The following is a 129,261-nucleotide window of genomic DNA, read 5'->3' as shown; positions in this document are numbered from 1 at the left end:
ACCCTTAAGAGTAATATATAGTGGATGTGATTTACAAACATCTGTGTAAATACCATATGCTAATGGATTGCATGAGTTTATGGCTTGCTATGATGATTGACTCCGAATGTAAACTAAACACGTACATATTTAGTGTGAATCATAAACACACATTTTTTTTCCACAAATTTTGTCAAACTCATCTTTGAGTTGCATTCCTTCGCCAAGAATATGAACCTGTGCTCCTTCATTTGCTATGACTTACAATTGTTGGTGTATCAAGTGACTCCTCTACCCTTGTTTATCGCAGTCACAATTGATGTTTCAAGTTATCTACTCGGGCATTGTCAATATTTCTTTAACAATGAGTCATTTTACCTCTTATCATTTCTCACACTAAGGACACAATTTCCCACTTGATTATTCTCTATATGTATGTTTATGTCCTACATTATTTAGAAGTGGATTGCATGTTCATATGATAGATAAAAAACATTATTGAAGGGGCAAACAAATAAATAGTTTTTTTTTAAAGGTCTGACTCGTGGATCATAGATGTGCATGCTCATATAATAGATAGAATATGTGTGCAATAAACACCGTACAAATTATTCAAACCTCACGTGCAAGATTTAAAGAATCTCATATGCTAGTAATGACACTTCGAATATGGAGATGATGAATATGTTGTCGATATCCATGTGAACGAAAATATCATATTATATACATGTGAATCGATAAGTCACATAGTTGATGGAAAGGTGAAGGGACACTTGAGCATAGTTTTAAATTCTAGTGCATTTGCCCTTCACTGTTTGCTAGAAAGATAAACTAATTTCCTTCAGACACTTACTATTGGTGGGGTACCTCTTTAAACCACGAAATTGAACTTATGTGTTTTACTAGTCATTGCCGATTCGTGGTCTTTGTATGAATGTTCATGAACAACATCTAACAACAATTCAGGTGATTTGTTTTCTCTATTATACATTATGCACCAACAGTAAACATGCCTTGGTTTTTAAAGTCATGGCTTGTAAGTTCGAGACCACACACATATTAAAGGAAAGCCTTGGGTATCCATTATAAAAGTTCATATTAGAGAGTGCATTCAAGATGATCGGAAAAACCACTTTTGAAGTAAAAATATGAGGCTCTTGTGAAATTCTAAGTGCTAAATAAACGTGTCTTTCTATCTTTCTGCCAAACTATTGTAGAACATCTCAGCATGACAATTGGGAGAAATCTATTTTACTCTTTCCATAATTAGTTTCAAATACTCATACACGTGTTTTTCTATTTTACAAGCAATTGTCTATTATGAATATTTTTTTAATATTGGATTTCTAATAGGATTGAACTTATGCATTTACCCACACATGTATGCCTTTTCCACCTAACGATATAGCCACACATTCGATGGTGAACAGAACTCAAAGTGAAGACCACATGATTTTTTCTTAACATGCAACGGTTACTACCTTTATGGACCATTATGTCTTCTTATAATGACCTAGCCTCATTGTGTAGGCGACATTAAACAATATACAAACAAGTCAATCCAATGAGACAAACAATGGAGAATGAAACAAATCAAAAGCAGACTAGCTTTTCTAGCACAAGTTATTGATTAACTTGTATATATGCAATTGTTGTCAACAATGAACAAATTCTCCATAAATTCTTGCATATTTTTTAGATGCACACATTTGTTGATAAACGAAAGAGAATGGTCTTCATAACAACATGATGAAAGTACATGGCAACCCGAAATTTATTTTGTGCATAAAAGACAGATTGAAGGTCTAAATCATGAATCATCTTTTTGTCTAGGAAAAACATGTTTGAGCTGTGTGTGGATGACTTTTACGTGACTTAGATCGTAGATTGTTTTTTGTCTATGAGTTTTGTTCCACTATTGCATATGGAGGGGGACTTGCATTGATATAAATACATTTGAGAAACAAGAAAGATCAAAACTTTAGTATTTTTCTTTGGTTTATAAAAATGCACCTCATTGATATGTTTACTATGATAAAATAAGTGACACTTGAAGAGAAAACTTTTTATGTAAGTATTTATTTATGTGAAAACTAAAAGGATATATCTTGATCGAGATGCTTCATTCATATTATATAACTAAGACAACGCTTTCGTGTCGGTGATGATATTGTGTCCATCTTTACACAAACAACATGTTTAGGAAAATTTCATCAACATTTTCTCAGATTAAAAAAATGGAATACTGCTTCTGTGACATTCCTTTTGTTGTTGTAGGACGGGGGCCATAATATGCAAGATGTTACATTCACTTTTGCCCACTTTTCATACCATGAGATCAACACTAAAACATACCTAAATACATATATACATACATAGATACATAGATACATACATATGTTTGTTTATATATGTACATATAATATGGCACATATAAAAAACCATGAACTACTACTACACACATTTGTTATATTGGGTCACAAGATGAGAAAGACGTGAAGAACCAAACGACTCACAATCCATTTTAAAACTTAAAAGATGTTAAATCGAGCAATATGCTCCTACCTGCAGCGTCAAGTTCTTGAAATTACACTTTGGAGTACCAAGCACATGCATTGATTCTTTTTTGAAAACTTGTTGTTCACACAACTTTCAAGAGAACCAAAGACATGCTTATTATAACTGCCAAAACTTTTCAAAGGATTTGAAATATATTAGGGCACTACTTAAAACCGACAATTATTCAAATTTCGAAGAGCAAACATGCATGTGTCCCCATGTATGTATCCATGATAGTCACATAAAGTGATATTGTGATAACGAAGAAATAATAGTGGCATGTCATCCGTCTTTGCACAATAGAGAATATTGAACAAGAAGTGTGTTATTATTAAATACTATAATAGACAATCCACAAGTAACTCTTTAAGACACATCATGCATATCCAAACGAATGAAAATTGTAATAATTATTATAGAGATGAATGCCTTGGAAATTTATGCTATTAGATTTGTTCTTTGAGGTTTGAGTAAGTTACATGATCAATGTCTTCTTTGTAATGCTTTCACTAGCAATATAATTCTTTGCATACGATTTAGCACTTGTTATTGAATTAGCATGGGTATTGAGTATTGAAGTATTAGGTATAAAGTTTGAATGTATCCACAATAGATGGGACTTGCTGAAACACTCATTACTACATAATATATGCTCGAGTAAAGGTGTTGTCGATGCGAGTTAACAATATCAAGCACACAAAAGGGAACCACCTTCATACAAATGATGAATGAATTAGTGACATAAGTTTATATGTAGATACAAAAAGGCCACACCTTTATGTGCTATCTATTAAAATTTGTAAAAAGAGAATCTCCAATGCACGCGCATGTATATTTGTACAAGTAACCACACTTTGCGTCACTTTAACAACTTTATGTATACCTAGGAGCTAGAGATCAAATGAATTATGATTGACGAACATTGAAAGTTTTAGGTAAAAGAACATGTTTTTGGCATTACATCTATAGGAATTAAAAATAAACAAAAGATTCATTGAGCTTTGTTGATGTAGGCCAAGGGGAACCAACTTCTTGAATCTTGAGTTGGGGTTTTGTAAGTTAAAAAGACTCGACATAAAATTTTCTATCAGTGTTAAAAATTAAATAAATGCTCATCAAACGATCCAAAGTTTTTCATTTTATTAGAATCAAGGTCGAGGAATCTACGACAATATACTTTGCTGAAAGTGAGCATATAATCTAATACTTTGAAATCCTGAACCTTGTAGTTTCTAGGACAACCCGCGAACAAGTTCTCTTAAAAGATGTGAACAAATTTAAGGCGATTATTACAATGCTTGAGAAACATATGAAGATTAAATGACGTCAATGGTTGTGTTCTTTAAATATCACAAGAATAATTTTGATGACATAGGGAGTCAAAAGTTATCGAATGTAAAAACATATATATAGGTAAAGAGTTTGTTTAAGGATTAGATGATGAAGAACATTCATGTGTCATAATTTCGAATGAAAAGTTATGAACATGATGATGTAATTGATAGTCAAGGGTCTAATATGTAGAGGTTGATTGACCATATTTTAGGGTAGTGACAATTGATACCCACTTTCTAATAAATGTGTGATATTGAAGAGCAATATATTAGCTTTGTTGTTTTGTACCCAACGATATTTGCTATCCACATCTATAAAGAAGTGAGACGATATGATGGTTTTAAAGACCATGTGAGAAATACATGTGAATTGAGCTATGTCTCAAATTTTGTAGAATAAGTAATTATAGTTTCTTTCTGATGCATCTATGTGGACCTTGCACTTTTGATGAGTCCTAGGAGATGGTCTTTTTTTGCAAAGGATAATGATATATTGTAATTTGGGCAAGATTCAATTGACTTGTAAAGGGAAGAAGATTCGGGCATCAACATGCCAAAAACATGTGGGAGTAAAAAACAAAAGAGGCAACATCCCTTAATGGTATAGTGTTTCTCAATTTGCAATAGTCATTTACAATTTTACACTACTTCCAATTAGTTATAACTTATATATATATATATATATGCATTTATGGGATTGCTATCTTAACTACTTGGTTGGAAATTTATGAAAGCTTGAACTCTTTAAAGAACGATGTTGTTTTTTGTTTTCACATATGCGGAGCATAAGTGGGTGCCACAATTCTCCATACATATGGATGGATGGAGATAAAATAAAATGTGGGACCAATATGAAACACTTTCACAAAGTGTGTGGTATTTGGCAAGTGACTCTTAGTGTTCATGAAATTTCTTTCTTTCTTTCTAAACAACATATCCTTCCATTAGTTTAAAAAAGGCATATCAACGACAAAATACAAAATAGTTGGAAAGGAAGTGACTATCCTTCCCAAGCCCATCTTGTGTAAGACAATGGCTAGCCATGGATCCTTCGTTTGATAAAATTGATTGAGCATTTCCTCAAATTTCCCATTCTCAGCATGTCTTGCAATCATGCATTCCAAGAGACTTGTTCCTAGACTGAAAGCCTGTGAAATACTACCTGTGCCTCGGCAAGTGACCCACATTTCGCATACATATCTACTAATGTATTGCCAATGAAATAAATATTTCAACAACTTTTTGTACAATATCCTTGTGAATTTCATTGCCTGCTAATGTAGATCTAATGCTACCACATGCTTTTAGGCAGCAAACAAGTGTGACACAAGTCTTTGCATTTGCACAAAGAGGGAGAGTGTTGTCTCACTAAATCCATGTTCCACATATCTCTAATACCACAGTAAGCAAGTTCTTCAGATTCCCACACATTGTTTGAGTCCAAGAAGAGTTCATTGGTGTCTTAAAAAAGATTGTATAATTCAAGAAGCATGCCAAACTGCATGAAGCCAACACAACAATTGAAATCCTATTTCAAACATTCGAGGATGACATGGTTCTTTCTAAATCTCCATTTAAAATTGCCCATACTGCCAATATGGGTCCACACCAATGTTTGAGTCAAGGGAGAGTTAAGTGTTGTCTTCAAAAAGATTGTATACTTCAAGAAAATGCCAAAATGCATGAAGCCAACATAACAATTGAAATCCATCACACCACTTAAGACCAAAACTGTTGAGCCCTTGTTTTACCAAAATGAGAGATGATTGAAAGATTTGGGGCTACACCCTCCATTTGCATCTAGATTAGCATATATTGAAGCTCTTCAACATAATCATACTCATCATATTCACAAATTAATGTAGTCCAAGATACTACATTACCCTTAGATAAATGTTGTCCACTCAGAAAATAAACCATCTAATTGAATCTGTGTAAAACAATGGAGCACTTTGTTATTGGCCCAAACTCAGCATATCTTGGAAGCAGTGTGTTCCACAAGACTATATAACCGATCAAGCTGGTAGTCCTGCTCAGCATACCCTGAGATAAGTGTTGTCCACTTAGGAAATAAACCATACAAGATCATGTTTCAAACCCTATTTGCAGATACTATTGTGCACTCTCTTGTCCTTTTTCTACTGCTCAACTACTTCCACATGTTTTCAAGCCCCAAACAAAGGCCACGACATTAAGAGATATACCTTTTGAATCCATACGTGAATGGCATATAAGAGCATCCTCCCCACGCTCATTTCGAGCATATCCTGAAACCAATGTTTTCCAAGAAACTATATTCTGTAATGGAAGTCTTTTGAACACATTGAGTGCCTCTACGAAAAAGTCGCATTTCGTATATATAGTCTCAAGATCTTGCAACATAGTGCAAGCCTTGAGCAAAGACACATAAGGTGGAATAAAATAATCCATTTTATGGCATCATAAGGTTGGCCACATTGAATGCATCCTGTGATACACGCATTCCAAGCAACAATAGTCTTCCTGGGTAGTTCAGTGAATACTTGTTCAACTTTTACTAGGTCAACACATTTTGCATACATCTATACTAAACTACTTCCAAGATGGTTATTCTTTGCTAGAAAACCTCTTTGGAGAATATGAGAGCCTGCCATACCATTATCCAAATCAGAGAAATGCCCATGCTTTGCACTTATTCAAATGAATCGAATGCTTTGTGGCCTTGTCCATGTTGGACATATGTTATAATGAGTGCATTCCAAGCTATTCAAATCTTGAAAAACAAACTTTTCCAACACTTCCTTGTCTGTTCCAAACCTACCACATTTGTCATACATGTCCATCGAAGCATTGCCCAATGCCATCATATCATTATCCACAAGAGCCATATCCGCAATGTCATCGTGAATTTTTTTTCCCTTGTCAATAGCCACAACAAGCTAGGAGACCACATGTAAAGGAAAAAAAATCTCCATCATGTAAAAACAAGTCCATTTTATCATGATTGCATTCCAAATGGCCACATTTGTAGTTAGAAGTGTCTGAAACACATCTTCCTTTGCCCCTTGTCATGGTTTCTAAAAACTTCATGTTGCAGACAAAAGTACTGAAGACCATAGTCAACATATAAACAACATCTCAGAGTATCCAACTTTTTTGAACTTCATTTTTCCACATTACCCCTCAACCTTTGACAACAAAAATGCCAACAAAATCAACCAGCTTCATAAATCTTGTAATGCGATCAGTTTATCAACTAATTCCAATGTTTGAAGTCAAGCAATGTCTTCCGATGACAGCAACACATTTGGCATGAGTTGTTGTGTCTTAAAAACATTAAAAATCTCCAAGCTTCAAAACATGTATTGTTGTCGACCCTCAAGAAAATGCTTCCAAGTCCACACCATCAACACTCATAAAACAAAAGAAAAAAAGAAAAAGAGTCTACTCTCCCATCGTGAAGTATGCTTCAACCCTCGCCAACCTCATGACTCATCCTTATCAAACAAAGAATCTGTTTTATTTTCCCCATACAACATCTAGCCGATTACCACCAAAGTCCACCTCAACCATCTCTCGCTGTAGACCACCAAAGCCCTATACATACAAAAAACATAATGACACTACTCTCCGGATCCCCTCATGAAATTATGCTTCTCCCCCCAACACCATCGTCACTCATCCTTGTCAGAAATAGATAATGTGCGTCATTGTCCATATCAACAATGTCATCTTTTACTATGAAGGTCCTTGAGATTGGAAGACGCGATGAACAACATCCAATGTGCTCTCCTTCTCCCCTCATGAAAGTATGCTTAAGCCCCTACACCATCAAAAAATCGAATGAATCACTCTCCTCAGACACTCATAAAAATCTGCTTCACCCTCCAACACCATCTTTATAGAAAATCTGCTTCGTTTTCAACATCAACCATCTGTCCATTTTCAGATTCCATCAAGCATCCTGACATATAGACAACAAACATATTAGTGTAAAAATCTCCCTCACCAACTCATGATATTATGCTTCAAACCCCACACCATCTTCACTCCTTATCCCTCAAATGAATTTTGCTTCTTAATTCCACATCAACCCTCTCGCCGATTACCACCAAATTCTTGTTCATAATAATATGCTTCAACCCCCACACCATCTACACTCATCGTTATCGCTCAAAAAGAATTTGCTTCTTACGTCCACAACAACCACTCGCCATTTCGCTAATCGGCACCAAATTTGGCTTGCCATGTCCTTGATTTCCACCAACAACATCACTTATCATGTCCAACGACACTGCTTCATAGTCCATTAGGTAAGTAACAAAAATTGCCGAAAAGTATCAAACAATACAGATTACTTTGAATAGAAATATATAAATATCTCCCTATCACACCGTAGGAACACTTCTTCCTCCCATAGCAACATCCTTTTCCAACAAAGAAAAGAATTATTATGTTTATCAACAAGTTATGTTGTTATGTGCTCTGAAATAAGAATAGTGTTCATGAATTCTTATAATGAATGTTGTAATTAAGAACGGTAGATAATTCTCGTAATGACTACTAGAGAAACGTGTGGATATGTCTAGATTGAGAATCTGAGGTACACTAACTCATGTGACCAAAGTTGGAGAATTGAGTAGAGTACGATACACGAACTCATGAACTTGTTCTAACACAAAATGTGCATGGTCAACAAGTCTATCACTTGTGCCCCAATGTTCCACCTCACATTAAAGAGGATGTGACTTAAGTTGCTCGGGAGCACGTTGTTGATTGTGGACACATATATGGGCTCTATGTGTCATGATATGGCAAGACTCGAACCCATGACCTTATGCTACATGGGTCAAGCTCTTACCATTAGACTATGAATTGTAATACATAAAATATTATTTTCATTTATGCTTATCATGGATCTCTCTAGAACATTCTAGAAGCTTCAGGATTATTCTTGAGAACACTATAAAAGAGGGCACTAGGCATTATGTTGAACCAAATTGGTTCAAACTGTCAGGAACAATACTAAGACAGAGAAGGAATTAGTACTATGAGAGGTGTAGAACTTCTTTGAGAGAAGGAAGAAGTGAGCGAGATAGAGAGAAAGAGAGAGGGAGAGAGAGGGAGAGAGTGATGATAAGAAAGATATGTATTATGTGAAGAGAATATACAATGGTGGCTAAAAGTCTTAAGACTGACACTACACGTCGTCGAGGGCCATTATCCGAAGAAGAAAAGCAGCGATGCTGTCGTGAAGAAAATCGGCCATAGGCAGATTCGGAGAGAAAGGCGCGTGAACCGGCTCTTACACGGATGGACGCGTAACTTGATATTTTGTACCCGATTCATAAACGGATCGGTGGGTGAAATACGAGGCGGCACGCATTTATCAGGGGATTGTGCGTATCTCTGTCAGACGGAGGGGAGGACAGGGAATAAAAAGGAACTTGACAAGAGAGAAGGATATTGCGTGGGAGGAGGAAGAAAGAGGTTGTTGCAGATTCGAAGAGGAGCTCTCTCTCTTGGAGGAGGAATCGTTGCTCTCAGCGGGTGTCGGGAGGTCGCTGCCTCTGCTTCGTGGACAACCCGTGTGCTTCCAGCAGAGTCGCTCCCCTTTCCCTTTTGTTTCTTGGAGTCGGTGACCGTCGTCGGTGTGCGTGAGTAGGGTCCCCGTGTCGGGCCCGTCGCCGCTTTGTCGGTTGTAACTGTCGGAGTTTGTAATCTCTATCATTATAATTAAGTGTTACGTTCTGTTTCTCTCTTCCTCACTTCTATGTGTCAGTGAATCTTTCTCTCTCTCTGGATCTCTCTCTCTCGCTCCTCGGTCCAAGACCCCCGTGGTCCTGCCCCTTTCTACACGTACGCACGTAATAACGCGACATATTTGGTGAACCCGACGTGAAAAGGGCGGCAAAGGAGTTGAAAGATGAGGGGATCGGAGCTAGTAGAGGCGATAGCGGTGGTCGTCGACCGACTGGTGAGTGCTCGTGAGGGAACGGGTACCCTCGATAGAGCCATTGAATTGATCGTCGGCTCTATAGGCCGTTTCGGAGGGAAAGACGCCACAAGTTATTTGGAGGCTTACCGGGCCGAAATGATCATGAGGGATATCCCGGTGGACAGGCGGCTGTCCGGATTCCCTCGGGTGGTGACGCCGGGCATCCATGCGGAGGTGCTCGAGGTGCTGGCCGGATGCCAGACTTGGGAGGAGTTCGAGCTGCAGCTCCTCGAGAAGTACGGGTTTGACGACTCGCTCCGATTGTCGAGGCGGGACTTCATGGCGTGGGTGGAAAGCCCCGAAAAAGGGAGGAACACGTCGGTGCTCCTCTAGGAGTTCGAAAAACGGTTCACGTGGCTGTCGACGCTGGACCGGACGGTGCTCGAAACGAGTCGAGTGCTGCTATTTGTCAAGTCAGTGGATGCGCTCGATAGGGAAAAGGTGGGTCCCCTACTGGAAACAGACGAAGGGCTCACGACGGATTCAGCCGTGGTAAAACGGGTCTGCAGCCGTTTCGACAAACGGCGCAATTGGAGCGACGGAAGCGCGTCGGGGTCGGGGCCGGTCCCGGGGAGGAGGCTCGAGGAGCCGGTTTTGGTGCCAGCTGGGAGGAAGGAAGAGACCCGAATCTGGCCGGAGTCGGGGTCGGCATCGAACGACGTGGTCAGAGGCCCGTCCGGAGGAGCGGCTTTGGAGGAGCTAACATAGATGGTGCGCGACCTGCAAATCGCACAGGCTCGAAGAGACAGCGGTGAACAACCTCGCGACCGGAGGCCGCCGGCTGGGCAGCGGTGCATGTGGTGTGACGCGATCGGTCACATTTGGAAGGACTGCGCGGACTTCGCCGACGCGCTCAGGACCAACGTGGTGTACCTCTGGAACGGGCGGGTGCACGCGAGCGAGACCCGGAGAGCCTTGGAACTGAATACGGGGTGCGGCGGCATGAAGAGGTTGATGGAAGAGGCTGCGACACGGCACGTTGAAGTCGTTAACTACTCAGTGTCGGCAAGAATTCGGGTCGGGGGTGATGAGACCCGGAAGGCGAAGGACTCCGGATTCTGGCCGCTAGTGCTGGAAGGCCTCTCCGGAGTTCGGCTGAGGAGGGAAGAGGCGGACTGCGCGGAACAACGGGTCCAGGAGGTCACCGGTTGGGACGATCCGGTGGAAGAGAAAACGGGCTTCGTAGAAGCCACTTGCCAGAACTACGAGGTTCTGGTGGAGGACAAACGGGCAGGAAAGGCCGGAGGGGTCGGCCCCCCGAGGTATGAGACCCGGTTCGGACCGAAACCGACCAGTGCCGGCCACCCAGGTGTGTCGGATGGGAAGAAGCAGGCGGGGTTTCGGTTGAGCACCGAAATCGAGAGAGCAACGGACCTACGGAAGGTCCTTGAAGAGCGAATCCTCGACAGTAAAGTGGAGTTGTCGTTGCGGGAGGTGCTGGGGATCGCCAAGAGGGAGTTCCACGACTCTATTGTAGACTTGGTGAACCGTAAGAGGCTCTCGACGGAGCCGGAACTGGAGAAGCCGGTGGAGGTGCGGACCACGCACCTGGATGACGAAGCCATGGAAGACGAGTTGGTGGGAAGCCACTACATGAAGCCGCATTGGGCCAGGGCGACTACGGAAACCCCCGTACGGATCGGCAACGTTCTGGAACCGGTGGTGGTGTTGGTAGACCATGGATCCGAAATCAACCTGATGTCCATGGAGTTCTACAAGAAGGGTAAATGGCCGATCAACACCAAGCACGGCTGGAAGATACGGGCAGCGACGTGCGCCATGGAAGAACTACATGGGGCCTGTCCGAACGTACGGGTGAAAATCGGCGATGTCGAGATCGACTAGTAGTTCTTCGCATCCGGTTATACTAGGAGAGCCATATATCACGGTGGCACGGATGGAGACCAAGGTGTTGGACAACGGTTCAGCTTATGCAAGAGTCAAAAGCCAGGATGGGCGCCACTCGGTCCAGTTCCTAACGGTGAGACCAAACCACGAGCGTAACCGCGAGGCCCTCGACAACGAAGCTCGAGGGGATTTTTAGAGAGGGCTATCAAGGCGTGGGGCCACGATAGTCCGTACTCCCGGGAACAACCCCACAAATGTAGAGTACGGAAGAAGACTTGTACCATGGGTAGGAAGTTTTGGTTCTCCGACAACGGAGGTTGTACTATAACCAGCGTCAGCGGCCGGGAGAGGAAGCGAGCGGAGGAGCGGCTCAAGGGATGCAGAGTCCTCTTCCCCGACGAAGACATCAGCGGCGCCATGGAGGCGGTCTCTTTTGACGACACCTTGGGCGAACTACGAAAGGTGATCGATGAAGACCTTAGAGAAGACCGGACCGTTCCGGTAGGATCGATGGGAATGTACGAAGTCATCGCGGACTTCGGGGAAAGGATCGGGTCGGATCGGACGGCCCGCGTGGATACGAAATACAAGACTGTGGACCGGAAGGTGAGGCCAGTCGCGGCACCCTTGCCTGAGGGTAGCGAGGAGTGGATGAAAGGGGTCGCGTCGGACCCAAGTTTACGGAGTCCGGTTGGCATAGGGCACCGGTTCACCGACATAACGCTACGGGAGCTCAAGGTCGGTGGGGGCGGCTTCCTACTACCGACGGAGGAGGACCGGTTTCGGAGAATGCTCAGAAGGCACGGGAAGGCTTTCGCATTCTCATCGGAGGAGATCGGGTGCGTAGACCCGACAGTTGTTGAACTGATGGTGATCTTCACGGTACCGCATGTACCGTGGAATCTCAAGCCGATTCCGGTGCCAAGAGCTCACATCCCAAAGTTGTTGGAGCTCCTAAAGCAAAAGGTGGAGATGGGCATCCTCGAACCGTCGAGTGCCTTGTATTCGAATCGGTGGTTTACGGTGCCGAAGAAGAACGGCACGCTACGCTTCATCCAGGACCTACAACCGGTCAACAAGGTGACCATCCGTAACGCAGGGATCGGACCGACAATAGACGAGTTCGCGGAGGCCTTCGCTGGAAGGTCGATCTATTCCGTCGGTGACCTGTACTCGGGGTACGATCAGTTCCAACTAGCCGTGGAGAGTAGAGACATCATGACGATGCGGACTCCTCTCGGCCTAGTGCGGATGTGTACCCTGCCACAAGGAGGGATGAACTCAGTGGCTCACATGGTGAACGCAATGAACAAAGTGCTCAGGGATTGTATCCCGGACATCACCATGCCGATCTTAGACGACATCCCGATCAAGGGATGCCCGGTGGAGAAAAGGGACGAGGCAATCTGGCCGTACGGATGTCGGAATTTCGTGGCGTCCCACATCGATGACTGCGAGAAGGTGCTGTAGAGGCTAGAGTGCGCGAGGCTCACCTTCTCCGAGGAAAAGTCGGCCTTCGGACAGTCGGAGATCTTGGTGGTCGGACACCTGTGCGGGCCTTACGGTAGGAAACCGTCTCCGGCAAAGGTAGAGGCCATCTCCGCGATGAGGAACGATTGCCGGTCGGTCACGGAGGTCCGCAGATTCTTGGGGGCATGCGCGTTCTACCACATCTGGATCCCGCACTACGCACATGTCGCGGAACCCTTCTACGGACTATTGAAAAAGGGGCGTAGCTTTGAGTGGAGGACGGAGCACACGGAGTTGGTTCGGAGACTAAAGGAGGCGCTTACGGCGGCACTGGCTCTCCGTAAAGTGGTTTACGGCAAGGATGTTCCCATATGCGTAACGGTGGACACCAGCCCGACCGGGATCGGGAGGGTAATCAGTCACGAGGATGAGGGCGGCGTACGATTCCCGATCCGGTTCGGGGCGAAGGTGTTGAGCGAGTGGCAACGAGGGTACGCCCAAGTTAAGCGCGAACTTTGGGGTGTCGTTTCGACAGTCAAGGTCGACAAGGATTATCTGATCGGGACGGAGGTGATTATCGAGACGGACTGCCTGCTGATACTTGGCATGGTTTCCGGATGCGCGATGCCGGACCTAGCAATGCTCCGGTGGATAGCATACATCAAGACCCTGAACCCGGAGATATGGCACATCTCCGGAAAGAACAACGCCATGGCCGAAATGCTTTCAAGGACAAGGTTCAAAGACGAAGACGACATGGTTTAGGATAACGAAGAAGTCGGCGAGGACTTCTTCGGGTCGGCTAACGTAACGATGAGGAAAGGGAACACCTCGACGCTTAACGAATTTGACGAAAACAGGTACGACGGGGAGTGGCTCCAAATCGAGAGGTTCCTACGGACGATGACGCCGGACGCAGCGTGGGCGAGAGAGGAGGCGAGCCGGATACGGAGGAAGGCGTACTGATTCTTCCTGCGGGACGGGTGCATATGGAGGCACCCAAAGAAGAGAAGCGGCATTCCACTTCGAGTAGTGGCAAAGAAAGAAGAACAGGGGAAACTACTGACGGCATTTCACGAGAGCCCCTGGGCCGGACACCGCGGGACGTGGGCCACTTTCGAGAAGCTGAAGGAGAAGTACTGGTGGCCGGGGTTGTACCAGGACGTGCATCGATTCATGACGACTTGCGAGAGCTGTCAGATGCACTCCGTAGTCTGACACCGGGATGAGCTACACCCGACCTACCCGCCTACGGTACATTTCAAGTGGATGGTGGACTTGGTGACGATGCCGATGGGGGTAGGACAGATGCGATACCTGGTGCTTGCACGGGAAGACTTAACGAACCAGGTGGAAGGTCGTGCACTACAAAGCAAGACAACCGCGGCGGTATGGCGGTTCCTGATCGAAGAAGTAGTGTGTCGGTACGGGTGCATTGGGAAGATCGTGGCGGACCGGGGAGAGTTGGATGTGCGGGAGGCCGAGGAGCTGTTCGATCGGCTGGGCGTCAAACTCTCCCTCACCACGGCGTACAATCCGGAGGCAAACGGAAAGGTGGAACGTGGGCACGGACCGATTGTAAAGGCGTTGGTGCGTGCATGCGGTGGGCAGGTCAGGAATTGGCCGCGACTCCTTCCTGACGCGCTATGGGCGGACCGGACCACGCACAGTTCAGTGACAGGGTTTATGGCGGCAGAGCTAATGTACGGACAAAAGCCGATCATGCCGGTGGAACAGACGGTTTCTTTGTGGGCAGTGGTAGATTGGAAGGACAAAATGAGTCGGGAGGAGTTGTTGGCGGCGCGGATTCGGCAACTCGAGCGGAGGCCGGAGGACGTGATACAGGCGAGGGAAAAGCTGCGAGCAGCGAGGGAGCGTAACAGGACCCGGTTCCACCGGACGGACCGGTTACGACCAAAGAAGATCGAGGAAGGCGACTGAGTCTTGGTATACGACAGCAGCCTCGACAATCAGCACAAGGCGGTGCGAAAGTTTGCCAGGAGGTGGTTCGGGCCCTACATGGTGACGAGCGCAAACGACAACGACACGTACCACCTCGCGGAACTCGACGGGACACGATTAGCGGTGCCGATGGCCGGGAAGCGGATCAAAGCGTTCAAAAAGCGGTTCGAAGATGAGCTGGAGCCTGCGAGCGGGAGCGACAGCGACGATCAGTTCGGGCCTGGCGAAGAATCGGAGAGCAATGAGTGAGGCCGGTTTTCTTCGGTATCTACCTGTCTCTGGCGCATGCCGTTGGATGCGCGGTTTGGTGGGGGTGGATGTCGTGAAGAAAATCGGCCATAGGCGGATTCAGAGAGAAAGGCGCGTGAACCGGCTCTTACACGGATGGACGCATTGTCGAGGTATTCCTCGCGGGTGCGTGGAATGAGGCGGGACCTCGGGGGTCCTGTACCGAAGAGCAAGAGAGAAAAGAAAAGAGACCCACTACGTGCGAGAGTAGATCCATAGGGACACGGCCCTTCGACGCAAAGACGCAAGTGGGACAGCGACACAGGAAGACACGAATGTATGTATGTATTAACAAAGACAAACGACAAGAACACGAAGACAACAAAACACGAAGTCGGTTTCAACCGAACAGGCCGGCGAACAGATGCCGATGCCTGTTCGTAAACGCACAGAAAGACAGGAGCAGGTTGGAGGTGCTGCCGGAAGCACTCGGGCATTCCTCAGAGCAGCGCGAGCCTCCCGAAACCTGCATAGAAGGGAGCTATGGAGTTGCGAACCAGAGAGAGGGAGAGAAGCCTTCGCACGCAAATCGATAGCACTTCGTCCTCGACTCTCCGCGATCCCTCCCCCTTTTTCGTCTCCCCCCCTTTATAGGCAAGGAAGGAGCCATTTCCCCCCCTTTCTTCCTACCTACCGAATCTACCTAGGATCTCCTATGTACAACTTAAGGCGCACGTGCATGAAGAGTCGGTTCCTACGCTCCGGTGCACCGATTCCGCTTGTGGACAGTTTTCTTCACGACATCCGCCCCCACCTAACCGTGCATCCACCGGCATGCGCCAAATTGTGTTGGGACGGAGAAAACCGGTCCAGCCTTCATTCCCCGCCCGTCGGTTCTTCCTCGGTCTCGGATTGTTCGTCGTCGCGGTCCAGGTCAACCGGATCCGGCTCGTCGTCGTGACGCTTCTTGAACGCTTTGATCCGCTTCCCAGCTACCGGTATCGCCATTCTCATACCGTCGAGTTCCGCCAGATGGTACGTCCCGTTGTCGTTGGCGCTTTGTACCACGTAAGGCCCGAACCACCTTCTTGCGAACTTCCGTGTCGCTCGGTGCTGGTTATCAAGGCTGCTGTCGTAGACTAGCACCCAGTCGCCTTCCTTGATCTTCTTCGGTCGGAGCCGGTGCGTTCTGTCGAACCGGGCTTTGTTCCTCATCCTTGCATCCCGAAGCTTTTCCGCAGCCTGCTCCACGTCCTCCGGTCTTCGCTTGAGCTGTCGTATACGCGCCCCAGCAGTTCCTCCCGGCTCATCTCGTCTCTCCAGTCCACGGTTGCCCACGAGGAGGTCGTACGTTCCATCGGCATGACCGGCTTCTGCCCAAACATGAGTTCTGCCGGCATGAATCCGGTTACCGAACTGTGCGTAGTTCGGTCCGCCCACAACGCGTAAGGCAGCAGCCGCGGCCAGTTCCCGACTTGACCTCCACATGCTCGAACTAAAGCCTTGACGATCGGTCCGTGTCCGCGCTCCACCTTTCCATTCGCCTCCGGATTGTACGTAGTGGTAAGCGAAAGCTTGACTCCTAGCCGGTCGAATAGCTCCTCGGCCTCTTCGACGTCCAACTCCCCGCGATCAGCCACGATCTTCCCGACGCACCCGTACCGGCATATCACGTCCTCGATCAGGAACCGACATACGACCGCAGTCGTTTTGTTCTGAACGGCTCGGCCTTCCACCTGGTTCGTCAGATCTTCCCGAGCCAGGACCCGATATCGCATCTGTCCTACTCCCATCGGCATTGTCACCAGATCTACCATTCATTTGAAGTGGATGGTTGGAGGATACGTAGGGTGAAGCTCGTCCCAATGTCGGACTATGGAGTGCATCTGACAGCTCTCGCAAGTTGTCACGAACCGATGCACATCCCAGTACAGTCCCGGCCACCAGTACTTCCCCTTTATCTTCCCGAACGTGGCCCACGTTCCTCGGTGTCCAGCCCAAGGGCTGTCGTGGTAGGCCGTCAGCAGCTCTTCCTGTTCTTCCTTCATCGCCACCACCCGGAGCGGGACGCCGTTCCTCTTCTTCGGGTGCTTCCATAAGTATCCGTCCCGGAGAAAGAATCGGTATGCTTTCTTCCGGATCCGGTTTGCCTCGTCCCTCGTCCATGACGCATCCAGCGTCATCGTCCTCAAAAACCCACCGATCTGGAGCCACTTGCCGTCGTACTTGATCTCGTCGAAGTCGTTAAGTGCCGGAGTGCTCGTCCCCTCGGTCGTTACGTACGCTGCCTCGAAGAAGTCCACGCCAACTTCTTCGTCCTCCGAAACCATGCCGCCCTCGTCATCAAACCTTGCCCTCGAAAGCATGTCGGCCATGGCGTTGTCCTTTCCGGAAATGTGCCGTATTTCCGGGTCCAGGGACTTGATGTACGCTATCCACCGGAGCATCGTCAGGTCCGGTGTCGCGCATCCGGAAACCATGCCGAGAATCGGCAGGCAATCCGTCTCGATAACCACTTCTGTCCCGATCAGGTAGTCTTTGTCGGCCTTTACTGCCGAAACGATACCCCAGAGTTCGCGTTTAACCTGGGCGTACCCTCGCTGTCCTTCACTGAGAACCTTCGCACCGAATCGGATCGGGAACCGAATGCCGTTCTTGTCCTCTTGGTTGATGACCCATCCGATCCCGGTCGGACTTGTATCCACTGTTATGTATACCGGGGTACCCTTCCCGTAGACAGCCTTCCGGAGCGCCGGTGCTGCCGCAAGAGCTTCCTTCAGCTTCCGGACCGACTCCGTGTGCTCGTCTCGCCACTCAAATTTTCGCCCTTTCTTCAGCAACCCGTATAGCGGCTCCGCAACGTGGGCGTAATGCAGGATCCATATGTGGTAGAATGCGCACGCCCCCAGGAACCTCCGAACTTCCGTAACCGAGCTACAATCGGTCTTCATCGCGGAGATGGCTTCTACCTTTGTCGGCGACGGCTTCCGGCCATATGGTCCACACAGGTGTCCGACCACCAGGATTTCTGATTGCCCGAAGGCCGATTTCTCCCCAGAGAAGGTGAGCCTCGCATCCTCTAGCCTTTGTAGCACCTTCTCGCAGTCGTCGATGTGTGTTGCCACGAACCGCCGGCATCCGTCCGGCCCGACTGTCTCGTCCTTCTCTTCCACCTGGCACCCTTTGATAGGGATGTCGTCTAGAAACGGCATGGTGATGTCCGGGATGCAATCCCTCAGTACCTTGTTCATTGCATTCACCGTGTGGGCCACCGAGTTGGTCCCTCCTTGCGGCAGGGTACACATTCGCACTAGGCCGAGGGGAGTTCGCATCGTCGTAATGTCTCTGCTCTCCACGGCTAGCTGGAACTGGTCGTACCCCGAGTACAGATCACCGACCGAGTAAATCGACCTTCCGGCGAAGGCCTCCGCGAACTCGTCTATGGTCGGTCCGATTCCTGCGTTCCGAATGGTCACTCTGTTGACCGGCTGCAGGTCCTGAATGAAGCGCAATGTTCCGTTTTTCTTTGGTACGGTAAACCATCGGTTCGAGTATGGCGCGCTCGACGGTTCGAGAATACCCATATCGACTTTTTGCCTCAGTAGCTCCATCAACTCCGGGATGTGAGCTCTTGGTACCGGAATCGGCTTGAGATTCCACGGCACATGCGGTACCGTGAATATCACCATCGGCTCCACGATTGTCGGGTCTACGCACCCGATCTCTTCCGGCGAGAATGCGAAGTCTTTCCCATGCCTTCTGAGCATTCTCCGAAACCGGTCTTCCTCCGCTGGCAGTAGGAACCCGCCCCCACCGATCTTGAGCTCCCGGAGCGTCCCGTCGGTGAAGGTGTGTCCTATGCAGGCCGGATCTTGTAAACTGGGGTCCGACGCCACCCCTCTGATTCGGGACTCGCTGCCCTTCGGCAAGGGTGCCGCGACTGGCCTTACCTTCCGGTCCACAGTCTTGTACGTCGTGCTAACTCGGGCCGTCCGATCCGACCCAAGCCCCCGACTGAAGTTCGCGATGACTTCGTACATCTCTTCGGAACATACCGGTATTGTCCGGTCTTCGTTAAGGTCTTCTCCGACAACCTTCCTCAGCATCCCCAAGGTGTTGTCGAAGGAGACCGCCTCCACGGCCCCGCTGATTTCCTCGTCCGGGCCGAGAACTCCGCACGCTCGAAGTCGCACTTCCGCCCTTGTCCTTTCTCGGCCAACGATGCCGACTATCATACACCCTCCGTTGTCGGAGAAGCAAAATCTCCTACCTATCGTACAGTCGTGGGGTCTTTCCCGAGTGTCCTGACTGTCTCGGCCCCACGCCTTGGCAGCCCTCTCTAAAAATCCTCCCGGTTCTTGCCACCGAGGGATTCGCGGTTTCGCTCGTGGTTCGGTCGCACCGTCAGAAATTGGACCGAATGGCGCCCGTCCTGGCTTTTGACCCTCGCGTAGGCCGAACCGTTGTCTAGCACCTTGGTCTCCATTCTCGCCGCCGTGATGTATGGTTCCCCTAATATGACCGGATGCGAGGACGTCTCCTGTACAAAGAAGTGCTGGTCAATCTCGACGTCGCCGATCTTTACTCGCACATTCGGGCAGGCCCCGTGCAGTTCATCGGTGGCGCGCGTCGCCGCCCGTATCTTCCACCCGTGCTTGGTGTTGATCGGCCACTTTCCCTTCTTATAGAAGTCCATGGACATTAGGTTTATTTCCGAACCGTGTTCCACCAACGCCACCACCGGTTCCTGAACATCTCCGATCTTTACCGGGGTCTCCGTAGTTGCTCGGGCCAGTGTGGCCTCGAATAGTGGCTCTCCGCCCACTCGTCTTCCATCGCCATGTCGTCGATGTGCGTCGTCTACACCTCCACCGGTCTTTCCGGTTCCGTCTCCGTCAACAGCCTCTTCCGTTTCACCAGGTCCACAATGGAGTCATGGAACTCCTTCTTGGCGATCCCTAGCACCTCCCGTAATGACAACTCCACTTTGTTGTCGAGGATCCGTTCTTCCAGGACCTTTCGTAGGTCCGTAGTCCTTTCTATTTCCGTCCCCAGTCGGTATCCGCCCTTCCTGGGGTTATCTTGCGAGCCGGACCCACCGGCATCGTTCCGTCGTTGCCCGAATCGGGTCTCGTACCGTTGTGAGGGCCCGGCCGCTCCGGCTTTCCCCACTCGCTTGTCTTCTACCAGAGCCTCGTAGTTCCGGCAGGCGGCTTCTACGAAGCCCGTCTTCTCCTCGACCGGATCGCTCCACCCGGTTATTTCCCGGACCCGTCTCTCAGCACGGTCCGTTTCGTCTTTCCTTAGTCGTGCGCCGGCAAGACCTTCCAGCATTGCTGACCAGAATCCGTCTTTGCCCTCCTTTCGGGCCTCGCTGCCCCCGACCCGAATGCCGGCCGACGCCGAGTAGTGGATGGCTTCCACGTGCCGGGCCACTGCCTCTTCCATCAGTCTCTTCATACCTCCTCGTCCGTCGTTTCGGTTTAGGGCCCTTCTGGTGTCGCTGGCGTGCACTCGGCCTTCCCACAGGTACACCACCTGGTTCCTCAACGCTTCTGCGAAATCACCGCAGTCCTTCCGGATGTGGCCGACCTCGTCGCACCACATGCACCTATTCCCTGCTGCCGGCCGTCGGTCACGAGCCGGTTCGCCGCCTTCCCTTCGAGTCTGGGCGATCTGGAGATCCTTTATCGCCCGCGTCAACTTCTCCAGCGCTGCTCCTCCGGATGAGCCACTGACCACGCCGGTCGAAGCCGGCCCGGTTTCGAGCCATTCCCGGGTTTCTTCCCTTCGCCCTTGCGGTGCCGGTTCAAGCCTCCTTGCTGTGACAGACACCGCACCGGCCGCCCCGTTATCAGCCCATTCTCGCCGTTTGTCGAAACGGCCACAGACTCTCTTGACCGCTGCCCAGTCGGTCGTCAGCCCGTCTTCGGTTTCCAGCAAGGAGCCGACTTGATCCCGGTCCCGCTCGTCCACCGACTTGACGAACAGTAGGACTCGGCTCGTATCTAGAATGGTTCGGTCAAGCGCCGAAAGGCGTGCAAAGCGTTCTTCGAACTCCCAGAGGAGTGCCGACGCGTTTCTTCCCTTGCCGGGGGACTCCACCCATTCCATGAAGTCTCGTTTCGAAAGCCGGAGCGCGTCGTCCAGCCCGTATTTCTCCAGGAGTCGGCCTTCGAACTCCTCCCATGTACGGCTCTCCGCCCGCACCTCGAGCACCTCCGCATGGATGCTCGGCATCGCCACTCGAGGAAACCCGGCAAGACGCCTCTCTTCCGGAATGTCCCGCATCAACATTTCTGCCCCGTAGGATGCCAAATACTTCGTGGCATCCTTTCCGCTGAACCGGCCGATCGTACCGACGACCACCTCAATGGCTCTGTCGAGGGCGCCGGAGCCCTCGCGTGCGCTCAGTATCCGATCCACGGCCGAAGCCATGGCCTCTGCAAGATCCGACCCTTTCATCTTCTGCTCTTTTGCCGCCTCTTTCACGTCGGGTTCACCAAAGATGTCGAGGTATTCCTCGCGGGTGCGTGGAATGAGGCGGGACCTCGGGGGTCCTGTACCGAAGAGCAAGAGAGAAAAGAAAAGAGACCCACTACGTGCGAGAGTAGATCCACAGGGACACAACCCTTCGACGCAAAGACGCAAGTGGGATAGCGACACAGGAAGACACGAATGTATGTATGTATTAACAAAGACAAACGACAAGAACACGAAGACAACAAAACACGAAGTCGGTTTCAACCGAACAGGCCGGCGAACAGATGCCGATGCCTGTTTGTAAACGCACAGAAAGACAGGAGCAGGTTGGAGGTGCTGCCGGAAGCACTCGGGCATTCCTCAGAGCAGCGCGAGCCTCCCGAAACCTGCATAGAAGGGAGCTATGGAGTTGCGAACCAGAGAGAGGGAGAGAAGCCTTCGCACGCAAATCGACAGCACTTCGTCCTCGACTCTCCGCGATCCCTCCCCCTTTTTCGTCTCCCCCCCTTTATAGGCAAGGAAGGAGCCATTTCCCCCCCTTTCTTCCTACCTACCGAATCTACCTAGGATCTCCTATGTACAACTTAAGGCGCACGTGCATGAAGAGTCGGTTCCTACGCTCCGGTGCACCGATTCCGCTTGTGGACAGTTTTCTTCACGACAGCGTAACTTGATATTTTGTACCCGATTCATAAACATATCGGTGGGTGAGATACAAGGCGGCACGCATTTATCAGGGGATTGTGCGTATCTCTGTCAGACGGAGGGGAGGACAGGGAATAAAAAGGGACTTGACAAGAGAGAAGGATATCGCGTGGGAGGAGGAAGAAGGAGGTTGCTGCAGATTGGAAGAGGAGCTCTCTCTCTTGGAGGAGGAATCGTCGCTCTCAACGGGTGTCGGGAGGTCGCTGCCTCTGCTTCGTGGACAGCCCGTGTGCTTCCAGCAGAGTCGCTCCCCTTTCTCTTTTGTTTCTTGGAGTCGGTGACCGTCGTCGGTGTGCGTGAGTAGGGTCCCCGTGTCGGGCCCATCGCCGCTTTGTCGGTTGTAACTGTCGGAGTTTGTAATCTCTATCATTATAATTAAGTGTTACGTTCTGTTTCTCTCTTCCTCGCTTCTACGTGTCGGTGAATCTTTCTCTCTCTCTGGATCTCTCTCTCGCTCCTCGGTCCAAGACCCCCGAGGTCCCCCCTTTCTACACGTACACGCGTAATAACGCGACAACGCCGTACAAATTGACTATGTCTTTACTACGGTGGACCAGGACATATTGCAATAAATTGCCCCCATAAGCCAAGAAGACAGGTAAACCAAATAGTTGTTAGTTTTAATTGTAGTAAACCTGAGCCTATTTCAGTAGGGATATCTGATGGTCCTAATAGTACTAATAGCCTAGATCTAGCAAACAAATTTGATGTCATTAGTCAGTTAGAAGAAGAGTTAAACGACTAAGTCCAGCCAAAATAGGAGCCGTTTGGTTGGACAACCCTAGATCTGTGCAACCCATTAGTGGTTCCATTCCCTCTAAGAAAGTTAGTGATGTGTTCGTAGCCCAAGTAATAGTTAGTACTAAAAGTACCCCTCCAGTACATGTCCTAACACTCCTAGATTCCGGAGCTAACTCTTGCTTTATGGATAAGAAATTTGCTCAAGCTCATAAGATATCCCTAAGAAAACTCTAGTGTCCAGCCTCTGTAGTAGTCATTGATGGACGTCCCATTGCTTCCGAAAATATCATAGAAGAGTCAAAGCCCATTAATATTGTCCTAGATAACTTAGCATGTGTAGTATCATTTAATATTGTTAGTATCCCAGAACATCCCATAGTTTTAGGATTACCGTGGTTCGAGTTACATAACCCAAACATAGATTGGAGAACAAGAGAAATCTGGTGTCGACAAACCCAAGGGTCAACTCAGAAGATGGCAACCATTTTGCTACGTCAGTTGCGTAAAGAAGGGCACAAGGAGGAAATGTTCCTCTTTGCAATATCAGTAAACCCCTCCAGCACCACTAAAGAAGAATCCACCGTTCAACTTCCCGAGAAGTATCGTCATTAAGCCGATGTGTTCGATAAAGTACAAGCCAACACACTTCCTCATCATCGACCGTACGATTGCCCCATCGATTTACAACCGGGAAAAGAGCCGCCATGGGGACCGATCTACAATTTGTCACCAACCGAGCTGGAAGTCCTTCGGGCCTATATAGAGGAGAATTTGGAAAATGGTTTCATTCGGCATTCGAAATCTCCAACCGGCGCGCCCATTTTCTTCGTCAAGAAAAAGGATGGATCGCTTCGTCTCGTTGTAGATTATCGTGGCTTGAATAACATTACAATCAAGAAAAGGTATGCTCTTCCCCTTATCTCAAGTCTTTTAGAACGGATCAATGGTGCCAAGTTCTTCACGAAGATCGACTTACGGGGAGCATATAACCTCGTACGGATCCGACTAGGAGACGAATGGAAGACCACGTTTCGCACCAGATATGGGCACTTCGAGTATACGGTCATGCCGTTCGGCCTCACTAATGCGCCGACAGTCTTCCAGCACATGGCTAATGATATATTCCGAAATCTATTGGATGATTGTTTGATCATCTATTTGGATGATCTACTGGTTTATTCAAAGACCCAAGAAGAACATGATTCTCATGTACTATTAGTACTAAAACGACTTCGAGAACATGGTCTGTATGCAAAGCTGGAAAAATGTAGTTTCGGGTGCAACCAAGTGGAATTTCTCGGCTACATCATTTCGTCAAAAGGCATCTCCATGGACCCAACTAAGGTCAAAACGGTGGTAGAATGGCAGACTCCGCGTTCGGTGCGGGATGTGAAATGCTTCCTAGGCTTTGCAAATTTTTACCGGAAGTTCATACAAGATTACTCAAAGATCGTTCTACCTCTCACACAACTTACCAGGAAGGGATAACCGTTCATCTGGTCTGATGAAACGGACATGGCTTTCGAGAGTCTTAAAAAGGCATTTACATCGGCTCCAATTCTAGCTCATGTCGATCCGGAAAAACCATTCATTATCGAAGCTGTTGAGGGACAAGCTCAACATCGGCTGGATCGGCTGAAGAAGCCGAGGACCGGATCGGTTGGGACCGATCGGTTAGGCCGAGTACATAAACCGGGAGATCGTTAGGAAAGATATTCCGTGAGGAATATATTTGGGAGTTAGTGTAGGGGCTCTTGATGAGCATTGAAGTACTGTAAGTACTTCAGTCAGTCCTTTTAGGACTTGTATAAAAGTGCTCACTGAGCACGTCTTATGTATACACACAGAATGAGTATTATTATTGAATATAGTGTTTCTGCTTTCTCTCTCTGTCTCTCTTGCGTATACCGTGTAAGCCCAAGCTCTCCATTGAACCTGAGTTTCCTCCCTTCTGTTCAGTCTTCATACTTGCTTCCGCACGTTATTTTCTACATGGTATCAGAGCGCGAGGGTTGAGAACCTCTCTGCAGCCGACACAGCTTGACGAAGAAGAACAAGAAGAACGATGGATAGAGGCATGGCGAGCTCGCTTCCAACAGAGAAGCTTGACAGAACCAACTACGCATCTCGGTCCTACAAGATGCACTAGTACCTGCTCGGGCACGGCTACTGGAGTTATGTCGAAGGAGCTAATGACGCCGCACCCGAATCGACACACAGAGACTTCCCGTTGTGGGAACAATCGGCGAGCAGGGTATTGTACTGCTTCGCATCGTGTGTGAGCGAACAGCTATTGAACTATGTTCGGGATGCAAAGACGCCGAAGGGTGCGTGGGAAAATCTGAAGAAGATTTTCGCCGCGAGCACCACAGCCAAGAAACTTCAGCTCCGACAGGAGTTGAGCAACCTACGACAACGCGACTTGTCGGTGGCGGACTATACCTCGAAGATCAAGGATATCTGCGACTCCCTCGCCTCCATAGAGGTGAACATCGAGGAGAGCGAGATGGTCTAGATCTGTCTCAGAGGTTTGGCGTCGAAGTTCGGAGCGTTCCGAACGGCTGTGTGTACCCGGGAGAATACGCTGTCCTTTTTCGACTTACAGTCGATGCTCCTGGTAGAGGAGAACCACGCGGGTGCGTCTACAAGCACGCACACTGACAACAGAATGCTATACACGGAGGGAGATAGGCCCCGTGGATGTGGAGGACGAGGCGAGTCGGCACGCAATGGAGGCGGCCGACGAGATCAAGAAAAAAGGCACCGAAGTGATGCCGACAGCAACTCCGGACCCTCCGGAAACAGGGGAGTCGAAGCGATGAGAACCGGCAAGGGAAGTCCATCGTGGAGTGCTGGTACTGTGGCAAGAAAGGCCACAAGGAAAGTGAGTGCTGGAAGAAGCGCGCCGATACGGAGAGAACTGGTTCCGGGAACGGCTCCAGACATACCGACAAGGGAAATCGGCAGCGATCGCACTACGCCGAAGACTCCGGGAGAGCCGGAGAAGGGACTGCCTTCGTGACGAGACACGAAGCAAACTCAATGAAGCATAGCACCCCGAGATCGGACCAAGTGTGGTGCGTAGACTCCGGCGCGTCAAACCACATGACGAGCCATAAGGAGTGGTTCTCGTACCTTGAAAAACCGATACAACCTGGAGTAGTCGCAACAGGAGACGACACTCCGCATCGGATCGCGAATGTCGGAGAAGTTCCCCTTAGCCATGTCGGGCAAAAAGGGAAACTCAGGAACGTGTTGCACGTTCCGACAATCACGAAAAACTTGGTCTCGATCGGACAGATCGTTGACCAAGGGATGGAGGTTCGGTTTACACACCTCCGGTGCTTCATTGAGGAAGAAGCCCGTGTGATTGCGCAAGGGCGCAGAGACGGGAGGATGTTCATCCTCGACTCCACTGACGGCGGCACCGCAATGTTCGCAAAGGGACAAAAGACTGAGTCGGACATCGACTTGTGGCACAAGCGGATAGGCCACGTCAACCACCAACGGCTTCAAGATCTGCAATCGAAACAGGTAGTATTCGGATTGCCCAAATTTAGTGGCCGAAAGGCACAAATTTGTGAAGCCTGCCAGCTCGGGAAATAACACCGACTTCCTTTCCCCAACGAGCGAAATCGGAGCCGGAATAAGCTCGACCTTATACACTCCGATGTATGGGGGGCGGCACAAAACGTTAGTCTTGGCGGGAGCCGATATTTCGTCTCCTTCATCGACGACCACACGCGGCACACGTGGATCTACCTCATTGAGAGGAAGAGCGAAGTCTTCGACTGTTTCCGGGACCTCAAAGGGTTCGTGGAAACGGAAATGGGACGAAAGATCAAGTGTCTACGGTCGGATGGCGGGAAAGAGTACTTTTCCGGTCAATTCAACGGTTATCTACAACAAATGGGAATTCGGCGCGAATTCAGTTGTAGATACACGCCAGAGCAGAACGGCGTGGCCGAGAGGAAGAACCAGTCGATTGTGGAAGCGGCATGGGCAATGCTGGAGGAGAAGAGCTTGCCCAAGTTCTACTGGGCTGAGGCGGTAAGGACCGCGGTATACATCCAGAACCGGATCGGAGACAAAGTGTCAGCGCACGAGCTATATTTCGGAACGAAGCCGAACTTGCGACACTTGAGGGTGTTCGGTAGCATTGCGTATGTGCATATACCGAAGGAGAAAAGGAGGAAGCTGGACGCAAAGGCCGAGAAGTGCATCTTGGTCGGTTACTCGGACGAGCAGAAGGGTTATAAGTGCTATAACCCTCGCACCAAACAAGCGCGCGTTAGCCGTGACGTTGTGTTTGACGAGTCCGCGTCCTGGTACCAGCCCACGACTCCGAGCCCCGAATCCAATCCGTGTTCTGACAATGAGGTCAGCGAGGCCGAGATGCCTCTGGATGAGCCCGAAATCGAGACCCGCGAAGAGAGTCCAATTTCACTCCAGTTAAGTGGACCGATTGGACGACTGAGTCGGTACGACCAGTCCGATGAAGAGCCGGCGAGTAGTGGAGACTCGGCCGTGCATTCCCCGTGCAGGAAGCGGAGGAGACGGCTTACGCGCAAAGAAAAAGGGAAGAAGAAGGTGTCGGATTCTGGCACGGAAAGGAACGAGCCAGACCAACGCGAGTCCGACTCCGAGGGAACCGGTGACGGGTCTTTAAAGGTGAAGACCGCGTCGACCGAGAAGGCCTCGACATCGACTAATGTGAGATTACGCCGATCTACCCGCCAGAAGAACCCAGTTGTGCGGTTCAGATACAAGGAGTACATGGCGCATCATTATGCGTACATGATCCGTGTAGCGGAAGTGCGTGAGCCGGAGAGCTACGCAGAAGCGGTGAAGGACGCGAATTGGCGCGCCGTGATGGAGGAAGAGATGCACGCATTGGCGGAGAACGAGACCTGGGACCTGGTTGACGCACCGAAGGGTGTGAAGCCGATCGGGTGTAGATGGGTGTACAAGGTCAAGTACAACACCAATGGCTCGGTCAACCGGTACAAGGCTCGGCTAGTGGCAAAGGGCTACGCGCAGAAACACGGCATCAACTACGATGAGACGTTTGCGCCGGTCGCGAAAATGACGACCGTCCGTGTTTTGCTCGCAGTAGCCGCGGCCAAGGGGTGGCACTTACATCAAATGGATGTAAAGAATGTGTTCCTGCAAGGTGACCTGAGGAACAAGTGTACATGGTACAGCCCCCCGGATTTCACTTCGGAACGAACTCCTCGGCAATATGCCGACTGAAGAAGTCCCTTTACGGACTGAAGCAAGCCCCGCGTGCCTGGAACGCGAAGATCACGCAACAACTGCGTCGGATGGGCTTCGTCACGACAAAATCGAACTCTTCCCTGTTCATCCGGAAAGGTCGACTCGGACCAGTTAGTATTTTACTGTATGTTGATGACTTGGTCATCACCGGCGCCGACCTAGGTGAAATCGATCGCGTGAAGCTCTAGCTTGCGGCATCGTTCGACATGAAGGATCTGGGGGACCTTCATTACTTCCTCGGGATCGAAGTGATCCGTACCCCCGAAGGCATATTGATCAGCCAACGTCACTACGTGCTGAGTATGCTCTTCAAATTCGGGATGGCCGACTGTAAGACCGTCTCGACTCCTCTGGACAGAACCATCAAGCTTTGTCCCGATACGAGAAAGGTATGCGACCCGACGAGGTTCCGGCAAATTGTCGGAAGCCTCATATACTTGACCATCACCCGACCCGACCTTAGTTATCTAGTCGGGGTGATCAGTCAGTTCATGGCGCGACCTACCGAGGAGCACCTTCAGTGTGCGCAACGCGTACTGCGATACGTATATGGCACTAAGGACCGAGGACTGCTATATCGGACCGGTACAGCCGCGCAGTTAGTTGGCTACACCGATGCTGATTGAGCTAGCAACGTCGCCGATCGCCGATCCACGTCTGGATACGCGTTCTCTCTCGGGAGTGCTGCGATCGCCTGGAGCAGTAAGAAGCAGCCGATAGTTGCACTGTCGAGCACCGAAGCTGAGTACCGAGGAGCGGCTGTCGCGACATGCGAAGCCATATGGTTGAAGCGGCTACTTAAAGACCTGCACGTGGAGGTGTCAGATCCGACAACGATCTACTGGGACAACCTCAGCAGCATCCAGCTCGCGAAGAACCCCGTCTTCCACGCACGGACCAAGCACATTGAGGTGCACTACCATTTCGTCCGTGAGCGTGTCCTTTCCGGTGAAGTCGAGCTTCAGTACGTTCCGACGGATCGGCAAACTGCCGACATCTTCACCAAGCCTCTTGGTCTGGACAAGTTGCGGCAATTCTCAGGTGCGCTCGGGTTGCGTCACCTCGATGTGCCGAGCTTGAGGGGGAGAACAGTCCCGAACGACCAAGCAAAGCAGCAGGAAAGGAGCGGACACCGCGACGCCGAGTCGGTTGTCGAGTTCGACATCGGATCGGCTGAAGAAGCCGAGGGCGGACCCGCGGAAAAGTTCGAAAGCGGACAGAAGGGGAGCAACCGAAGGAGAGAGCCGAAGCCAACCATGCATGAGGAGGATGACGCCATCGAGGGCAAGAAGACCGAAGACGAGTTGGAGACAGCCAACTCAGACGAGAGCGAAGACCGATCGGAGGTAGCCGAGTCGGTTTGGATGTTTGATTCAGACACGCTGAATCAACCGAGGCCCAAGCGGAAGAAAAGGCAGCAGGAGAAGCGTCAACACCGCAACAGCAAAAGAGCTGATAAGGGCCGCATGAGCAGACAAGCCGACTGGAAGGGTCGAAGCGCGCGGAGTCGAACAGGTCGAGGAGCGCGAGCGAGGCGAGAAGCCAGGAGGAACCGGTGTTGTGAAGATCCCGAAGAGCCTCAAGTTGAGCTTGAGGGGGAGTGTTGAGAGACAAGCTCAACATCGGCCGGATCGGCTGAAGAAGCCGAGGACCGGATCGGTTGGGACCGATCGGTTAGGCCGATTACATAAACCGAGAGATCGTTAGGAAAGATATTCCGTGAGGAATATATTTGGGAGTTAGTGTAGGGGCTCTTGATGAGCATTGAAGTACTGTCAGTACTTCGGTCAGTCCTTTTAGGAGTTGTATAAAAGTGCTCACTGAGCACGTGTTATGTATACACATAGACTGAGTATTATTATTGAATATAGTGTTTCTGCTTTCTCTCTCTGTCTCTCTTGCATATACCGTGTAAGCCCAAGCTCTCCATTGAACCTGAGTTTCCTCCCTTCTGTTCGGTTTTCATACTTGCTTCCGCACGTTATTTTCTACAGAAGCTGACGCATCGGATTTTGCATTGGGGAGCATTCTGTCACAACAGGGGAATGATTAGAAGCTACATCCTGTGGCTTTTCACTCACGCAAGTTTGACGCCGCCGAAATCAACTACGAAATTCATGATAAGGAGCTATTGGCAATAGTGGATTCTTTTATGCAATGGAGGCATTTTCTAGAGGGATCCTCTCATCCAGTCACCGTATTTAGTGACCACAAGAACCTTGCTTACTTTCAGGATGCTCATGTGTTGAATCGACGTCAAGCTCGGTGGGCCCACTTCCTCACGCGTTTCGACTTCAAAATTACATATCGTCCGGGGAAGCACCAAGGGAAGGCAGATGCATTATCACGGCGTTCATATCTAGCACCCCGTCCCGGCGAGCCAGCTTTCGATAACCAAAAACAAGTCATCTTGGGACCGGCACGACTACAAGCAACACAGATCTTTGACATGCCCATGGATTCCCACGTTATCGATACCATACGTGAAGACATGAAGACAGATGCGTTCGCCCAAGCTATACTAGCACAAATTGATCCCTCTCAAGCGTCGTGTTCACAGTCGCAACCACCAGGTACGGACTATCGGCAATTCAAATACCATGATGGATTACTCTTCTTTAAAGAACTTTTATATGTTCCTAATGGTTCTTGCCACCTCCGAATAGTACAAAACTGTCATGACACATATACAACTGGGCATTTTGGTTTATTAGAACCATTACCAATTCCAAGCAAGCCGTGGCAATCCATTGCTCTAGACTTCATCACAGATCTTCCAATCTCTAAGGGGTTCAATGTGATTCTAACGGTGGTCGATCAATATACGAAGATGGCTCATTTCTTGCCATGTACTAAGGAGATCTCCAGTGAAGACACTGTCGAAATTGTCATGCGTGAAGTATGTCGGCATCATGGACTTCCCGATAATATCATCAATGACCGTGGACCCCAATTCGTGTCAAAATTCTGGAAGCACCTTTTTAACATGCTCAAGGTCACTTGTAACCTCTCATCCGGCTACCACCCACAAAGTGACGGCCAAGCCGAACGAACAAATCAAACGTTGGAGCAATATCTGTGGTGCTTTCTCAGCTATCATCAGGATGACTGGGCAAATATTCTCCACTTTGCCGAATTTGCCTATAACAACTCTATCCACGGATCCACTAAAGTTATGCCATTTTATGCTTATACGGGATGTGTTACGGGCATGACCATATAATATCCCGTGGTAAGAATTTACCGTAGTATTCTATACACGTGGATAAGTGTGAGGGTTAAACGAGAGTGTAAAGGAGGGGAGGATTACTTTTAATCCTCGGGATTGAGACAACCCATTAGGTCAAGTGTGAACTAGCCTGGGGGCCTTGGGTATCGCTATAAATAAGAGGCCTAGCTACCCTCATTTGATCATCTTTTGACTACATCGAGACTCTGCTCGTGTGGTGGGTCAACTTTTGTAGCGAGCGCTCCAGCACTAGGTACGACTCGATGCCACGGCGGTGGTATGGGACGCCGATCGAGGCTCGAGTCCGTCTCGATCCCTTCGCTCGGGGGTGGTCGGGTGGATCGGCACCCTTTATGTTACGGGCATGACCATATAATATCCCGTGGTAAGAATTTACCGTAGTATTCTATACACGTGGATAAGTGTGAGGGTTAAACGAGAGTGTAAAGGAGGGGAGGATTACTTTTAATCCTCGGGATTGAGACAACCCATTAGGTCAAGTGTGAACTAGCCTGGGGGCCTTGGGTATCGCTATAAATAAGAGGCCTAGCTACCCTCATTTGATCATCTTTTGACTACATCGAGACTCTGCTCGTGTGGTGGGTCAACTTTTGTAGCGAGCACTCCAGCACTAGGTACGACTCGATGCCACGGCGGTGGTATGGGACGCCGATCGAGGCTCGAGTCCGTCTCGATCCCTTCGCTCGGGGGTGGTCGGGTGGATCGGCACCCTTTATGTTACGGGCATGACCATATAATATCCCGTGGTAAGAATTTACCGTAGTATTCTATACACGTGGATAAGTGTGAGGGTTAAACGAGAGTGTAAAGGAGGGGAGGATTACTTTTAATCCTCGGGATTGAGACAACCCATTAGGTCAAGTGTGAACTAGCCTGGGGGGCTTGGGTATCACTATAAATAAGAGGCCTAGCTACCCTCATTTGATCATCTTTTGACTACATCGAGACTCTGCTCATGTGGTGGGTCAACTTTTGTAGCGAGCGCTCCAGCACCAGGTACGACTCGACGCCACGGCGGTGGTATGGGACGCCGATCGAGGCTCGAGTCCGTCTCGATCCCTTCGCTCGGGGGTGGTCGGGTGGATCGGCACCCTTCATTCTCTTTCTCCTTTCTATCTTTCAATTCTTTATCCTTATCTTAAGCTTACATTAGTGCTATGATCTATAATATTTGGTATCAGATTTTTGTACTAATGTTTCTTTGTTTTTCATTTGTCTTTTGATTGATGCTGATCGATCGTTGTGCGGTTGGCCTTGATCCAGACAACGATCAACAAAGAACTTCGGTAATTCTTTCCAGAATTTTTCTTTCTATTCTCTCTTCTCCCATCTAATCATGTGTTTAGTTTATATGTAATTTTTTTCATTAAGTCAATGATGTTGTAGTGGTCTTTAATTGATTATCTAAAACATTTACATATGTGCACGAGGTCAATACCTCGTTTGACATGTTAATAATATGTGATGAGTGTCGTATGCGTACGAGGTTAATACCTCAATTACGTATTACGTTCACGAACATATGTTACGTTTGCGTATGAGTTTAATACCTTGATTTGTTGTAAACGATATGCGTTTGGTCTCGTATGCGTAAGAGGTCAATACCTCCATTGCGTATTACGATGATCTCTTATTTGTGGATGTTTCGTGTGCGTAGAGGTATATACCTCGATTACGTATCTCGATCACATCATTTGTGGCTATTTACCATAACGATATGTTGAATATAGGCATATGTGGTCACATATATACGTATTTGATCGTATATATGTGATAAGTAAACATATGTGTATATTCGTTATTACGTGATTATATCGAAAGTTGTCATGATCGGGAAAAGGATGTTGGTGGCCGTCCTCACATTTTTGTGAGAATGGCGTTGTCACCATCCCTTTTTCAACATTTTTTTATTGTTGATAACCCCGTTGACGACCTCGATTTCGTTACGTAAAGAAACGCCAATAGCCAAAATGATGTTGAGTACGTAGGGCTTGACCCACTTCAAGTGAGGTCGCTCCAATGACGCGTGTATCCAACATCCCTCCCTCGTTACATGGATACGATGCCACCATGAGCTCGTTCTTACGAGAGGCATTCGTAATGACGTGACCATGTGATGGCCCACGTGAGCCTACTACGAAACAAGGGCTCATTTGGCTTGACCATTAGGTTGCACTTTGGCGTATGCCATCGTAATTACGAGACTTGAGGTTAGGTAGCGTACCAACATAGTTTTGGTAAATGAGGGCGAAATAAGGACCTTGACATATATGTTCTTTTAAAAAAACATATATGATCAATTGCCTCGCATATCTCTTATACGCATCAAACATTAAGCATTTGAGAAGAGCAACTTACTTGGTTGGCTCAAGTGTTTAATGTATTTGTTCTCGAGGTCTCGAGTTCAAATATGACCAAGACCATACAACATCCTTGATACATATGACTATAACACATGTTTAGACTTAAGGTCTAAGTGCACCTCGGGGTCCTCGTAATAGGACTTAAAGAGCCGAAACCACATATGTGGGCACTGAAACATAGTTTATTGTTAACATTTTTTTCGTGTATAAACTATTCATGACGCGAACATACATGGTTGAGCCTCGGGGAGCCACCATGAAAAAATCGATATAGAGATCAGGGAAAGACATTTATTTGTCACCCCCATGGTTTTTAAAACACCTTTGTGTTACCATAGTAACCTGATCTTGAACCTCATCTCATACGTCTAGAGGGGTATTGACGTGAGATAATGATATCGATTAATGCTCGCCCATGATATGTTTACATCACGACATGATGTTATGACTATATCTCTGACCTTATCCTATTTCTTTTCCAGAAATAATCTTTAATGGCTCAAATTAACGACCCGATGTCATCCGCTCAAGCGTAAGGAACTCAAGGGAATCCTCCTGGACAAATGTCCACTGAGATGTATTTGGCACAAATAACCCAATTCCTTAGTTTCACCGCTCAACAGATGACCGAACTTCGGCAATCTCAGAGTGCTCTTGAGGCACGTGTCATTAGTCTACAACGTGAGACTAATAGACCTGATGAGCGACAAGGTGAACCATCATTTGTCGTTAAGCCATTTACGGGAGACAAAAAGGAAAGAACCGAAGAAGCAATCTGCACATGGCTGGGACGATGGGAGTCTCATTTTGAGCTCTATCCCACGCCAGATAGTACGAAGATTGCATATGTCGGCCGAGAACTCGGGGGTAAGGCCGCCGCCTGGTGGCGTGGCCTCCGTACTATGGGGAAATTGCCCGATACCTGGACAGATTTTGTCACGGTTTTTAAGGGCCAATTTCTGCAACCTCCCTCTCGAACCGAGGCAGCACAAGCTTTAATGAACCTCTCTAGCAGGAAATTTTCCTCGCTAGAAGACTATGTTCACCATGCTAGAACCCAAATCCAAAAATCGGGTCTAGAAGGGGACAATTGGTTGATAGCTTGTTTTGTCAATGGCATCCCCAATTCGGACTATCACTGGATAGTGCACGATAAGGATCCAAAATCCTTTGAAGAGGCCGTTGAAATAGTTCTTCGCTATCAACGCACTTCGAAGAAGGACCATAACAAACCCAACGAAGCGCCCGGGACTAAGCAGTCGCAATTTGTTGGGAAACGCAAGACACCCAACGAATTCCTGGATCGCGATTGTAAGCGACAACATCCTTTTTGTGTATTCTGCAAAAAGAAGGGTCATACAAAAGATCAATGTCGAAAGCTCCAACGGAAAGAGCATGACAACAAAGCTAAAGCTGCAGACCATAAAGGTCAGATTCCTAATGTCCTTCAGGTCTATACACATCATTTAAGTAATTGTCAATGTTCTTTCCCTCACTATGTATTGGGTCCCAATGATTTACTACGTGCAAACGGGTATATCAATGGATCTCCCGTACAATTTTTATTTGATTCGGGAAGCTCACACAATTTTGTGAATGATCGTTTGGTTCAGATATGGGGAATCCAACCCACCGTAAGTGATCACACCTACACGGTGCACTTGGCTGATGGAAGAGTACAATACATCAACGGGGCGATTCATTCATTAGGAATTTCTATTGATACTTATATAGAGGAAGTAGACTTCCATGTAATGAATCTTTGTACCACCGATGTAATACTGGGTTATCCCTGGTTTTATAATAAAAACTCTTCTTTATTTATTGATTGGGTTCGTCATTCCATTTCTTTTGTATTGAACGATTGTACGCATTTTATTCAATGTGTAAAAAAACAATCCCTCTCGATTGTTTCCTCGTGTCCATCAATATCCGAGTTGTCTTGTTCTACGTTATTTTATTGTGTACTTGATCCGGACATTCACGTTTACAATATCGATAATGTCCCGATTCAATTAACATATTTTGAACAACAACAACTTGATGAAATCTTAAATGATTTTCATGATGTTTTTCCAAGTGAACTACCTTATGGGTTACCTCCTAAACGTAATATAGACCATCGTATAGATATTGTACCTGGTGTTGCACCAATAAGTATACCTCCGTATCGCTTAAGTCGATCCGAAGAAGATGAGGTATCTAAGCAACTCAAGGACTATTTACGAATGGGTTATATACGTTATAGTAAATCTCCATGGGGTGCACCAGTTCTCTTGGTTAAAAAGAAAGAGGGCACATGGCGTATGTGTATTAATTACCGACGCTTGAATAAAGTGACGATCAAGAATTCGTATCCATTGCCCCGGGCTGACGATCTAATTGACCGTCTCCAGGGAGCTCGGTATTTTACGAAACTTGATCTTCGTACTGGCTACCATCAAATAAGAATAAGTGAGGACGATGTTCCTAAAACGGCATTTTGTACGCGCTATGGCCATTACAAGTTTTTGGTTATGCCTTTTGGTTTGACCAATGCTCCGGCTACTTTTCAACAAGAAATGAATGACATTTTCCGAGAACAACTTGGAAAATTTGTCGTTATTTTCTTGGATGATATTTTAGTTTATAGCCGTACATTACAAGAACATGCTAGACATGTCCGCTTTGTTTTACAAACATTGCGTGACAAACAGTTTTATGCGAAGATCTCAAAATGTGAGTTCTTCAAGAAATCAATTACTTATCTAGGACATCTCATAACCGAACGAGGAGTTGAAATTGATCCTTCTCGCATTGAGAAAATCAAGCTTTGGCCCACTCTTCGGAATATTCGAGAAGTTAGATCATTCCTTGGTTTTGTGGGGTTTTTGCGAAAGTCTCTTCGTAATTACTCCCAATTGACGACGCCGTTTACTGATCTTTTAAAAGGTCAAACGCGTAAGTCTACAAAACCTATTGTGTGGAATGCTACACTAGACCTTGCCTTTAAGGAACTCAAGGACCTGGTTTGCAAGGCTCCTTCACTTCTTTTACCCGATCCTTCAAAACCTTTTGAGGTTGAAACCGATGCAAGCGATTATGCTATAGGTGTTGTCTTGTATCAAGATGGTAAACCAATAGCATTCGAGAGTAAGAAACTTGATTCTGCTCAATGTCGGTATACCGTTCAAGAAAAGGAATTATTTGCAGTTATACATGCGCTCAAAACATGGCGCCATTATCTTTATGGAAATCACTTTGTGGTAACTACAGACCACGAGTCCTTGAAATATTTTTGTGACCAACAAGACCTGAAAGGTCGTAAGGCACGATGGGCTGATCTCATCCAGGACTTTGATTTTTCCATACGATATCATAAAGGTTCCATGAACACTGTCGCTGATGCACTAAGTCGCATCCGTGAAGTTAACACGCTTAGCTTCACTGAAATATCATCAGATCTTTATGATCACCTTCGAGGAAAGTATCCTGATGACAGTTATTTCGCAAAATACTGGGCAAGAGTTGAGTTTGGAACAGACACCACCACATCCTCGAAGGAATACTTCCACATTGCTAACGGTTTGCTCTACCGTAATGGGAAGGTTTGTGTTCCAGATTTACCCGAGGTCAAAAAGAGGATTCTTTTTGAATGCCATGATGCACCCTCAGCAGGGCACCCTGGAATACATCGTACACTCGTTCTCATCTCCACTCAATTTTATTGGCCTAAGATGCGTCCTGACATACATAGCTATGTGACTAAATGTCACCAGTGTCAGGTTAACAAAGCCGAGCGACTTAAAGTCGCAGGACTTTTACATCCCTTGGACATTCCCAATAATAAGTGGGAAAGTATATCCATGGATTTTATTGTTAGCCTTCCTCGCACCCAAAAAGGTCATGATGCCATCTGGGTTGTCGTTGATCGACTAACTAAAATGGCCAGATTTATTGCTACTAAAACCACGGTAACGGCTCCTGAACTGGCTTACCAATTCGTTGACGAATTGTTTCGTTTTTATGGGTTACCGATGGATATCGTGAGTGATCGAGATCCAAAGTTTACTAGTGACTTCTGGACGCAAATCTTTAAGAAGTTAGAAACTACGTTGAGCATGAGCTCCACGGATCATCCTCAATCCGATGGACAGACAGAACGAGTAAATCAAATTATTGAGGACATGCTTCGAGCATACGTTGGTGCAAAACCAACAAAATGGGAACGTTATCTCCCAATTTTGGAGTTTTCTTATAACAGCTCCAAGCATACGTCGACGGGATATAGTCCTTTTATGTTGATGTATGGTTTTCAGCCACGAGCCCCGATTGATGTTACTATACATCATGATGAGTTGCGAAGTACGCAAAACTTTCTTCGGGATATGCAAGATATGTTGCATATTGCACGAGATAATATAAAAACAGCTCAAGATAGAGCGCGTTTTTATGCCGATCATCATAGGCAACCTCGTGTATTCAACCCTGGACAGAAGGTATTTTTACGTGTACCTCACAATTCTAAGACATTGTCTACGGGTAAGTGCGCTAAGTTAGCCCCACGGTTTTGTGGACCTTTTACAGTCCTCAAACGCATTGGGTCATCAGCCTATCGTCTCGCTCTTCCCGATGGTGTCGGAATTCATCCAGTCTTTCATGTGAGTCGTCTAAAAGAACTTCTAGGTTCTGGCGACAATACAGTTACAACTGAAACTCTGGTTACTTCTGAAGAATTATCTTCTAAACCACATGTGCCAGAAAGAATTCTCGATGTTAAAACAAAAAAATTACGAACTAAAGAAATCCGAGAATTCAAAATAAAATGGATGGATAAATCAATAAAAGATGCCACATGGGAATGCGAAAATACTCTTAGAACTAACTTCCCTAACTTTCCATTGCAAGAGTGCAATGTTTTAAAGAGGGGGAGTATGTTACGGGCATGACCATATAATATCCCGTGGTAAGAATTTACCGTAGTATTCTATACACGTGGATAAGTGTGAGGGTTAAACGAGAGTGTAAAGGAGGGGAGGATTACTTTTAATCCTCGGGATTGAGACAACCCATTAGGTCAAGTGTGAACTAGCCTGGGGGCCTTGGGTATCGCTATAAATAAGAGGCCTAGCTACCCTCATTTGATCATCTTTTGACTACATCGAGACTCTGCTCGTGTGGTGGGTCAACTTTTGTAGCGAGCGCTCCAGCACCAGGTACGACTCGACGCCACGGCGGTGGTATGGGACGCCGATCGAGGCTCGAGTCCATCTCGATCCCTTCGCTCGAGGGTGGTCGGGTGGATCGGCACCCGTCATTCTCTTTCTCCTTTCTATCTTTCAATTCTTTATCCTTATCTTAAGCTTACATTAGTGCTATGATCTATAATAGGATGTCACCCCTGGTGGAGTGTACTTGAAACCCCAGAGGTGTCCACAAATCCGTGCGCAGAGGATCGTTTGGAGCGGTTACACAAGATACAAGCGGATTTATCTACTCATCTCCAACAAGCTCAACAAACACACAAGGTCTACACGGATCCTCATCGACTTCCATCCAGTTTTAATATTGGAGATCGGGTGTGGCTGCTACGACGACACATCAAGACTACTCGCCCATGTGAGAAGTTGGATTATCGGCGATTAGGATCTTTCCGTATTATCGGAAAGATTAATGATGTTGCTTTTCATCTCGATCTACCTCCTCAACTTCGGATACATCCGGTGTTTCATAATTCTCTCCTCGAACCCTATCATGAGAGCACCATCCCAGGACGTCTTATACAACCTCCACCCCCGATCGAGCTTGAAGATGGGCCGGAGTATGAGGTTTCCGCCATCCTTGATTCCAAGATTGTTCGCAACAAGCTCTACTATCTAGTCGATTGGCTAGGCTATAGTCCCAACGAATGTACTTGAGAACCGATCGAGAATGTGACCAATGCTCGTGCTCTTCTTGAAGACTTCCATCGTCAATATCCACACAAACCGGGTCCTCGATCCAAGACGACTCGTGCCACTTGTCGTTTTGAAAGGGGAGATAGTGTCATGATATGGCAAGACTCGAACCCATGACCTTATGCTACATGGGTCGAGCTCTTACCATTAGACTATGAATTGTAATACATAGGATATTATTTTCATTTATGCTTTATCATAGAAAATTGATGTATATTCCAAATCTCTCTGGAACATTCTAGAAGCTTCAGGATTATTCTTGAGAACACTATAAAAGAGGGCACTAGGCATTATGTTGAACCAAATTGGTTCAACGTCAGTCTTAAGCCTTTTAGCCACCATTGTATATTCTCTTCACATAATACATATCTTTCTTATCATCACTCTCTCCCTCTCTCGATCTCTCTCTTTCTCTCCGTCTCGCTCACTTCTTCCTTCTCTCAAAGAAGTTCTACACCTCTCATAGAACTAATCCTTCGTTTAGTACTAATTCCTTCTCTGTCTTAGTACTGTTCCTGACACTATGTAAGCTGCCCGTTTTGAGAGGAAGATGATTTTGTAATTTTGTGTCATATACATATGTGATATAATTCATGAAGCACGAGTGTTTAGATCTCTCCCAAGTTTGTTGACTCAAGACGTGCAACATTGAACACATGTCTTAGTCTTAGTCAAAGTTATGCATCCCTACCAATGTCATGTTGTATGATCAGATTATGTTTACCCTATAGTTAGTATGTTAAGTACGTCGTACCACATGCTTCATTCACATGTGCATTGGCATCGTCATAATGAAATAATGTACCCATCTTTGCTAACATATAGCACCAAGGACAATTGCTGATTTATCCTAAATTTAACTAACAGTTATATTAAATGCTCAAGTCAAAGCTTTAACCCACCGCACTCACCTAGTTAATAGAAGAGCTCATTAACATAACCAGTTACTTAGCATATATTCACAACTTGACTAAGCAAACACATACTCGAGAATAAACTCGCTCTAGCACTATGATAGATGAATATTCAAAACATGGGTTACTACTTGAAGCAAAAGAAACATTCATATGTCTGCCTATTGAAAGCATGTGTCATTGCTACGACATAGTTAAGAGACCAGATTTCCCATAATTTTTGAAATTTGCAAAAAGGCGTTAGAAATTGATCCAAGTGTATACATCAATCTCATAGACATGTATGTGAAATGTGGTTGTCTTGAAGAAGCACATAATGTATTTGATCGCCTTCAAAACCGAGATGTAGTGGTATGGAATACACATATAACAAGGTATATGGAACATGGACTTCTAAAGGAAGCGTTTTTTTTGCTTTGACCAGATGAAAATGATGGGCATATTATAGAATGCAGTCACTTTTCTTTGTATGTTGAAGGCTTGCAATGATGTAAGTCAAATTACCTGGGGCAGAGACATACATACTGATATAGCCAAAGTGAATTTGAAGGAGATTCAGCTATTGGCAATGCATTGGTATCAATGTATGCAAAATGTGCCATGCTTGTAGAAGTACTTGAAGTGCTTGATAAAATGGCCGAACAAACCAGTGTATCATGGACAACAATAATAATTGGGTACATCAAGTTATGTTTCCATGAGAAAGCATTGAGATGCCTTGAGCAAATGGAACTCCAAGGCATCCTAATAGATGATGTTACCTTTTTATGCGGCTTGAGAGCTTATATCAACACAAATTATGCAGCTTGAGAGCTTATGATGGGTTGGATATACATGCTCAAATTGTTGAAGAGGGTTTTGATGGGCATACTCCTGTCTATGACACTCTTGTACATATGTATGCAAGATGTGGCTTATTTATTGAAGTGTTGGATGTGTTCAATGAATTGAAATTCAGAAGCAATACCTCATGGCGCTTATTGTAGGCTATGTAGAACACGGTGTTCATGACGACGTACTAAAATGCTTTAAAGAAACATTATTTGAGCTTCCGGTGTGAGACATCATCGCGTGGACAACACTTATCTCAAGGTATGTTGAGCATGACTACCAACTAGAATGTAGTATCTAGGACTGCATTAATTTGTGGATCTGCTTAGTATGGTTATGTTGAAGAGCTTCAATATAGGCTGAACTAGATGCAAACAAAAGGTGTATCCCCAAGTTCAGCCACCTTTGTCTACAACATGAAGTTTTTAGAGATCCTTGACATGGGGCAAGGGGTACATTGTCAAATTGTTAAATTAGGACTTGAAAAGGGGAATCTTGTTGAAAATATTGTAGTTGATATGTATGCAAAATTTGTTTTGATTGTTGAATCAAAAGATGTGTTCCAGAGGATCCTAACTATAGATGTGGTCTCATGGAATGCAATGATGACAAGGCTTATAGAACATTGTTTTGAGATGATGTAGCTTGATGGTCCCTGATTCTATCACCTTTATATTTGGTCTCTAAGCTTGTCGTAGCAAAGGTGCTATTGACAAAGGCAGAGAGATGCATTCATGGATATAAACTATCCCAATTTGAGATGGATGATCCCTTTGGTAATGTGGTCTCCAAGCTTGTTGTAGCAAAGGTGCTATTGACAAAGGCAGAGAGATGCATTCATGGATATAAACCATCCCTTCTGAGATGGATGATCCCTTTGGTAGCACCCACCTTGGTAAATATGTATGGAAACTGTGGATTACTAGAAGAAGCACAAAAACTGTTTGATAAGTTTTTGTTTCATAGTAAAGGCTCATGGAATGGAATCATAGCAACATATGCCGAATGTGAACATAGTGAAGAGGCCATTGAATGTTTTGATCAAATGCAAGAAGAAGGTGCATCTTGAGATTCGGGTTGTGTCTTAAAAGCATGTGGGTTCTCAGGTATGGTCGCAAAAGGCGAACAAATACATAGTGACGTAATACTAAAAGGTCTTGATATAGAACCTCTTGTTGGTAACACTTTGGTCTTTATAGAACACGGTGTTCATGACGAGGCACTAAAATGCTTTGATCAAATGAGGCAAGAAGGTATCTTGCCAAATGACATCACTTATCTTTGGTCCTTTCTCTAATGCTCTATACATGTTGAGATGGAAAATATTATACACTATTTGTTTATTGCCTCTGGCCACTTTAATTTTAATAGTAATGGAGGATATTTTTTATGGAAAAATAAAATAAAAATAAACTCTCTCTCATCAACCATAGTTGGAACCTAAACTTGTGAACTAGGGCAAACATGATGCAAGAGTTAGAAATTTTCATGCAAGCCCCATCTTTCGTGTCTTACCTACTTTTGGCAATAAAAATTGTAACTTAGTAGGCTTTATTGTGACATTAGTCCTTTATCACAACTTATGATCAATCCTATCATGACTTGAGGAATGATACTTCTATGGTGTATGGTTTTATTGTGGTTTGTAGATATTTGGAGAGTTCAGATATTATGTGACTTTTAGCAAGACTTTGGGTGACGGCTCGTAGGATCTAATCTATCATGGATTGGCATTCTTCCATGAATTTGGGTCTTTTGTAACTCAACTTCTCTCTATCATATCTTTTGAATAGTCCGTCATAACTTTCCAATCTATTGTGAAATGGTCTCTCTATCATGGCTTGGGCTTTCATGTGACATGTTATGAGGTCTATTGTGAGTTTTCTCTTTGTGGAAACTATCATGAGATAACTTGGTACAATCCTTAAAACTCTTGTACTAGTACTTTTCATGATTACACTCATAATTGTGATTAGTGTATAGATACAACAAATAAAAAAAATTAAAAGATTTACTTAAACAAAAAGCGACAAAACTACTAAGAAATAAAGAGAGAAAAAGTGGTTGGGATTTAATATAAATAATAAAAAAATCAAAATTTCATATATTAATCACATTTGAACAAGGGTTAACAAATAATTTAGGATTTAAATAATTTTAAACTCCTCAATTTAAGCTTTCATGAGACTTATTGAGACGTCTTTCTCTTTATATATTATTTCTTCTCGAATGACTAAATCATTGCTTTGAGGGCTTACGAAAAGCTCACAAAAGGCTTCAAGAGGTAGCCTACTCCATGACAATGGCACTAATTCATGCATGTTCTTAATCTTGGCCTGAGTTAAGCGCCCTTACAACGGTCATGTTGTAGGATTGGACCACGATCTATGTTATTGTTAACCATTTGAGTCGAAGCGGTTGTGAATAGCTCCTTCGCCTACTAATAGTCATGTTAAGTGTGCAAACTGAACTTCTCTTATTGAATCACCACACTCACCAAGAAAACCAAAATGCTCATTAACATAAGCACGTTCACTTAGTGAACATACCTGACTTAATTTGCAAAACACATAACTCATGAAGAATGTGTTGTCGTGAAGCTCAAGCCCATTACTTCACATATAAAACTTTTTTCTTTTTTCGTTTTTTTGATAAAAGATTCACCTTGGTATTGATGGCAAGATGCCCAAATGCGACAAAGAATATAGGAAAACATAACCATCATACCTGTTAGAAATATTGAGAATCGATCAGATAGGTATATAGAGTTACAACCATAGAGATGGATATATGAAAACAAAACTTCTATTACATATGAGAGTAGCTCACAATGGTAGTTCACCCATGCACTCACACTTTAGAGCTTAGATGGGATCTGGACCAACTCACTACAAAATTAGTGGGGACTAATGATCAAATCAACCATTGTGTAAGAAAGTGGATTATATTCTATGTTTGGTCTGAGTATAACATTAAATGTGCAAGTTAGTTGATAGTAGTGGAGATATTCCTTTTTTGTCAACTAACTTGTCATTTAATATGACCCAAGTCCCTAGATACATGCTAGTGCTAGATAATACTTATCTTGAAGTCAATGGCACATACTTCACGACTAAGTACATCGTAAGTTGCCCACAAAATATTATAGTTAACTTGATTAGCCAATCCTATTACCTATTTCACTCTTTGCTAAATCCATTGTGTCCTACGCATCTACGGTTTCCTAGATTAATACCTTATCGACCCATATGGTTGAGTTGCATACTAGCCGCTCCTCATTTGGGGCGCTATCACAAAATGTGCACTCTAAGAGCACATATGGGGATAGATTTACAACTTGGGGCTGATCATTGATTATATCTAACACACCCCCTCAATGGTCAACCCATTGAGTTCTCTTGGAATTGGGCCAACTCCTAGTCGTCGAAGATGTTGGTGTAGTTGTTTTGCTCCAAGTGCCTTTGTGAAGATATCCGCAACATTTTATGATGTCGGCCAGTACTCAAGCTCCACAATCTCATCATTTATTAGCTCCGGCACATAGTGATACTGAATCTCTATGTGTTTAGTATGTGCATGAAATACGAGGTTCTTGGCAATGGCCATGCAACTCTGATTGTCACACCTCAATACCGTTGTCATCCTTATTGGAACTGCCACATCCATAAGGATTCTTCTTAGCCAAACTACCTCGCATGTCGCTATGCATGTTGCTTTGTATTCTGCCTCCATTGAAGATAGTGCCAATGTTGGTTGTTCTTTACTACTCCATGAAACAACTCCAGAGCCTATTGAAAAACAATATCTAGAAACCAATTTTCTGGAATCACTATCTCCAGCCCAATCGGAGTTGCAATACCCACTAAGTTTGTCAATTGTTGGCTTGTAGAAGATTCTATAATTTAAAGTACCTACAATTTACTTTAATACACGTAGTGCAGCTTTCCAATGAGTTTCCTTCGGCTTGTTGCTGAATCGACTCACCACACCAACTACAAAACAAATATCCGGCCTAGTATTGCATAGGAAAATAAGACTTCCTACTAGCTGTCTATACTTCCTTATGTCAACCATTGGTGACGGGTCTTCTTGGGATAGCTTGCAGTTTGACTCCATTGGAGTCGACTTCAACTTGTTGTCCATCATCCCAAAGGTCTTCAAGATCTTTGTTGCATACTTTCTTTGTGACATGAAGATGCCAACCGAGGTTTGCCAAACCTCAATTCCAAGGAAGTAGTGTAGAATCCCTAAGTCTGTCATTTCAAACTCAGTTTTCAAACACTCTTGTGTTTGGCCAATACACTCTTCATGGTCACCAGTAAGTACTAGATCATCCACGTAAATGATGATGATGACTTGTTTCATGTCCTTCATTTTGACATACATACTTGCATCCAAAGCACATTGCTTAAAGTCGATTGATTGTAAGAAATTGTGTATCCTCTTGTTCCAAACTCTTGGTGCTTGCTTTAGACCATACAACGCCTTCTTCAACTTGTAGACTTTGTTTTCTGAATTCGGCATCTCAAACCCTGGTGGTTGTGTCACTATACCTCCTCCTTGAGATGCCCATTCAGAAATGTCGATTTGACATCCATTTGATAAATCGGCCATCCTCTTGAAGCAGCCAACGTTATGACCATTCGAATTGTTCTCATGTGAGCTATCGGGGCAAATGTTTCTTGTACATTGAACCCTTCAATTTGGGAGTATCCTTGCGCTACTAGCATGGCCTTAAATTTCTCCAAAGAACCATCATCTTTATACTTTACTTTCCACACCCACTTGGTGCCTATCACCTTCCTCTTTGTTGGCCTCCCTACCAACTCCCACGTGTCATTTTTCATGATGTTATCGTATTAGGATATGATCGCCTCTTTCCACTTCAGGTTGGCCATGGCTTCCTCCACCGAGGTAGGCTCACTGACTGAGCCTATGATGTCCACCATCAGAGCCATGTTGATGATGTGATCAGAGGGTCTACCTTGCTCATGTATTCTTCTTGATCTTCATAATCCATCAGTTGAAGTTTCAGGAAACTCAACTTTATAAGCTTATCTTGAATATCCTTAATCCTTTTTACAAAGGATTCTACTTTCTCTCCATCAGCGAGCTTCTCTGCAGCAAGCTGATTTTTGAGGTTCTGTATCCTTGTATAGTTTCTAGTTTCATATTGGCTGGCCAATATGCTCCAAGCTTCATGTGCCCTAGTTGTATGTTGCATTAATGTTAGTATAGAGTCACATACACCAATGACTATGGTACACAACACATCAGCATTCCTTCTCTTCCAAGCTTGAAGTAGATCAACATTTGGAGGGATTGATGTGGTAGGGTGTGCAGGGTCAAAGGTCACCATGGGCTCAGGATCTCCTCCTGTGTGTCCCATGATTGTCTCCAACAACTTGTAGGAGTCCAAAATGGCAAACATTTTGAACTTCCATAGAGTGCAGTTGGTTCCATCTAACTTTCCATCAGACAATGGAGGTGGGCCAATGCGTAGTGGAGCAGCTGCAACATTCATGGACAAGGCCATTGATAATCTCTCTCTCTCTCTCTCTCTCTCTCTCTCTCTCTCTCTCTCTCTCTCTCTCTGCTACTAGACAACAACTACCCGTATATACCTAATCTAGGTCAACCTCTAAGCTCTGATACCATGTTAGAAATATTGATAATCGATTAGATAGGTGTATAGAGTTACAACCACAGAGATGGACTGATGATCAAATTAACCACGGTATAAGAAAGTGGATTATATTCTATGTTTGGTTTGAGTATAACATTAAATGTGCAAGTCAGTTGATAGTAGTGGAGATATTCCTTTTTTGTCAACTAACTTGTCATTTAATATGACCCAAGTCCCTAGATACATGCTAGTGCTAGATACTTCAAGACTAAATACATCGTAACTTGCCCACAAAATATTATAGTTAACTTGATTAGCCAATCCTGTTACCTATTTCACTCTTTGCTAAATCCATTATGTCCTACGCATCTATGGTTTCCTAGATTAATACCTTATCGACCCATATGGTCGAGTTGCACACTAGCCGCTCCTCATTTGGGGCGCTATCACAAAATGTGCACTCTAAGAGCACATATGGGGATAGATTTACAACTTGGGGTTGATCATTGATTATATCTAACAATACCCTCATCAACCAACATGTCAAAGTAGCAAAAACCCTCAAGCATCTACCTTCACATATAAATAATTGAGTATGAACCATTAAAACAAGACTTTTTGTAAGCTATATTCTCAATTATAGAACGTAATAAACGTGTTCGTGCAAGCATTCAAACATTTGGAAATGAACACATTAGCTTAACCTAGTGATAAGTTGTCATGTTGATATTGCTTATGTCTTTGGTTCAATTCCCAATTTTCTCCTATCCTCTCGTTAATGTCATGTCATGGCAAAATTTTGTGTTAGTGTCATGTTCCTTTTTCTTTTCTTTTTTGTTATTAGAAATTAGCTCACCCTAGTGGTAAGTTGTCATGCTACTACCGCCTATGTCATGTTTTCTTCATGTTCTCGAATATACATTTTATGAGTTTTTGAACGTTTGACTATAATTTATAATGACATATTTTGATTCAATCTGTATAGTTCATACTCATTTTTTTGTAAAGTTCTAAAGTGAGGAGGATAGAGATGTCTTGATTCTTAAGAAGCATCCCAAAGGTATGCATGTGATACAATGCAAATATCGCAACCATACTTATGTTGGTGGTTCACAATGGATTAGAGTCCACTTATTGGGATTGAGAGTGAATCAATATATAATATAGAACATAGTCAATCCAATCCAAATTTGAGACAATTTACCATACACGTTTGATTGAATCATTCTCGAATGTGAATGCACGTATGATATGTATGGTTCATTCTATGTTCTCAATGATGTGTTATGAGTTATTGCATATATATTGGTTCACATGAGCAACATGACTTTCATGGTTCACACATTGTCACGTAAACTACGTTCATGCACTAATCGAGCGACACCACAAGGGACTTGAACCACAAAGGACATGATGTTGTGCGAGAAGACCTTTAAACCCTTATGTGGATTGCCTTGTGTAACTTCCCTCTAAGTGAATTAGCATGATTAGGTCCGAAGATTTGAGTCAAGGAAATCTAGACTCAAGGAAGCCTATGCTCACCCCTTAATTTGGCTAATAACGAGACTTCCTCATCCAAATCATTTGGGATTTTAACTGCATTAACACCTATTACTTCATTTGCCACTTGCCTCTTTCCTTGGATCGCGTCAAATATAACCTCATGAAATTCTTTCTTTGTTTTTCCTAACAATTCCTTTAGATTTATTGCAAATGAATATTTCAATCAAGATAAAGATAGAAGCCATTACACCCATGCTAGGGCGACAACAAAGGCCCCGATCAAGATTAGGGAAGAGATGCAATCACATATTGCATTGATGAACCATGGTTTCGAAGTTAATATCATGTCATCTTATTTGTACAATCTTGGGAAATGTCCTATCAACTAAAACCATGGATGAAAAGTCTAGGTGACAACAGAAGTAGCTCAAGATCTCTACAGACTATGCCTTAACATTATAGCAACAATATGAGATGTTTTTGTAGATTTGAAATTATTTGATCGAGAGAAGTCTTTCTACTAACCAGTTATTCTAGGTCAGCCCTACATCACTGCAATAAGAATGGAGGTCAATGTGATAGACAATGGACCAAACTTTGTGTGGATCAAAAACCAGATTGGAAGAAGGTTACCTAAGTCGGTTACTATTTGATTTAACCATGTGCAAAATAAAGAGCTCCTTTGAGACTAGGTAATGCAAAATAATGTGCAATTTCAAAAGGGTGTGAAAGTATCATGTGTGAGATTTAAACCCATAACCTTAACATATCAACCATTAGGAAAAACATATTTTTAATGTTTCATATTAAAATTACATCTTATTCATTATTGCATATGGTTGATTCATATGATCAACATGGCTTTTATGCATCAGATGATAACACATGTACCCCAAGTGGCGATTGCACATTGCATGCGTCACATGCACTCTTATTCAAACACATTTAAGGAGAAATAGTCAAAACATCTAGGCACCAAGGACATTTTCATCGAATAATCAATTAAGTAAGATAGCTCATCGAGAAAGGTTTTCCATCTCTCAAGATCAAAGTCATGGGTTCGAGCTTTTTGCATAGATAAGGTAGTATCTTTATGATGGAATATTGTAATTTTGGTTAAAAAAATATTGTATTCCTAATTAAAATAAAACAAATTTATATCATATATTGTCTCAAATTCAATTAATTCTATGGTATCTCTTTATCTATTGTCATACTCATCTCTCTCCCTCCTTCGTAAACCCGAGGGTTCAATGCACCGATCACAAACTCTTTTCTTCATATGCTTTGCAACGAGCATTTTGGTGTGAGATAGTATGATCTTCACTCACCAAGCATTGTATACCTTTGAGGTATATCGAACTATTTTCGAGTATGATCCTTTGTTGTGTATCATCCATCATTGTGCATACAATAAGCCTTTCTTTAGCGAGCAAGACCATGTTTCCCAACTTGAAGAAGAAGAAACCCTAAGAGAGAGAGAGAGAGAGAGAGAGAGAGAGAGAGAGAGAATCCACCAAAAAAAACCTAAACCCATTATCATGTGTGTATGTCCATGGGAGACCGATTGCAATTGATGGAACAAGGCCTAACAATGGTGAGGAATAAACTTGAGTTCTCTCAATTTTATGACTTTGATGTTACAATGTAAACCACCAAGCTAGTAACCATAGAGAGAATAGAATAGAATAGGCAATATTTCTTTTTATGTTAGAGAGAGAGAGAGAGAGAATTGTATACATTTTTTCTACATTGGACGCAATACACCTATGAATGGTGTTTAGGGTTTATGGTTGTCTACATTTTAAGTTTATGTTATGAACATAGAAACATAAACTTAAAACACTGGTAAGAATGCCATTTAGCAAAAGAATAAAATTCAACATAATCATTGGTATTACGAACAATATATGAAGTTTGGTCAAGAATGAACTTTAGAAAAGAATCAAACTCAACCTAATCATTACGATTTCATCTCACATTTTCAATATTAAATGTAAAATTGATTAAAAAGTTGTCATTATGATCATAATAACCTCACCCTTCTACTTCCAAATTTACATCCTATCAACAAGAAGGTGAATAATACATATTAGTTACAATCAAAGCTAAACAGGTTATGTATGAGTTGTGAGAGGAACATGGCACATTGCCCATTGAGGAAGCCAAATCATTAAGTCAATATCAACAAGACAAAAAGGATACTGTCGTTGTCAATAGTTATGGGGTGCAGAACGAAAATCGATCAGAGAAAAAATTGGGTATTTTTTGTTGAGTCCATATGCAAAATAGAAACATTTTAACTTTAAAGGTGTAAAAGACCTCCCCAAAAAGGATGCCATTTTGTATATATTTGCTGTTTCATACATGGTAGTAAAAATTTACTATACATACACACATATACATAGGCAAAACCTAGTGTGAAGCTGTTATCTATTTGTTATATGATATAGTGTTGCCTTTTGATTTAAGTATGTAGAGAAGTGATTAGAGCAAAAACCCATCCCAGGGCTATGAAAAGCAGGCTGTCGAGATTTTTCAAAGCTTGAACTTGGATGAATGTTCCTGTGATTGCTTGCAATGAGGAATTGTCATTATTTCTAAACTTCTACGTTTTTTAACAAAGATTGGCAATAAGGAACAAGATGAATTACCAGGGTTCCCAGATGTATGAAGCATAGGCAGAGCAGGCAATGTCTCCCCTGCATTAATAAAATTCATCATTAATATATACATATATTCTTTAGTTTTTTTTTTTTAATTTTGGTTTTTATATATTAGCACAAAAAACGAATAAAAAATTCCCAGGTATCAAAGGATCTTACGATTGGCACATAGTGGGAAAGATGATAAAGAAGTAGACAGAGGCCAAGGAGCTGGAATGTTGTCATTCAAATCACATGTAAAGCTGATTCCAGAAACATTGTCATAGACAATGTCACTGGGTATCGATCTAAGCAAACAACCTGAAACAATAAAACAAAATGTTGGTATGTTTTATATAATATTAATCGACATTCATCAAGGGTCATGTCTCTTTTTACCTTGTTGTCCGTAAACTAGTTTTAAGCATCAAAACACCCCACAAATATATTTGCATAAACCATGGCCAAAACAAAACACAAAAAAGAAGCAAATGTTAAAACAATCTTGTTTAAAGAGATACTACAATAACATTCCAACAAATGATTTTTCTTACCTTGCAGGCTAAAATCTTTCAAGTCAACCTGACAAATGTTATATATGTTCGCCACGACTCCTTCCTTCTTTAACATGGAGGCAAACAATGTGACACATTCAAGAGCTTGCATATTTGTAATAAGCATTTGTTGTTGAAGAGTTGAGGTATATGCTGAAAGAGCAGTGCAGCATTTGGATTTGGATGGAGAATTCCCACTACATGCTGTTGATACTGATGATGTGTTATCATTGAATATGAGAGGACATACTGCAAATTCATCCAATAATCCTGGGCTTAAAGTTATTGTGTAAGATCAAATATCCAACAATGTTTGGATTTCATACACATTGTTTTACCCGCTCTTTTTTTACAAGCAATTATACAAGTGACATTATTTTTTGTTGCTTATAATGCTCATTGCTAATAGATCTACAGAACCTAGAGGTTATGCATATAATACCATACATATCATGCAATATCACATGAGTTTATGTTGCTGCCATACCTAACCCACACCCCCCATATGACCTTGCCCACATTTATGCCAGGGATTGTTACTACATGGATCAATTGCACCTCGACTGGACACATTTTACCACACACATCTCCACTATACAACACTCTAACATCAGCATATTCTTGTACCATAAGATCAATGAGCAATACATTACACACCTACAACAAGGCACAAGATTGGGACCCATTCCACCTATTCATGCAGAGATATAGGTGTGATATGGCACTCATGTTTTTTCTGGAGATCAATTTTGCAAGCATATTGGGGAGGTTCACATCAGTTCATTTGACCAGGAACCAACTGATTCAGGGATATGCAACAATCAGTATACTACAAAGACATGCATATTTTCAGGAGCTTTGGATGAAAACGATAGTGGTTCAACATCTTGGTCAGAGCAACTCTCACTTTGTCACAGGAATCATTTATCATTTTCAAACAAAACATCTTCAATAAACTACGAGATGCAATTAGGTACTATTTAAAATCAGAGTTCCTGAAACACTTGATCAAGAGAAAATCAGAGTTTATTGTTTCTCACTTGATCATTAGTATATTTTAATATTAAATTGCTGAGCCCTAATCAACCAGAAATATTGTGATTGATATTCCAGTTTTGAGATGTACCTTGATTGACTTTACAGTTGTATAGGATACGAAATGCGGAAATTGACACCTCCAGACCCAATTCTCTAGCTAACCAAGCATACACAATGCCTTCACAATCATTTACTAGTTGTTGAAGGTTAAGAGTACTCGAATTTGACATTAATCGTACAGCAGCATCAGTGATAGCTGGTTGGCAGATGGCATTACAACACTCTGTTAATGGGTCAACTATTGAGCATGCATTCAGTAACTTGTTTGTATCAACGATTTGTTCAAACTTCTTCACACTTGTTACAGGACACAGACCCCCTGTCATATTTGTTGGCTGAATATTACATAGCTCAGTGATGCTTGTATTGGCACCATTTTCAATAAGAACACTCATAATTTCAGCAATACACTCGATTGCATCTGAATTATTCAAGACCAAAGAACCTGATATGAAACTATGCTCTCCCTTAAATATCTGTAACATGCTCTTAAACTGAGGGCAACATATGGCATTCCCAACATACTTTGCCAGAGGAGCTGTGCAATCTTCTGCTGTTCTAGTAAGAATTTCTTTAATGGATGATATCTTGAGACCACATATATCTGCAGAAGAAGCAGAACATCTTCTTCAGCCTTCCATAATTGAAAAATGTCACTTATAAAATGAGTGTGTTGTTTGTACATCTAAATAAAGATCGTTTACCTGACAGTAGAGGAACGGAACCATTTGGTAGCATTGGATATTGTGGCGAGGCTGGTAGGAGTGGAGATAGGCTTGGGGCAGCTGTGTTCCATGTGCCTAAATATGAGCCGTTGTATTCTTCTAAGAAAGTAGCTCCCTGGACACAGGTGAAGCTCACTGGGTATGAAAGAAATAGTACAAACAAGAACACTTTCATTCGTCCCACCACACCTACAATAAAACAAACCCAAAAGGAAGCATCTATAAATCATAAATCAACACTCATATACATATTTGTGGCCTCATTTCCATGTCAGCAGGGAAGGTCGTGACCTATAAATTCTCTGTTCCTTTTTATCAAGTATCTGTATTTCAGAGTTTCCTCTCCAGTTGTCTCTATCTTGCATTCTTAAATCAATTATTCTTCTGTTGGGAGTTTCCACCCTATCCATACTTTAACTTCTCTATTCATTCTGTTGTGTGTGACTATCTTAAATTCTTATCAACTGATTCTCTCACTACAATCAAACATTGTTGGGGTCAAATTTTCCTAATTATATGATTAACCTAATAAACATGATTAAATCAATTATTCTGCTGTTGCGAGTTGCCAGGTATCTATAGTTTGACGTCTCTATTCTATCTTAACTTCTTATCAACTGAAACATTCTTGGGACCAAAATTTCCTAATCATATAATTAACCTAGCAAACATGATGAAATCAATAAAACATGCACCCAATCATTTATCGCCCAAGCAGGGGTGCAACAACATCTAGCAAGTACCTTGGGTTCCATGTGCACAATACTAATGGCCAAGTTGTAGACTACAACTCAGATGGAGGTCATGCATAGCTTAGAGAGAGTTCACTAACCATAAATAATGATGATGATGAACTGGTGCATAAGAGTGGGTAGCCCTTTACATTCCCACATATCTTATGTCAATGTCTATGACGTAGCCATCTACGCTGCAGTAGGTCAATCACTGCCCACGTCCCAAAAGTTTAACTAATAGTTAAGCTATGTATATGCTAAAAGCTAATGGGCTTATGCTAAGCTTAAATTACATAAATAAAATAGTTATGCATAGGCTCATAACAGGCTTAGATGAATATCAGAGAGAAACATGTACATTTGTAGGCCATTATGTTAATTCAATTAAACAAACAGAAAAGGTAAGAACCTTACAGGATAAGTGGATTGAAATCTGGAAGCAATAGCGGCAATTCTTCATTGCACTGAAAACGCATAACGCAAGTACAAATAATATAGCTGAACAGCTGAATCTCTAAGAAAAAGGATGGAGAACCGCAGAATATCCCAATTTCAGACATTCACAAATCGATTTCCTCCTGGCATAGCCCAAACCATGTTCACCCTTCCATTTCTTCTCTCTGTTGAAAATCCTACAAAATATACTAAAATAGTTGCTTGCTTGAAGAACAGCTTGGATTTGAACTCGAGTGAAGCAATCTCCCTTTCAGTCGGAAACGTTAGAAAGCTATCCTAAAATATATATAGACTGCAACCACATCACAAAAGTGCAATTTTATGAGGCCTGCATTAGAGAATTTGTTTGCATTATGTAGAAAGAGTTCTGTTTTTCTAGTCTTCAAGTAAAAAAATCTCAAATTTCTACTAAATTAGTAGTGTTCTAAAAGGAAAACACAGGTTTATACTCTAGGGCAGATGTCAGTGTAGATTTAATCTATACCAGATATAGACAACAATAAAAACTCTGTATAACCAATCACAAAAGTTGTCTCAAGTCAATACGAACCCATGGTGTTCTGCTTTTCTTATCAAAACTAAAAAACGTACTGAAACAGTGGTTTGCTTAAAGAAAAACGTGGACTTGAGCTTGGATGCCTGTTTCAGAAATTACTGCAGAATTACTTTCTAATAGGTATAAACTGCAAATCACATCACAAAAACTACAACTCCAGGTAACTCAATTCGTGTGTTTGGACTGGATTGCAACTAAACAAATTGATGGGCATCCAGCTTAGTTTTTCCAGTTTTCACATCAAAAAATGCCACATTGTCCTAAAACATTAGCTTTCTCAAAGAAAAAGCTGGATTTGTACTCAAGTGCATCAATTTATCTTTAATGGATATTGGCAGAGTTGCTCTATAGACTCAAATATAGATTTCAACCCACTTCACAAAAACTGCACTTCCGTAAGACCCAGAGCAGAAAGTTGTCGACAGAAAAGCTCAATTTTGTTCTTAAACAGTAGCTTGCAGAAAGAAAAAGACTAGTTTTGAGCTTGAACACATCAATTCCCATTTCTGAAATCACTACAAAGTTCCCCTGTAGCAGATAGAGAGTGCAACTCACGCAGAAAATACTGAAATTCTGTTCCTCATGTCTCAACGTGTTGATTAGGACTGAAAGAGTTCTGTTTCAAATCAAAGAAAACCCTTGAAATACGATTGTTGTAATCAATTTGTAGCTTCCTTAAAGAGAGACCAGAATGTATCAATTTTCCTCACAGTAATATTGCAGATATAGAGGGCAACCCAGAAGTAAATACTGGCATTGTTTAACCCACGTTAATCATGAAAGTCATCTAATTGAGTCTATTAAAGCTTTCCACTTTTCCTCAACGCTCAAATTTGTATTAAAATTGTAGCTTGTTTTTCATAAAAACTCAAATATGAACTGGAATGCATCGGATTCCTTTGTTTGAATGACTAATCTGTTTGTTAGATCTGGCTCAATTTTTGTAACTAAACAGTAGCTTACTCTAATAAAGGCTGAATTTGAACTCAAGTTCCCATCTAGAAATCGCTAATAAGTTTCTCTACAGTGAATAAAAACTAAAATCCACATCACAAAAACTGAAATTCTGCATAACCTACACCAGGAAAGTTGCTGAAAAGAGTTGCAAAGTTGCAAACAATCTTGGTTTTTTCAAACTTCTGTACCGAAACATCTTAAAACTGTACTACAATGGTAGTTTTCACAAAGAAGAAAAACCTGGATGTGAACTTGAATGCATCAAATTAACCCCTTTCAAGTCTCCGCAGTAGATATCGACAAAAACTGACATCACTTCAACAGAAATTTGGTAGAATCAACAGGCCTCTGTTTTGTTTTCTCTTTTTCCCCAAGTGTTCTGCACAGAAGGACCTCAAGAAAATGTACTAAAGGGTAATAGTAGATTTCTTAATAGTAGTTCATCACATTCATCTATGCAAGATGTGCGTGCGTGCGTGCGTGTGTGTGTGTGTGTGTGAGAGAGAGAGAGTGAATGAGTGTGAGTGTGAGTGTTCTCTAATGGATTTTGAAAAAACAAGAATCTGGTTTCTCACCATAGCCACCATTTCATCACAATGTTCCTGCAGAGACAGAGACAGAGACAGAGACAGAGAGAGCATTTGAAATCAAATTCATTTTTGTTCTGTTCCTCTTTTTCTCTTTTTCTCTCTTTCTATGCTCTTGAGAAACAGAGCTCTTGAGAAACCACAATATTTCTATACATATGTATAGAAGCCAAAATCCATATCTCTCTCTCTATACAAGCAAAACAAAAACACACACACCAAGTTTTTGCATATTTCTACGGAGTGCCCCTACCAAATCTACATGCAAAAATAAGCCTCATGTTTTGGATATTTATATAAGTGATCCGACACCTTTGCACTCATTGGTTTGGTTTGGTTTGGTTCAGTTTGGTTTGGTTTGGTTTGGTTTGGTTCGGTTTCTGGATCAAATATCCACTCATTACACAATTCCACGTGTCAAAGTTGTGCATTTTTTTTACTTCATCAAAAAGGAAATCAACCCACTCTTTCTCTTGAGGACCCATTCATCATCGAGCAACTCTACCTCCTTATGTTTTGGAGATGGTTGCAAAAGCATGTCAAGCTATTTTGCCCACGGGATGAGTTTCCCATGTTCAAAGGTGAGCTAGTGGTTTCTAACTTCCAGTTGATTATGCATTCATTTCGATGCAACGTAAATATCATGGGTTCTTTTTCTAGATACTTTATATGCATAAAACAATAAATCTATATAAAAGGACAAATCTCGTGTTTTTGGATACTTATATAAATATACATATTGCATCATGTATTGTTAAATTGCAAATGTGGGATCGACTTCTTGTTTAGATCTTGAATAAGAGATCATTTTCTTCTACATAATAAAAAGGCTCATATTTGGTTGAGTCGATAATACTTTGCATATTTGCAAATGCGGCAAATTTCAGACCTTTCCACTCACGAATGGTTATGCTTGTTGCTTCAAACAAAAAAAATTCCTTGGCTCATTCACCTACCCCAACCATAACACTTGTATAGCATAAGTATGTCCTCTTTTTGTTGCAATCCCAAGAAAATATCATCGTAGATGTAGTTATGCCGAGCTAATCGCTTATCCTCGTTATCTAAACATAGGCATTTAAGAAACCAATGTTCAAAAGAGAAATATGTAAGCCTACATTGCTCTACATTTATCTCTATCTTTTTCTACAAAAGACAATCACGATCAACTCGATATTTTCTAGTGACATATTCTTGGCTTTTTAAGACCATGACATACAATGATGTTGTAAAGGGCTAATGGATAACGTTTTAAAAGCTTTTCCAATCGAGGATGACGAAACAAATAAAGCTTGAATTAAAAAGTTTCTTATCTTCGATGTGGTAATTGCAACTTGTCACTAGAGAACAAAAACTAGATATTCATTGCTTATAAATAATTGCTTACATGCATGTTTGAGAGACATTGCAATATTTTTATTCTTTGATGTTCTCTTATGTGTCAAGTATTGATTGAGCCTTTTGTTACACTTTGGAAGGACTGCAATATTTGAGACAAAAGGGTAATAAATAAACTTGTTGAGAAACAATAGGGTAACGATACTCAAGTATTTGATTTCTTTAAGATAAGTGATTTACAAATCCTTAAGTCAATGTCGCCTTTATTGATTTAAATTCATGTTAAAAAATGCTGATGTTTCTACTTTTGTTTGAACAAAATTGCTTGCATCACATTTGCATGCCTTTTAAAAAACTCGTACTCGATCCAACTAATCATTAGTTTTATATCAACAAGCATACTAGTCATTGCATCATATGTTTGCTTGTACGATGTAACATTTGACGAATTTCTTTCACCAATGCAAGGCAACCATACTTGTACTCATACACAATTGAAATTGAAGTGTTCAACGATTAGGTTTTCAATTTGAAACTTTTTCTACAATGTTTATAAAATATATGATTCAAGTACTCCATGTTGGGAATAGAAAGGCTTGAACTATTATTATTATCAACAATTTCAAAAGAATCATTTGGCAATTGGTATGTACTTCAATGGAACTTTCTTAGTTACTAGGAGTCGTGCAGTCTTAACCAGCTCTTCCTTCACCATAAAGAGAACAGCTGCAGCAAAGACACTTTGCAATATTTTTGTTCCCATGCCTTTATAGAAGCCACCAATACCTTCGAATCTGATAATCTTCAATATGGCATCAAAAGTACCTGAAGTGATGATAAACACAAGCTCATGGACATGCTTAGCTCAAGGGAATATCTGATATCTTTGCTAGTTTTACTAATCTAGTTATATTTATTTTGGTTTGTTATCCGAGATGAGACTAACATTCTATGTTTTAATCCCTCTTTTGGTCTCTCATAGACCAGTTTGACATCTTAAAAGACATCAATATATCTCTCTCATAGACCAATTTGACATCTTGAAAGACATCAATATATAATTTGGGCAGAGATGGGGGCAGCCCCTATAATCACCAAGACATTATTCCGATCAGCGACCAGTATACAATGTCTTGAAAGCTCCCTGAAGGAAGGTACTCAAGGTTGGCACTTATGTCATCAAGACAACCGGCTGAACATGGAGGCATTCATTGTTGGTATGCTGCAATGCAACAATGGTTCCAGTCACACGGCATAAGCATAAATGCACTACCCTCGTTCCAATATAGCCTGGACTCTCCCCATCAGCATGACAAAGTGGAAAAGAATAAAGTGATCCGAACTGATATTATTAACTTGGAAAACAAGATAACATGGATCAGCCCCAAAATATCACTTGGTACGAAGATGGCCCACTATAAGACACATTTTACACACACGGAGGATGGATTCATCACCATGCCATCTTAAATGGGCATACATCTATTCTAGGCGCTGCACAATGTGATAGGGCATCTGCAAACTTCATCACATCAGTTAGAGATTTAGATAGGCAGATATGCACAAATACCTCTAGAAAAAAGAATTTGTGTGGAATCCGAAGAACATTATGTTTGTCATTGTAGTGTCTTTTATGAAATAAGAGGGAGATACCTTTGCCTCTTTAAACAAGGCTTTGGCCCACTATGCAAGGTAATGGAATATACGAACCAACGATGCATAGGACTTTTCTTTCTATGACTCAAGAAACACAGGAAAAAATTGTTGAAGGACAACAATACAGTCACACAAGCTCATAAACTCGGAACAATCACAAGTTCCTTTATCACCATCATTCCTAATAACAAAAAGGTTACAATAGATCTGGCAATAGCAATTTGTCGTGCACGTAAGCCCCAGCCACATGAACCACGATCTCACCACCCTTGACATCGACAAATAAAGGCCATTATCTCCCACCATCACAGGTGCTTCCCTTGCTTCAGAGACCTCTCCATTCTGGATCGACCTATGCTAGAGATCTTTCGAAGACAAGTTACAATATATCTAACTTGAGGATCTTAAATGTGCCAACATATCTAACTCGAACACATGGCCCTCTCTCTATTTTTCATATTAGTCTTGTACCCAACTGGCAAGCCATGTTTTTACTAACCCATGCACCCAGGAAAATCTCACTATGTGCACTGATTTTACTCTCTCTGTCATTGTGGAATGTAGGGGCTGGACACATGACCATCTGGTCTCCAGCAGACAATCTTACCAACTGAGTTACAACTTTGAACACTTTATCTCCTTTTATTTTTCAAAATAATGGCCTTATTCTAGTGGCAAGCTATTAGGCTATCAACAAATGGCCATGGGTTCAAATCCCTAGTGTCACACATCTTTGTTACACCATATATCACTTCTCCTAAACTATATGCCACACTGGTGTATCTCTCATCTTTCACCAAATCATAAGCTCATTCAAGTATAGATCCAAATTTTCTTCAGACACAGTGCGGAATGCTAATGATTTGTCTCTTATACTGATTCCAGAAATGATATATCTCTTTACCATATGAGTGATCAGCCTTCCTCTTCCCCGTAAAAATGTAAATGTAAACCACAGATTTCAGAAACAAATCCAGATTTTTATCTTTCAACTAAAAAACGTTGGACTGATTATTTCAAAATTTCCCTTTATTTTTTAATCTGGTGTGTTAATTTGCAATTGATAAATCTCATTGGAATATTATGTAAGCATTAAATTAAATTGTCTGTCTTTGTTATAAACCTAAAATCAATGAAGATCCTGAAATAAATCAAATGGGTAGTAAAGAAGAAATACCAGAATATTGCTGCATTTTATCTCCTCCCAGCACTTGCTTTGCTTGGAGCCGTGACTGCCAATTAATCACACAAGTTAGAGGTTAAACAGTCAGATGAACAGCCAACCATAACTAGATGATAGACCAAGAGAATGCGATCAAAAACTCAAAATTCAGGAAGGGGTGAATATACAGCAATATAATACAAAAGAAGGAAGATAGGTTGTGTGGCCATTGGATTACATTGTCAGTTGGTATATATAAAGTTTTTGCATGGATGCAAGTAATGAATTCATATTTTTCACCTTGACTACAAGTAATGGATACGTTGCAACTGTAGCTCCAAGCTTTGCGATTGCTCCTAGCAAAAATACCTATCAAATTTTAACAGTGCACTTATATTAGCAGAAAGTAAACATGCCAATAACACATTTTTGGAGAATCTTCAGGTTCCACTTTTAGCATTTGACAAAAGTTTAAGAAACCTATATATGTGTATATTTGTATATGCGTATATATCCATACAGACATTGTAAGATGAGAATAGTGCATGATCTATACTGCACAATAATCGGGGCTCAAGGAAAACAGAAATGTTCTTATAGATCCATGGAAACAGTCACAGATACCCAGGCCAATCCAATTAAGACAACATACTAAAAAACTAATCTTGTCAACATCCCTAAGAGAAAAGGAATCTAACCTCTAATGCGGTAATATCAACTGACTCTTTCTTATTCAACATCCGTCTTTTCTTCAGATGTTTAAGCATGCCCTCATACAACATAAACTGTATTGATGGGTTGCTCACCTGATACCAAATTAAGATACATCATCATTTAAACTTTCCTTGTTAACCATTTGCATCTTTATTTTCTTAATGTAGTTCACATACTTTTACTTCTATAAAGAGCAAATATAGTTTACCATAATCAAGGTCGGCAATACACCTTTCCAGAAACCTCTTATTCCAGCTTCATTATAGAGATCACATATCTAAACAAGAGGTGGGCATCTTTCAATGCTTACAATAATTGGAATATGAAAATTCATATGCTAAAGAGATACACCATAGCAAACACAAACACATAGACCATTCTTTGTAGACAAGCTATTTCGAGTTAATAACTTGATGTGTCATATCACATGTTCTCAATCAAATTAGATAATGTCTCAGAAACAAGTTTCCGTGACTAAAGAATAGTCACCTACAGCAGTAATTGTACCATAATTATCGACACTGGCTGAAGACTTTTTATTCAAGGGATCTTGTTCAAGGGAGCCCTCATTTATTATTGACTTTGCAGCAATTTTTTGAGCTTGCTTGAAAGTCTGGAACAAGAAAACACAATAAATGAATATCTCCCTTAAAACTTTCATTTATGTAAAACTAAAAAAGATGCATTATTCGACCATACCTGCATTCGTGTCACCACAACCCAGATAGGATTTGTCAGCAAGACATTTAAGCACCTGCATACATCGAAACTAGTCATGAAATAGAAAGTGAAAAACAACTACACATTGTATATAAATTTTTGTTCTTTTCAAAAATTTGGTTCTTCGATGGCTATCCTGATAAAGTTTAGCCAAGTTTTCCTCTCCTCAAACTTCTTCCTTTCATTCCACCCTAGGATTCTTGCCCTAATGCTCATTAAAGAGTATTTCCACAATCCTTTCCTATCATCACATTTGTTTCAATGGTAGAAACAAGGTTTGCCAATGTGAAAAAATATTGCCATTTAGGTACTATGGATAGCAGAATGTGGTACAATGTTAACAAAATAAGATTACTATATCGAATAGATTGCAGATCTTGCATGCCTTGTTAATTTGATTTAAGGTGTTGTCTAGGTCCCTGATAAAATATTCAAGTAGGAATGTGTAAATTCATTTTCATTGATTCTCATATATGTGCATGTATAAATATGTATGTAAATGTATGTTGATTCCCACACACATGTACTTACACACGTGTATGTTACATGAAGGCTGATGCAACCTACAGGACAATACTGATAGATCCAGTATCCAGTACATACTTCAGGGTTTGAAATAACACAAAAAGAAACTAAAAGTGTTGGTTAATCAAAACTGTCCTAAAACATAAACACACTCCAGTAAACTACCCCCTGACTTGGTGTCTCGTTGTTTGACTTTGTCTACGGAATTAGCTTCCAAATGCTTTCAGATATCCTGTTTGACTCATACCCTAGCAGTTGCACCACAATAACCTCTTTCAGATGTCCTTTCAAGAGCAGGAATACGACATCAATCTGATACATTGAGAAATCCTTGGTTGTCATACTGCTAGCACCGCCTGGACCCTTCAGGGCAAGCTGCCAAGGCAGAGGCTTCTTCAAAATCAACCTCCTTCAACCAAGTCTAACCCTTGGATAACAGTCGAGCTTTGCATTTATCATGAACTCATCTTGTTCCAATCACCTTCAGAGTTGACAAAAATATACCAAGTCTCAAGGGTCATCTATAACAGACTGTCACTGAAATTTTGATATCGTCTCCCACACTGATAGCAGTCCTTTTCTCTTGCAAGCTTTCAGCCATCAACACCATATTCACAATCTGTTTCACAGATCACTTTTGCTGTACTCTGTCAACTGGCTATCTGACGTGGGACTCCAAATGTCCATTGTGACACAAAGGTGAGCTGTAAGGTGCCAACAGAGCCAAATTTAGGATCTCCATATCTTTATCCTCTTCCACTTTTATCCAGATGAGTTCATAGAATAATTCTTCACACAAAGGTTTTCATTCGGGTTATATGCACTTCTGTCACACATGCAAACCACCATTTCCTTGGCACATCAGCCAACGACAGCAGGTTACTCACAAGTCCCTCTAATTGCACCCTCTGCAAAATTGGGAGGATTAAATATCCGAATTGATGATACTACACTTGGATATCCCATTTTCGTAGACTGCTCTCACTTTGCATCTGGAAACTTCAAGGTTCATGCCAATTTTCCGGAAAGGTCATACAAGTCTCCTTTCCACTGTACTGATTCAACTACTTGTCTATTGGTGTTCCTATGACTGAACCCTGTCCTATTGAAGACATGATCATCTAGCCCACCATTGGTCAGCTTTGCCACAGGTAACAAGTCTTGCAGACATTCTGCACCTAGTATATCCAATGAGCACTTCTTTACCTTCCCTTGGTACATTTGAAAACAGATCTGAATCTAACAGTTGCACAGTTCTCAACATATCTGAATCTAACAAGTCTTGCAGACGTTCTGCACCTAGTATATCCAATGAGAAATTCTTTACCCTCCCTTGGTGCATTTGTAAACAGATCTGAATCTAATAGTTGCACAGTTCTCAACAGTACCTATTCTTCCGATAAGCGGATCCATTGAACACTAGAATCCTCCAACCCACAAAGCCTGGATCAATTTTTACAATAGGATATGCAGGCCAGTTCCATTATCCAGCAACTATCCCTGTGGACTAATATAACATTGTAGAACATTCTTCTTAAACAGAAATGGCAGTATCCAACACTCTGATTCTATCAAGGTTTCCTTAACAGCCCCCCTATTCTTCGATTACATGAGCCGATTCCCAATCTGACTTGGATCCCTTCCGACTGTGGTCCTTTGATTTGCAGTCATGTGTCTGATACCCTTCCATCCATATTTGACGCACTTCCCTCTGAACTTCTTCCTCCCCTTGCCACTCTTGGCTGTCAAATTTGGCTCGTATTGCCTTTGGGTCCTTAGCCATAACTCAGCCTCTAAATGTAGCAGACTAAGTTCCTCGAATGAAGTGGCAGATTTCTTACCTGCTACTGATGGCTGTTACTGTTCCATCAAACCATGGGGGCAAAATCTGCATGCACCATCAGCCAAGTTTTTCAGAATTATTGACCAATTCACTATGACCATCTTTTCTCAGAGATTCTTACCCTTGTGTTAAAGACTTCTTCCCTCTCTCCTTCTTGTTTCTTCGAAGTCAACTGCAAGCCGGTTCTCTAAGTTCTAACTCTTGGTGTGGCTTCATGTCTTGCTGCAAGGATTCTGATGCCCAGAATCAGTTGCACTCATCACAAAAGCACACAAGGTGTCTGTGTTTTGACATCTTGCGGGCTTTAACCTCATCAGTCATTTGGGTTCATTGTTCCTACCAGCTCCAGATCATAGTAGAGCACTAGATCCAATAGTCCATTAACATAGAGGATTATCTTAAATTTAAACTTCATGAATGTGTAGTTGGTGGCATGCATGTAGGTCCACGGAACTACCTGAATGTGTAGTTCGCGCCCTCCAACTTACCTTCACCAAAGTCTAGACCAAGTTATGGCTCTTTAATACACTCATTACCCCAACTCTCCTCTATGGGGCATCAGTGGGGGACCCAGGTCGTATCATACAAGGGCAGAACTACTGACCAGACATAACGGGCAAAAGTGGAAAATTTACAACCAATGGCAGCACCTAGAGAAACACTTGGAGATGATAGCACACACAATCAGGAGCAAACCATCAATACTACATGAAATATTGGAGCTACAGTAAATGTCACTGCTGTCCTCTCCCAAGTGATCAGCTCTCCACAGAGATATTGAAAAATCCCCCAACAAAGATATACACAAGTAGCATTTAACTCAGCATGGCAACCATCAAGAGAAAAAGATACCCGGCATTGATATGCATGATTGAGCATCTGGGTGAGACTTCATAGTATAGACATCAACGATTTCCCCTTTTTAATACATACTTGATTGCAATTTGTTAATCTTAACCACACAAAATTTAATCATGTAATCAAAATGAACATTGTCAACTGGATACAGAACAGACTTGGATGCACACACCATTCTTCTAGGCACATGGATGGAGTATCACAACAATAACTTCCTACAAGTACCACCTGGTGGGTTAGTCACCTGCCAATTATACGAATACCCACCTCTCATTTAGTATCCATAGCATAATTGAACAGATCCACATGTCCTCACACCAGCTGCAGATAGGTACATGGAGGCTTCCAATTATGCTCTCTAGAGGTTGAAACAGAGCAGCAGCATATACACCATTGCCTTATATCCTATGAAATCGGAGGAAGATACCTCAGCCTCTTTTGGGGACTTAGACAAAAGAATGGAATTGGGGAACCAGAGATGCCAAGGACTCTTGCTTAGCTGGACCCCATTGAGTGGAAACTCTTGAGAAGAAAGAAATACACCTTCAACCAACCCAGCCAGACAGAGAGCCAACCATCCCTAACTTCTTGATAGCAACAGCTCCACTCACATTTGTCCCCCGGAGATCAACACAAGATAGAACACACCCTAGAAGAGTCGCCCTGTGGTCAGAGCTACAGCACTTTAACAAGCAAAACAATCAGAACCTCGACAACCTCATCTACAACCTAACTATCCCAAAAAGATAAATGCAATTATTGCCTGTCATTGGAGTCATTTCCTAAGCTATTCTAGAATATTCAATGAAGGGCATACTGACACACCTCAATTTTAGCTTTTGATTTGTTTATAGACTATCAGTAATATTTATGATGAAATGCAATAACGACAGTCTTACACATTCGTAAATGCACTTGTTTCTAATAGTTCATTTTGACCTACCATGGACAATGATATCACTTTCCTTCTTTCTTTTTTGCTACGCCTCCTCTTGCAACAAGGTATGAGAGCCTTGGTTTAACCAGGACATCAATGGAAAACTGTATGGTGACATTCTCATAGAACATGGCAACAGTAAGGCCTATCATGCTATAGCATCAAAATTATCAAACTTGGTAGTGACAACACAAACAATCTTCTTGGGACAAACTTTCAAAACAGTAGCAGTTAACTTCCACGAATGTCCTCATTGGTATACATTTGACATTTTAGAATTTCCATGACTGAACTGAAATTTCAACTAGGGGGATACCCAGCATGTTGACATTTCCGCAACCACTATTACATTCCGTTCCTTAGACAACTAAATCCATCTTCTTGAGCATGTGACTGCAAACCTTCCAAAGAACCTCCTTGCCCAGAAGGTAAAAGTTTCAGCAGGTTAATGACAGTGGATATGAAAAGAAGATGGTACTTTCTTTGTGCACACCATTTCTCTATTGATAAACTGAAATAATCACAGGCGACATTGTACTGATGACCAAGTGAAAGCTGAAACTTGAAGCTGCATACTTTAGCATGTTGTTTTAGGGTTTCTCTGCTTTGCTGTGGTTTGTTTTAAGGTGTGACCTCTCTCTTGATTTGCTCTATATACATTCTAATCTCTTGAGTATCCCGTCTGTCTAAACCTTCCATTCATGTTATACCCTATAATAGTAATGTTCCTACCATTGTTGTACCAATGATTATTTCTTAGCCCTAGGATTTCCATCTTTTCTTCACTTTAGTTTATGCCTAACATTATTTTCAGCATTTATCATATGATGGTTGTAACTTTGCTCTCGTATGTCTTTTTTGCCTGCTAGAGACATTAATACCACATTAAATTTCACTTCGCTCTCTCACACACTCACATCAGCTACAGTAATGTGTGGCATACCCTGAGATGGCTGCCACAATCAAGGCAGAAAACATTCCTGTTGTCCCATCTCCAAAACCCCTCTTTTTTCTTCTCATTGCAATAGCATCAGCCTCATCCTTGAAAAGCTGATAAAAGTAATAGTACACTCCCTGTGACGTAATGCTACTCATTAGATTTGGCAAGATGGCATATAGTCCATAATGCATCTCATAAGGCACAAAATTACTAAACATTACACCTGAGAGGCAGCTGTTCCTACTAAGGATGGTGTTAACCCTCTGAAAAGGCCTCCCCATCCCTCTTCTTGAAGAACCTGAAACATTATAAAATAGCATAAAGCTTCATAGTTTCATGCATAAGATTATGCAAACAAAAAAATAAGGTGAAATTTTGATTACCCTGCACAATTCTTTGTATGTGCCCAGAGTATGTTTTGCATCCTTTGATATGCTTTTTTCAGAGACTTGAACAGAAGAACTTTTGGCTTTCCTTTCAGTCTGCTGTCTAGTATTAACCTAGCATAAATAAGAGTTTTAAAAACCACGATGATAATAGTAGTGTAGGCATGCATCTGAACATCTGAAAACTCAAACTCTGGATATAACTACAGCTATGTTTGTGATTGAGCTCCTTCAGCTATTCCAAAAACTCAACCTTTGGGTATAGCATTGATTCCACATTTGTACAGTGTATTTCAACGATTCCAAATAAGAAAATCGCCCATGGCAAAATGTGAGGTCAATAAAACACAAAATGCATGAAATGAAGTATGATTTCTTCGTAAAATTAAATCAAAACCATGGCTCAAGATTAATATCATGGCCCAAAACATGATCATCACCAATGACACAATTTGAGATTAAGAGAATGCACATAATGATTGAAAAGAATGGAACAGAACAACGTGAGGAATTTTTCTTCATACTAGCATAAATTATGGCTCAAATGATTCACATAACACGTGCTTTATCAGAACAAATGATGACTCAAGTGATTCATCCAAACACGTGATGCCTCGAGTGATTCACTCAAACAAATGATGGCTAATGTGATGGAAAAAAATTTCATGCTAATGTAAATGATGTCACAAGCGATTCATCCAAATGTTGAGCTGAAAAGAATCCATAAAAGAATAACAATATAATCAAAGAAATATTTTTCTTCATACTTAAGTCAGGCATGGCTCGAGCATACAATTAATTCAAAGATTCATCACCCATGAAAAATTTGTGGTGAAAAGAATCCACACAATGCGTAAGATTTTTCTTCATGCCTGGCTCAAGTATTCAGTTGATCCAAAAATAACTCTTGCAAAAAACTATCAAAAAGCATCACCATGAGAAAATTTGAAGTGAAAAGAATCCATAAAATGATAAAGTGGAAGGAAACCAAATGGAATGAATGAACTAAGAGTTAGATTTTTTTCTCTGGCACTTCATTCAATTATCGATAACTGTTGAATGATGAATCTCAAAATAAAATATCATTACCCACAAAATAAATTTGAGTAGAAACCAATCCTATACAAAGGATCCATGGGATTGTAGAAATGAAGTTAAATGAAATGGCATGACTCGGCATGAAATGATTAAATGAGTGAACAGATGAAATGGCATTGAAATGAATTGAAACATGATGTAACAATATGACATGTCGTGAAACTAAATTTAATCAAATGAAATTATATGACATGAAAGCAAATGAATGAAATGAAATGGATATAATATGTTCTACTAATTCCTTCACACTTACTGCTTGCAGTGGATAAGTTAGGACTTGAGCAATGATACCACCTCCAGCTCCAGCAAGACCATTAACCAGAGCATCTGACATAGCTATATACAAATATGTCTTCGGAGAACTTTCCGAGCCAAACTAGGTCAGTTTCTAGATCGATCACAAATTCACAGGAGAAGCAAAAAACAGAAACAGACAGGTTTGCAGAGACAGAGAGAAATCTATGGCTTGTTTGGCTCGAAACCCAACAAAAGCCGAATATGCCGGATTTCTCTCTGTTTCTGTTTCTGTTTCTGATTTCTTCTTCTTTTCTTTTTATGCTCTTCTGAAATCTCTCCTCTGTTTTTCTTTTTTTTTGTTTTAGTTTTGGGGGGTGGGGGCTGTTTTGCCAAATTATTGCTCTGTTTTTCTTCTATTTTACTTTTATCCACAAAAGTAAAGAAAGAGATGGGGAAGAAGAAGAATTTATTGCTTTGTAAATGGCCCTATATCTACCTCATCCATGGTGGAGATTTTTTCTCAAATGTATCCCATCGATTATCCGATGCAATAAATAACACTCGATTCGTTTTCTTGGTAGATCACAATAGCCACTTGCATGTTTTTTTTTCTCAAAGAAAATGGTCGATGCAACGAGCTGGGACACTTGCTGCTATCTTGAAAGGCTCAATTGTCGGCAGCCATTAATCAAAGACCAGCTTGTTGTGCTCTACAAAGATATGATCCCATTCAGTTGTTGCATGCAAATCCATTCAACTGTTGTTGTGGTGCTTTGCAAGGATTTGATCGTGACCCATGGATTGTGTCAATTCTTAGTGCACCCAACACAACTTGGGTTAGCACTTTGTCGAGTGTGCCAGCCTGACTTTGTTGGAAATAAGTCTTTGTGCCGCTAGTTTTTTTGTCGACTACTCCACACTTAATGGTGTGGGCTTCGTGTTCCATTACAACGTGTTGAAATGATGTTCATCGCTCTCTTTTGTGACTATCTTGCATGTTGGATATATCCCTGATTTTGATGCAATAGATGGCACATCAAATGTCGCTTTTACAAATAGTTTTTTCAAGGTTGTGTACGTTAGCTATTACATCCATCAATGATATTGCAACTCGTGACAATAACTGCCAAATGAAAGTTTCTAAATGTTTTTATCAGATATTTGTACCCCTTAAGATCCATGCACCTTTTGTATTTGATCGATTGAAACCATAGTATGAAGCATACGTGCCATTCGTGCATTATCATTTGCTAACATTCTTATCATTCGAGTATGAAAAACACCATCGATGTATGGTAAATACCATACTTTTGCACTCATTATTTATTATAAGGTAAACAACTTTTTTAGGGTAAGAAATTTAAGGTAAGTTAAGGTTAAAAGTGTAAAAAAAACAAAACCACAAGAATGTTTTAATAACATACGCATTCATTGGCAAACGTATGTAAATGAATGTTTGGGCTAATGAACCCGAATATTACATACTATGATTGAAACCAATTGGTATACAAAAACTCTTGACTCGTTGTTACTAGTATTTCAACAATTTTTGCGTTGACGTGTGTTCATTTCTTTACTCAAATAAACAATGAGCAAACTGCACTTGTAAAATATAGCCAAAGGTTTGTTAGATTATAGCTTAACAATTTTTTCATTAGTAACCATTTACCATTTAAATATCATATTAGAAGTGGTGATTAATAGGTCTTCCACGTACCTAATGACATTTATGGTTCAACAATTTCAAAATTTAAATGAAAACGATGTGTATATAAAGTAATAAATCACGTGTCATATTCTCTTCTAATTCACATACAATCCTTTGAATTTTGTTATGAAAAAATTGTTGGTTGTCGATTGTTCATCGTACGGTGATGCATGCATATGCTAGTATGTATTCATTGAGTTTCAACAACTTCTTCGGTAAGTTATGGTAAATATTAAATAAAGCGAGAAATTCATTTCTAAGTTGTTTCACAATGTTGACGATGTACCTTTTTGTTAGGTTTTGCGCGATACATTTCAACACTTGTGAGAATGCAGATATATATATTTTTATTTATATTCATCTTCCATGATGTTGTGGCCACTGGCCAAATCTCAATAAGAAATGAAGTTATAAGTTCATGTAGGCAGAAAAGAGTACGTGAACAAAGGCCTTTCTATAACCAATATTGTCATTTTCAACCCATGGGTTGTGGAAAGTGTCTTCTTAGCACATAATATATTTCAAACGTCTACTTTCTTATGCACTTTTCACCTTTTCTTTATTTCCCGAAGTTGACTCTTTAACCTTGTACAATGTTGCATAATAAAGTTAACACATGCGATAGTTGTAATAAGATGATCTCACAAAATAAATGAAATGTTACAAATTACAATAACAGACTAAAATTTGGTCCATGAAACCGATGCTCCACAATATCGCTAAAGGAAAAGAGACCATAAGAATAACAAACTAATATCTAGTACTTGAAACAACTTCTCAAAAATATCTCCCTACACTTCATATATCTACATTTAGGATAACAATAATATATCACGATGAAAGTGTTAGAAAGACTCCAACGAAATACTTGGCTTAAAAATATGACATGCAACAATTTGTAAGATCTCGCTATGCACAAGAGGTCAAGTATGACTCAAAAGGCATTTTTTCCACTAGATGTCGATAACTTTAGCTTTATTCTCTAATATATGATAAAAGTAACAACACACTCATTGTTAAATTATGTTTCGACTCCTTGTGATTACTTATGATTTACTAGTTATGATTAAATATTGATGTAGGAGGGCACCGAAGTCACAAAACTCATTATTAGGTTGTAGTTTTTCTTATTAATAAAATCATAAACTCTAAATAAGCATCACCAATCTTCTTCTTAATGATCTCGAAAAGCGTAATTTCTTGATCTCATGAATAAAATGTTCCTTCGTCTCATGTATCATACACACTTTTGACGCTCTCAAAGTCACAAATGATCAAAACTTGGATATGAATGTGATATTTCAACACCATATAATAGTCATTTAGTATTGTTGGTTTGACACTTCGTAGTCCTCAATAATAAAATGACACTTCCGAAAGGACACTTAGGATTAGAGCCCCTACAAATCCCCACATAAGAGAAATATGACACTAGAATCCCATCCTAACATGGAGTAAAAAATCATGTGAAAGCATGGAGCATAACCCCAACTTAGTCTACCTTCCAACCTAATTGACTTTGTTTGACACAATTATTTTGACAAAAGTACTAGCAGGTACCCCCTCTGATATTTTTACATAAAACTTAAGCCTTGAATTTCAATCAAAACCTAAACCTTTGCATTCACATTTTTGTGATATGTCACCTCATAACTTGAATCCCCCAATACCAAAATCCACTAATTACATTTTAGGAAGTCTCTAGATTCACCATTACACTTTATTCTACCTATTAATATAATCACTTCATACCCCTAGGTGTATGTAGATCGTCCAATAAGTTTCAACCAACTCCTTTTCCAATCATACTAAATTGTGCAAGCCCATAGCCCACATAAACTACTTCCCAAGCATCTAAATCAATGTAAGGTTCAAATCGTACGAGGCATTTAGGTCCATGGGAGGCAAACAAGGCAATTGAAGAATTCTTGGATGAACAAGGACGCAAAACACACGTGTGGGGGTTTAGGTCGACCAATTAAACGAGCATATTCAAGAAGTAACTAGAAACACTAGCACACTAGTTTTCCTTAGAAAAAAAATGAAATATGGGGACACTATCATCATGATGCATGGGAATGGGACAGCTGTGGAAATATAGCCATAATCATACCAACTTTAGGGCACATGGATTTTAGTTGGATGTAAAAACTTTTGAAACTCCTATAACCGAGACATTGTTGTGTATGTATGTGTGCACGAGCACGTGTTTGTGTCCATTTGGCCTTGATTAAGACACGGAAATTCGCCAATATATGTACAAAACTGTGGGAAAAAATGATGATATATATCAACCAACACATACACATGTATTTGCTCCAAAATGCAACTTTTTTCATATCTTTTTAGGGGTGACAAGATGGCTGTGGCTGCAAATGGGCTGTTTTGCAGATAGATCTACATATAAGATGAACAAGACACACTATTATATAGACGATGAATGAAGGTGAAGGTGACAATAACGGTGATGGTGAACAGGGAAGGGGGGGGGCTCCATTAGGTCTAGCAGAGCATCATAATGCTCTACATACACCATGCCTCATGGTTACTGGCTCTTTCAATGACGCTGATTTGCCGACTGATGACGACAACTTCGTACTGCCAGTGGGGCGGGAGCGCATCCTCTTCTCCTCTGCAAGAAGTTTTTAAACATTAAATGGATTTAATCATTATATGCCACATTCAGAGATTATATAACAGATTTATACACTATATTGAAAGAAGTACATGCCACTGAATAAAAAATGAATTTAGATATCATATAATGCCACACTTAGACACAGTATACCATTGAAGCATTGACATCATATCACATATACCACACATTTAGATATAGCATTTCATTGAATGCCATGACACTAAAATTCATTTAGATATAGCTTTTCATTGAATTGCCACGAAGCCAAACTTGTGGTATACCTCTTCTCATTTCCAGCTCTCTTTGAAGCTCTTCTTTCCAAAGCCTCTGCTGTTCTGATGAATTCAGCACCCTACAAAAATCAAACCAGGTTTTTAATGTGAATCTGCGCAAATCTTTGTATTATTCTTATCATACAACCATGCATATGCATCATGTCCTTAACATTAGAAAAACAATCAGCAGCCTATACAAATCAATTCAAGTCTTTAATCTCATGGTATTCTTATCATAGAAGCACGCATATGCATATGCAAATATCCTTCACAATTAAAAGCAAAAAATAAACTTCAATCCAAATCCAAATAATTGACAAGCACTTATATTATTTTCACCACATATAAGTATGCAAATGTATTAAATACAAGTAGCAAGTCCTTCACAGTTGAAGAAAGATCCACTCTCAATTAAGTTATGGGAGATACCTTGGGCTAGGCAGAGGCTGCTGAGTTTCCAGAAGGAGACCCTTCCATTCATTCAGTCTTGGAGATTCACCATGAGGATAGAAATTTACACTTCGATTGTTAGTTGCACTGGGGCTATCAGAACAAACACTCAATTCACTTTCACGGCTACAACCAATAGAGAGCCCACTATGAGTACTATTTTTGCTCAGTGATGATCTACTAGTTGAAGATACTTGTTGCACTTGACTCAAAGGTGTAGGAAAACTCTCAGCCCTAACATTGTTTATATCTCCAGCCACATTTTGAATACTCTTAAACTCCATGTATAATGGAGTTTGCAGCCTTTTCAGCTCCAAAGCCTTCGATAAAATATTAACCACATGAGATTCTTTGATAGCAAAAGGTGCTTTGAAAACAAATTATTATTAACCACATTCAATTGGATATATATACCTTCTCATCCAAAAATGCCTTTATCTTCAACTCAGTAACCTCGTCATCGTCGTCGTTATCATCATCAGCAGACAAACGCTGAAAAGAGAACTCTGAATTATCCTTCATACTATGTTTCTTGTTTTCCAGCAAGCGCACCATGTCTTGGCTTTTATTGTTTTCTGGGTGGTTACCCCAGTTATCAGTCAGATAAGATGGATCTGACACTGGATTAAAACTTGTTGGCTCTGCCATTGGATTAAAATCGAACTGGTCCCATCCCGCATCATAGAATTTAGGGGGCTCAGATGTTGATTTAAAACTCTGAAATGAAATGTCCACAAATAAGAACACTAAAACTTACATGATCACCAATCAATCAAAGTAACTGGATTTAATACACCTTTGGAAACTAACAATCCAGGTGCAGAGAGATTGGATTTACCGAGAAACTATCCGTATCCAGTATAACAGAACAGTTTACATCCAACTCAGAACATTGATTGGTCTTCCCAGATTTCATGTCAATGGCATGAGATTTCCGGAAGAAACCTAGAGAGCGTCTGACAGCTGACTCAACCAGTGGATTCAGCTTGCTTCCAATATCCCTGAATACCATGCAATGTTATGTTAGCATTCTGAAAATATGTCTGTTCCATAACATGAATGATAGACCAAAAGTAATAATACTCACAGATGTCTCCTCTTACAGCCATCCACAGCTTGAGAGATCTGTTCTGACAAGTGTACACATTAATATAAAATGTAGACAAGAGCTATTTGTTGCAATGGGTTCATGGAAAGGTTGATTTTACCTGTGAAGAACCTGACACTGTACTAGAATATTCATCTGGGTTGGCAAATGGATGCTGAAATGGCACAAGTTTTTCATAAGTAAACATTCTCTAAAAAAACAAACAGAAAATGAAATAGGCTGAAATACATGCATACTTCAAGAAGTTCTGTAGCAGTTGGTCGAAGATGGGGTTCCCTGAAAAAAGCCATAAAATCAAGCTTAATTGGGATAAAAAACATTCTTAACTCATTTGAGATACTGGAAAAACTTACTTTTTCAGACATTTCAAGAGGAAATCCTGTGCCTCCAATGAAAGATGCTCAGGTATGGGAGGATGTGATTTTGTTGTCCCAATGTGAAAGAGGGCTGCAACCTAAAGCAACTCAATTCATAAATATATCAACTACTCCCTTTATATTTACCATTACCAAATGATCACCAAATGCACAAATAAAGAGATTACCTCTTGAAACTGTTGACTCCAGGGAGGTTTTCCAGTAGCCATTTCTATTATGGTACAACCAACACTCCATATATCTGCTGGTCTGGGAATAAATAGGATTTCAGATTATGAAGATTTAGGAAAAAGGATTGAGAAAAGTATGAGAAAATTACAAGCCATGTCCTGTCTGTCTGATGACTTCAGGAGCCATCCAGTATGGAGTTCCTTTCATCGATTTTGCTCCTGATAATGTGACCTGTCCGGATAAGAGTTTAGAAGGTGCTATATAGCATGGCATTTTTTACAAAAAAAAGGTGAGATATTCTTAAGGAAAGATGCCGATTTACACAAATATGCATACATTTCGCATATCAAAGAGACTCACCAACTCCACAACCTGCTTTGATGCACCAAAATCAGCAAGTTTGATGCAACCTTTATTGTCAACCAATATATTGGCACCCTGCAACATACAGATAAAATCATTTCTCTATCTGGCATCTGATCACAATTTGCTAGAAGCTCCAATTGTTAAAGTTTAAACATTAAAAACTAACCTTGATGTCACGATGCATGATACCATTCTTATGAAGATATTGCAGCCCTTGCAATAGCTGCCTTGTATACATACGGATCACCTGTGGAAAAATAAATGTTTCTGTAAGCATTCTTAGATATTATTTGTTTTGCTGAAGCAAATCTTTAACATAGACTTAATAACTTACTGCCTCAGGAAACGACCCAAACTTTCCAAGAAGTGAAGCAATAGATCCTCCAGGAACAAATTCCAAAAATATGTTGAGTGCATCATCTTCTCTTGCAGTGCCTAAATATCTCTGGTATGACAAGTTATCACCATGAAACAACTTATAAAATGTAGTTTTTCCTAAACCTAGTTACAAATAGAACAAGCATAAAGTCAAAATACTAACCACGATGTTGGGATGTGAAAGGTTTTGCAACAACTTCAATTCCTCTTCAAGCTCCCTCACATGAGCCTTTTGGTTTGAGTTCAGACAGATGGTTAGTTTGATGTTAGATTTATATGACAATAGAATATTTCAGTATCTCTTGAGAAGATTACCTGAGCCTTATCCTTGGCAACACTATTAGCAGCAATAAGGACCTGAGAAGTTAAAAGAAAAGAGGTTACCTGAGTTTTTGTGGTATAGAGCAAGTTTAAAACAATAACTCAGTATCAAAGTGTGCTTGGGTGATTAAAGTGGCCCTATAAATGACAATTTACAATGACTGCTAGATTCGAGCAAATTGCATCAAGCAGGTACATTGTGACTATCAAGAACAATAATGTCAGTCTAAGAGACCTAATTCTGTCATTTTCTTATTGACTCATTTTCAACATGGCTGATAGCATCATTTCTGAGACAAAATATTTACCAATTAAAAATCTCTGTATTAGTCCCCTGCTCAACTGCTGTAGATTAATGGCAGTCAAGAAAAATAGAGTGATGCATCCATGAGTAAAATAATGCTACTTGAAACGGTTTTCATGATAAGGAGCCTAATTTTCCATGTTAATGCTAATGTGATCTCAACATAGCAGGTAGCAATCAACAAAGCAATGATGATGTATTGAATAACTGAAATCTCTGTAATAATCTCTACTCAACTGACGAGATACTTTTCAAGATAAATGACTCCGTAGATCAAACCTTGACATTGAGCCACATTTCCAGAAAACTCTAAATGCTATGTTTACCAATTAGGCCCCAACAAACAACACAACTGGCATTCTGGAATGTTTGAACTCGTCGATTGTGATGAGGAGTGTGTGTGTGTGTGTGCACGCATGTATGAGATTTAAAATTTGACTGCTCAAGGTAACCATTTACCAATTTCCAACATGACTATTGACAATTAATTCTGCCAAATTGGAACTGGAAAAATACATTTCGACATTTTTCTTGAGAACCTTGCTCTGATGTCCAGGGAGATTGGTCAATCAAACGAAATCAGAAGTAGATATTCCTTAATAGCAAGTGAGACCTTCAAGAAGAATGTGAATATACATTCATCATTTTACAATTCGAATCACAGAGCAACCCTGAAATGCTTCAGGGCATTTTTCTTCCACTTGCTCGCCAATCCACTGTACAAAAATGCTATATCTTCTTGGATCACAAATCAAAATCTTCAGAAATAATGCAAAAAGTCTTCATCTATTTTCAATGTCCCCGACACAAAGGAACCGTAAAAATTGCTTACAAACATATTTCTTATCTGTGGATCAATCAAAAAGCTTGAGATTCTATGCATGTATGCATACATACGCAGGTATATATGCCCGTGTCATCACACATACATACATACCTATCTAGAAAAACCAGAGGAAGAAAGAAAGAAGTGGAATCCAACCTGTTTAACAGCGAGAAGCTCTCCGGAGTCGAGATTCATGCCCATATAAACACTGCCGAATGCGCCTGCTCCGATAAGCTCTCCTTTCCTCCAACGGATGGGTCGAGATGAAACAGGGGGAGGAAGAGGAGGATCCATGGAAGCCTTGAAACGGAGAGTGCGATGAGGGAGATCGAAATCCTTCATATCTTTGTCTCTGTTTTTCTGTTTCTCTCTCTGATTCTGCGTGTGTCTGTGCCTGTGCTTCTATGAGCAAAAAACAAGCGCAGGATTTCAAAAATTCGAGGCCTGCCCTTTTGGAAAGGCCAAACGGTCATAAATCAAAAGGCTCGGATTTTTCTTTATTTCCTGGAATGCCCATGGGGATCTCTCATTCCTTACTATTTACTTTTCTCTACTCTTCAGTTTTTTGCCTTAGGAGTCATCAACGGCTCGGCTCAAGCCTGAACTATTTGGCGGTTCGGTTCAGGTATTGTTTAGCCATTAAACCGTGTTTTAACAATTTGGCGGTTTGGTTCGGTACTGTTCAGGCTTGACCTTGGTTTGAGCTTGATTTGGGATGGCTCAAGTCGAACCGAACCCTTTTGGGCTAAACTGGTTCCCAAACCGATTAAGGCTAATTGGTTTCATTAAATCGGATCCTAAACCGATTTAGGAGCCGGTTTGTTTCAAGTTTGAAAACTACCAATATGGTTCAGGCTTAATCGGCTTGGTTTGGAAAATGCCAAAACCGACCCATTGCCAATTCCTATTTTCGGCCAAGTTAGAGCACCCACCTCACCTCACTGAAAAGAGCTCCTCTTCAAAAGCTATTTCGTGTTTGCTATATATAATCAAGCAAGTGAGCAACACACATGCACCAAGTGTTTTCACCTGATGCTTCCCAATTTTGATCATGAGTTTTTGTCTAAAATATGTGTTTCTGAAACATGCATCGGTCATCGTGAATTAAAATACTTTTGTCAAGGTCTTAGTGGGTCTCTCCACTACCATACATATTAGAAGCCTAGCCTTTTACATGTTTTGACTACAGGGAGCACGAGATTTACCCTCCCCATCACATAAAGCCATGTGCATGGTACAATTGGGATGTGGCAAATAGATTCTTATTTGGCGGTCTCCATGGAATACCATAACATGTACGTATGTGGAAAATTGAATTGACAGTTTTGCCAATATTCAAGAAGTTGTCTTTATGTCTAGTAGTCTCTCAACACCTTAGAGGATGGGTATCAACACATTACCACATGATCATCACTATTTTAGTAAGGACAACAATATGTTTTTTTTGTAAAAGCTGCACCCCCTTTTCACGAAAACAAAACAAAGAGAGATCACCATCAAGGTGATTAATGTTCACTCTAAGTGGGTTTTTGCTCCATCATATCAAGTGGTATTCGACTACCTTTGGTATTGGTGTCTTTAGTTTAATCCTACTTGCATTGACGTCTATGGTTAATGAGATTTGGGCTCACATACATGAGTTAGTTAAATTTGAAGTCGGTAGCATGGTGGACTAAAAAACATGTCTATGGTAGAATAAAAAAGTAACCACACCGAGAGTATGTATTGGTAATCATAAAGTGCTTTTCTTTCTTATCATTGTGGTAATGTGAATCATGTCCGCGACTAAAAAGAGCCATTGGTATGGAAATTTTCTATTTTGTTGCGCAGTGGTCAATTGGCACAAGAAAAAACCACAACAAGAATCAAGGGGGGATAACATCAACGATTGTCTCGCCTTTATGTACATCTTAGTTCTATTTTACTACAATAACTTTTATACAAAACACATACTACTCAGATTAAACTATTTTTTCAGATAATATTGTTAGATGCTAATTGAAAAGATGCATCAATATGTGTGTGTGTGTGTGTGTGTGTGTGTGTTTGGGCTATTTGTTCTTCTCTATATCTCCATATGCTCTTGGTTAGCCGAATGGCCCCGATGGGATAAACTATATATGCACTATTCAAGGAATCGGTAGGCCATCGGTTCTCGATTTCTTCACAATTATATAGTGTGCTACTTGACATGGGTTTATGTTCGACTAAGATAATGAAAGTAGAGGGGCATCTCGGGAAATAATGAACAATAAGGGAGGGGGGTATTTGGGGAAATAATAAGAAATAGGGGAGGGGGCATTTTTGGGAAATAATGAAACATTTCTGCTCTGTCCGGACAAGTGTGAAACCTGCAAATCGTGTTTCCCGCCATATCCTCAGAGCCTTCGGAGATGATCTCTGTTCTCCCTCCCTGTCCGGCGATGGCGACTGAGAAGATGACGAAGAAGAAGTGAGCTGAGAGAACTGCAAATGAACGGTGCTGAGCAAGAATAAGAGCAAAGGAAAAAGAACCAGTGTCGATGAGCTTCAAACAGATTTCCATCGTTTCTTTCTTCTCAAAACCATCGCGGAAATCGCACACTCCTCTTCCTCTAGAAATCCTAAATCCAGAAGATGGAAAAACAACAGGGTTTTCTTCTCAGATTAAAGAATCAGAGGAGTTCCCTTCGTCGAGAGAGCAAGAAGAGATTTCTTCACAGAAGAAAACAGGAGGTTCTTCTTGTCAAGATATTAATAAACAGGATCCTTTTGATGCAACAGAGGTAAGCTTAGATGTCGTTAAACCCGTAAATGGCGAGGATTATGTATGCATAGATAAGAATATGATGCACAGCGAGATGAAAAGTAATGAAATTGTAGAGAATGAATCCCATCTAGGGCTGGGAAAGAATACATCTGTTTTGAAGCTCAAAAGTGAGAATCGATGCGATGTTGAGAGGGAAGGCAACTCATTTTTCAAGCTTAAAAATGAGAATCAATGCTATCTGGAAAGAGAACATAACTCTTCCTCCAAGATTAGACGAGGTAAGAAAGGCTTAATTCTGGCTTCCGAAGAAGAGGAGCACGAACCTTCCCATTCTAATGCCAATGCTAATCCTAACACTAATCCTAATTCGACTGCTAATACTACAGCAATTGCTGCCACTACTGAGTATGAGAAAGTGAGGGAGGAGAATGTCCGCCGGAATCGCATTTTACTCGAAAAGCTCGGCATCTCTTCCTTAGGCATCCTTACAAACGATGTGAAAGATTGCCCCAACTTAAAATCTAAATCTCTGCCCAAGCGTAAGGCAACAATGTCTGCAATTGTCTGCCCATCATCGCTGCCTCTTCGTCGAAGTAGAAGATTGCATCATGATGATTCTGCAGAGCTCAATGCCAATGTTGGTATTGATGCTACACCTACTAAGAGACAGTGTAAAGTATCCCAAATTGATGAGTATACAGGAGAAGATGCGATTATGTTTTATGACGATTCATCTGTTCTCAAGTACACTTGCAGCAAAGCAGTGGATACTACCAAATTCGATTCCGAGATTGATTCTACCTTGTCAAAGTCAGAATCCAGGAACATTCTAGGGTTCAAATCATCAGGTAGGTTTCTTCAAGACATGCGTTTAACCAGGATCTATACAATGGATATATGCTTTCCACTCCACGGTGGTCATCGAGCTTTACTTTCTGCGGGTGGACATCAAGGTCAAATCGCCATATTTGGAACTAACATGATTACCCAAGATTCAAATTGTTCAGAGACCAGGGTAGTGGATGCATCCGATGACTCGGGATCTTTGATGTCATGGAAGGGTGGGAATGGATGGATTTCAGGTGTCAAGTTCATCACTTCGCATGCTAGGGTGTGTTGCTTGAACTCTAACCTCTCATATTATCTATGTTAAGTGATCATTTCGCTTATTATACATGTGTAGGAAATATTTTCTTATGCCACGAGCTATGACAGGAGAATTCTATGCTTGTATTATCCAGTGCCAATGATGGGAGACTAGTGCTATGGGATGTGAACAAGCAACAAAAACTAGCACATTCTAGCACCCGAGGTACACCCCCCCTCAAGGTTACTGAAGCGCCGAATATTCATTCGAATGGAATATTCTCGATGGACGAGGTAGCTGGTCATATAGCCACTGCTTCTAAAGACTCAACGATTGGGTACAGTAATATTGCTAACCAAGGGATTGTACTGGAGAGATCTATCTGTGGCCATCATTCTGGACCAATCCGATGTGTAAACTTTAGGTAAGCTCACTCAACTCTCATTAAACTAACTTTTGTTTTAATCTATGTTTGAGCCATTTATGCATCGAAGCAGATTTTGCTACAACTATTATTAAGTTCTCTATCATCCTTGGAAACTTTTATGCATAGTATATATGTTTTGGCAATACTACTAGTAAAAAGCTCACTGCAATTTTTTTTTATTGATCCGATGTCAGACACATTTTATGCTTAGAACTATATTTTGATACTATTGCCAATAAGATTATCTTCTATATAGATTTTTTTGGGTCTCAACCTCGGAAACATTAATGTTTAGAACTAAGTTTGAGTACTACTACTAATAGAATAATCTTTTATGAAAAGGTATATTTATTGTAACCTCAGAAACATATGCGCAAAATTCATGCATAGAACTATATTCTGGTACTAATAATAAGAAAATCTCCATGTGACTGTAAACCGTATATGTCACCTAAGAAACATTTAGTTGTTGGATTTCTGTATGTCTTATTGATATTTTACTAGTAGACGATGTCTATATATATAAGTCTTTAAGGGTTCTAACCTCAGAAACATGGAGAGATGTCAAGATTCAAGTATGGTTCACAAATAGTAATATTATGGGTTTAAGGTTGATGAGTATATATTGTTTCCTTATCAAAGAAAAAATTATTTTTGGACAATACCCGATCGTTTTATTTATTTATTTTGCTCAATCTACTTCCTTGCTGATATGTCCATAGGAATGAAAACATTATAGCTGATTGTGGAGCTGATGGGTTGATATGCGTATTGGACATACGCCTCTCGGAGCCTTTTGTTCTCTCCATAGACACAAACAATGCAACTGGAGTGAATGTGGTTGAATGGTGCCCTTCGCGAGAATACCTTCTTTTATCAGCAAGCAAAGATCCATATATCTCTCTTTACGACATCCGAAACCCTAAGGAATTCCTCCACAAGTTACATGGTCATATCGATCCTAAGTTGCAAAAATGTTCTCACATTTATAGACCCACATTTGTAGATCAGGGTAGTGTGGTTGCTAGTCCTGGACAAGGATCTAATGCTATTTCCTTGTATTCTGTAGAGACAGGCAAAGCTATTAGCAGAGGTCATTTAGGTTATGATGCAAACATGGTCATGTGGTCATCTTGTGAACATAATAATAGTACTCTTTTGTGGGTTGCTTCTAAAAGCATTTCTCAGCTCATTCCTTTATGGCAATGCTAGAAGTGAAATTTTGTAATATGATCGGTCTTTGAAATGTTACATAAGTAATAATTTTAGATAAAAATAAAATAAACATTGCTTTTTGTTCTCCTAAAAAGAAAAATTACATTTTTCGTATCAGAAGAATAATCTGCTTTGAAAAATAATAAGATTTCTTCAGAAGTTATAGCCATGTAAACGATATTGACGACGAAACTTTGTTTGGACTTGAGAATACTAGCATAACTTAGTTGAATATGTGGAACTTACAAGAACCTAAAGAAATGATGATTGACATAAGGAAAAAGAATGAATATTCATAAAAACTTAGTTACATTTTTTAACAATTATTTAGTCCGTGAAACATGGAGATTTTACTTTCCCAGAAGATCTTTGTTCTTTAAATGAAAGCCTGTTTGTCTTTAGAGGCATAATTTTCTGTTGCTGTGTTCTCATGATTGTCAAACAAAAGATATACTTCACATTTTAAAAATACTTTACATACATTTCCATCATGGTCAAATAAGAGATGTTATTTAAGAAAAACATAAATTTACATTTACATTCTATACAACAATATGACCACACAAATAGTGATTCCTTTGCTGATATATTCTTCTTCTAGTTCAATGGTTTGGATGCACATAGCATTATGAAGTTATTCCGCCGTATCTTCTTGTAGTCAATAAGGCCACATACTGTGCAAATCTCTTCTAATTCTGACTCCAACCAATATCTGAGCGAAGATGAGGATGTTGCCCTCCGGTAAGCCTGGATATAACATAAGTGAATCATTTTTATTATGCATCTTTTTCAATTACTTGAATTTTCACCACCACAAAGCTGGACTATACAGCTTCACTCTTTGTGGTCATATTACTTGAAAAGCCATGGAGGAAGCAGAAGTGACTGAAGATACCAAACTGATACTAACACTGTTACTTGACACATTAAAGCTTCACATTGTCACAATGAAGTTGGGAGATATGGATGAACAAGAGAAAGATATGATATATAATATATACAACAGATTCTAAGACCTATTGACCCTAGGATCTGGTTGCGAAGAAGAGCATATTCAGTCCAAATGTGGAATTCTGGGAGAGATAATTCAAAAACCTTGGGTGGAGAGCTAGCTATACACATCAACCATTCGAAACAAAGCTGGAGACACCACTTTCATGTGGATGTAGTAACTTTCAATATCAATCACTAGAAAATGCTTCAGTCACTCAAAAAGATTGGGGGGAATACTACAGATACAAGCATCTATGTAGTATTAATATATATTGGTTTTAAATAATTGTAAAATACATAAAGCTGAACACATGAAACAATTCAGATGGGATAGCAACAGATTAGATTTTAGTGGACAAATAGCAAGAGGGGTCTGTAAAGAATGGCTATGCCTTATCAACATTATGAAGCAGTCTTTATTTTTCTAGGTAACACAATGTCTTTCTTTTTATGGATAGAATGATATCCGCTCACTGATTGGAAGGGCTTTTTCTCCACTAACCACACTTTTGGGCACACCTATTGGAGATGAAGTCGGTTTGTTCCCCTGTGATTCACATACATCTCATCCATTCCTTTTCTATTTCGACACTTCCATTTCTATTTTCTATTTTCATATATAGAGTTCTTGCAGTGATTCCATTTCATTGTACTTTTGTGTCTTTATTTCCTGACCATTCCCGGTTAGGGGAATAAAGAGAAAAACTCAAGGGTATTTCAAAGCTCTTCATTTGATATAACAAATCCTAAAAAAGAGGTATATGAATGTCTTAAGAGGTAAAAAATACTCATAAGAGAAAGAAGGGGCATATGAACGACTTAAGAGGTAAAAAATACCCAGATAAGAGAAAGAAAGAAAGAAATATATATTAACGTCTTGAAGAGGCCAAATGGGCTATGAGACCAAACCTGTTGAAAAGGTTTGAGTGCATCGATTTGCAAATCTGTGATTGGAGACAAAAATGTGGTTGCCACAAAAACCCCACCAGGTCTTAGGATTCTACTGATTTCTGCTACCTGTAAAATAAATTTTAGTTTCTAAAGGAGAGAAACAATTGAAATTAAAAAGAGAGAAAAACAGTTGAAATGAAGTTTCTCAAATTACCAGAAGGGCGGTATAAAACATGACATTTATCATTGCACATACCGCTGCTTATGTTAACGAAGTAATCTAATGCCCAAATGGTTTTAGTAACACCCACTGCCTTGGGATGAAGCTGGATAAATGGGGAAATATGTGAACCCTAGGTTGGCTACAAACTAAGACTATTGTATAAATTGTATGGCCTCCATCCCTCATTGATGGTGTGTGTGTAAGAGACACAGAGACACAGAGAGAAAGATGTAAATATCTGTAATAGATTCCTCTTAAATATACTTCGAGAAGCCCTTGTGGAGTTCCTCTTCTCACTTTCCTTTGGTTATTCTCTTTCATGCTTATCGAGAAATAACAGACTATCTTTATGCTAGTGTTCTTTCTTAATCACTGGCTAACCCTGAATTAAATTTGAGAATTTCCCCTAATAGGGGAGGGTAACGACTTGCAAAATAAGCATCCCCTCCTTTATGAATCAGATACAGAGAAGTTTAACAAAGTAGGCTCCATTTCACAAGCCTACTCCGTATTTCAAACAGAAATTACATAGACCAGAATAAATCAAAGAACTAAGACATACAGTAATGATTATTTTTTGCCAGTGTAGTACATTAGATAAAGTTAATTCTCAATCAAAGCTTACCCCAGATAGAGGTGAAGGCCAACAATGAAGAGCAGCACCTGCATGAACAGCATCAACTGTTCCTGTTGCAAAAGGAAGTCTAGCCACATCGGCTCTGACTAATGCTAGGTTCCTGCCAGTGAAGTCAGTTTTCAGTAATAGCATTACCATTTTCAATTCAACACATACTCCTAACTTGCGCCATTCCAGCCAAACCTCCCAGATATGGTTTTCTTTGACTAACTATGATGAAAGAAGGAATGTCATCTATGACGTGGACATGTGGCTCAACAAATCTTGTGGTTCTTTCCTCTGGGCATAGTATCAAGACTTACTTGGAATCCCAACCATTGCTTCAAATGACATTACACTTCAATTATATCATAGTAGTAGCACATACTTTCCCTCATGGAAAACTATGGCATGGATGATGTGTAAGCTGGAAGACCAGATTGCGGATATGGCAGAATCTAGCGTATGTCACAAAGTCTACTTGCCAACCCACCATGTATGTGAAACCTATTTACGTGCGCAAATGGATTATGACCGTGAAATGGCAAAGAAGGCTGCAATGAATTTTCAGTATGTAAGACCATTCCCTCTTGATGAACTGTATGGGTATTCAGCGCCTCCATGAGACGCTAAGATCAAGGAAGTACTTGGGCCAGATTGAATCGCTGTCATATTTTGCTATTCCATGTCTCCATGAAACATTAGAATCCTGGAAGTATTTGGCCTAGATTGGTTCCCCAGAAATGCCTGTATCTCTTTATGTTTTCAGGGTTCTTAAATCTAGCTGACACAAATCCTCCCTTCTGACTGTATCTTTTGCTGCTACTCTATATCATATGCAGCATGCAACATTTGCACATCATGCCAATCACCAAGCGTATTATCAAACTTCACGCTCTCCTCACAATCATGACTTGTCCAATTGTGTTGCCATCAAAGAATCTTTGTAAGTCAACAGGGTTCAACATACCCGAACCACTATGACTCACACCCAATTGTGCCACCATGTACCTTTGAGGTGTTGATCACAGAGTTGTGTGACTTACATGCAACTTGCAATGCACAATCCATCACATCTTTCTGCATACAAACAAAATCTCATCTTACCTGGGTCATCTTGCTTATATATCACCAAGCTCCCTGTGTTATCATTTAATTCACGCAGTAATCTTTCTTTCTTACTCAAAACATTCTCTACCATCATGATTACTACAAACATCAAAGATCATGTCTGAATTATTCACAACCACCTTGGAGTAGACAATAATAGCCACTTGCAAGGTGTCACTCAAGTACTTTCTTCATCCTGCAAATCTGGCCCTTCAAGTGCTCAACAGCTCTCTCACAATCCAAATGATTCAACTCAACCACATCAGCCACGGCATCATGCTCCTGGCCATAACCATTTCTCTTTTTCAATCCATCAATAACCAGGGTCCTCCCAAAAAAGGGTTCTTTGTTATCCCAAAATCAGACAAATTGGAAGAACATAAAATTTCAAGAAACTAACTAGATATTATTTCAAATTTTCTCTCGCAATCCAAATGATTCAACTCAACTACATCAGCCACATTGGAAGAACATAAAATTTCAAGAAATAAACTAGATGTTATTTCAAATTTTCTCTCATAATCCAAATGAGTCAACTCAACCACAGCATCATGCTCCTGGCTATAACCATTTCTCTTTTTCAATTCACCTAAAGTGTGTTTCACATGTCACTAAAAGGTGTTATTTTTGTTTCTTTGTTTATTATTTCTCTGGTGGTGAAATTATGGCTAAATTGGTGGTTCCCTTAGTTTTTAACCGGCCTGAAGACATTCTATCTGCTGATTTCATATAACATGATATAGAAAACTGTGTAGTATCTATCTAGATTGGCATTTTTGGTTACATACTTCTGCCACTTACATTACCAAGACACAATGCCTTCTATTTATCATTAATCATAAATTATTATTCACAGTGTAAGTTTTATAAAACCATTATAAACTTCCTTTTAATATAGTTTGAATACTACCCATAAGCACAAGGGATCAATATAGAGTTATAGCAGGAGACATACGCTTTGTCAAGATCTTTGTCTTGTTTTATGAATTGATAGCATTGGCGCAACATATTTTCAGAATAGTCAGATGCCACTACTGTAGAGAACAAATCTGACTTGGCAAATCTGCGAGAGAAAAGCCCACTTCCACAACTGACATCCAGTAGCACTCCACCAGCTGCTGGCTGGAGGAAATTTTGAGCTAGCTTTGTCTGCACAAAAGGGTATTCTTTTCATAATAAATCTTGCAAGAATTTGCAGTAGATTGACAAAGAAATTATGTGCCACGTATGTAAACATGTTTATAACTCATGCAATTCAGTGCATATATCATTTCAACTTAATTAGAGTTCATATCAAGCAACTGGGCCAAACGCCCTAGGAAATTAAAGTGCTTACTCAAGACATATTTTGCAATCAATGACCAACCAAAATGATTGGTTGAGATGTCCAATTATGTTATCAAAGAAAGTAAAATGCTTTCAAAAACAATAAAAGGTATACCTCCTCGTCAGCACCTGGAAATCCACTTCTTGCAAAGTTCTGTCTCCAACCTCTTTCATAAACAAAGGATACGAAAGGGCTTCTGGAGATTCCAAAAAGTAAGGAATCAATTTCGTAACATCAACATGCAGTAGTAGAACTATGTGACAATCTAAATGCCTTTTATGCATTAGTTTCCAAATATAGGAGCCAAGAAAACAAAAAATGAATTTTTCTTAAGCACGCATGAGACTATTCTTTTTTTCTGAAAGGCTTGTAAATGGATTCCTAGAAAGGATATATTAATTATCATGACTGCTTGGCAAAGTGACTGGAAGTAAACCTTTGCTGTAATAGTTTTTCATATACCTCAGACAGTGCCATTCTATGGATGATTAGACATGATCCCATTGTCTAAAGAACACAGTATCACTTTGAGTTGTCACAATTTAAGTTTAGATTTACATATTCCTTTTGTTTACAAAGGATGCCTTTATAAAATCCTGATCATATGGGTTAGATATTACACGTATATCAGATGCGTTGAGAATGTTGATTGGGAGATTGAGAGTTCCAGAACAATTGAGGGAAATCTGACATCACAAATCCTAGTAAAACTTACAGATACAAGCTTCCTAGATACATCCTACCCCGTCTTCATCAAGCCTAGATTCATGAGATCTAGTGAACAAGAATTAGAAGCGAGACACGTATCTGATTTTATGGGTAAAGGTTCATCAAGCCTAGATTCATGAATGTCCTGTTCTCTCTACCCATTTGTGCAAAAGGGTATGAGAGAGACAAAGAGACTGACAAAGATACAGAGAGACCAGAAAGGTGTATGTCCAATTCCTACATTCCCCACTGTCATCTAGCAAAATTGTTTGGATGTGAACTCCTTTCTATAGGTTAAAACAATATAGCTTACCAATAGGGTACAGCATTTCTGTTACTGATGTCAGGAGACACACATATTGTCAAATAAAATGGCTTCTTTTGTTAAAATTGCATCACAAAGACATAATAACAAAAACTTTCATAATCTTCATTGCATGCCATATTATGAAAAATAGAATATATCAAAGTGAAGTTGGAGCCGTGCCTGAATAATTCTGTACCTACTGGCAAATTTTCTTCATATTCTTTTATTCCAGCTGAGATAGTTAGATCAAGGTACACATCCCTGCTGGAGAAAGCCTTGCTACAACTGGGGCACTTGAAACCAGACCTTGAAATTGCAGTTCTGCCAATCCCATTTGCAGACAAATAGATTTAATCAAGTCCTTGTCATCATTTACAACATGTAACAGACTGAAAAGTAGTCATACACATACAATGAGATATCATTTTTGGATTCTGCAAAAATATAACTTCAAAGTTATGAGTTCTTACTGAAGTGACCACTACTGAAATATTATGGATTAACTGGATTGCAAAATCAGACATGCATAGGAAGTATTCTTTACATGTCTAAGCATCACTACCGCCAATGTCTCTAAAACTGTTCAGATATGACCTCCTAAACTTCATGGACTTCCTATAACTGTCCCTTCTAAAGAGAGGTATGCATATAAATCTCCCTGATTAAAATTTTGTCCCTATTCTGCATAGCACCCATACGTCACATATGTTTTATAAAAAATATTAAAAGCTGGAAAGGATCAATTATTCAAGATTAGAAAATGTACTAACAGAGTATTTCCTGAAGGCCCTTTTCGTATCAATGGCTTGAAACAGATGGGACATGCCAACAGCTCCACACTAGACTTCACAGATACATTTGTGGTTTCATCCTTCATTAACACAATACAAACAAATTATAAAAGTGCAACACATCAGATCACATGGCTACTATTGAAAAACAAAACGAATCGACAACCATGTACTGGTTAAAAAAACCCCTAATGATTCCGCGATTTTCACATTATTGCCAGAATGAGTTATCATGGAAATCACATTTTCAGACTGAAACTGAGAAAAAAGAAATTTAAACAACCAGAGAGCACCATAACTGAAATAGCACTGAAGCTCAGGATCTGACTCTCTCCCTATCGTAGTGCATATGCAGGTAAATGATGGCAGATCAATATGAGAGAGACATGCAGTACACCCAGTCCGCATTTTTCACCAGCGACAGAAGATGATTTACTTCACCAGAGACTAGTTCACAACAGAAACTCGGTTCATGCATAGTACAACATAATTGTCGGCAAGGTTTGGGAATTAGTAAAAACAAAAACATTTCAGGTAAATGAAGAAACGGACAACTCCCACAAAACATATAAATAGATATTGTTTTTTCACCTTTATTTCTCCACGATCGATGTGAATCATATGTTTTTCTTTTGCATTCAAAACCCCAGACCAACCAAAAGAGAGAGAAAGAAAGAAAGAAAGAAAGAGAACGAGACTTACTTGTTCAATGGAGACCGCTGCTGTGATGAACGAACGAGGAAGGGATCGAACACGAAGGTTAGACTTTAGATGATGGAGACATGGGCAAAAGCTTTGGAGAGGAGAGAAAAGCTGCAGAGACGATAAAGAGAGCTCTGCCATAGCCATCTCTTTCTTTCTCTGTCTCTCACTCTCTCTCTCTCTCTCTCTGACAGAGGAAAAAGACATACGATATTTCTCCCGCCCTGGCTATTCACTCACCATACACTTGTCAAGCCCATGGGTGGACACGTGTCAGGCAGACTTGGACACGTGGCACATGATTAATGGTGCCACTTGGCACACGTGTTTTTCGGTTCGAATATGCCATCTCTTTCTTTCTCTGTCTCTCACTCTCTCTCTCTTAGAGAGGAAAAAGACACGATCATTTCTCCCACCTTGGGTATTCATTCGCCATACACTTGTCAAGCTCATGGGTGGACACGTGTCACGTAGACTTTAACACGTGGCACATGGATAATGGTGCCACTTGGCATGCGTGTTTTCGGTCCGAACGTGTCACTCTATGATATTACTCCTGGCATGTGTGTTGAAGAAGGCTTCTCATCGTATACAGTCGGTGATCATGGCTTTGTGAAGATGGGAAATGAAAGGGGGGGGTTCTCTCTAAATTATGCGCTAGATGCAACTAAAATCCGAAACCTCTTTCAACTAGAGCCATAGAGCTCTTTATCTGTCCGATCTTAGCACCAACCTTGAGCAAATGGTGTGGCCTACCTGCTCCGGACGAGTGGCTTGGGAATAATGCAAAACCAAATTATGGAGTTTTCGCATAAAGTAAAGTGCGGTGGACAACATGCCCCCCTGTGGATAGGTTTTCGGGTAATATTTGTTTTTGCCCGTGGTTTTGATCCTACTAAACACTCATTCCGAAAGACAAGAATGTAAATGAGAAACATCTCTCGGATATGCTTCTTGCTAGATGGTCTTCTCAATAACATAGAGATTTGTTGATAAGCTTGGGCTTGTTTAGACACAATGATTTGTTGATAACTCGTCATCGTGAATAATCATTGTGGACTCTAAGTTTACCAGACTCTCGAGTTCAAAGATATCGAATGGGATACATACATCAAACTAGCATGTCTAGTAACCCACACCAAAACGAACGAATTCCCAAAAAGTTACTTTGCAAATTGCTAAACCCCGAACTAGAAACCCCCAATATATTGTGATGTGTGACTATGGGAAACCAACCTATGGGTTCTTTCATCAATTATTGGAGCTTGAAATAAGCATGACAATTCCTTCTTGACTGATTGGTGGGTTGTTGTATAGTGTTATGATTAGGAGTTGGAATCGGTCGGCCACTTAGATTGTCACTGGCCACACAAGAATAAGATTCAGTCGACAAAGAACAGAAAACAAAATACAATAAGAGACAACAATTTTACATGGAAAACCCTAAACGGGAAAAACCACCCGGTCTTCTGGGCACCGAATATCACTATCTCAGAGAGTGTACAAACTAATCTCAAACTCCCTAGATCATCGGGGGAACACCAAAGTACTCAAGGCCACAACCTGTGGTTCTTCCTTCCTAATAATAATTATTATTTCTGTGAACCTCAACACTAATTTTAGTAATCCTGCCAACGGTATCGCCGCGACATCATGGAAACAATTCTTTCCTAAATTGTCTAATTCATCCAATCTACGATTCCATTCTGCTCATGACTATGGGGTGCCATATATTCTTGTCTAATGCCGCGCTGTTGGCAAAATTCGACAAACTTGTCAAATTTATACTTTATGCGATTATTTGACCGCAAGCATTTCCAATTTCTGGTGATATGAATTTTCCACCATTGCGACCCATTATAGAAAGATCGTGAACACTTGATCCTTGGTTCGGGTCGGATACATCCACACCTTCCATGTTGAGTCGTTAATGACTGTGATGAAGTAGGAGGCGCCACAGAGAAACTGATGTGGCATCGGACCACAGACGTCCGAATGGACCAAATCGAGTAGACTTGATTCTCTCAGTGCGATTGTGGGGTGTGATGTGGCGACTTGCTTGCAGTACTAGCAATGCTCACAGAATTGGTGGTCGAAAAAGGAGAGTTTGGGATGTAGTCGGCTCTAGATAGTTGTGTGATGCTGGCTTTGCTGAGGTGACTGAGCCAGCCATGCCATAATGACGACACGAGAATTTCTACCAAAAATAAGCCACCCTCTCTAAAAGTAACATACATCGAGTACAATGAATGTGCCTTCGGTCCTCGAGCAAGCAGGAGGTTCCCCTTGTGGAGTGTCCACCCTCCTGATGAGAAGTCAACACGAATGCCATCTTTGTCCAATTGTCTAATTGAAATCAATGGCCTTATGAGCTCAGGTATGTATCAAACATTGTGTAGTACAAGGGTAGAGCCACCAGGAAGGTTGAGCTCTACCATGCCGATGTCGATGATGGCACATTGTTGCGATTTGCTTACTCGAATTGAGTTGGAATGTCGGGCTGAATATTGTCGGAACTGAGATCGGATGAGGAGTTACATGATATGACGCCCCCGAATAGACAAGCCAAGGTGTAGACTCTTCAGTTGTAAGCACAACTTCTTATTCGACTGAATTCTCGATAAACAATATATATTGGGTCGTCTGTTAGTACTTCGGCTGACAAGTCGACAAAATTGACCTCCTCCTACTGGTCGTCCTTATGCTCCGATCTTTGAGCCTTATTGTTTTTGGCTTTGAGAACGCAATAGTCGGCCTTAATATGTCCAGGTTTCTTGCAATAATGGCAGATTCGGCCATGTTTATGGGTCTAGGCTCCACCCCCCTCCCAAGGGGATTGATCGTGAGGGACAAAGAGAGAGAGACGTCAAAGAGAGAGATTATAGTGGAAGACTTCTTGTTCTTTATAGATGCCCCATGTGGGTTTAAATAGTACAATGAGGGTTACATATCAACGTGATACATAGGGGTGCATACCCCTCTATCCATCCACACACACCATTCGCTCACACTCTTTCATCTCTATCCACATGCACACACATGTGCATGTGTTCATACAAATACGCATATACTCTCAGTTACACTCACACTCACTCTTGTGCACATTTACACATATACAACAACAAAACTATAGACTTTCACCCTTATCCATCCCCGTACATCTCATACAGGTAACAAGCCATCCTTGGACTTGCTCAAGCTTCGAGCATTAATCGGTCACCAGGAAGAACTTCTTCCCCGGTTGTTTGATCGGTTAACTGAACTCTGTACTACACAAGCATCTTTAGCTGAATCGTGTACAAATGATTTTCTCTGAACATCTTCAGTTAGAATTGAGCTTTTGGCTTCAAAGTATTGCATGGCTACTCCTAACGTGTTGCACACAATAGTGACAAAAGTTTCCCAATAAGGGGGTAGATTGCTCATCAATACAAGAGCTTTCAACTCATCTTCAATCATCATCCCCTGGGCCGAAATTTGGAAACTTATTCTTTCGTACTCATTTATATGTGTCTAGTCCGAATCAAATTCTTTTGTTTGAATGTTGTAAAGGCACTGGGTCAGATATATCTTTGTGGCGGTGACCTTTTTCTCATAGGTGTCCGACAATGTCTTCTAGAGTTGGAATGTCATCATTTAGGTGCAAGACATCCTCAACCATGATACATGCACTTGCCTTGTTCTCGTGTGCATCTTTTCCAACCCTATACAACGAGTTTGGGAACTCACAATATGTGGTTTGAGTATGCGTTAGATATGCCATATCATTTGTTACAAGAAAATTGAGATAATACAATGAGACCAAATCCACATACCATTTGGAGAAGCATCTTCCTTGAATGATGCAATGTCCTATATGGGGTAAATCCGAGGACGAGAAACCACCAGTGCCTGGTCCAACTTCTCTTCACCCTCTGCCATGTTAGATGCAAAACTTCTCCAATGTCTTCTAACGAAAACCCTTTAACAAATCATCGGTTAGCATACATGCATCATAGATCATTACCACTAGTAATCAAAATTGGTTTGTGACATACCTTCCTTGAATTGGATATATGTGACCATTATCAGAATCCAAGCACTCTTTGAACTTGGACCTGGCAACCAACTCTAAAATCAAGCAAAAGCTAAACCCTAATTCGAACAAAAGAAAACATATAGAAATCAAGCAAACATTGTCTGAAATCAATATTGAAGCACAACCAATATTATCTTTAATCAAGCATTCTAAACCCTTGACATGAAAACTATGATTTACAGCAGAAAAATTAATCATATATCAAGTAAAACCCGAAATAATCAATAATCAATGATCAATGAACAATAATCAATAATCAAGCAAAACCCTAAACATTTTCTAAACCCTTGGCATGAAAAATATGATTTACACCCAAAAACATTGCAGAAAAAGTAGCAACAAGTAAAATACATACCTAGGAAGTAAATGGGTGGCGATGGCAAATGTGGTGTATGAACATACTGGCTGGTTGAAAACCTTTCTCGACAAAAAACCTTGAGGATTTCATTTGGAAAATGCGAGAAGATGACAGGTTTCAAGGTTTTATACATTAGGTTGGGCGACCAAACTTGGTTGGGGAGACACGATGTTGGGCGACCTGAGTTGCTTGGTCGGGTGACCGCACCAAATAATGGGTTGGGCGACCACACATAAGTTGGGAGACCACCCGCAATTGGGCGACCAAATGTTGGTTGGACGATTGGGTGACCAAACTTGGCTGGGGAGATGCTCGGTTGGGCGACCTGAGTTGCTTGGTAGGCGACCACAACACTTAATGGGTTGGGTGACTAGACGTTGGTTGGGTGACCACACATCAGTTGGGCGACCTTATTAAAATAGGTTGGGTGACCACATTACGTTAGGTAGGTTGGGAGACCTGATAATAGGTTGGGCAACCGAGGTGTCAGAATTGGGCAACCTCTGATAGCTTTTTATATCGCGCGTTTATTATTATTATCCTAATCGGACGGTGCAGATCGCACGCGCCCTCAGCTGAGCGACCTGCACTGTGCGTGTCCGTGATTCCCTCTCTAGGCCTATTTATGATTTGGTAGCTAATAGACATGTCCTACGTACACACATACATACATACATACATACATGCATGCATGCATGCATGCATATGATGATAGATAGGGTTCATCACTCTTCTCTGTTTTTTGGTCATTGGTTAAACTGAAGAAGAAGAAGAAGAAGAAGAAGAAGAAAACATAAGCAAAAACAGAGAGAGGCGACAGAGCTTTTGTTTTATTTTTATTTTTTCATGAGAACTTTGTGTAGCTATGGCGCCCAACAAGCAGAAAGGTAACAGATCTCATGCCTCCCCTGCCGTCGATTCCCCCCCCAAACCTTCCCTCGAAGACCTCTTCCTCTCTCTAGATCGCCACGTTCAAGCCAGTGAATACAAACAGATCGTCAAAGTTGCTGATCAGAGTATGCTTTCTAATGCCTTTCTGTTGTCTCTCCTTCATTTGCTATCTGTGCTCCTTTCTTTCTTTTTTCGATTTGTTCTTGCCCTTCAGTTGCCCTTATTCTTGCTTACGTGTGTCTTCTTCACCTTCGTCCTCTTCCCCCCCCCCCCCCCCCCCCCATTTTCTGTTTCGTTTTGTATTTAAATTTAGATTTTCTTTGGTTTGTATTTTGAAGTTCTTGCTGATTCACCGGGTGATGTCGATGCTTTACAATGCAAGATTGTATCTTTGATACAAGATGACAAAATTGATGATGCAATCTTGGCAATTAATTCGGCTCATGAATCAAATTCATTCTCCTTGAGGTTCCAAAAGGTACATCGATTAACCTGTTGCATATTAACCAGGATGAGCGATGGGTTTTAAAAATTAGCGCACGACCCTGTCGTTGTGTAGCAGTAGCAAAACAGCCCCAAGTTTAATTAGACTTAATTTCTGATTAATTAGTTCTTGAAGTTTAAAAAGTTATATGGATTAGGTTAAGAAAGAGAGATCAAAATTTCTATTGCTTTGGGATTAGATTCATGGTTGAAAGGTTGTAATTTACAGTTTAGGAATAAAATAATTCTAGAAAATGGAGCCTGAATATCTGATTTATTAGATAATAATAATAATCAGGGACGTAGGTGTTTGGGGTATATCCAAAACTAGAATATGCAGTTTAGAAGCTTTCTTAATTAGACACTAATAGCCATGTTATATATATATATATATATATCAGGGTTAGAGTTTAGGTATTTAAATATAGAAAACTCTTTGTGAAAGCTTCTTGATGCTATATTAAATACTAGTCATATAGGGTAGGACTTCGGACCTAAGATAATGCAGAAAATGCAGATTGGAGCCCTTGCTTGGTTTGATACCAGTCACTAAGGCACAAGGGTTTATATTCAGAAGCTAACAACTTTGTTTATGGCTTCAGTCGTATTGCTTGTACAAAAAGAATGCTCTACAAGAAGCTATTCTGGCTTTGGAAGGATTAGAAAGAAATGATGAAATTCTTCAGCTTGAAGCTCAGATATTCTATAGATTAGGTGACTTTAATGCATGCATAGACAGCTATAATAAGTTGTCTCAAAAAGCTAATCTTGATTCAAGCGAATTGAAGACCAATCTGATCGCCTCCTACATATCTGGGGGAAGGTCAAATGAGGTTCCGGCGCTCATGCAAACATTGAAAGTCACTCCTCGTAGCGGATTTGAGTTGGCTTATAATGCTGCATGTGCATCAATTGAAGGCAATAACTATGCCAAGGCAGAAGAACTTCTATTACTTGCTCGAAGGTATTTTCTGTTTTTTATGATACTTCACAGAATTTAATCAGCCGTAAAGTGTGCACCTGTAGACTTTACAGTTTTTAATGCACAGCCTACTGTCGTTTATGAGTATTTGTAGGAGTGTTTCAGTATTACAGATATTTCTTTAGTTAAACAAAGATAGGGGACAAACTCTGAGATGCCCCTGGTCAGTTCCTTAAAGAGCAATTACATGCGATATTTGAGCTATTATATATCTAAGAATTCAGGGAAGTGATTAAAACTTGGATATTTTATAGTTTTTTGGAATATATAAGCATTTTTTTGCACATGATCTAGACAGTGGAATGTATCATTTCAAGGGGAATACACTGTTTGAATTGAAGAAGGGTGCATGTCAGTTATAGATATAGTGACCCTGATCAAAACTGTGACTGTCCTGCCGTGGGATTGATGTGCACTATATATTCTTCATATATGATCAATGAATGTTAACTATACTTCTCAGTTTTGTCAGTGCTTTTGTGACTTCACAGAATTGGACAGGAAATGCTCATTGAAGAAGATTTCACAAACGATGAGGTGGAGAATGAATTGGCTCCAATTTCTGTACAACTCGCTTTTGTTCAGCAGGTGAAGTTTTATGTAGTTTTGACTTTATTGTCCAGTGATTTGCATTTTCTGGACACTTCCTAAAAGGGACATGAAAATTTGTTCAGGCTCAAGATCAAACAACAGAGGCTCTTGATGCTTATAATCATCTTTTGAAACAAAAACTGGCAGATGCTCCTGCAATGGCTGTTGCTTGCAACAACCTTGTTGTGCTGAAGCGGAATAAAGAGCTTTCGGATTCTTTAAGGAAACTAGATAGCTTGTTTGACAAGAAGACATCTGAGGAAGGGCTGCGGTTTGCAGAGGGTTTGGAACATAGGCTTTCTACCCGACAAAAGGAAGCAATAGCTTTTAATCGGTTCCTATTGCTGCTGCTTGGGAACAAATTAGACCAGGTGTTTGCATAGAATTTCAGACATCGTATGTTGGATTTTTAGATATAATTTGAGAGTTATGGCTCTTTTTAGAATTCTAACCGCATTATAGTAACATAAATTCAAGATAAAACCTCATTAGTACAAAGATGGGCATGTATCACAACAGCATTGCGGGTCACAAGCATGAAAAACAGAAGGAATCCAAACAACATTCCAACACAATTTTTTTTTCTTTCACTGCAACTTCCCTCTAAAGTTTCTATTTTCTCCAGGTCAGGGAACTTCTTCCGAGCCTTTTTGCAAAGTTTCCGGATAGTTGTATTCCAGCTATATTGAGCGCGTCTTTACTTGTGAGAGAAGGAAAGCTAACTCGAGCCGAAGAAATGCTTGGGCAATACTTAGAAAAGCATCCTAATGATGAAACAATGTTGCTCCTTGCTCGTGCTCAAATAGCAGCTCAAGCAGGTCATCATATAGTGGCAGCTCAGTCATTGGAGAAAATATCAAATCTTCAACATAAGCCTGCTATGGTGGCAACTTTGGTAGCTCTAAAGGAAAGAGGTGGGGATTTAAATGGAGCTGAAGCTTCACTCGATGCTGCAGTGCAATGGTGGGAAAATCACATGGGTGAAAAAACCGAAACTACACTGGAGCTATTCGCTAAAGAAGCAGCGGCATTGAAACTGAAGCACAAGAACATGGAAGGGGCGTCTCTTCTATTTCAAAAGCTAGCAAAAAGCTCATCTAAGGGAGTACGAGGGGAGGCCTTAACAGGGCTTATATGCAGTCTGGTGCATACAGATATAGTAAAAGCAGAGGAGTATGAGCGGCAATTGCCAGCATTGGCCGGGGTAGAGGCTATAGATGTTTCTTCTTTGGAAGAGAAAGGGGTAATTGGTAGTGGTGGTAGTGGTTTAGGTGTGAAACGGCACCATTGGGCAATCGAAGATGGAGGAGAAGAAGGGCGACCAAAGAAAAACAAGAGGAGGCGTAAGAGGAAGCCAAGATATCCCAAGGGATATGACCCGGCCAATCCCGGCCCTCCTCCAGATCCTGAGAGATGGCTTCCTTTGAGGGAGAGATCGAGCTTTCGGCCAAAAAGAAAAGATAAGAGGGCACAGTTGCGCGGTGCTCAAGGGTCAGTATCAGTCTCCAAAAACGCCCCATCGCCAGTGACATCAGTGAATGCCACTCCGGCATCGTCTTTGAAGGCTCCTCCTTTGGCTGGAAAATCTGGACAACCTTCAAGTGCGGAACCAACAATCAAAGCAACCACTGGCGGTGGCAAATCTTCAAGCAAAACAAAGAAGAAATCTCGTAGATGAGAGAGCGTGTGAGAAATTTATATATCGCTGCAGTAACTTTTCGTTTTTGCATATTTTGATGGGCAAATTGGGGCAGATTTTGTTTTTTCTTTGTGTTCTCCAATTCGAGATCTTGAGGCCAAAAGTGAATGCAGGCTGTAGGGTTAAAGACTGAGGAAGTGGAGCAATGGAAAAGATTTATTTTGCTTCACTTGAGAATTGAGAAACCTTTAAAGAGATGAGTATGGAAGGCGAATAATCATAGTTGATGCCAGTTATGTGGTTAAGCTCCGCCTCCAAAAGAAAATAAAAGAAAGCCTCTGACATAAAATTTGTGGATTATTTGGCAATGACACTTTTTACATTGATGCCACATGAATTCATTAAACCTCTGGTCTGCTTTTGTATGCATCTCCTCTTTTTCTCTCTAAAATCTAGTCATTACTCAACACCACATGCTATATGAAGGTGTATCATTGCTTGCACGTATTGATTCATCATACCTCTAGCATGGCATGTGATTGTGTGCATGTAATAATTAATCTTCCCATTAACTTTCTTTATATGCCTCTGGTTCACCATCTCTCTATTATCTTCATTTCTCTACAATCATTACTCAACTCCACAAATACTGTGGAAATGTTTCATTGCATGCACAATTCATACTTTTGTTTTGTGGACATCTCTCTGTCTCTCTTGCCATCTCTCTCGGTCTCTGTCTCTTTCTCTTTTTCAGAGTTACTACTCCATTTGACACATGCTATATGAAAATGTTTCACTTTTGATCCCATAGGTTATAGTTAACATGTCTTAATATGATAATAATACTGATCAATCTGTCTCCTTTTTATAGGAGCATTGATTTGCTCCTTAAGTCTTCATTGATAACTTAGTCTCTCTTGTTTAATGATGAATGATTTACATATGATGGTTTGCATGAACACCTATTTGCTCTAAAGTATGTTATGTGTATAGGTTTTTGTTTTTTTATGTGATTGAATGATGTTTTATCATATAGGCCCTTTATAGTATGGTCATAGTAAATATGTGAAGACAAGTGAACGCTAATAATCAAACACATTACTTTCAAGGTCCATAGGTTTCAATCCTTGGAAGCTAGAGACCCTTTCAACTAAATTCTTGATTTCATTTGTACAAAACATAGTGGAAATGTCAATCAGTGTTGATATGCTTAAAATAAAGTTATACTTGAGGTTGGCTCAATTGGAGCAAAATATGACTTTTGTGCAACCCTTGCAAGTGAAGGAACAGTCTAATGTGATAGCTAAACTAGTGAGCTATTACATGCACTTGGGAAGGATGTTGGTGGTTAGATACATCCCTTGCTAAAAGTTATGCTATGTTTTTCCATGGGTGGTTTACGAATGTGTATACCAACATTATTGATATCCTTGAAAAACAATCCAAATATGGTTTTTTTTGGTGTGTAGCATTTCATTTAAAATGATGTAAAGCCATTTTTGTTGGAGCAAAATCTTAGCATGCATAATTTCTCGAGCTATAATCTTGAAGAATTTTTATAATCAAAATATAATACAAAACCTATTGAAGCTTGACACTTGAAGCTACATGTAACACCACATCATGTTTTTACCATTGCTTATTCTTGAATTGTAGAATTTTGTTGAAGTACTATGCAAATCGAATGCAATTCTTTCACAGGTACATGTTACTTAAACATAATACCTGCTTTTGTTTGAATTTTCACAATTCTCTCATGTCTTCATAAAAATACTAGATAACTATTGGTCATTGTTTAAAATTATCACTTTTCTCTCTCGACTTGGGAAAATACCATATAACCATTGGTCATATTACTTACACTTCCTATTTTTCCTTGATTTGGCCATTCTAGTTGAACTACCATATAGATTTGGGATTACGTTGGCTATTGCAATGTCATCGCCCTTACCAATTAGTAGGGTTTCCTAACGAATCTTGATATCAAAGACAATCAATTTCAAATTTTAGGAGGAAAATCCAAATAAGACAAACAATTTTAAATTTCAAAACGAAAACCTCAATAATACAACCAATTTCAGAGTTTCGAAAGAGAACTTTGTTTAAGTTTGTTTTTATATATGTATTTTCCTCAAATGAGGAGTGGGTTTCGAATTTCTAATGTTTGGACATACATGATAGTAGATCATACATAGCTCACGTTTGAAGAAACTCATAGCTCCCCAAATTGAGTTTTTGCCATGATAAGAGAAAAGAACTTGAAATCAAGTATCAAAACAACATATAGTTTGAGGAGGAAATAACATACATGCTTTATCAAACACTAAATGATGGATATGTGGAACGCATGACAAATGATAGGAGATTGTGTGTAACACTACTCACTGCAACTTGGTCTCATCGTCACAGTGATGGGAATCCTAGGAGAGATGGAGGTTGATGAGAGGAGGGGCGCATGCAAGGGGTAAGTTTCTAGGTTGAAAATTAGCTCAAAAAAGAGGATTGCCAAGTATATTTTTCAAGCCAAACACATTGTCAAGACTTATATCACTTTCTTTGTCATCGGGATCATTCTCGCCATATCCAGGTAACTAAGCTTTATTATTTACATCTAAGTTTTTTTTCTTTTGCCATTGTTAGCATCTCCATCTATTACTCATCATGATCAATGTCACTTCCATCATTGTTGTCATTGTCATCTCTAAGGGGGGAGAGGTGAGGTTGATCAGGGGAGCTAGGGGAGACGAGTTGAGGAAGGGTCGCGCGCGTAATGGTGGGGGGGATACTGTTAGCTCGAGGACATATTATATTATTCTTCCTCTTGTTCTTCTTCTTCTTGTGAATGATGCGGCAGATGACCATGGGGTGTCTGATGCAGAAGGACGACCTAGGGGACGAATTTGAGTGGGGGGTTGCAACCTTGGCAGGAGAGGCAGGGCGCGAGGACGAGGGTTCCTGACCAGAGTGTGGGTAGGAGCAAGAGTTGACATGTAATTCGGTACTATTGACATGTTGTTCCATGTGTCGGGTGTCCACGTGACACTTCCTAGGGGACCCAGGGTGGTGGTGTCCAGTGGTCGAGGACCCAGGGTAATGTTGTCCGGGGTTCTCGAGGCCAACTCCGAGAGGGGGTGCGGGGCACGACGATGATGACGTGTCGCGAGACGATTGGTCGGGAGGGGCAAAACCGCGAGAGTCTCGTACCAAGAGGTGGTATTCATGCATGACCCAATCCGTCCTTTCTCCACTTGGGGCCCTGCCCTTGTAAAAGACCAATGTCTTCTTCATCCCCACCATGTCCTCTCGTGCCAACACCCTCCTGTCCCTCCCTGTCGCCTTCCAATACCCTGACACTGTGGCCCTGTTCGTCCTTGATCCTCTCGGATACTTCTTGTCTGAGAAATTGAAGAAGAAGCATTGTTGTTGCCCATTGTTGTTACTGCTGTTGTTGTTATGATGATGATGAAGGTCATGGTCATGGTCATGGTCATGGTCATGGTTATGGTTATGGTTATGGTTATGGTTATGGTCATGGTCAGAGTTATGGTTATTGTCATGGTTAGGGTTAGGGTCATGGTCATGGTTAGGGTTAGGGTTATGGTCATGGTCATGGTCATGGTCATGGTTATGGTCATGGTCAGGGTTATGGTTAGGGTTAGGGTTTGTAGCAACAGAAGCGTTCTTGATGCAAGACGAGAAACGCGGAAGCTCCCATGGATCGTGCTTGTACAGATCGATTTCTGCAATTATGTCGGCCGGGATGTCCAGACCTGTGGCTTTCCTGTGGAGATAGAACGCTACTAGCTCCTCGTCCGTTGGGTGGAAGCGGAAGCCCGGCGGAAGATCCATTATGTTGTGCCTGCCTGCCATTGAACCAGGATAGGTTAGATTAGGGTTTAGAGATATCAGGGCCTAGCTTCGTTAGTTAGGGTTACGAGTAATTAGGCTTGGGGCTATTTGATTTAGGGTAATTAGAGTTATTGGAATTAGCTTAATTAGAGTTAATAAATTTAAGGATTACTAGGGTTTAGGGTAATTAGGTTAGGATTTCCGCCTGTAACTGCCGATTCGAGAGAGTGAATGGTAATGTCTAGAGTCAAAATGGTTAGGATTTGGGGATTGTGGCGGTAGCAGATTAAATTAGAAAGATGAGATGGTGGCGGACTAAAAATCGAGATATGGGATTTGTGTGCGGTTTAGCATTAGAGAAATGGGCTTTAGGGTTTTGCAACGATGAGCCAATTGGGTGGGTAGAGACAGGAGTTATGGCAATCTGGTAAGTAAGGGTGAGGAGTGAGGGGTGTTTCGATCCAATGAGGCGATTGGGACACTGCAGGTATGCCAGTGCTTAGGAATAGGGTTAGGGTTAGGGTTAGGGTTAGGGTTAGGGTTACGAAGCCATTGGCAGAGAGAGAGAGAGAGAGAGAGAAGGGTAGATAATAAATATGCAAAATCAGCGTGCGGGAGTGGATATGGTGATCTCTCTCTCTCTCTCTCTCTCTTGAGAGCGTGCAGATGAAGCATAAAACAGACTGAGTTTTTTTTTGGTTTTTGCTTTTCGCTTTTTGCTTTTTTGCTTTTTTGCTTTTTGCTTTTGGTGATGACCATATTTAGGCAAAGGGGCGAGATAGAGTAACTCCAAAGTCAATCAATCAATCAATCCACTCCTACTTTGCTTGCTTGCTACACTCAGCCTCTTCAGTTTTGCATATTTCCGGCACACATACCCCTCCTTCCCCACAAACCAGACTAAGCAGGAAACGGCTTATAGCTCAAACCTAAATCAAGCCGTTTGTTTAATCATAATTATCGAACCGGGTTGGTGGTTCGGCTCGGTTGAGAAAGTTTTCTTATCCGGTTTGAGCTCAGTTCAATTCAGCTCAACGAGTCATATGTATAGAACCAATCAATCTGGGTATCCAACATAGCAGAAAAGAGATTTTGGAGGCTCATAATAGTCCCTTTCACTAGCGAGGGCCATAAAGGTCTCTATGATATTCTAACTAGTTCTCGATGGACTCTCTCTATGTTTAGAGCCCACCGCGCCGCTTGTCTGCCCACCACCCTCTCTCATGTTTTGCTATTTTGACTTGCAGTTCTATATGATAGTAGTCCCGACTCGCACATTTCTTCTCAAAAGTAGTCTCTCTATTCATAAATTGAAGGGCATTTTTTCGTGGGGAATAACGAAAATGCATAGGGGCATCTGGAGAAATAATAAACCCATTGTTGGCTACGCTAAGGTTTTCACTTTACCATTATTATTGCTATCACTATTTTACAATTCTTATTATTGCTATCGTTGTTGCTATAATTAATGTCAGTACTGGTTATAATTCTACCCATTATTATTGTTTGCTACTATCTTGTTATTATTATTATTAAGGAAAACACATGTATGTGGTCACTTATCAAGAACATGTGGTTGCTACTATTAAAGCATGTTCTTAATCAAATGAAATTTAAGATTAAGCACACATCAATGAACTTCAGCCTTCTACTAACAAAAATGGATTTACTCCGGTGTCGAATCCTTTTGTGTGTTGATTTATGATCTTAACAACATGAAAAGTGTACGTCAATGACCTTGTAGTAACGAATGAAGCTTCTAACTCTATCTCAAGTTAGAAGTTAGAACAATGCCTACTTTCTAGTTAGAAGAATTTTTTTACCGATTTTGATTTTGATTCTTTGAGGAATCTATTTGTAGGAGTGGAACGCAAAGGTACTTTTTGAATTTCTAATACATAAAAGTGTATATTTGAGCACCCTTCTCTTATTGCTTTTGCTATTGTTAGTTTATTCCTCTTATTTCCTTAATGATCATTGCATTGTGAAAAGCAAAACTTGGGGTTCAACCCTTCAAGGTAAAGTCGAGACATAACATTAGATGGCCATGACATCTCGGGTGTGAGAGTCTTGAATATAGAAATTGTTGACCCCATTAACAAAATGTTATGTAATGAGGTGGAATCAAGATGATGATGAGGGAAATCAATATCGGAGCCAAATTAGTGTCTCTTTTAATCATAATATAAAGATAGGAGGTTTTTGTATTGTGTACCAATTAAGGTATTTTTACTTGAATCCTGAAACATCTAATTCCTATGGATTCCTCACACGTACAATCAATAATGGCTCACCATATGTTCATCGTTTCTTATGGCAAAACATCTACCCTTAGCTCTACCTAGGTCAAATAGATTCTTATTAGATGCTCTACTCTTAGGTCTACCTAGATCAAATAGATTCTTATTAGAGACACGCGTGTGGTATTTCCAAAATTCGAGTGTAACAACCCTACATAGTTTGTATTCTTAGCTCTACCTAGATTGAATTGTTTCTTATTAGAGACGTTTGATCTCTTGCCCTACATGCTCCCCTTAAGGAAGCTCGCTTGGAGTGATCTATAAGAAATGCATTGGGCAAAATGATTTGCACATGGTTCGCCTTCCCTTGTAAAAAAAGACATAACTCATGTGTGGAGTGATCTATAAGAAATGCATTGGGCAAAGCTATGATGCGTTTGATTGCTTCCAAATATATACATCAAAATACAAATATATTAATCAAATTGATTTCATAACATAATGAGCATTCCAAATACTTCATAAATAAACCTAAGGGTATATAAGGAAATTTGATGAAGATACCCATAGTTATGTAAGGGAAATGATAAAATTAGTCTTTTCCTTTCTTTCCCCTTTCCTTATCTTTTTTTACTTTTTATGGTAATGGACTTACGTTGGTGGGTAAGCTAAAACCTTTGTTGCATCATATGTAGCTTCCCATTCACTACATGCCACAACAAGGGTGCCAAACTAATGGTCTCACAATCTCAAAAACATTGACTCAAGCATCTCAACTATTGCTTCATTGATGCCACAATCAATTGTTCGATGTAAGCCAGAAATTGCCATTGCTTGTACCCGTCATTCTTGCCCTTTGCTCACTAAGCATGTCACTTGATATCGTAAATATTGGATATTGTCAGGTAATAAAGGTTCACCATTGCCTTGTTCCTCCATTATTTTTGCTTAATCACAATTCAAAGGTTGGGAAACCTCATACAAAGACAAGAGAGTTGACATATTGCATGCCAAATGAAAGCATCAAATTAATGACGTCACAATCTCAAAATATTTGACACAATTGTCTCAATTATCACCTAGTTGTTGCCATTATCTACTTCTTTAACCCCTCCTCTCCCTCCAACTTATAAACAGTGATAGGAACAACCATGATGAATGGATGAGGAGGTGGAGAGTGAGTCAATTCCTGACTAATCTTGTGCTTATTAATTATTCTTCTAAATCCTTCAATTATATAACCTCAAGTAATTATTGTTGCTTGTCCTAATACTGTCATGCATTCGAAAAAAGATAAAGCAATGCCACCACAATGTTGCTTCCATCATTGTCTTGTTGGATTATATGCTAGAGAGCAATGACAGACTACGAGACCGGTACATTAACATACACAAAAGGCCATGCATCTCCTCAATAGTACACCATACCTTCTTGACTTAGTTTTAATTTTGTGAATGCTCATGACCATGACTATATTTTTAGCCATGCTGATAGTCAAGCCACTAACGTTCACAAAAAGTATGAACCATATGTAAAAAGCTTTTGTTATCTCAATTTTGAATATGCCAAAATTACAATATTCATTGCAAAAATTAAAAGCAATATTGTGAAATGCCCAATGGATGGGTTTTCCACATATTCTTGGTTGAACTCTTTATGTTTTGTCAATAAATAGAGTAGGCGATGGAGGTTATCCTCATTTCACTCACATGGTGCTAATGAACGCTCTACAAAAGCCTTTGTTTTTCTTTAACACACTTTCATGCATGTTAGTATTCCAAGTTTTTTCCATTCTTCCTTATAATTCGGCCCTTCTGAGTGTCTCTAAAGCCTTCTTGAACTCTACAAACGCATGTTGGTTGTGACTTACGTTAATCCCCTTCCATTACCACATGCAAGCGAAGGTGATAGTCAATAATGTAATGTTTAGTGACAGGAACACACGCTCTTGATGAACAACGCTCGGCCACAACCGAGCTTAGAATCAAAACACAGAAAAAAAAACGGGAATGAATGCACGACACAATGGAGAGAAGAGAACACAGGATGTTAACGTGGAAAAACCCAAACTAGGGAAAAAACCACTGCAGCCCACAGACTGCAAACTATCACTATGTCAGAATGTACAAATGGTAAAGCACCGAAGCAACGACCTCGAGCTTTCTATCTTCGCCACAGGCGGCGGTTACAACAGAGGCAACGACCTCTTCCTCTCTCTCACTCTCTCTGTACACAGTTGCGCGCTCTAATCTTGCGCCAACAAGAATGACAACAACTCTCAACCAACGACTAAGTTTTCCCTAAGTCATATTTATACTAATATGACTTTTCGGCTATTTACAAATATAGCCCCGATGGACTCTCAGAAAACATATTTACGAATATGTCTCTTCATCCGGTGAGCACTTCTCACCGGGCCTTCACCATCCGGCTCTTGCCGGGTACTCGTCATCTGGTTCTCACCGGGTTTTCCCTAGCCGGGTAGTCCACATTCGGTTTCAGCCTCGACCGAGTTTACTCATCAGTACTGTTCTTCTCACTTCCCATCCGGAGGGACCTGTTTCCGAACAAACTCCCCCTTCACTCCGGCATGGGATGTCTTACTAGTCCGATCCGCTTCCGGCATGCATCCAGCTTGTCGGGTATCAGTACTTTGGTCAGCATATCTGACCCGTTCTCAGCCGTGTGGATCTTCGTCAACGCGAACTTCTGGTCATCTACTCTTTCCCGGATCCAATGATACCTTCGCTGGATATGCTTTGTCCAGGAATGGTAGACCACATAATTAGCAAGGTGGATGGCACTTTGACTGTCACAATAGAGCCGATATTCATCTTGCCGGATACCGAGCTCTCCGATGAAGTCCTTCATCCATAATATTTCCTTGCCGGCTTCCACAACCGCCATGTACTCCGCCTTCGTGGTTGACAGCGCAACTGTCTTCTGCAGCCTCGACTGCCGCGAAACACCTCCCCCTGCATATGTCATTACATACCCGGATGTAGACCGGCTAGTATCCACATCAACCGACATGTCTGAATCGGTAAAACCGTCAAGTTGAGGTTTTCCGGAGCCGAATCGAAGACACATATTTGAAGTGCCTTTCAAGTACCGGAGTATCCATTTGACTGCGTTCTAGTGCTCCTTGCCGGGATTGCTCATAAACCGGCTCACCACTCTGACTGCGTATCCTATATCCGGCCGGGTACACACCATTGCATACATTAAACTCCCGACGGCAGAGGCATATGGAACCTTCATCATATCCACCTTCTTTGCTTTCGTCTTTAGGCTTTGCTTACCGGATAACCTCCAGTTTGCCGGAAATGTCGATCCGACCGGTTTCGCATCTGACATGTTGAACCGCTGAAGCACCTTTGTCACGTATAAACCGGCTCACCACTCCGACTGCGTATCCTATATCCGGTCGGGTACACACTATTGCATACATTAAACTCCCGACGGTAGAGGCATATGGAACCTTCATCATATCCACCTTCTCTGCTTTCGTCTTCGGGCTTTGCTTACCGGATAACCTCCAGTTTGCCGGAAATGTCGATACGACCGGTTTCGCATCTGTCATGTTGAACCGCTGAAGCACCTTTGTCACGTATAAACCGGCTCACCACTCCAACTGCGTATCCTATATCCGGTCGGGTACACACCATTGCATACATTAAACTCCCGACGGTAGAGGCATATGGAACCTTCATCATATCCACCTTCTCTACTTTTGTCTTCGGGCTTTGCTTACCAGATAACCTCCAGTTTGCCGGAAATGTCGATACGACCGGTTTCACATCTGACATGTTGAACCGTTGAAGCACCTTTGTCACGTATAAACCGGCTCACCACTCCGACTGCGTATCCTATATCCGGTCGGGTACACACCATTGCATACATTAAACTCCCGACGGCAGAGGCATATGGAACCTTCATCATATCCACCTTCTCTGCTTTCGTCTTCGGGCTTTGCTTACCGGATAACCTCCAGTTTGCCGGAAATGTCGATACGACCGGTTTCGCATCTGACATGTTGAACCGCTGAAGCACCTTTGTCACGTATAAACCGGCTCACCACTCTGACTGCGTATCCTATATCCGGTCGGGTACACACCATTGCATACATTAAACTCCCGACGGCAGAGGCATATGGAACCTTCATCATATCCACCTTCTCTGCTTTCGTCTTCGGGCTTTGCTTACCGGATAACCTCCAGTTTGCCGGAAATGTCGATACGACCGGTTTCGCATCTGACATGTTGAACCGCTGAAGCACCTTTGTCACGTATAAACCGGCTCACCACTCCGACTGCGTATCCTATATCCGGTCGGGTACACACCATTACATACATTAAACTCCCGACGGCAGAGGCATATGGAACCTTCATCATATCCACCTTCTCTGCTTTCGTCTTCGGGCTTTGCTTACCGGATAACCTCCAGTTTGCCGGAAATGTCGATACGACCGGTTTCGCATCTGACATGTTGAACCGCTGAAGCACCTTTGTCACGTATAAACCGGCTCACCACTCTGACTGCGTATCCTATATCTGGTCGGGTACACACCATTGCATACATTAAACTCCCGACGGCAGAGGCATATGGAACCTTCATCATATCCACCTTCTCTGCTTTCGTCTTCGGGCTTTGCTTACCAGATAACCTCCGGTTTGCCGGAAATGTCGATACGACCGGTTTCGCATATGACATGTTGAACCGCTGAAGCACCTTTGTCACGTATAAACCGGCTCACCACTCTGACTGCGTATCCTATATCCGGTCGGGTACACACCATTGCATACATTAAACTCCCGATGGCAGAGGCATATGGAACCTTCATCATATCCACCTTCTCTGCTTTTGTCTTCGGGCTTTGCTTACCGGATAACCTCCAGTTTGCCGGAAATGTCGATCCGACCGGTTTCGCATCTGACATGTTGAACCGTTGAAGCACCTTTGTCACGTATTTCTCCTGTGACAGCCACAATTGCTTCGTTGGCCGGTTCCGGATGATATGCATCCCCAACATCTGTCTTGCCGGACCCAAGTCTTTCATCGCGAAGGTTCAGTTGAGAACCTTCTTCAGCATCCGTATTTTGGCTTGGTCCCGTCCGACAATCAACATGTTGTCCATGTACAGAAGGAGTATCAGGAAGTCGCCTCCTTCGAACTTGTTCACAAACACAAAGTGACCAGCCTGTGTCTTGTGGTACTCTTGATCGGTCATAAGGAGTCGAACTTCCGGTACCATTGTCGGGGAGCCTGCTTCAGTTCGTACAGGCTCTTCTTCAACCGAAAAACCAAGCGCTCCTTCCCTTTCTCCACGAATCCTTCTGGTTGCTGCATGTAGATCTCCTCTTCGAGGTCACCGTGAAGGAATGTCGTCTTCACGTCCAACTGCTCTACCTCGAGGTCCATGCTTGCCGCTATACTCGGCACCATCCGGATGGAGGTCATCTTTACTACCGGGGCAAATATCTCGTCGAAGTCCACGCCCTTCTTCTGCTAGAACCCCTTCACCACGATCCTATCTTTGTATCTCGGGGGGTTGCCGGCATCTCCCAGTTTCAACTTGTACACCCACTTGTTTCGGAGTGCCCGCTTTCCTTTCGGCAGCTCCACCAATTCGTACGTATGGTTCTCATGCAGGGAATCCATCTCATCCTGCATGGCACTTAACCATTTGCAGTTGTGGGTGTCATCCTTCGCCTCTACGAAGCTTTCTGGCTCCCCCTCATCGGTTAGCAGCACATGCTCTGCATCTGGAAATCTCCGGGGGGGCCTTCTCTCTCTGAGAGGATATCTCCGTCTTTGGGCTTCGGTAACCGGGCCCTCCATTCGCTCTTCATCTGAAGCCGATTCGGGGTCTTGGCCGGTTCCGGTTTCAACTTCCTCTACTTCTTCTTCTGCTGGTTCGGTATCCTCACCGTAACCGGTTGGTTCCTCGAGTGCTAACCGGTCTCTTGCCGGTTGGGTCTGCTCCTCGTAGAATCGATCCTTACCGGTCGACTCGGAGTTCATTATCTTCTTCTCCGACTCCCAGTTGGCGAGTGTCTTGTCCTCCATGAAGATAATATCTCGACTCCGGAATACCTTCTTGTCGACCAGGTCCCACACTCGGTAGCCGAACTCATCGTCGCCATAACCGAGGAATATGCATGGCCGGGTCTTCGGATCTAGTTTTCCTCTCCGGTCCTTAGCTACATGCACATACGCAAGACACCCGAATACCTTCAGATGCCGGTAGGATACTTCCTTACCGGTCCATACTCTTTGTGGCGTGTCTCCGTCCAAGGGTACTGAGGGTGATCTGTTTATCACATATGTCGCCGTTGACAGTGCCTCAGCCCAAACCTTCTTGGGTAGTTTTGCATGCGCCAGCATACTTTGAACCCTCTCCATTATGGTCTGGTTCATCCTCTCGGCCAGCCCGTTTAGTTCCGGCGTATTCGGCACAGTAAATTTGAGCCGGATTCCCTTCGAGCGACAGTACTCCTCGAACTGCCCCCGGTATTTCACCTCCGTTATCTGCTCGAACCGCCTTGACTTTGACCGTATCCCCGACTTTTCCCGGTTCTGGGGACTACGGTTCCTTTGTCTTCCGCGTTCCGATTCGGTAAGGAACGCTTTGGACTTAGAGCTCGTATCCTTATCTTTCCGACGTGCCTCCTCATCTAGCAAGCTCGACTTCACTCTTGCTAGGGATAACCGTTTCCCTTCCGGCCCGGTGTTGCCCAAGGTGACAACCAACGTCTCCCAGCTATCTGGGAGGGAACCGAGCAGGAGTAGTGCTAGTACCTCATTGGCAAGAGGTACTTCCAATGATGTTGCCTGGTGGATCAGCCCCTGGAAGGCATTCATGTGCTCCGCCATGCTGGAGCCATCTTGGTACCAGAGTCTTACTAGCTTCCGGAATACCAAAACCTGATTAACAACATTTTTGTTTTAAAACATAATGTCGATCTTCTCCCAGAGCTCATGAGCCTTGCTCTCTTCATTGAAGTTGTTGTATAGACTCATGTCGATGAAACACCGTATGTACGCCGTTGTCTTCATGTGCATCACCTCCCATATCGTGGCATCGATTTTGTCCGGTCTCTTGTCCCTGAACTGAACCAACAACCAAAGATCTTTAACCACGAGCATGTCCCTCATCTTCGACTTCCACACCGAATAGTTGGAGCCGGTGAGCTTGAACATGCCTCCCAACGAATCATCCATTTTCTGTGTCATTTCGCTCTGATACCACTTTGACAGGAACACACGCTCCCGATGAACAACGCTCGGCCACAACCGAGCTTAGAATCAAAACACAGAAAAAAAAACGGGAATGAATGCACGGCACAATGGAGAGAAGAGAACATAGGATGTTAACGTGGAAAAACCCAAACTAGGGAAAAAACCACTGCAGCCCACAGACTGCAAACTATCACTATGTCAGAATGTACAAATGGTAAAGCACCGAAGCAATGACCTCGAGCTTTCTATCTTCGCCACAGGCGGCGGTTACAACAGAGGCAACAACCTCTTCCTCTCTCTCACTCTCTTTGTACACGGTTGCGCACTCTAATCTTGCACCAACAAGAATGACAACAACTCTCAACCAACGACTAAGTTTGCCCTAAGTCATATTTATACTAATATGACTTTTCGTCTATTTACAAATATAGCCCCGATGGACTCTCAGAAAACATATTTACGAATATGTCTCTTCATCCGGTGAGCACTTCTCACCGGGCCTTCACCATCCGGCTCTTGCCGGGTACTCGTCATATGGTTCTCACCAGGTCTTCCGTAGCCGGGTACTCCTCATCCGGTTCTCACCGAGTCTTCCGTACCCGGGTAGTCCACATTCGGTTTTGGCCTCGGCCGAGTTTACTCATCAGTACTGTTGTTCTCACTTCCCATCCGGAGGGACCTGTTTCCGAACATTTAGGTGGGAAACATGGTTGTTGATAGTAGGTTGTCATGGGCTTATTTGACAATAATGATAAACTCCGACCACATGTGATATATGAACAAGTAGATGACATAATATTCCCCTTGATGATGACTTGTATTCTAGGATTAAGAAAGATTCCCACTCATTTAAAGATCAATTGATCCTCCCTTACCCTCAAGCATGCATCTAGTGAAGGGGCACTTGAGAGTCATTTAGCTTCATGAACGCACTAACCTAATACACTCATTGGCTTAAGGAGATGAACAATGGAATGCATAGTCAAGAAGAGATTATTTGATAATAAATGCTAAAGAGATAAGAAATTGGAATGGTTAGAGGATACTAGTTCTTCCTATTTACAAACATTATTTTTTTGCTCATTTATCCTATGATTCTATGGATATATATCTTATTTATCTAGAATTACAAGTCCCAAAGGAGGGATAATTACTTCTTGTACAGTTTATTTCTTCGCATTTAGGGCCTAAACAAAGACATCTATAGCCAAGTTATGAGTTTGGAACAAGGAAAAGGGGAAAAAATGGGGCACTTGGGTTTGAAAAGGCCCAAGGATAATATAAAAACCACAAGAGTCAATTTTACCTTTGTTCCCATTTCTTCTTGACCTCCTCATTTTAGAGGTAGAGTTTAATCTCTTGATCCCTCCTTAAAGCCTAATCCCTCCCAACTACGTGTCCAAGTCTTAATCATTTCATATAAAAAACTTGAACCCCTTGTATGAAGTTGATTATATTTGTAATTATAGGATATGTGGCTTAGCTTATATCTATTCTATAATCGTTTAACTTTGTTTGACCATGTGGATTACATCATTTAAGTAAGTTATATATAACTTGATTAGTTTGAGAGTATTAAACCAATGTTCTCTTTAAGTCAATAATACTAGTACTAGTACCGACCCACTTGTCAACATTAGGGTAGGACACTCCAAAAAGTGAAATATCTTTTGGTGTCCCTATTATGAAACCCTCGAACAATGCTCAACGCTCTCAATCAAGTTTTAAATCGAATCCCATGGTAATAATTCACATTATTGGAACGGTTCAAAATTAAAAATCTGGTAATTCACTCTTACATCATTGGCTCTTTGGATAATATGGAAAGCAAGATGTGATTATGTTTTTAACAATGTTCACATACATCTCTGCACTATGCTTATTGAATTTTGGATGTTATTTGTCCACACACTACGTGGTCAATATGATGATCTACAGGGTTCAGATGATGTTTTGTGGCAACAACAAGTGGCCTTTAAGAATCGATGGCAAGGACTTCACTTATTTTCTAATATAACTACTGGTCTGAAGTGGAATTATGCCATACCTTCTTTTATGTTGCATAACTGAAGCTTGATAGTATTGTTCTACTTGTTTCATATATGTTTGATCAGATGAAATGTCTCCTTCTATTTTCTCTAAGTACAATTTTCAAGTAATATACTAAGGTGCATCTTTCTTTAAAAAAACAAAAAATCACATTATTAGAATACCAAATGTCAATAAATAAGGAAAACGTTCAGATTGTCTTAATACTATGTTTGTCATGATATGGCAAGACTCAAACCCATGACCATAGAATATTATTTTCATTTATGTTTTATTATAGAAAATTGATGTATATTCCAGATTTCTCTGGAACATTCTAGAAACTTCAGGAGTATTCCTCAGAACACTATAAAAGGAGGCACAAGGCATTATTTCGAACCAAATCGGTTCAACGCCAGTCTTAAGCCTCCTAGCTACTATTGTACATTCTCTTCACATAATATATATCTTTTCTTATCATCACTCTCTCTCTCTCTCTCTCCCTCTCACTCACTCTTTCCTTCTCTCGAGAGTTCTTCACCTCTCTTAGTACTAATACTTCTTTTAGTACTAATTCCTTCTCTGTCTTAGTACTGTTCCTGACAGTTTGAACCGATTTTGGGTCGATCTTCCTTCCTCCTCTTCCTTTTATCTTCTTATTAATCCTCTTATCCTCCCTAGTAAAATGGAAACTGTTAGCGCTCAGGAATACCAATCTGTTTTCTCGGAGCTCTAGTGCTTAAAAGAGAAATTTGTAACACTAGAACAAGAAAATCATTGTTTGTTGGGGGATCTTCAACAAATAGCGCTAGAAAAACAACAACAACATGGGGAGCTAACGTTACGTGTACAACAACTCGAAGCGACTATCATATCATTACAACAACAAGGATCAAGCACTCAAGGGATTCACACAGAACCCAAGATCGGTCTTCCTGCAAAATTTGATGGGACTCGATCACAATTTAGAAGGGTTTTTGAATCAGGTACGTTTAGTGATACAAATGCATCCTTCTCAATATCCCACTGATGCATCACGAGTGGGACTAGTAGGCACTCTCCTTAGTGGCTCAACGTTAGCATGGTTTGCTCCATTGTTGGAAAAGGAATCTCCATTACTAAACAGTTTTGAAGAATTTATAAGTGAGTTTAAGGCATGTTTTGGAGATACTGACAGCATAAGGACTGCAATCAACAAAATCTGGCGATTACGCCAAGGTGATCGTCCAGCCTCCGCATACACTACAGATTTCCGCCTACTCGCTGCCGATATCCCTTGGGATGATCACGCATTGATGGAACAATTCCGTTATGGCTTACGCAACAATGTCAAGGATTTACTCTTGACCTTCCCCGAAGAGCCAAAGTCATTAACATAAGCAATTAGTCGCACGGTGAGATGCGACAACCGCCTCTTCGAACAACGTTCGGAACAACAATTCCAGATTCTGAGGGCAAGATCAGAGCCTACCTACGCCTCAGTGGTAGCGAAACCTTTTCCGAGGGAGTCATATAATGCGCCTCCAGTAAGTACTCCAACTCCGATGGAAATTGACACCACATGTCGTCGTGGATCGCTATCGGAAGAAGAAAAGCAATGATGCCGAGCAAACCGACTATGTCTTTATTGCGGTGGACCAGGGCATATCGCGGTAAACTGTCCCCATAGGCCAAGAAGGCAGGGAAACCAAATAGTTGCTAGTTCTGATTGTACTAAACCCGAGTCTATTTGAGTAGGGATATCTAATAGTCCTAATAGTACTAATAGCCCAAATTTAGCAAACAAATTTGATGTCCTTAGTCAGTTAGAGGAAGAGTTAAACGACTAAGTCCAGCCAAAATAGGAGCCATTTGGTTGGACAGCCCTAGATCTGTGCAGCCCATTAGTGGTTCCATTCCCTCTAAGCAAGTTAGCAATGTGTTCGTAGCCCAAGTAACACTTAGTACTAAAAGTACTCCTCCAATACATGTCTTAGGACTTCTAGATTCTGGAGCTAATTCTTGCTTCATGGATAGGAAATTTGCCCAAGATCATCAGATATCTCTCAGAAAACTCCCGTGTCTTGCCTCTGTAGTAGTCATTGATGGTCGTCCCATTGCTTCTGGAAATATCATAGAAGAGTCAGAGCCCGTTAATATTGTCCTAGATAATCTGGCATGTGTCGTATCATTTAATATAATTAGCATCCCAAAACACCCCATTCTCTTAGGATTACCATGGTTCGAATTACATAACCCAGACATAGATTGGCGAACAAGAGAAATACGGCATCGAAAAGCCCGAGGGTCTACTCATGAGATTGCAACGATTTCACTACATCAGTTGCATGAGGAAGGACGCAAGGAAGAAATGTTCCTCTTCGCAATATCAGTAAAACCCTCCAGCACCACTAAAGAGGAATCCACCGTTCAACTTCCAGAGAAGTATCGTCATTATGTTGATGTGTTTGATAAAGTACAAGCCAATACGCTTCCTCACCATCGACCATATGATTGCCCCATTGATTTACAACCGGGTAAAGAGCCACCATGGGGACCGACCTACAATCTGTCACCAACCGAACTGGAAGTCCTTCAAGCCTATATAGAGGAGAATTTGGAGAATGGTTTCATACAACATTCGAAATCTCCAACCGGCGCACCCATTTTCTTCGTCAAGAAAAAGGATGGCTCACTTCGTCTCGTTGTAGATTACCGTGGCTTGAACAAGGTTACAATCCGAAATAGGTATGCACTCCCCCTTATCTCAAGTCTTTTAGAACGGATCAATGGTGCCAGGTTCTTCACGAAGATCGACTTATGAGGAGCCTATAACCTCGTACGGATCCGACCAGGAGATGAATGGAAGACCGCGTTCCGCACCAGATATGGGCACTTCGAGTATACGGTCATGCCATTCGGCCTCACTAATGCACCAGCAGTCTTCCAGCACATGGCAAATGATATTTTCCGAGATCTCTTGGATGTGTGTCTAATCATCTATTTGGATGATCTACTGGTTTACTCAAAGACCCAAGAAGAGCATGATTCTCATGTACTGTTAATACTAAAACGACTTCGAGAACATGGTCTTTATGCAAAGCTGGAAAATTTTAGTTTCGGGTGCAACCATGTGGAATTTCTCGGCTATGTCATTTCCTCAGAAGGCATCTCCATTGACCCAGCTAAGGTCAAAACGGTGGTAGAATGGCAGACTCCACGTTCGGTGCAGGATGTGCAATGCTTTCTAGGCTTTGCCAATTTTTTACCGGAAGTTTATAAAGGATTACTCAAAGCTCGTTTTGCCTCTTACACAACTTACTAGGAAGGGACAATCGTTCGTTTGGTCTGAAGAAGTGGACATGGCTTTTGAGAATCTTAAACAGGCATTTACATCAGCTCTGATTCTAGCTCACGTTGATCCAGAAAAACCATTCATCATCGAAGCAGACGCATCAGATTTTGCATTGGGGAGCATTCTATCACAACGAGGTAATGATGAAAAGCTACATCCTGTGGCTTTTCACTCACGCAAGTTTGACGCCACCGAAATCAACTACGAAATTCATGATAAAGAGTTATTGGCTATAGTGGACTCTTTTATGCAATGGAGGCATTTTCTAGAGGGATCTTCTCATCAAGTCACTATATTCAGTGACCACAAAAACCTCGCCTATTTTCAAGACGCTCATGTGTTAAATCGACGTCAAGCTCGGTGGGCCCATTTTCTCACGTGTTTCGACTTCAAGATTACATATCGACCTGGGAAGCATCAAGGGAAAGCAGATGCATTATCACGGCATTCGTACCTAGCACCGCGTCCCGGCGAGCTAGCTTTCGATAACCAAAAGCAAGTAATCTTGGGACCGGCACGACTGCAAGCAACACAGGTCTTTGGCATGCCCATGGATTCCCACGTTATCAATATCATACGTGCAGACCTGAAGACAAATGCTTTCGCCCAAGCTATACTAGCACAAATTGATCCCTCTCGAGCGTCGTGTTCACAGTCGCAACCACCAGATACGGACTATCGGCAATTCAAATACTATGATGGATTACTCTTCTTTAAAGAACTTTTGTATGTTCCTAATGGTTCTTGCCGCCTTCGAGTAGTACAAAACTACTGGGCATTTTGGTAGTACTAAAACATTAGATTTAGTACAACGATCATTCTGGTGGCCCCGTATGCGACAATTTGTCGAAGATTTTGTTCGGACTTGTGATACATGTTGTAGAGCGAAAATGTCAAGGCATCATCCATATGGTTTATTAGAACCATTACCAATTCCAAGCAAGTCGTGGCAATCCATTGCTCTAGACTTCATCACAGATCTTCCAGTCTCTAAGGGGTTCAATGCGATTCTAACAGGGGTAGATCGATATATGAAGATGGCTAATTTCTTGCCCTGTACTAAGGAAATCTCCAGTGAAGACAGTGTCGAAATTGTCATGCGTGAAGTATGTCGGCATCATGGACTTCCCGATAGTATCATCAACGACCGTGGACCCCAGTTCGTGTCAAAATTCTGGAAGCACCTTTTTAAAATGATCAAGGTCACTTGTAACCTCTCCTCCAGCTACCACCCACAAATCGACGACCAAGCTGAACGAACAAATCAAACGCTGGAGAAGTATTTGCGGTGCTTTCTCAGCTATCATCAGGATGACTGGGCAGATATTCTCCACTTTGCCGAATTTGCTTATAATAACTCTATCCACACATCGACTAAAGTTACGCCATTTTATGCTTATATGGGATGTCACCCCAGGTGGTGTGTACTTGAAACCCTAGAGGTGTCCACAAATCCTTGCGCGGAGGATTGTTTGGAGCGGTTACGCAAGATACAAGCAGATTTATCTACTCATCTCCAACAAGCTCAACAAACAAACAAGGTTTATGCGGATCGTCATCGACTCCCATCCAGTTTTAACATTGGAGATTGGGTATGGCTACTACGACGACACATCAAGACTACTCGCCCATGCGAGAAGTTGGATTATCGGCGATTAGGTCCTTTCCGTATTATAGGAAAGATTAATGGTGTCGCTTTTCGTCTCGATCTACCTCCACAACTTCGGATACATCCAGTGTTTCATAGTTCTCTCCTCGAACCCTATCAAGAGAGCACCATCCCAGGACGTATTACACAGCCTCCACCCCCGATCGAGCTTGAAGATGGACCTGAGTACGAGGTTGCCACCATCCTTGATTCCAAGATTGTTCGCAACAAGCTCTACTATCTAGTCGATTGGCTAGGATATAGTCCCAGCGAGCGTACTTGGGAACCGATACAGAATGTCACCAATGCTCGTGCTCTTCTTGAAGACTTCCATTGTCAATATCCAGACAAACCGGGTCCTCAATCCAAAACGACTCATTACACTCGTCGTTTTAAAGGGGGGATAATGTCATGATATGGCAAGACTCAAACCCATGACCTTATGCTACATGGGTTGAGCTCTTGACCATTAGACCATACATTGTAATACGTAGAATATTATTTTCATTTATGTTTTATTATAGAAAATTGATGTATATTCTAGATTTCTCTGGAACATTCTAGAAACTTCAGGAGTATTCCTCAGAACACTATAAAAGGAGGCACAAGGCATTATTTCGAACCAAATCGGTTCAACGCCAGTCTTAAGCCTCCTAGGTACTATTGTACATTCTCTTCACATAATATATATCTTTTCTTACCATCACTCTCTCTCTCTGGAACATTCTAGAAACTTCAGGAGTATTCCTCAGAACACTATAAAAGGAGGCACAAGGCATTATTTCGAACCAAATCGGTTCAACGCCAGTCTTAAGCCTCCTAGGTACTATTGTACATTCTCTTCACATAATATATATCTTTTCTTACCATCACTCTCTCTCTCTGGAACATTCTAGAAACTTCAGGAGTATTCCTCAGAACACTATAAAAGGAGGCACAAGGCATTATTTCGAACCAAATCGGTTCAACGCCAGTCTTAAGCCTCCTAGGTACTATTGTACATTCTCTTCACATAATATATATCTTTTCTTACCATCACTCTCTCTCTCTGGAACATTCTAGAAACTTCAGGAGTATTCCTCAGAACACTATAAAAGGAGGCACAAGGCATTATTTCGAACCAAATCGGTTCAACGCCAGTCTTAAGCCTCCTAGGTACTATTGTACATTCTCTTCACATAATATATATCTTTTCTTACCATCACTCTCTCTCTCTGGAACATTCTAGAAACTTCAGGAGTATTCCTCAGAACACTATAAAAGGAGGCACAAGGCATTATTTCGAACCAAATCGGTTCAACGCCAGTCTTAAGCCTCCTAGGTACTATTGTACATTCTCTTCACATAATATATATCTTTTCTTACCATCACTCTCTCTCTCTGGAACATTCTAGAAACTTCAGGAGTATTCCTCAGAACACTATAAAAGGAGGCACAAGGCATTATTTCGAACCAAATCGGTTCAACGCCAGTCTTAAGCCTCCTAGGTACTATTGTACATTCTCTTCACATAATATATATCTTTTCTTACCATCACTCTCTCTCTCTCTGGAACATTCTAGAAACTTCAGGAGTATTCCTCAGAACACTATAAAAGGAGGCACAAGGCATTATTTCGAACCAAATCGGTTCAACGCCAGTCTTAAGCCTCCTAGGTACTATTGTACATTCTCTTCACATAATATATATCTTTTCTTATCATCACTCTCTCTCTCTCTCGATCTCTCTCTCTCCCTCTCACTCACTATTTCCTTCTCTCGAGAGTTCTTCACCTCTCTTAGTACTAATACTTCTTTTAGTACTAATTCCATCTCTGTCTTAGTACTGTTCCTGACAGTGTTTATGGATTCAAATCAATTGTTTTAGAATGCTTTGACATAATTTGTTTTCTCCTTACTTTGACCATGATTCCCATCAATTTCTTTTAATTGCATTTATTAATGTCCTTGAAATTTATCTTTGTTTAGGGAAATAATGTTATACTCATGAGTCATCCCTAGCACTTACCCCTAGAGTCATCCTCAACTTGCACTCACCTTTAGTATTTTTCTCCAACACACCCCCAACAATCACATCTACCATTCCTCTCCTCTATCACTTGCCCCTAAAACTAGCCCTTATTAATCATCCCTAACACTCACCTAGGACTTTCCACAAAAATTTCTACTTAGCATTACCTAACTATCCTTGGACCAAGATCTATGGGAGTTGGGACAACGTATGCTCTATTGTTGGTGGGACAAGTTTGAGATGGTGTCAATCCGCTCCCAAGACAATGAAAAAACACTAAAGAATGAGCAAATCAAGCCCTAAACTTAACAACGAAATGCACACAAATGAACTTAAGCTCACTTAATCACTTAACATTAACTATTAAGGAAATATACAAGAATGGAATAGACAAGCACACATAAGAGCATTAAGGAGTCACATCCAATAGGTTACAATAAACCCAAACACACATAACTCCAACTATGACTTTAACATGAGTATAAGTTCCTCAAACTCTACACACACAATACCCATAAAAATTGACAAACTAAAGACATGATATTTCTAGACATTAAACCTCACAAAGTCAAAACCTTAACCAACACAGTCTAGGAGAATCCCTTCATTACGGGGTTGCAAAATGGAAACCTAGAATTGATGTAGAATCTCTAAACAGTGAATGTGTAGGCAATCCAATTAATGAGGAGTTCATTACAAAAATTCTCTTTCCAACATGCTACTTGGAACCCAACAGACTAATTGTTCTCAATAAAATAGAAAGCCACGAAAAACGTTGAGAGACTACATCCTAAGGACTAAGAGCCTACACAACCAAAGTTCATCAATTGCATATATGATCAATAGCTTTCTAATGTACAATATTATTAAAGGTCCTCTATGTAGTGATTGCAATGTCCAAAGATTCTACGACATCTTCGTTATTGGAATAATCACCATGGAGGGAGCATCGCGTCCTATCACATCCCTTTGAAAATCTACATTGCCATCAAGCTATGAGGTATGAGAAAATATTTGATGTCTAACATGACAAGGACATCATATAAAACATAAGGATCCTCATCACAAGTCTCAATATTGCACCATTGTAGATCTCAAAATTGGAAACATTGCAAGGCATTAATCTTACATCCCCTAGAAATTTTCTAGAAGCCACATAATGGCCATTTTGACTGAGGAATCTTTATCGAACACCTCACCTCCAATGCTATGTATTGGGTCAAGGTGTACTCATTGAGCACAACAAAGTTGTGTCTCTATGCCAATATCATTCCCAAGGGGTGTGGATCGTTGTATTCGTTATTGATTATGAGTCAAGTGAGAGTGATAATTGAGCATTGTCAAACTGCTTGCCTTGTGCCTAATTTGAAACCTGTCAAACAGAAAAGGCTGAACCATTTGTACATGAGGAGGAACTATGTGAAAGACTTGCACTATATCCTCCTTTTCATACAACAACAATCATCCCTCTAAAATGCCCCACCTAACAACACCCAAAGCGATCACACAATTAGCATGTATCAATACTAAGAGCCTTAAAACTCTCTTCCATACTTAATTTTAGGACAAGACCACAACACATTCTTAATTGATTCTGTCATACAACCACATCCAAATCCACACGACTTACAATGTATTTGCCGTAACCAGGCCCGAACCGGTAATGCATAATGCATCAATAACTAGTGAAACTGTATGATCTTCTTGGGAATCCACATACTCCATAACCACTTCCAATATTTCGATGCATCCATTAAAGAGGTCCCATTTGCCAACCACACTTTCATAGCAGATGGTGGACACGATTTCTTACTTAAGAGCAACTTCCATCCCAACTTCACAAAATATTGAAAAAACTGAATACATTTAGTTTGAGACAAAGAATGTGGATGTTTCCAAAGATAATATGATGGATCCCAATGCCGGTTCAACAATGGCTTTTTTCGAAATACCCATAGTTGGCAAAATAACATACTATTAGAAAGAGAAATATATTATTTCGAAAACAATTTCATCTATTCTTAGGTGGATGATTCGGAAGGCGCGATGGATATAAGGTTTTGACAATGTCACTCACGATCAATGCTTATGGTATATTTGCTGAATTCTGGTTGCTGCTTATTCATACATTACGTGGTCAATACGAAAGTTTTACGGGCAATGTTGATGCTATTTTCTGGAAGCAAATGCATTTTAAAAGGTTATGGGATTCAATGCTCATTTTTAGGGAAGATGGAGATTGCATAATATGGATGTATATTGTTCCCGTCATTTTGGGAAACAATGTCTATTAACTTAGTTTATGGATTCTATTGCTACAAATGTTAGTGGTATAGGCTACATTGCATGATCATTTGCAATCTAGGAGGAGTAGACTTGGAGATATGGTATACAAATATGTGTGGTTTTTGTATATACACATCAAATTGACCATGATGTGAGTACATGGGAGTCCATTGGTATATTTGTTTATCCAACACAACTTTTGTATTTTTTATGATTTTATAATACCACGGCATATGTTTGTGTAATAATAAAAAAATTGATCGCCTTGTGAACTCTCACTCAACCCTCTTGAAAGCACTCACCTCACTAAGAATCTAACTAGTGCCATAATAGGCTTAAACCTTAGATATATACATAACTAAATAGACGGTAAGTGGATGAACAAAGCACACTTCAATGAATGAAAACACACAACACATACAAAATGAGAGTGGTATGCGTTTGGCTAAATAACACTTCAAATAACACATTTCACAAGTATATAAGAAAGAGGGGGAGAGAAAGCTCTAACTTAGATTACAAGAGGGGAAAGAAGATTAAAGAATCAAGAAGAAGAGCTCAACTACAAAGAGATCAAACGGAACTGTTACAAAAATCCAAGATTAAATCAAATGGTTTTAGATGCCTCATGCAAATTATATTGTCTAGAAAATAATGGTAACCAAAAAACAACTCATTGAAATATAGTTGAAGTAGAGAGAACAGAGCATGGCTAAGAGAACGACAACGGCCTAGGCAACTACGACAATGGGAGGATCTCGTGAATCACTTCCCGATTTTCAACCTGTTGTGGGGTTGATGTTCAAGCTTTAGTTATCAAAGCAAGAAGAAGTACATATGAGACAAGAAATCCACCAATTGCAACAATTTTCTTTAATCATACAAGTTTTAGGTCTCCGGCCAAATCGGCAAGAGTTGAGGCACTTGCTACAAGCTTGATTACAGGTAGAAATTGGTCGTATTAAAGATGTGCAATTTCTTGGAAGAGGCTATTACCATGTCGAGTTTCAAGATGAGGCATCTGTCCACATATTACTTGCTATGAAATTTGTTGATATACGAGGAGCATGGGTTAAATTTCAGGAATGGAAGCATGGTTTTGATACCATGAGAGAGACTCAACATGATTTTTTAGTTTTAACTACAAGTTTTCCGAGATTGCCTAAGGAATGTCATCATCTCTTGCATTAATTGGGGGGGTTTAATTGAAGCTGTATTAGATGCCTATATACATAACAAAGACGGACAAATATTTGGAATACCAATAGTTAAATTATTATGTACTAGAGGAAAACCGTTGTCTAAATATGTGAAATTACCTTATTTGAAAAATGGGGGATGTGGAAAGAGACAAAAAAAAGTATATGATGTTGGTTTACCAAATCAATGTTTTTTATGTAAAAGAATGGGACATTTAGTTAAGGAATGTTCCTTTTCAAGGAAAGGTCTGATACATGTTGTAAATGATGAGCCGTAAACAAGTGTTGGCGGCTCTTGGGTTCAAGTTGCCAAAAGACACATGATAAAAAAGACAAGTCATGGTAAATCCAAATGGCAACCTAAGGGTAATATATACAATTTGGTAACCAACATAGAAGATGGAGAAGCTCAGTTGATGGAAGATTTGGGAAATACGGAAGTACCTAACAATAGGCGTCCTGGCAAGGAGATTGTGGAAGGAATACAATCAAGACCAGATGATCCTAAACTTGATGTTCAAGTATATAATAACGAACATCAAGAAGGATGTAGTCGTGAAATGGTTTTATATGCTGAGAATGCTATCATTCCGATAAATGTATTGGAAACAATGAATGGACAAGAGATTGTAGGGGAACTACAAACTAAAAATCAAGTAGTTGACATTGGACCTTTGCCTTCGTTTGAAGGGAGGTGGACAAGATCCATGTCCAAGCACTTCTCGAAGGATCATAATCCTTTCATGAAGGATGCTAATGATTGGAGAATTTCCACGAAATCATTAATTGAACATTTTCAAGGAAGTGATAGTAAGATTTCTATTCAAAGAGTACATAAACAAACTAAATTATGCATTTAGTAAAGATTACATAACTTTTAGAAGAATGATTAAGTTCCAAAATATGTCGTAAGAAGACATGAATCGATGTTTGAAAGAAAAAATATTACTCTCTAAATTTGTGTAAATATGAAGATAATTTCTTGGAATGTTCAGGGTCTTAAGGGATCCTTATGTAAACAATATAAATGGAGATTTCAGCAATAGTTGCATAAATGTATAATTGGGTAAGTGGACATAGTGATGTTACAAGAACATCTTAATCTAAATGAAAGACATACTAAAGTCTATGGTTCATTATTGCCTGAAAACTGGGAAATGTTGTGGGTCCAACATATGGATCAACACAACTTCAAGATGGATTATGTATGGCTATTCATGATATATGGGAAGTAAAGATGTTGGAAGTAGGAAATTTGTTGTTAGGAAGAACACAATATGTTATCATGGAATTTCATAATAAAAAGGTTGGCTTTCTGAATATGTATGCTCCTAATTCTTCTAGAGAACGATTAAAGATGTGAATTGAATTGGATAGTTCATTATCAATTGTAGATAATTGGTGTGTAGCAGGAGACTTTAATATGATTGAGGATCCTGAGGATAGGAGTGGTGAAGGTGGAGTAACAGTGCATGGTTTAGAATTATTAGCATGGGAAAAATTTACCATAAATAGAAGGTTGTTGGATGTCTGGCATTTACCATCCTTTGGAAATTTGGATAATTCTTTAACATTTTTTAGGTCCGATAGAAGATTAAATGGGGCAATTTGTCAAGAATTGATAGGATTTATGTTGATGATTTATTTGCGGAGATAGGAGGGAGTGTTGGCATTGATTCAGGTATGACTTTCTCTGATCATGCCCAAGTTGTGTTTCAAGTTAATGATGGGAAAAAACGTAAGCAACAAGGAAAATAATGATTCCACAGGAATTGTTTACAGAACCCATAATTACTTAACAAGTTATGTATATATGGAGACAAACTTTATTGCAAACTGGAAATGTGGAAGATAATATGGCCTTGGCAAAATTACATATTAGTAGTTTCTTATTCTCTTGGGCACAAGGGAAAAGGGAAAGATATAAACAAAAAAGTATCACTATGCATTGTGCCTTGACATCGTTGCAACCATAGTACGTAAAATTCGTGTTTGTCTAGCATAACATTCATTTTCCTAGTTGGAAAACGAATGCGAATGTTATTCAAACATTCTTGTGTGTTTTTTTTCCCCTTTTTTTTGTTTATTTACCTCATAATAAATAGTTAATCCAAAAGTATGGTATTTACCATTCTTCTAGGGTGTTTACCATACTCGAATGATTGAATCATTCGTGAATGCGAATGCACATATGGTACATATGGTTCATACTATGGTTGCAACATTTTCAAGAAAGGGATCCATTGTGTGAATGGACGGCAAATGCTTTACATAAAGCAAAATGGGAATTAAGGAATATTACAACTTCAATATCAAGCTTCTGCTTCAAAATGAACATAAGTAGGTTACAGAGTAAACAAAATGTTTTTTTCCCAAGTTGCACCGAAATGGTGTTGGGATAGTACCTTATGGGCTGGGCACTTATTTCTAATAGGATGGTAAGACTTTACCCCCAAGTGTAAATGTAATAACAAATTTTGGATTTTATCTATGTCATGGCTTGCACTACGTGCAATAGTGTCACCCACATTTCCACTCCATTAAGCAACACTTGGTCCATCATAATATGGAACAACATCAATCTCACTTCTCATCCTCGAGTATCACTTTGGTTGAATCAAAT

At 41.4% G+C, this 129,261-nt stretch overlaps 8 protein-coding genes across 15 annotated transcripts; 3 read left to right on the top strand and 5 right to left on the bottom strand.

Moving 5' to 3' along the window:
- Positions 1 to 41,305: 41,305 nt before the first annotated feature.
- Positions 41,306 to 42,926, top strand: LOC147852066 (pentatricopeptide repeat-containing protein At3g24000, mitochondrial-like). Its single transcript, XM_087334407.1, has 4 exons — positions 41,306 to 41,400; positions 41,560 to 41,703; positions 41,832 to 41,916; positions 42,546 to 42,926. Exons 1-4 carry the CDS (start codon positions 41,306 to 41,308, stop codon positions 42,924 to 42,926), a joined length of 705 nt encoding a protein of 234 aa, XP_087190533.1.
- An 8,340-nt stretch (positions 42,927 to 51,266) lies between these two features.
- Positions 51,267 to 57,409, bottom strand: LOC147852065 (GPI-anchored protein). 8 transcript variants are annotated; one of them, XM_087334056.1, is made up of 10 exons: positions 56,952 to 57,392; positions 55,818 to 56,392; positions 55,157 to 55,490; positions 53,988 to 54,197; positions 53,312 to 53,887; positions 52,186 to 52,434; positions 52,031 to 52,045; positions 51,812 to 51,952; positions 51,641 to 51,688; positions 51,267 to 51,551 (listed from the first exon to the last, which is right to left on the bottom strand). In XM_087334056.1, exons 3-10 carry the CDS (start codon positions 55,200 to 55,202, stop codon positions 51,454 to 51,456), a joined length of 1,383 nt encoding a protein of 460 aa, XP_087190182.1. In that variant the 5' UTR covers positions 55,203 to 55,490; positions 55,818 to 56,392; positions 56,952 to 57,392; the 3' UTR covers positions 51,267 to 51,453. The 8 variants fall into 8 exon arrangements, with proteins under 8 accessions (XP_087190182.1, XP_087190181.1, XP_087190188.1 ...); XM_087334055.1 differs by having other exon boundaries at positions 55,818 to 56,370; XM_087334062.1 differs by having other exon boundaries at positions 53,988 to 54,123; positions 55,818 to 56,370.
- A 1,721-nt stretch (positions 57,410 to 59,130) lies between these two features.
- Positions 59,131 to 70,024, bottom strand: PXN (Mitochondrial substrate carrier family protein). The gene is made up of 11 exons (XM_087333982.1): positions 69,729 to 70,024; positions 68,375 to 68,491; positions 68,215 to 68,289; positions 67,995 to 68,125; positions 62,868 to 62,922; positions 62,662 to 62,781; positions 62,377 to 62,445; positions 62,153 to 62,260; positions 61,755 to 61,823; positions 61,470 to 61,524; positions 59,131 to 59,461 (listed from the first exon to the last, which is right to left on the bottom strand). The coding sequence occupies exons 1-11, from the start codon at positions 69,807 to 69,809 to the stop codon at positions 59,268 to 59,270; spliced, it is 1,074 nt and encodes a 357-aa protein (XP_087190108.1). The 5' UTR covers positions 69,810 to 70,024; the 3' UTR covers positions 59,131 to 59,267.
- Positions 70,025 to 73,692: 3,668 nt separating this feature from the next.
- On the bottom strand, positions 73,693 to 79,010 carry LOC147852063 (mitogen-activated protein kinase kinase kinase NPK1-like). The gene is made up of 17 exons (XM_087334481.1): positions 78,791 to 79,010; positions 77,499 to 77,540; positions 77,347 to 77,412; positions 77,140 to 77,250; positions 76,972 to 77,052; positions 76,800 to 76,877; positions 76,588 to 76,670; positions 76,436 to 76,517; positions 76,245 to 76,345; positions 76,128 to 76,167; positions 75,992 to 76,045; positions 75,871 to 75,908; positions 75,622 to 75,784; positions 75,198 to 75,500; positions 74,763 to 75,103; positions 74,340 to 74,410; positions 73,693 to 74,052 (listed from the first exon to the last, which is right to left on the bottom strand). Exons 1-17 carry the CDS (start codon positions 78,974 to 78,976, stop codon positions 73,934 to 73,936), a joined length of 1,959 nt encoding a protein of 652 aa, XP_087190607.1. The 5' UTR covers positions 78,977 to 79,010; the 3' UTR covers positions 73,693 to 73,933.
- Positions 79,011 to 81,073: 2,063 nt separating this feature from the next.
- On the top strand, positions 81,074 to 84,139 carry LOC147852062 (uncharacterized). Its single transcript, XM_087334502.1, has 3 exons — positions 81,074 to 82,494; positions 82,599 to 82,894; positions 83,620 to 84,139. The coding sequence occupies exons 1-3, from the start codon at positions 81,157 to 81,159 to the stop codon at positions 84,107 to 84,109; spliced, it is 2,124 nt and encodes a 707-aa protein (XP_087190628.1). The 5' UTR covers positions 81,074 to 81,156; the 3' UTR covers positions 84,110 to 84,139.
- Positions 84,140 to 84,603: 464 nt separating this feature from the next.
- Positions 84,604 to 91,958, bottom strand: LOC147852061 (S-adenosyl-L-methionine-dependent methyltransferases superfamily protein). Its single transcript, XM_087334052.1, has 8 exons — positions 91,781 to 91,958; positions 91,058 to 91,158; positions 90,468 to 90,608; positions 89,387 to 89,468; positions 88,901 to 89,094; positions 86,845 to 86,956; positions 86,015 to 86,122; positions 84,604 to 84,859 (listed from the first exon to the last, which is right to left on the bottom strand). Exons 1-8 carry the CDS (start codon positions 91,925 to 91,927, stop codon positions 84,710 to 84,712), a joined length of 1,035 nt encoding a protein of 344 aa, XP_087190178.1. The 5' UTR covers positions 91,928 to 91,958; the 3' UTR covers positions 84,604 to 84,709.
- Positions 91,959 to 97,013: 5,055 nt separating this feature from the next.
- LOC147852060 (SRP72 RNA-binding domain-containing protein) lies at positions 97,014 to 101,206 on the top strand. Its single transcript, XM_087334048.1, has 6 exons — positions 97,014 to 97,232; positions 97,446 to 97,585; positions 98,193 to 98,554; positions 99,064 to 99,160; positions 99,247 to 99,534; positions 99,789 to 101,206. The coding sequence occupies exons 1-6, from the start codon at positions 97,082 to 97,084 to the stop codon at positions 100,839 to 100,841; spliced, it is 2,091 nt and encodes a 696-aa protein (XP_087190174.1). The 5' UTR covers positions 97,014 to 97,081; the 3' UTR covers positions 100,842 to 101,206.
- A 2,248-nt stretch (positions 101,207 to 103,454) lies between these two features.
- Positions 103,455 to 104,836, bottom strand: LOC147852059 (uncharacterized). The gene has a single exon (XM_087334406.1). The coding sequence runs from the start codon at positions 104,670 to 104,672 to the stop codon at positions 103,455 to 103,457; it is 1,218 nt and encodes a 405-aa protein (XP_087190532.1). The 5' UTR covers positions 104,673 to 104,836.
- Between the last annotated feature and the right edge of the window lie 24,425 nt (positions 104,837 to 129,261).

The sequence above is a fragment of the Azolla caroliniana genome, unplaced genomic scaffold (assembly GCF_043228905.1).
Source record: "Azolla caroliniana isolate FFs.n. ecotype wild unplaced genomic scaffold, voAzoCaro1.0.p SCAF_18, whole genome shotgun sequence".
In the NCBI taxonomy this organism is placed as follows: Eukaryota; Viridiplantae; Streptophyta; class Polypodiopsida; order Salviniales; family Salviniaceae; genus Azolla; species Azolla caroliniana.
Note: the sequence above shows the minus strand (reverse complement) of the source record. Positions and strands in the feature narration are given on the sequence as shown.

Excerpts from the sequence above, each read along its gene's own strand:
- LOC147852066 (XM_087334407.1), top strand. The coding sequence starts at position 41,306 with ATGTATGTGAAATGTGGTTGTCTTGAAGAAGCACATAATGTATTTGAT. Across the intron at positions 41,704-41,831 it reads TGGACAACAATAATAATTGG|CTTGAGAGCTTATGATGGGT; the intron begins GTACATCAAGTT and ends CAAATTATGCAG. Across the intron at positions 41,917-42,545 it reads CTCCTGTCTATGACACTCTT|CTTGTCGTAGCAAAGGTGCT; the intron begins GTACATATGTAT and ends TTGGTCTCTAAG.
- LOC147852065 (XM_087334054.1), bottom strand. The coding sequence starts at position 57,024 with ATGTCAGTTTTTGTCGATATCTACTGCGGAGACTTGAAAGGGGTTAAT. Across the intron at positions 53,888-53,987 it reads TTCCGTTCCTCTACTGTCAG|ATATATGTGGTCTCAAGATA; the intron begins GTAAACGATCTT and ends CTTCTTCTGCAG. Across the intron at positions 51,689-51,811 it reads TTTCCCACTATGTGCCAATC|GGGAGACATTGCCTGCTCTG; the intron begins GTAAGATCCTTT and ends TTATTAATGCAG.
- PXN (XM_087333982.1), bottom strand. The coding sequence starts at position 69,809 with ATGTCAGATGCTCTGGTTAATGGTCTTGCTGGAGCTGGAGGTGGTATC. Across the intron at positions 62,923-67,994 it reads ATTGTGGCAGCCATCTCAGG|GTGCTTAAATGTCTTGCTGA; the intron begins GTATGCCACACA and ends CGATGTATGCAG. Across the intron at positions 62,782-62,867 it reads TTGTGGTGACACGAATGCAG|ACTTTCAAGCAAGCTCAAAA; the intron begins GTATGGTCGAAT and ends TTCTTGTTCCAG.
- LOC147852063 (XM_087334481.1), bottom strand. The coding sequence starts at position 78,976 with ATGAAGGATTTCGATCTCCCTCATCGCACTCTCCGTTTCAAGGCTTCC. Across the intron at positions 77,251-77,346 it reads TTTCACATCCCAACATCGTG|AGATATTTAGGCACTGCAAG; the intron begins GTTAGTATTTTG and ends TTGTCATACCAG. Across the intron at positions 76,671-76,799 it reads CAAAGCAGGTTGTGGAGTTG|GTCACATTATCAGGAGCAAA; the intron begins GTGAGTCTCTTT and ends TTATCCGGACAG.
- LOC147852062 (XM_087334502.1), top strand. The coding sequence starts at position 81,157 with ATGAGCTTCAAACAGATTTCCATCGTTTCTTTCTTCTCAAAACCATCG. Across the intron at positions 82,495-82,598 it reads TCATCACTTCGCATGCTAGG|GAGAATTCTATGCTTGTATT; the intron begins GTGTGTTGCTTG and ends GAGCTATGACAG. Across the intron at positions 82,895-83,619 it reads ATCCGATGTGTAAACTTTAG|GAATGAAAACATTATAGCTG; the intron begins GTAAGCTCACTC and ends ATATGTCCATAG.
- LOC147852061 (XM_087334052.1), bottom strand. The coding sequence starts at position 91,927 with ATGGCTATGGCAGAGCTCTCTTTATCGTCTCTGCAGCTTTTCTCTCCT. Across the intron at positions 91,159-91,780 it reads CAGCGGTCTCCATTGAACAA|GATGAAACCACAAATGTATC; the intron begins GTAAGTCTCGTT and ends GTGTTAATGAAG. Across the intron at positions 89,469-90,467 it reads GTAGGTACAGAATTATTCAG|AAGCCCTTTCGTATCCTTTG; the intron begins GCACGGCTCCAA and ends TGGAATCTCCAG.
- LOC147852060 (XM_087334048.1), top strand. The coding sequence starts at position 97,082 with ATGGCGCCCAACAAGCAGAAAGGTAACAGATCTCATGCCTCCCCTGCC. Across the intron at positions 99,161-99,246 it reads AACTCGCTTTTGTTCAGCAG|GCTCAAGATCAAACAACAGA; the intron begins GTGAAGTTTTAT and ends AAATTTGTTCAG. Across the intron at positions 99,535-99,788 it reads TTGGGAACAAATTAGACCAG|GTCAGGGAACTTCTTCCGAG; the intron begins GTGTTTGCATAG and ends TATTTTCTCCAG.
- LOC147852059 (XM_087334406.1), bottom strand. The coding sequence starts at position 104,672 with ATGGCAGGCAGGCACAACATAATGGATCTTCCGCCGGGCTTCCGCTTC.